Below are 144,179 nucleotides of genomic sequence, written 5' to 3'. Positions count from 1 at the left end.
CCATATTTTCCGTGACAAATCGGATTTGTTCCTAAGAGAATAAGTGAGATCCTCCATATGATACATATGGTCAACCGCTTCCAACCATTGGCGCAAGGAGGGAACTACCGTCTGTTTCCAAAATCGAGGGATAAGGGACTTTGCTGCGTTCAGCAGGTGTGGAGTAAGTGATTTTTTATATGATCCGATTGGCTCGACAGTACAATGTAACAATATCACCCAAGGGTCATTTGGGGTTTCAAAACCTTGTATTTCCTAGACATGTGCATTCGTTTTCGTTAGAATGCATTTTCGTCCGAAAATCGTGTTTTTTCGTTATCGTTTTAACAAACGATAACGAAAGTGCAAGAAACGAAAACCGAAAGATCCGACATAAAAAATGCTTTATTTTCCTTTTTCGTTGCGGTAAAAATTCGATATAGAGAGATTCGACATTATAGGGAAAAGATTCGACATTATAGGGAAAAGATTCGACATCATAGAGAAAAGATTCGACATTATAGGGAAAAGATTCGACATCATAGAGAAAAGATTCGACATTATAGGGAAAAGATTCGACATCATAGAGAAAAGATTCGACATTATAGGGAAAAGATTCAACATCATAGAGAAAAGATTTGACATTATAGGGAAAAGATTCGACATCATAGAGAAAAGATTTGACATTATAGGGAAAAGATTCGACATCATAGAGAAAAGATTCGACATTATAGGGAAAAGATTCGACATCATAGAGAAAAGATTCGACATTATAGAGAATAGATTTCGATTTAGGAGAAAATAGATTTGACATTATAGAGAATAGATTCGACATTATAGAGAATAGATTCGACATTATTGCTAGTCATACAACATTAGAATTCTTGTAGGCGAAATATATGAACGGAAATGTACGATTTGACGTAAAGATTCGACGTTCCGGCGAATATTCTTTTGACCATTGGACAGAAACCAAGTATTATTGGATTTTCGGACGAAAGCTATTCCCCAACGAAAAACGAAAAAAATCAAAACGATTTTCGGGAGTAACTAAATAAATGTATTTTCCAAACGAAAACGAAAAAACGAAACAAAATATTCCAGTCTGCACATGTCTAGACTATTTCCTTCATCCAGTGTAAAATAGTTAACCAAAATGGGCGAATGAGCGGACAGTACCACCATATGTGTGCATGGGAAGCATTCTAGACATGTGCAGACTGGAATATTTTGTTTCGTTTTTTCGTTTTCGTTTGGAAAATAAATTAATTTAGTTACTCCCGAAAATCGTTTTGATTTATTTCGTTTTTCGTTGGGGAATAGCTTTCGTCCGAAAATCCAATAATACTTGGTTTCTGTCGAATGGGCAAAAGAATATTCGCCGGAACGTCGAATCTTTTTGGTTTCTGTAGAACGGAACGTCGAATCTTTACGTCGAATCGTACATTTCCGTTCGAATATTCCGCCTACAAGAATTCTAATGTTGTATGACTAGTCATAATAATGTCGAATCTATTCTCTATAATGTCAAATCTATTTTCTCATAAATCAAAATCTATTCTCTGTAATGTCGAATCTATTATTTCTATAGTGTCGAATCTTTTCTCTATAATGTCGAATCTTTTCTCTATAATGTCGAATCTCTCTATATTGAATTTTTACCGCAACGAAAACGAAAATAAAGCATTTTTTATGTCGGATCTTTCGGTTTTCGTTTCTTGCACTTTCGTTATCGTTTGTTAAAACGATAACGAAAAAACCTGATTTTCGGACGAAAATGCATTCTAACGAAAACGAATGCACATGTCTAATTCTCACCACAACCCCGCCAGCAGAGCGGAGGTGTCAGGGGAAAAATCCTGTGTAGCACCGCTGGAGTATAATGCCACCTAGTTAAGAGCTTATAATTAACTTCTGCATACCTAGATGAAATGGAGGACGTATGTGCAAGCAGCAAAACAGTGGCCCAGATTCAGGTAGATCGGAGCAATATTTGCGTGGGCAAAGAGCAAAGATTTTTCTCTGCGCCCACGCAAATATTTTGATTTGCCCGCGATTCACGGAGCAGTAGCTCCGTAAATTGCGCGGGCGCTATGCTAATTAGCCCTGCGTAAGGGCGCCTAATGTAAATGATCCCGCCGGGGGCGGGAATCATTTAAATTAGGCGCGCTCCCGCGCCGAGCGAACAGCGCATGCTCCGTCGGGAAACTTTCCCGACGTGCATTGCGGCAAATGACGTTGCAAGGACGTCATTTGCTTCTAAGTGAACGTGAATGGCGTCCAGCGCCATTCACGAATCACTTACGTAAACGACGTGAAATTTAAATTTCACGAGCGGGAAGCGCAGCTATACTTTAGCATTGGTTGCCCCTGCTATTAGCAGGAGCAACCTTGCGCTAAAGTTGCCGTACGGAAACTCCGTACCTTGCGTGCGCAGGGCCCGCGCAACTTTTGTGAATCGGTGGTAGTATGCAATTTGCATACTATACGCCGATCACAATGGCCGCGCCCCCTAGCGGCCAACGCAAGAATGCAGCCTAGGATATGAAGGCATAAGGAGGCTTGTCTGTCATATCCTAGGCTGCAGTCCGCGTAGCGAGGTTCCTGAATCAGGAGCACTCGTTACACCGGAGCAAGTAAGCACTTGCGCCGCGCAACCTATGGTTGCGCGGGCGCAAGTGCTTCTTGAATCTGGGCCAGTGTCTCTTTGGGATGGTGAGAGTTCCTTTTGAAGATCCTTCTCCCACCTGAGCAGAAAGGCCGGGGTCCCAGAGGCAGAAAGGGAGTATAAAGCTTTATAAAAATAAGAGAGGGGCCTCTCTACCGGCCGGTCCTCGGCAAATGCAGATTCCACCAACGTTAGGGTTTGTGCCATCTCTGAGGGGCTGTGGTAGAGAGCGTACAAAAGCCGTCAGTTGACGGTATTTCCAGGACACCATAGGCGATATTACCGAAGACCCTACAATGCTAGAGAGAGGGGCAATGCCCGATGAAGAAACAACATGACGGAGGAGCGTTGCGGAACCTAAGAACCAGGTCCGAGGTTGCGGTTGTGCATTGCCAGGAGGGAAATAATTATGACCAGACAGCGGCATCAGGGGGGAGTTGTATGGCCAACCATGAGTCCTGCACAACGAATCCCACACCATCAAAGTGGAATGCGTCAGGGGGGATGTCGTAGCGGTCAAAGACCTAAATTTCCGAGGGATCCACATTTGAGTATAAGGGTCTGTACCACACAAATCTATTTCCAACGACACCCATAGCTTAGACTCCTTATGGTACCAGCGAATTTTTTCATGACTGCGACATTATGGCGGACACTTCGGACAATTTTGACACATTTTTGGGGCCATTGCCATTTTCACAGCAAAAAATGCTATAAAAATGCACTGATTACTGTGAAAATTACAATTGCAGTTTGGGAGTTAACCACAAGGGGGAGCTGAAGGGGTTAAGTGTGACCTCATCTGTGTTTCTAACTGTAGGGGGGGTGTGGCTGTAGGTGTGACTTTATTGATTTTGGTTCCCTATATTAGGGAAAACATGATCGATGATGGCTCCGGGGACCGATTGCGGGACTCCAGAAGCGAACGGTTCCGCGGGTCCCGCGGCCGTGGTCACGGAGCTTCGCACCCACGGCTGGGCACTTAAAGAGGACGTACCTGTACGTGCTTGTGCCCAGCCGTGCCATTCTGCCGACGTATATGTGCAGGAGGCGGTCCTTAAGTGGTTACATTTAAAACACTCTTTCAAAAGCCAAATCTCACATGCTTGTGTCATAAGCCCCCAAGCTCCTCCCACCAACTTCCTGTGGATACATCAAATGCTGTAAAGAACTTCCTGTTGCATGCTCAACTCTAAAAAAAAACATCAAACTGGTTTATCAATGTACAGGAGGAGGGAGGGAGAGGGGAAGCCTAGCTTTATCACTATGTCTATCAAGACATTAAAAAAATCTATAGCTTACATCATAGAGGAAACTTCAACGTTAAAAAAAAAAAAAAAATTCTCCAGGAAAGGGCAAAATAAACCCCCCCATATTGCAAATGGGAGTGAATCCCCCTCAGCCCCTGGGCAGTCAGATCACTGAAACTAAAAGGTTTTTTTTTCTACTGCACGCTATACAATACAAAAACGATAAAACCCAAAACAACGGGGGAGGGGCATACATTGCCCTCTGAGAAACTCAAAGAAAACGACCAAACAACCAAAACTCAAATCAAAAGTAAGGCCCCTTTCACACAGGGCGGATCAGTAATGATCCGCCCCGTGAACCTCTGCTTGCTCAGCGGGGATCGCTCCGTTGATCCCCGCTGAGCCGGCGGATGACAGGGCGGTCCCCGCACACTGTGCAGGGACTGCCCTGTGATTTCTCCGCTCTCCCCTATGGGGGGGATCGGATGAACGCAGACCGTCTATCCGTGTTCACCCGATCCGCCAGACGGATGGAAAAGTAGGTTTTTCCTCCGTCACACTTTGGCGGATCGGAGCGGGTCGGATGTCAGCGGGCGTGTCACCGCTGACATCCGCGGCTCCATAAGAGGAGCACGGAGCGCCCGTTCAGGTCCGCCTAAAAAACTGGCAGGCGGACCCGAACGGGCCTCCCGTGTGAAAGAGCCCTAAGGCCTCGTACAGACGGGCGGACTGTTCGCTGAAAACAATCCGCCGGACCGTTTTCAGCGGACATGTCCGCCCGGAGATTTCTGTCTGATGGTTGTACACACCATCAGACAGAAATCCGCACGTACACCATCCGCGGTTACGTGGCCACGCCGTCGCCGCGACGATGACGCAGCGACGTGCGCGGCCCTGGAAGTTTAATGCTTCCAGGCATGCGTCGAAGTGATTCGACGCATGCGAGTGATGGCGGCCGCTCGGACATGTACGGTGAGTCTGTACAGACGACCGAACATGTCTGCTGAAACTGGTCCGCGGACCAGTTACAGCAGACATGTTCGGTTGTCTGTACGAGCCCTTAGGCCCTGTACACACGACCGGATTATCCGATGGAAACGGTCCGCCGGACTGTTTCCATCGGATATGTCCGCTGGCGGATTTTGGTCTGATGGTTGTACACACCATCAGACCAAAATCCCTGTGGAAAACATCCGCGGTGACGTGTCGCGACGTGGCCGTGCCGATGACGCGGCGACGTGCGCGACCCTGGAAGGTAAATACTTCCACGCATGCGTCGAATCACTTCGACGCATGCGAGGGATGGGGATCGGTCGGACTTATCCGGTGAGTCTGTACAGACGACCGGATAAGTCCGACGGACAGGTTTCCAGCGGAAAGATTTCTTAGCATGCTAAGCAATTTTTATCCGCTGGAAAACGGTCGGCTGGAGAAATGTCCGCCGGAAAACTGTCCGATAGGCCATACACACGACCGGATTTATCTGCTGCAACTGATCCGCGGATAAATCCCAGCGGACAGATCCTGTCATGTGTACAAGGCCTAAGGCCCCGTACACACGATAGAATCAATCCGCAGATAAATCCCAGCAAATGGGTGTTATATCCTCTGTGTTGTAACAATGGGTTTCAGCGGATAGATCCTATGGTGTGTACACTCCAGCGGATCTGTTTCCGCGGATAAATCTCCCCTGGGATGGATTCCAGCAGATCGAATATTTGCTGACATGCTCAACAAATCCATCTGCTGGAATCCATCCCAACGGATGGATCCGCTGGTCTGTACAGACTCACCGGATCCATCCGTCCGAAGGGATCCCCCGCATGCGTCGTAATGATTCGACGCATGCGTGGAATTCCTTATATGACAGCGTCGCGAACGTCGCCGCGTCATAATCGCGGCGACGGCGCGACACGTCATCGCCAGAGGATTTCGGCGCGGATTTCAATGCGATGGTGTGTACACTCCATCGCATGAAAATCCGCCGAAATCCTCGAGAGGATTTATCCGCGGAAACGGTCCGCTGGACCGTATCCGCGGATAAATTCTATCGTGTGTATGGGGCCTAAGTCTCACTATCCACTGAAATTCAGTGCAAAGTAGAGACCTTACCCAAAACCAACATTTGATACAAAAAAAAAAAATCACTCTTTTACTGAAAAGTTGATAAAAGGTACAAACACAGCTAACCTAAAAAGATTGCATTCACTTAAAGGAAAACCAAAAAAAAAGAAGAAAATACAAGAACGCATGGTTTCCCACACACAAAGGAAAACAAAAATGGTGCCTACTAGATTCTAACAAGACCAAACTGCGCCTCTACAAACAAAAATGACCTCTGCCGGGTTAGCCCCCCCTTATTAGAAATTTTTACTTTTTTTTATGCAATTTGTTAGATCTTTGTTAGATCAGGTTAGATCAATCATTGTTTGCGTTAGATCTCACACAGAAGAAGCAATATTAACAGTTATTTGCTGGGGGGGCTAACCCGTCATCAGCCCCCCCTATCAAATTTTCTGGCCAAAAATCATTCAGGCTAATAGATATTCGTTAGATCCGGTAAGATCAAGTGGTTTTAACGTTAGATCTCACATAATTAGAGACTTATTAAGTGATTAATGAGGGGGGGCTGGCCCCCCCTCATCAATTTTTTGGGCCAAAAATCATTCCGGCTAATAGATATTCGTTAGATCCGGTAAGATCAAGTGGTTTTAACGTTAGATCTCACATCGTTTCCGAGATATTCCACATAAAAAAAATGATTTTAGGTGGTACATATGCATGGACATATGGACGGGTTGGCCCCCCCTTATCAAATTTTCTGGCCGAAAATCATTTAGGCCAATAGATATTCGTTAGATCCGGTAAGATCAAGTGGTTTTAACGTTAGATCTCACATCGTTTCCGAGATATTCCACATAAAAAAAATGATTTTAGGTGGTACATATGCATGGACATATGGACGGGTTGGCCCCCCCTTATCAAATTTTCTGGCCGAAAATCATTCAGGCTAATAGATATTCGTTAGATCCGGTAAGATCAAGTGGTTTTAGCGTTAGATCTCACATCATTTTAGAGATATTCCACATACAAATACAGATATTGGGTGTATACAAGGACTAATGAGGGGGGGCTGGCCCCCCCTTATCAATATTTTTGACCAAAAATCATTCAGGCTAATTGATATTCGTTAGATCCGGTAAGATCAAGTGGTTTTAACGTTAGATCTCACATAATTAGAGACTTATTAAGTGATTAATGAGGGGGGCTGGCCCCCCCTCATCAATTTTTTGGGCCAAAAATCATTCCGGCTAATAGATATTCGTTAGATCCGGTAAGATCAAGTGGTTTTAACGTTAGATCTCACATAATTAGAGACTTATTAAGTGATTAATGAGGGGGGGCTGGCCCCCCCTCATCAATTTTTTGGGCCAAAAATCATTCCGGCTAATAGATATTCGTTAGATCCGGTAAGATCAAGTGGTTTTAACGTTAGATCTCACATCGTTTCCGAGATATTCCACATAAAAAAAATGATTTTAGGTGGTACATATGCATGGACATATGGACGGGTTGGCCCCCCCTTATCAAATTTTCTGGCCGAAAATCATTCAGGCCAATAGATATTCGTTAGATCCGGTAAGATCAAGTGGTTTTAACGTTAGATCTCACATCGTTTCCGAGATATTCCACATACAAATACAGATATTGGGTGTATACAGGGACTAATGAGGGGGGGCTGGCCCCCCCTTATCAATATTTTTGACCAAAAATCATTCAGGCTAATAGATATTCGTTAGATCCGGTAAGATCAAGTGATTTTAACGTTAGATCTCACATAATTAGAGACTTATTAAGTGATTAATGAGGGGGGCTGGCCCCCCCTTATCAATTTTTTGGGCCAAAAATCATTCCGGCTAATAGATATTCGTTAGATCCGGTAAGATCAAGTGGTTGCAACGTTAGATCTCACATCGTTTCCGAGATATTCCACATAAAAAAATAGAGATTTCAATTCTCTGGCAATAACAACATTCAGATTAGTAGATAGTTGTTAGCTGAAGGGATTATTGCAGTGAACCTAGCATGCACATGGCAGATATCAGTTCTAATCGCAATGTACAGGTAAGTAGGGATAAAATCTTGTTGCAGTTTGATCAGTGAGATGTTTTATTTAATCTAAGATAAATACAGAACAGTTCGTTATTTTATATGAGAAGTTAGGCCCCTGTGGCAGTAGCTCATAATTAATAAATGTTGCCATTGTTTCTCTAAATTGTGGACACAACTGGAACAGGCCCAGACTGACATTCCGCTGCCAGGGGCTCTGTGGTGCTATGACCAACTAGCGCCTGTGCTGAAGTCACACCCCATAATAGGTACGACACTCCGTGTATGCTCCCAGGTCAGCATACTGAACCGATTTTCTACCCCTGATTCCCCATTGCTCCCTATCATAGGAAACCCTGGGTTTCTCCCTGGTCTGGAACTCCAGATGTTTCCAACCTTATGCCAAACAGGTAGGGTCCAGGCATCCCACTTCCTAACGGGAGGCCGATGGCCTTCCACAGAAGTGCTAATGACTGGGCCCTTCAAACTTTCCTTTTGGACAGCGCTACAATTATGACACTTTCTCAATACTTTGCCTAATCCACAGGGATTTTATCATCCCCTAATGACCTTTTGCAGCATACTGTTCCGAAGAGGGTTCCCTTCCACAGGTTCTATCCAAAACATACGCCCTCTTGAATTGTCCGGTTGAACAACCACATTTACCATTCTTGAACAAATGGGAATGGAATAATGGGCATGCATTTACATCTGCTCAGATACAACATATCCTCAGATTTTCGTTTAAATCATCGATTTGTACGACAATTCAAGAGACCAACTATAAACTGTTAACAAGGTGGTACCTCACCCCCCACCTCTTACACAAATACTACCCTGCAACGACTGACCAATGTTGGAGATGCCAGGGGATGAAGGAACACTACTCCACATATTTTGGTCATGCCCCAAATCAGGCCCAAACTGGGACAAAAAATAGGCCCTGGGCATTTTAGGCTGAGCAGCCCATTTTTTTTTAATACAAATCAGGGAAGCATGACATGTTTGTTATTTAATCAAAAGAGGGTGAGGTGGGTGCAGAGGGTGAGGTGGGTTCAGAGGGTGAGGTGGGTGCAGGGTGCGGTGGGTGTAGAGGGTGATGTGGGTGCAGTGTACAGAGGGTGAGATGGGTTCAGAGGGTGGGGTGAGTGCAGAGTGTGAGGTGGGTGCAGGGTGCAGAGGGTGAGGTGGTTGCAGGGTGCAGAGGATGAGGTGGGTGCAAAGGGTGGGGTGGGTGCAGGGTGCAGAGGGTGAGGTGAGTGCAGGGTGCAGAGAGTGAGGTGGGTGCAGAGGGTGGGGTGGGTGCAGAGGGTGGGGTGGGTGCAGAGTGCAGAGGGCGGGGTGGGTGCAGGGGGTGAGGTGGCTAACGAATATCTATTGGCCTAAATAATTTTCGGCCAGAAAATTTGATAAGGGGGGGCCAACCCGTCCATATGTCCATGCATATGTACCACCTAAAATCTATTTTTTTATGTGGAATATCTCGGAAACTATGTGAGATCTAACGTTAAAACCACTTGATCTTACCGGATCTAACGAATATCTATTAGCCGGAATGATTTTTGGCCCAAAAAATTGATAAGGGGGGGCCAGCCCCCCCTCATTAATCACTTAATAAGTCTCTAATTATGTGAGATCTAACGTTAAAACCACTTGATCTTACCGGATCTAACGAATATCTATTAGCCTGAATGATTTTTGGTCAAAAATATTGATAAGGGGGGGCCAGCCCCCCCTCATTAGTCCTTGTATACACCCAATATCTGCATTTGTATGTGAAATATCTCTGAAATGATGTGAGATCTAACGTTAAAACCACTTGATCTTACCAGATCTAACGAATATCTATTGGCCTGAATGATTTTCTGCCAGAAAATTTGATAAGGGGGGGCCAACCCGTCCATATGTCCATGCATATGTACCACCTAAAATCTATTTTTTTATATGGAATATCTCGGAAACGATGTGAGATCTAACGTTGCAACCACTTGATCTTACCGGATCTAACGAATATCTATTAGCCGGAATGATTTTTGGCCCAAAAAATTGATAAGGGGGGGCCAGCCCCCCCTCATTAATCACTTAATAAGTCTCTAATTATGTGAGATCTAACGTTAAAATTACTTGATCTTACCGGATCTAACGAATATCTATTAGCCTGAATGATATTTGGTCAAAAATATTGATAAGGGGGGGCTGATGACGGGTTAGCCCCCCCAGCAAATAACTGTTAATATTGCTTCTTCTGTGTGAGATCTAACGCAAACAATGATTGATCTAACCTGATCTAACAAAGATCTAACAAATTGCATAAAAAAAAGTCAAAATTTCTAATAAGGGGGGGCTAACCCGGCAGAGGTACAAAAATGACCTTTTTTAACACGGAACGGACTGTACAACTTAACTCGCACTAAGGCCGCGTACACACGGTCGAACATGTCCACTGAAACTGGTCCGCGGACATGTCCGACCGTGTGTACGGCCTAGCGGACAGGTTTCCAGCGGACAAAAGTTTCTTAGAAAGCTAAGAAACTTGTCTGCTGGAAACATGTCCGTCGGATATGTCCGATGGTTAGTACACCTAATCCGACATGTCCGCTGGTTATGACGTGTAACCAGCGTCCCCAAATCCCGCGCATGCGTCGAATTGATTCGAAGCATGCGTGGAAGCATTGCACTTCCGTGTTTGAGAACGTCGGTGTCTTCTACGTCACCGCGTTCTCTGTCCGCGGGGATTTTGGTCTGATGGTGTGTACACACATCAGACCAAAAGCTCCCAGGAGACATCCGCGGACCGTTTTCATCGGACATGTCTCCTCGTGTGTACGGGGCCTAAGCGTTGAAATCTGTCCCAAAGGCTGAGAAATTCCACCAGAAACAAAACACAGCAGACACAAAATGGAAGTTGCAACAAACGAACGTCAAACCACAACAAAAATGGGCGACAAAAGCCAGACCACGGCCACATGGCAACAACATGACCGACGAAAGCCAGGCCGCGAAAAAATGGGTGACGAAAGCAGCAGCACAGCCAAATGGTGCTACAACAAAATGGCGGACGGGAATCAGACCACAACCACATGGTACTACGAGAAAATGGCCGACAGATGCAGTTGTTGATCCCGCCAAAACCAGCACAAACAGACTTCCCCACTAGAAAAACAAAACTTCTCCCCACGAAAACTGACAAACAATTGAGACATCAAAATGAACACTAAGGCCCAGATTCTGAAAGGGCTTACGACGGCGCAACGCCATTTGCGCCGTCGTAAGTCCTAATCTGGGCCGTCGTATCTATGCGACTGATTCTTAGAATCAGTTACGCATAGATATCCATTAGATCTGACAGGCGTAAGGCTCTTACGCTGTCAGATCTTAAATGCTATTTTTTTTTCCGCCGCTAGGTGTCGCCGACGTCGTTTTCCCCGTCGTCTATGCAAATTAGCTATTTACGCGAAATTCCCGAACGTACGCGTGGACGACGCAGTGAAGTTACGATGTTTCCGTATCTTTTGCGACGCGTAAAGTTGCCCCTGCTATATGAGGGGCAACCAATGTTAAGTATGGCCGTCGTTGCCGCGACGAAATTTAAAAATTTACGTTGTTTGCGTAAGTCGTCCGTGAATGGCGCTGGACGCCATTTACGTTAACGTCGAAGCCAATGACGTCCTTGCGACGTCATTTCGCGCAATGCACATGGTGAAATTTTAGGGACGGCGCATGCGCAGTACGATCGGCGCGGGAACGCGCCTAATTTAAATGATCCACGCCCCCTACCCAGATCATTTGAATTAGGCGGGCTTGCGCTGGAGGATTTACAGTACGCCACCGCAACTTTACAGGCAAGTGCTTTGTGAATTGTGAATTGCCGCTGTATTACGCCCATCTACGAGAATCTGGGCCTTAAACCATAGACAAACACATTAGGCTACTTCAACTAGGACCCTTGGCCAACCAAACAACACATTCAAATTTTTTAAAGTTACATGAAATACAAAATAGCACAACTTAAAACATACTGAGCCGGATTCTCCTGATACGCCGTCGTATCTCTGAGTGCGCTCGGTCGTATCTATGCGCCTGATTCATAGAATCAGTTACACATAGATCTCCCTAAGATCCGACCGGTGTAAGTGTCTTACACCGTCGTATCTTAGGCTGCAATTTCACGCTGGCCGCTAGGTGGCGCTTCCGTTTGTTTACGCGAGGAATATGCAAATTAGTATTTACATCGATTCAGAAACGAACGACCGCCTGGCGCTTTTTTTTTTTACGCCGTTTGCGTTCGGCTTTTTCCGCCGTAAAGTTACCCCTGCTATATGACGGGTATGTGCGGCGTATCCTATGTTAACTATGGCCGTCGTTCCCGCGCCGAGTTTTGAAATTTTTACGTCGTTTGCGTAAGTCGTTCGCGAATACGGCTGGACGTAATTTACGCTCACGTCGAAAGCATGACGATTTGCCGACGTCATTTGGAGCAATGCACACTGGGATTCAGTCGCGGCCGGCGCATGCGCAGTTCGTTCGGCGCGGGGACGCGCTTCATTTAAATGATACACGCCCCCTACCCGCCGAATTTGAATTCCGCCGGGTGATTTACCCTACGTCGCCAGCAACTTTACAGGCAAGTGCTTTGTGAATAAAGCACTTGCCTGAAAAACTTGCGGCGGCGTAACGTAAATGAGTTACGTTACGCCAGCAGAAAGATCCGCTGATCTTTCTGAATCTGGCCCACACTCTTGTCCCCACCTAAAGTTTATATCCTTGCCCTGACATCAGCTGTCATAGTTTTGCATGCGTGATCTTTTCATCTCAAAACAAAAGAGCTCTTCCCCAGGCTATTGTTCACAGGGCGTATCACATTCTACAAACACTCCCCATTGTAAGCAATGGAACAGTCATGCCTGGCTGCCCTTCCCCCGATTCATCCATATGGTGCTTTAACTTGAGTCAGGTAAACACACCATACACAATTCATACATTTCTCATGTGCGTCACAAACTTATTACACAGCATCAGTCACTCACACAACACGCAGTCTCCTTACACAAACATTCCAGGTTGTATATATCCCAATCCATGCTGACAGATCACACACACACACACACAACAGACATACAATCAAAATCCCGAGCATCATTATGCCAAAAAACTAAAAATTTCGTTTTTTTTGTAAAGCAGAGCCTCCCTAACTAGAGTTGAGCGGACACCTGGATGTTCGGGTTTGACGGGTTCGACCGAACTTCGTAAAAAAAAACCCGGGTTCGGGACCCGAACTTGACCCCGGACCCGAACCCCATTGAAGTCAATGGGGACCCGAACTTTTCAGTACAAAAATGTCTCTAAAACACTAAGGGAAAGGGCTGGAGGGCTGCAAATGGCAGCAAAATGTCGGGAAGAGCACGGCAAGCACTCTGAAAATAAATGTGGATAGGGAAATAACTTAAAAAAAAAAATACTCTTGACCTAGGAGGACGAGGTCCATATGGAGTAGGAGGTTGAGGTGGCGGTGGATGTGGCTGTAAAATATATTTGTGTTGCCCCAAATGGGTGTTTTTTGAATAGAACAATAGAAAACAGTATGTAAAGTGTGTATCTCACACGTACAGATATGCAGGCAAGACTGCATAAACTAGAGGAAACACTGCAAAATATTTATTTTTTCCCTAAATGGATGTTTTTTGAATAGCACAGTAGAAGAAAAGTATATAAAGGGTGTATCTCACAGGAACATATGCAGTGCTGGTGTAATATGATTGCAGAGTATCTCACAGTAACATATGCAGTGCTGGTGTAATATGATTGTAGAGTATCTCACAGGAACATATGCAGTGCTGGTGTAATATGATTGTAGAGTATCTCAGAGGAACCTATGCAGTGCTGGTGTAATATGATTGTAGAGTATCTCAGAGGAACCTATGCAGTGCTGGTGTAATATGATTGTAGAGTATCTCAGAGGAACATATGCAGTGCTGGTGTAATATGATTGTAGAGTATCTCAGAGGAACCTATGCAGTGCTGGTGTAATATGATTGTAGAGTATCTCAGAGGAACATATGCAGTGCTGGTGTAATATGATTGCAGAGTATCTCAGAGGAACCTATGCAGTGCTGGTGTAATATGATTGTAGAGTATCTCAGAGGAACATATGCAGTGCTGGTGCAATATGATTGTAGAGTATCTCAGAGGAACATATGCAGTGCTGGTGTAATATGATTGCAGAGTATCTCACAGGAAAATATGCAATGCAGCTGCAATTAAATTTGTGAAGCAGGACTGACTCCTATATATTTCTCTCTCTATAAGAACAATCTGGAACCTTTCCCTAAACTATCTAATGCAGAGTATCTCACAGGAACATATGCAGTGCTGGTGTAATATGCAGAGTATCTCACAGGAGCCTATGCAGTGCTGGTGTAATATGATTGCAGAGTATCTCAGAGGAACATATGCAGTGCTGGTGTAATATGCAGAGTATCTCACAGGAAAATATGCAATGCTGCTGCAATTAAATTTGTGAAGCAGGACTGACTCCTATATATTTCTCTCCCTATAAGAACAATCTGGAACCTTTCCCTAAACTATCTAATACAGAGTATCTCACAGGAACATATGCAGTGCTGGTGCAACATGCAGAGTATCTCAGAGGAACCTATGCAGTGCTGGTGTAATATGCAGAGTATCTCACAGGAACCTATGCAGTGCTGGTGTAATATGCAGAGTATCTCACAGGAACATATGCAGTGCTGGTGCAATATGCAGAGTATCTCAGAGGAACCTACTCAGTGCTGGTGTAATATGCAGAGTATCTCACATGAATGAATGAATGAATGAATGACTTGTATAGCGCAACGCATGCGAACTGAATCGCCTCTGGGCGCTTTTTCCAGCCAGTATCTGCTTGGCTGGTGCGGTCATTTTTACCCCGTAGGACCATGACACGCTAGGGACACACAGTCATACACACATATGGAGCCTATGCAGTGCTGGTTTAATATGATTGCAGAGTATCTCAGAGGAACATATGCAGTGCTGGTGTAATAGGCAGAGTATCTCACAGGAACAGATGCAGTGCAGCTGCAATTTGATTTGCGAACCAGGACTGACTCCTATATAATTCTCTCCGTATAAGAACAAGCAGGAACCTTGCCCTAAACTATCTAATGCAGAGTATCTCACAGAAAGAAACAGTGCTGGTGTAGATTTCTGAAGCAGGATAGTCCTATCTCAATCTCTCCCTCAGATCAGCAGCAGCCTTTCCCTACCCTAGCTAAAGCAGAGTGACGAGTTGTGCTGTGTGCCTCTAGCTTATATAGAGTCTGGGTCACATGCTGGGTCACATGCTGCACTGGCCAATCACAACCATGCCAATAGTAGGCATGGCTGTGATGGCTTCTAGGTAAAACAAGTAAAACAAATGGTGATTGGCTGCCCTGCAGCCCGCCGTAACATTGCCGAACACCGGACCCGAACCCAAACTTTCAGCAAAATGTCCGGGTTCGGGTACAAAAAAAACCAAAGTCCGTACCGAATCCAAACTTTACAGTTTGGGTTCGCTCAACCCTATCCCTAACACATCGGAATGTGGATCCATTTTCTCACTCATCTCGATCCAATGCTAAGGAGGCCCTATTCACTCGTACCATTGGCTCGCCACATTGTCATGGAAATTAGGCTGTACGCTGGGCGCACACCATATCGCCTGTGCTAATAAGCACATATTTTGTCTAATGATTAAGGATGAGCTCTGGCGTGTTTGCATAGTACACGTGCAGAGCCCGCCAGAAAGTGTGCACGGTGCTGCGCTAACCACAGCCAGGGAGACATTTCCCGATCTCTGCAGCCGAGCATCGGGACAATGTCTCCCTGGCTGTGGTTAGCGCAGCCTCGTGCAGACTTCTTGGCGGGCTCTGCACGTGTACTATGCGATCAGGCCAGAGCTCATCCTTACTAATGATATAATGCATCTTACCAATCACTCTATTTCCCGTATATCCCCAAGTAAACAGACATCAGTGAGTGAGTGAATAACTTATATAGCGCTACAAATGCGAACTAAATGGCCTCAAGGCGCTTTGCATCCAGTGACGTCCTAATCCTTCAGAAGAGGTGGGTCTTAAGTTTTTTCCTGAAGGCTCAATGGTTTTCCTCCATGCAGATGTCCGTGGGTAGAGTGTTCCATTGCCGTGGTCCTTGGTAGTGTTGCTCACAAATATTCGTATTGCGAATATTCGGCTCGAATATGGCATATTCGAGTACCCCTTTGAATATATCGAATTTCGCGGCCAATATTCGCTATTCCGAATATTCGCATTTTTTCAATTTTATTTTTAAAACAGATCACATCCTAGTGATCTCCATCGACGTCTAAAAGCATTGCTGGTATGATTAGAGAGCTTGGGCCGAGTAGCTGAAGCGATCATTTTATATTGCCGAATATTCGCAATGCGAATATTCGGCAATAGGAATATTGCGCGATTATTTTCTCCGCCCTTCTTTTGCATCAGAGTTCTCCTACCACAGTTGTTAAAATTTCGCTATCATTTTCGCATCCGCATTAGCGCAATTTCGCAATATTGTTTTTTGGATAAAATGTCACGAATATTCGATTTCAGAATATTAGCAAATACTTTCTCCGCCCTTCTTTTGCATCGGAGCAAATCAGAGTTCTCCTACCACAGTTGTCGAAATTCCGCAATCAATTTCGCATTCGCATTTGCGAAATTTCGATAATATATCACGAATATTCGATTTCAGCATGAGCCAATCAGAGTTCTCCTACCGCACTTGTCGAAATATCGCAATTATTTTCGCATTCGCAATAGCGAAATTTCGCAAAAATTTCATTTGGATAAAATATCACGAATATTCGATTTTAGCGAATATTTCTCGAATATTCGGCTATATATTCGTGATATATCGCGAAATCGAATATGGCGTATTCCGCTCAACACTAGTCCTTGGACTGCAAATCTTCGTTCTCCCTTTGATTTGTAGCGGGACTAGGGGATGTGGAGGAGGTGGACCACAGCTTATGTCTCAGCTCCATCAGCATGACTCCCCAGAGACCAGTCTGCTTGGCTTTTTATTCCAACATCACAAAGCTATGACAAACAGGAAGTCATCGCCACAATAGCCAATCACTTCCTCAATACAACATGACATCACAGGAAATGACAAACAGGAAGTCATCGCCACAATAGCCAATCACGTCCTCAATACAACATGACATCACAGGAAATGACAAACAGGAAGTCATCGCCACAATAGCCAATCACTTCCTCAATACAAAATGACAAAACAGGAAATGACAAACAGGAAGTCATCGCCACAATAGCCAATCACTTCCTCAATACAACATGACATCACAGGAAATGACAAAGAGGAAATCCTTCTAACAGGATGAGTTAATACAAACAACCAATGAATAATGGCTAAAGGAGTCCTATGGGTGTGTCTGAGCAGAGACAGGGTGTATTGCCTTTCCTGTAACAAAGGCTGAACAAACATGGACTCTGTATCTGATCATAACAACCCACCCTGGCTTTGGCCAATTATGGCTCTCCGCTTTTTGCGAGCTGTGATTGGCCAAGCATGAGGGTCATAGTGCATAGCTTGGCCAATCATCAGCCAGCAATGCACTGCGATGCCGCAGTAAATTATGGGCCATGACGCGCCACTGGAATTTGGCGCGAACGGCCCCTAACGTTCGTATTTCGACGAAAGGTCGAACATAGGATGTTCGAGTCGAATGAGTTCAACTCGAACACAAAGCTCATCCCTACTGAGGAGACATCGGAGTGTTTTAGGAACATACCGTATATACTCGAGTATAAGCCGATCCGAGTATAAGCTGAGGCACCAAATTTTACCCCAAAAAACTGGGAAAATGTATTGACTCGAGTATAAGCCTAGGGCGAGAATGCAGCAGCCACTGTAAGCTGAAAATAGGGTCAATAATGCCCATTTGCACGCCTCACTGTGCCCATTGTAGCCTCACTGTGCCCAACCTCACTGTGCCCATTGTAACCTCTCTGTGCCCAACCTCACTGTGCCCATTGCCACCTCACTGTTCCCAACCTCACTGTACCCATTGCCACCTCACTGTTCCCAACCTCACTGTACCCATTGCCGCCTTACTGTGCCCAACCTCACTGTGCAAATTGCCACCTCAGTGTGCCAAAACTCACTGTGCCCATTGCAACCTCACTACGCCCAACCTCACTGTGCCCATTGCCACCTCACTGTACCCATTGCCACCTCACTGGGCCCAACCTCACTGTGCCCATTGCCACCTCACTGTGCTCATTGCCACTGTGCCCATTGCCACCTCACTGTGCCCATTGCCACTGTGCCCAATGCCACCTCACTGTGCCCATTGTAGTCTCCCTGTGCCCGAGTTTAAAAGTTGTGGTCTCCTCCTGGTCCCGTTCCATGATAGGCATTTCCCCAGCAGCCTATAACGGACGTCTTCTCATCCTCGGACTCGGTTTCCCAGCAGACACTGGCCCAGATTCTCAGAAGAGATACGACGGCGTATCTCCAGATACGCCGTCGTATCTCTGCATTGCGCGGTCGTATCTATGCGCCTGATTCTCATAGATTTCCTGTAGATCCGACTGGCGTAACTGTGTTACACCGTTGGATCGTAACTGCATATTTACGCTGGCCGCTAGGTGTCGCTTCCGTCGAATTCCGCGTAGAGTATGCAAATTATCTACATATGTACGCCTGGCCGACGCAGTAAAGTTACGCGGTTTACGTTAGGCTTGTCCCGGCATATAGTTGCCCCTGCTATATGGTGGCATAAGTGCGGCGTAACAATGTTAAGTATGGCAATTGTTCCCGCATTGAAATTTGAAAAAGTTACGTTGTTTGCGTAAGTCGTCCGAGAATGGGGCTGGACATCATTTACGTTCACGTCTAAACCAATGACGTCCTTGCGGCGTACTTTGGAGCAATGCACACTGGGAAATTCCACGGACGGCGCATACGCCGTTCGGGAAAAACGTCAATCACGTCGGGTCACAGTACATTTTCATAAAACACGCCCCCCTGATACAAATTTGAATTAGGCGGGCTTACGCCGGCCGATTTACGCTACGCCGACGGAGCAAGTGCTTTGAGAATACAGCACTTGACGGTCTAAGTTGCGGAGGCGTAACGCAAAACAGATACGTTACGCCCGCACAATTTTACGCGGATCTACGAGAATCTGGCCCACTGTGTTCAGTGTTCCGCCAATCACGGACGTTCTCTTGTCTGAGGATGAAAGGACATCCATGATTGGCGGAACACTGAACACAGTGGGCTGGATTCAGGTACCTTTGCGCTTTTTTTGCGGAGGCGCAGGGCAACGTTTTTGCCCTGCGCCCCCGCAAGTTTACTGCGCTACCCGCGATTCACGGAGCAGTAGCTCCGTAAATTGCGTGTGCGCTCTTTAAAATTGCCCGGCGTAAGCGCGCCTAATGTAAATGATCCCGTAGGGGGCGGGAATCATTTAAATTAGGCGCGTTCCCGCGGCGATCGAAACTTTCCCGACGTGCATTGCGGCAAATGACGTTGCAAGGACGTCATTTGCTTCAAAGTGAACGTGAATGGCGTCCAGCGCCATTCACAAATCACTTACGCAAACTACGCAAAATTCAAATTTCGCGACGCGGGAACGCCGGGTATACGTAACATTGGCTGCCCCTGCTAATAGCAGGGGCAGCCTTACGCGAAAGACGCCGTACGGAAACAACGTAAACTGCGTACGCAGGGCTCGCGCAACGTTGTGAATCGGCGTTAGTATGCAATTTGCATACTATACGCTGAGCACAACGGGAATGCCACCTAGCGTCCACCGCAAGAATGCAGCCTAAGAAATACAGCATAAGAGCCTTATGCCGCGCATATCTTAGGCTGCAGTCGGTGTAACGAGGTTCCTGAATCAGGAGCATTTGTTACGCCGGGGCAAGTAAGCAATTGCGCCTGTGTAACTATGGTTACACAGGCGCAATTGCTTCTTGAATCCAGCCCAGTGTCTGCCGAGAAACCGAGTCCGAGGATGAGAGGACATCTGTGATAGGCGGAACACTGAACACAGGGGGCCAGATTCAGATAGGTTAGCGGATCTTTAGATCCGCGTAATCTATCTGATTTACGATCCGCCGCCGCAAGTTTTGGAGGCTAGTGCTGTATTCAGAAAGCACTTACCTCAAAACTTGCAGCGGCGTATCGTAACTCCCCCGGCGGAATTCCAATTCCGCGGCTAGGGGGAGTGTACTATTTAAATCAGGCGCGTCCCCGCGCCGATCCAACAGCGCATGTGCCGTCTGGAAATTTTCCCAGCGTGCATTGCTCCAAATGACGTCGCAAGGACGTCATTGGTTTCGACGTTTACGTAAATTACGTCCGGTCGTATTCGCGAACGACTTACGGAAACAACGTAAAAAATTAAAAACTCGGCGCGGGAACAACGGCCATACTTAACATTGGCTGCGCCTCATAGACCCAGGGGTAACTATACGCCAGAAAAAGCCAAACGCAAACGTCGTAAAAAAAAAAACGCCCGGCGGACGTTCGTTTCTGAATCGGCGTAACTCCTCATTTGCATATTCCTCGCGTATAAAAACGGAAGCGCCACCTAGCGAACAGCGTGAGATTGCAGCCTAAGATTCGACTGGTGTAAGTCACTTACACCTGGCGGATCTTAGGGAGATCTATGAGGAATCTGATTCTATGAATCAGTCGCATAGATCCGACCGTCGGAACTCAGAGATACGACGGCGTATCAGGAGATACGCCGTCGTATCTCTTTGTGAATCTGGCCCAGTGTCTGCCGGGAAACTGAGTCTGAGGATGAGGGGACATCTGTGATAGGCGGAACACTGAACACTATTAGGTAGATTCACGTAGGTTGGCCTAAAATTAGGGCGGCCTAGCCTAGCCTTTTTAGGCTACACCGCCGTAAATTATTTAGGCTAGTAGTGAATGATTCACAAACCACTTACCTGCTAATCTACGGCGGCGTAGCCTAAAACGAGCGGGCGTAAGCGCACCTAATTCAAATTGCTTGGAGGGGGGCGTGTTGTATGGAAATGAGGCTTGACCTCACGTTTTTTGACACTGCGCATGCGCCGGGCGACTAAATTTCCCAGTGCGCATTGCGGCTAAGTACGCCGTACAGACCTATTGATTTTGACGTGTACGTAAACAACGTAAATCCCGATTCGCGGACGACTTGCGCAAACAACATAAAAAATTCGAACCTCGCGGCGGGAACGGCGGCCATACTTAACATTGTTATTCCACCTCATAGATGGAATAACTTTAGGCGGCCTATCCCTTACGGAAACGACGTAATACGACGGTGTAGGCCTGGCGTTCGTTCGTGAATCGGCGTATCCCCTCATTTACATAATCTACGCCGGCCGCAATGGGGCGCCATCGAGCGGCCAACAGAAACATTGCAAGCTAAGATAGAACGGCCTCCTGGGAAACGCCTATCACGGAAGGGACCAGGGGGGAGCCGCGACCTTTAAACAATGGACGCTCGCGGCCCTTCAGGTACACTGACTCGAGTATAAACCGAGGGGGGCATTTTCAGCCCTAAAAAAAGGGCTGAAAAACGTGGCTTATACTCGGGTATATACGGTATTAAATAAAGTTATTACTCATGCATTTCAATGGGCAACACATATCAAAGAGCGAAGGTTAAACCTGGGTGGCTAAACTTTAACGTAAAATAACATATTAACCGATTCAGTACCGGGTCCTGTTTCTGTTATAAAAAGTTCTAAATAAGTATTTTTTTCTCCTTTAGTCCTGATTCACACATATGGATTGCGGGAACCAGCGCGGTTCCTGTTCGGGTTCCCGCATTGCATGTCACTCGCAGGCAGTTCACACTGCCCTCTGCGAAACGCTGCGGGTATCAATAGAAAGATAATGACACCCCCAGATTGTTGTACAAATGGTACAGGAATCGAATGGCATGGGCGTGTAAAAAAAGGGTCCTGCACCATTTTGATGCGAATGCGATGCAATTTCAGCCATAGTTTGCATGGCTAAATTTATATCACATAGACATTGCATGCGATCTGCCCAGCAATGCGGTGCGAATCACATGCAATGTCTGTGATTGCACAAGTATTAACCCAGCCTCACCAATGTGCACTGATGAGGCTGCACTAATTGGCACTGAGGTGGCACTGATGGGCACTGAGACGGCACTGATGAGGGGGCACTGATAGGCACTTAGGAGGCAGCACTGATGAGGCTGCACTGATATTTGGCACTGATGGGTGCTGATAGGCGGCACTGGTGGGCACTGATGAGGCAGCACTGATATGTGGAACTAAGGCCCCATACTCACGACCAAACATGTCTGCTGAAACTGGCCCGCAGGCCAGTTTCAGCAGACATGTTTGGTCGTGTGTGGGCGCGAGCGGGCCGAATTCCAGCAAACATTTGCCCGCCGGGCCTTTTCCCAGCAGACAAATATTCCTGGACTTGTTTTAAAACAGTCCGCTGGAATTCTGCCCGCTCGGACATGTACGGTCGTCAGTACAGACCTACCGTACATGTCCAGGCGCCCGCCGTCCCTCGCATGCGTCGAATGACTTCGACGCATGCGTGGAAGCATTTTAAAGGCGGGCCGCCCACGTCGCCGCGTCATTGTCGCGGCGACACCGCGTCATCGACGCGGCGACACCGCGGACACGCCCCGCGTATTGTTTACGCGCGGACTTCTGTACGATGGTGTGTACAACCATCGTACAGAAGCCCTCTGGCAGACATGTATGGTGAAAACGGTCCGACGGACCGCTTTCACCATACATGTTTGTCCGTGTGTACCCGGCCTTAGGGGCGCTACTAGGTGGCACTGATGAGACGCTGATAGGTGGCACTGATGAGGCAGCACTGATATGTGGCACTGATGGGCGCTGATAGGTGGCACTGATGAGGCAGCACTGATATGTGGCACTGATGGGCGCTGATAGGTGGCACTGATGAGGCAGCACTGATATGTGGCACTGATGGACACTGATGAGGCTGCACTGATGAGGCAGCACTGATATGTGGCACTAATAGGCACTGTTAGGTGGCACTGACATGTGGCACTGACAGGCATTACTGATTGGCACTGACATGCATCACTTATGGCCACTGAGTGGCACAGATTGACAGCACTGATGGGAACAGATTGGCAGTGCTGATGGGCATGAATTGGTACTGATTGGCAGCACTGATGGGCACAGATTGGCAGAAATGGACGGACACTTATTGGCAACACTAATGGCCACAGATTGGCAGCATTGATGGGCACTGATTAGCACTGATTGGCAGCACTGGTGGGTACGGATTGGCAGCACTGGTGGGCACTGTTGGGGCTGCACTGATAACCAGGACACTGATAATCAGTGACCTGGTTATCAGTGTAGATGACCTCTGTGTGGATTTGTCGGTTATTGTCTCTCCTCTCCTCATGTGCTGTCAGTGTGAGGAAAGGACTGGTGAAAACAAGAAAAACCTGTGATCAGTTGTGATTAGATACAGCTGATCACATGATAAAGGGCCGCTTTGATTGACTCTTTACCCCGATCTGCTGTCAGCTGTGCCCAAAGGACACGGCAATCACACATCCAAGCCGATGCGCACCACAGGGGGGGCGTGAGGGAAGCGTGATCAGGGGAGGAAGTCCATAGATGCCCTACTGGCAATGTGGGCCCAGGCTGTAGCCGTCATTCAGCTATAGCGCTGGCGGGAGGTGGTTAATGAGGAAACAATGGACTTTAAAAATATAAGGCTGAGGGGTCATTGTCAGCATTCCAATACTACAAGGAATGCAATAATGTGACAAATACAGAGGGGGGTCGTAAAACTGTTGGTTAAGAAAACCCAGGTCTAAATTTAAGACTTTATCTTTTGTAGGCGAAACGGGACAGAAATTGCGAGCAAGGATGAATTTGCACAGACACACCCTCAAGGAACATAAAGAAGATGAGTTGCACACCTGAGGGACATAAAGAAGACGAGTTGCCCACCTGAGGAACATAAAGAAGATGAATTGCACACCTGAGGGACATAAAGAAGATGAATTGCACACCTAAGGGACATAAAGAAGATTAGTTGCACACCTGAGGAACATAAAGAAGATGAGTTGCACACCTGAGGAACATAAAGAAGATGAGTTGCCCACCTGAGGAACATAAAGAAGATGAGTTGCCCACCTGAGGAACATAAAGAAGATGAGTTGTCCACCTGAGGAACATAAAGAAGATGAGTTGCCCACCTGAGGAACATAAAGAAGATGAGTTGCCCACCTGAGGAACATAAAGAAGATGAGTTGCCCACCTGAGGAACATAAAGAAGATGAGTTGCCCACCTGAGGAACATAAAGAAGATGAGTTGCCCACCTGAGGAACATAAAGAAGATGAGTTGCCCATCTGAGGAACATAAAGAAGATGAGTTGCCCACCTGAGGAACACAAAGAAGATGAGTTGCCCATCTGAGGAACATAAAGAAGATGAGTTGCCCACCCGAGGAACATAAAGAAGGTGAGTTGCCCATCTGAGGAACATAAAGAAGATGAGTTGCCCACCTGAGGAACATAAAGAAGATGAGTTGGCCATCTGAGGAACATAAAGAAGATGAGTTGCCCACCTGAGGAACATAAAGAAGATGATTTGCCCACCTGAGGAACATAAAGAAGATGAGTTGCCCACCTGAGGAACATAAAGAAGATGAGTTGGCCATCTGAGGAACATAAAGAAGATGAGTTGCCCACCTGAGGAACATAAAGAAGATGATTTGCCCACCTGAGGAACATAAAGAAGATGAGTAGCCCACCTGAGGAACATAATTTCTCACAACTGGACTACACTATGGGAGATCTTAATGTCAGAGGGCCATATTTTCTCTAAATATCCGCCTGCTGCGCTTAGGGCACTTACACTCCGCTGTCCCAACTTACTGGAGCAGGTGTTGTATTCCCCAACCACTTGCTCCATAAGTTGGGACAGCAGAGTGTAAGTGTCCCGGCGTAGCCTGGCGGATCTCCAAGGGGGCGTCTTCTATTCAAATGACAAAAAGATACTTGGTGGGCACACCCTAAAAATGCTATACATCTAAGCTGGTGCTGCTATAAGACCAAATACAGTACAAAACAGATTATAGCGCACACATGCAAAAATGACATTTATCCTGCAAGGCTAGTTAAAAACACCTGAACATATTCAAAAATACGGGGGTTTGGTCACACTATATAGTCATATAGTGCTAAGCCCACTTACTGCGACAAAGTACCCCGAATTAGTGGGTCCTACCCTAGTAATAGAATGAAAGAACCTGGGTCTCAACCATGGGAGATATACTCCTCTATGTGGGAGAACTGAAGGGATTCTTCCTATACAATGGTGGCCACTAATGTGAGGTAATGAAGAGGGGGAGGGGTGCTCCAGCCAAGAGACCTGGTCAGGGTCTATACAAAATACAAAAAGATACTTGGTGGGCACACCCTAAAAATGCTATACATCTAAGCTGGTGCTGCTATAAGACCAAATACAGTACAAAACAGATTATAGCGCACACATGCAAAAATGACATTTATCCTGCAAGGCTAGTTAAAAACACCTGAACATATTCAAAAATACGGGGGTTTGGTCACACTATATAGTCATATAGTGCTAAGCCCACTTACTGCGACAAAGTACCCCGAATTAGTGGGTCCTACCCTAGTAATAGAATGAAAGAACCTGGGTCTCAACCATGGGAGATATACTCCTCTATGTGGGAGAACTGAAGGGATTCTTCCTATACAATGGTGGCCACTAATGTGAGGTAATGAAGAGGGGGAGGGGTGCTCCAGCCAAGAGACCTGGTCAGGGTCTATACAAAATACAAAAAGATACTTGGTGGGCACACCCTAAAAATGCTATACATCTAAGCTGGTGCTGCTATAAGACCAAATACAGTACAAAACAGATTATAGCGCACACATGCAAAAATGTCATTTTTGCATGTGTGCGCTATAATCTGTTTTGTACTGTATTTGGTCTTATAGCAGCACCAGCTTAGATGTATAGCATTTTTAGGGTGTGCCCACCAAGTATCTTTTTGTATTTTGTATAGACCCTGACCAGGTCTCTTGGCTGGAGCACCCCTCCCCCTCTTCATTACCTCACATTAGTGGCCACCATTGTATAGGAAGAATCCCTTCAGTTCTCCCACATAGAGGAGTATATCTCCCATGGTTGAGACCCAGGTTCTTTCATTCTATTACTAGGGTAGGACCCACTAATTCGGGGTACTTTGTCGCAGTAAGTGGGCTTAGCACTATATGACTATATAGTGTGACCAAACCCCCGTATTTTTGAATATGTTCAGGTGTTTTTAACTAGCCTTGCAGGATAAATGTCATTTTTGCATGTGTGCGCTATAATCTGTTTTGTTCTATTCAAATGAAGCGCGCCCCCGATGCGAAAGAACTGGGCATGCGCCGGGCTGCAAAAAGCCCAGTGCGCATGCTCCAGTTCTCGGCGGAAAACGTCAATGACGCCGACGTGTGCGTCATTGACGTAAAGTCGTATTCAAGAACGACTTACGTAAACGACGTACCCGACGAAAAAACATGACGGGGACCCGACGCCATCCGTAACATGGCCTACGCGAGACTTGCGGAAACTTACCCCTCATATAGCAGGAGTAAGTTTCCGCTTACGCAAACGACGTTAGCGACGGTTACGCGACGCAAACTCGTTCGGGAATCGGCGTAGAAGGATCATTTGCATACGCAAATGACTCCTTCACGTAAATGCCATCTAGCGGCGGCCGGCGTCATTGCATTTAAGATCCGCCAGTGTAAGTGACTTACAGATGGCGGATCTTAAGTGTATCTATGCAAAAATGATTCTGAGAATCAGGAGCATAGATACACTGGCCAAAAAAGGGAGATACGATGGAGTATCCTGACTTACTCCATCGTAACTTCTCTCAGAATATGGCCCTTAGTTCTTAAAGGGAACTTCAAAACTACTCAGGAAAGGAAAACTTTCTGTAGTGCCCCCTTACTTTCAGTATGGGCACTACGCTAAAGTTAGTTGGAATGGGAGAGTTACATTGCTCCCATTCGTGATTTATCTAAATTGTGACCTTTGTCATTCCAGAAAGGTCTCCTGGACCAGTCTGCGTTCTAGGGATGTGGTGTCATTTCTGACCAGCAGATGGCGCCAGAGGGGTTTCTGGCTGAGCAAGTCCTCCCCAGCAGCCAATTGGAGGAGTTCCTCCCTCACAGGGCATGCTGGGGAGGGGTATATCTGTGACAGGTGTCATGTGTTCTAAAAATCTTCACGGGGTCCCGGCATGGGGTGTGGCGCCCACCTGGCCAGGCTTACAGGCTTCACCGAGCCTCAACCGGAGGCGAAGGGGGACCCCAGTGACCTACTGGGTTCCAGGTTCCATTGAAACGGACCTCAGACTAAGCGTCGAGCCAATCGGGGATCTGGTGTCCGGGATGCTACAGGTATGCATTACTGTCTCCCGGTAACCTGGGCTAGAGTCTATCGGAAGGATGCGCCCCATTCACTCATTTAACAGAAGCAGCGACAAGTTTACAAATCGGTACTACTAAGGGCTGGCTTGCCCGTCCATATGCAGGCCTGACACCGCAAGTTCTCCCTTTCCTCTAATCAACCTTTCTTCTTCTTCCTAACTAAAGTTGATGTTGGCTGTGTTGGCCTGGAAATAAAGCATTGGAAAACCCTTTATTGACTGTCTGGACCTTCGATCACTACTTTGTTTCCTGCATCACACCCCTAGACAACGCAACAATCAATCAGCGGCTCCTTCGGGGGTAGCGCTACATTTCAAACAAAGAATGATATCCCAGTGGTTTTGGGGGTGCAGGGAGTGACATATCAGAATCTGGAAGCCCCAGAGGGACCTCAGACCCCCCTCCATGGTAATGCGTATGGAGTACATAGCACCTCTACTCATTAACCCAAAAAATGGTCAAAGGAAATAAAAAAACAGTACATTTTTGACAAATCCTTAAAACATTTTGTTTTAAATGCTGCTTTCCAAACACGACCGGTCACATCAAGAGACACTTGCCAAATGACAGATAAACATGGGGGCGGGGTCACCCGGTGACATCACCTGCTACCAAACACAACTGGTCCTATCGAGAGACACTTGCCAAATGACAGATAAACATGGGGGCGGGGTCACCCGTTGACATCTCCTGCCCGCCTAACATTGTGATATTTGCATAACTCCTCCCACTGCTTCCATCAGGACTGAGGGCTCTTGAGAGGAGTACTGAGGGGTCGGGTGCTGTGATGTTTTCAGGAAGCTATGTTCAGCACCCTGATGTCCCCTCCCACCAGCCATGATTTGCATGCCCCATACACTCCAAAATAAGCAACAAGAGAATAAAAAGTAACTCTTGGGGGAAAAAAAACGAATCTTATACATCTGATCTGGCCGGGAAGACTTGGATTATCCATGGACACAGAAGGGTCAATGCTTACGGTACAACCATTTCTTATTATATACTGTAACCTTGTTGGCCTCGGACGTTCCTGTTGTTTTGACCCTTGTACTGTACAATGGTGATCTCACTGGGAGGGAGGAGGAGGAGGTCTGAGCAGATGTTATAAGACTCCTCCGTCTTCTCATCTCACCATTATTAGGAAGATCTTCTGAGCACTGAGAGGGGCTGAGCCTGGAAAAACAGAGAAAGATTTAACCAGACCGACAGGACAGGGATCGAAGGTAACGAATGATGGAGGATACATCGAATGTGTATGTGGTGATTGAACCGCGGTGAGAATGCAGGTCAGACAATTCAGTATTATGGCCAGGAACCTAGAAGGAGGGGGTCACGATATATTGAAATCTATTATCCTGATATCTGTACTCCTAGGAGGGGGGGTCACCATATACAGAAATCTATTATCCTGATATCTGTACTCCTAGGAGGAGGGGTCACCATATACAGAAATCTTTTATCCTGATATCTGTACTCCTAGGAGGAGGGGTCACCATATACAGAAATCTATTATCCTGATATCTGTACTCCTAGGAGGAGGGATCACCATATACAGAAATCTATGATCCTGATATCTGTACTCCTAGGAGGAGGGGTCACCATATACAGAAATCTATTATCCCGATATCTGTACTCCTAGGAGGAGGGGTCACCATATACAGAAATCTATTATCCTGATATCTGTACTCCTAGGAGGAGGGGTCACCATATACAGAAATCTATTATCCTGATATCTGTACTCCTAGGAGGAGGGGTCACCGTATACAGAAATCTATTATCCTGATATCTGTACTCCTAGGAGGAGGGGTCACCATATACAGAAATCTATTATCCTGATATATGTACTCCTAGGAGGGGGGGTCACTATATACAGAAATCTATTATCCTGATATGTGTACTCCTAGGAGGAGGGGTCACCGTATACAGAAATCTATTATCCCGATATCTGTAGTCCTAGGAGGAGGGGTCACCATATACAGACATCTATTATCCTGATATCTGTACTCCTAGGAGGAGGGGGTCACCATCTACAGAAATCTATTATCCCAATATCTGTACTCCTAGGAGGAGGGGTCACCATATACAGAAATCTATTATCCTGATATCTGTACTCCTAGGAGGAGAGGTCACCATATACAGAAATCTATTATCCTGATATCTGTACTCCTAGGAAGAGGGGTCACCATATACAGAAATCTATTATCCTGATATCTGTACTCCCTAGGAGGAGGGGTCACCATATACAGAAATCTATTATCCTGATATCTGTACTCCTAGGAGGAGGGGTCACCATATACAGAAATCTATTATCCCGATATCTGTACTCCTAGGAGGAGGGGTCACCATATACAGAAATCTATTATCCTGATATCTGTACTCCTAGGAGGAGGGGTCACCATATACAGAAATCTATTATCCTGATATCTGTACTCCTAGGAGGAGGGGTCACCATATACAGAAATCTATTATCCCTATATCTGTACTCCTAGGAGGAGGGGTCACCATATACAGAAATCTATTATCCCGATATCTGTACTCCTAGGAGGAGGGGTCACTATATACAGAAATCTATTATTCTGATATCTGTACTCCTAGGAGGAGGGGTCACCGTATACAGAAATCTATTATCCTGATATCTGTACTCCTAGGAGGAGGGGTCACCATATACAGAAATCTATTATCCTGATATCTGTACTCCTAGGAGGAGGGGTCACCATATACAGAAATCTATTATTCTGATATCTGTACTCCTAGGAGGAGGGGTCACCGTATACAGAAATCTATTATCCTGATATCTGTACTCCTCGGAGGAGGGGTCACCATATACAGAAATCTATTATCCTGATATCTGTACTCCTAGGAGGAGGGGTCACCATATATAGAAATCTATTATCCTGATATCTGTACTCCTAGGAGGAGGGGTCACCATATACAGAAATCTATTATCCCAATATCTGTACTCCAAGGAGGAGGGGTCACCATATACAGAAATCTATTATCCCGATATCTGTACTCTTAGGAGGAGGGGTTACCATATACAGAAATATATTATCCTGATATCTGTACTCCTAGGAGGAGGGGTCACTATATACAGAAATCTATTTTCCCGATATCTGTACTCCTAGGAGCAGGGGTCGCCATATACAGAAATCTATTATCCCGATATCTGTTCTCCTAAGAGGAGGGGTCACCGTATACAGAAATCTATTATCCTGATATCTGTACTCCTAGGAGGAGGGGTCACCGTATACAGAAATCTATTATCCTGATATCTGTACTCCTAGGAGGAGGGGTCACCATATACAGAAATCTATTATCCTGATATATGTACTCCTAGGAGGGGGGGTCACTATATACAGAAATCTATTATCCTGATATGTGTACTCCTAGGAGGAGGGGTCACCGTATACAGAAATCTATTATCCCGATATCTGTACTCCTAGGAGGAGGAGTCACCATATACAGAAATCTATTATCCTGATATCTGTACTCCTAGGAGGAGGGGTCACCATATACAGAAATCTATTATCCCGATATCTGTACTCCTAGGAGGAGGGGTCACCATATACAGAAATCTATTATCCTGATATCTGTACTCCTAGGAGGAGGGGTCACCATATACAGAAATCTATTATCCTGATATCTGTACTCCTAGGAGGAGGGGTCACCATATACAGAAATCTATTATCCTGATATCTGTACTCCTAGGAGGAGGGGTCACCATATACAGAAATCTATTATCCTGATATCGGTACTCCTAGGAGGAGGTGTCACTATATACAGAAATCTATGATCCTGATATCTGTACTCCTAGGAGGAGGGGTCACCATATACAGAAATCTATTATCCTGATATCTGTACTCCTAGGAGGAGGGGTCACATATACAGAAATCTATTATCCTGATATCTGTACTCCTAGGAGGAGGGGTCACCATATACAGAAATCTATTATCCTGATATCTGTACTCCTAGGAGGAGGGTTCACCATATACAGAAATCTATTATCCCTATATCTGTACTCCTAGGAGGAGGGGTCACCATATACAGAAATCTATTATCCCGATATCTGTACTCCTAGGAGGAGGGGTCACTATATACAGAAATCTATTATCCTGATATCTGTACTCCTAGGAGGAGGGGTCACCGTATACAGAAATCTATTATCCTGATATCTGTACTCCTCGGAGGAGGGGTCACCATATACAGAAATCTATTATCCTGATATCTGTACTCCTAGGAGGAGGGGTCACCATATATAGAAATCTATTATCCCGATATCTGTACTCTTAGGAGGAGGGGTTACCATATACAGAAATATATTATCCTGATATCTGTACTCCTAGGAGGAGGGGTCACTATATACAGAAATCTATTTTCCCGATATCTGTACTCCTAGGAGCAGGGGTCGCCATATACAGAAATCTATTATCCCGATATCTGTACTCCTAGGAGGAGGGGTCACCATATACAGAAATCTATTATCCTGATATCTGTTCTCCTAAGAGGAGGGGTCACCGTATACAGAAATCTATTATCCTGATATCTGTACTCCTAGGAGGAGGGGTCACCATATACAGAAATCTAGTATCCTGATATCTGTACTCCTAGGAGGAGGGGTCACCATATACAGAAATCTATTATCCTGATATCTGTACTCCTAGGAGGAGGGGTCACCATATACAGAAATCTATTATCCTGATAACTGTACTCCTAGGAGGAGAGGTCACATATACAGAAATCTATTATCCTGATATCTGTACTCCTAGGAGGAGGAGTCACCATATACAGAAATCTATTATCCTGATATCTGTTCTCCTAGGAGGAGGGGTCACCATATACAGAAATCTATTATCCTGATATCTGTACTCCTAGGAGGAGGGGTCACTATATACAGAAATCTATTATCCCGATATCTGTACTCCTAAGAGGAGGGGTCACCATATACAGAAATCTATTACCCTGATATCTGTACTCCTAGGAGGAGAGGTCACATATACAGAAATCTATTATCCTGATATCTGTACTCCTAGGAGGAGGGATCACCATATACAGAAATCTATTATCCTGATATCTGTACTCCTAGGAGGAGGGGTCACCATATACAGAAATCTATTATCCCGATATCTGTACTCCTAGGAGGAGGGGTCACTATATACAGAAATCTATTATCCCGATATCTGTACTCCTAGGAGGAGGGGTCACTTATACAGAAATCTATTATCCTGATATCTGTACTCCTAGGAGGAGGGGTCACCATATAGAGAAATCTATTATCCTGATATCTGTACTCCTCGGAGGAGGGGTCACATATACACTGGGTACATACTGCCTATAATCCAATTACACGGCTCCTCAGTTTGTACATGCAACAGTACATTTGCAGGGTTTGGCCTTCTAGTTTTAATCTATTTGGGCCCCGGGCCACCAACTCTATTGAAGTCAATAGGACCCGAACATGAAAATCAAAAGTCCCCATTTTCAAAGCTTACAGTATATTGTATCAATTCAGAAAAAATAAAAATATTGTTTCTAAAGGAACAGTGATTTATTAATGTTTAAAGTACAACAAAAAAAATGAAAAAAAAAATACTTTAACCACAACCACTTAAGATCCCGGACCTTTAGGCAGCTAAAGGACCCGGCCAGTTTTTGCGATTCGGCACTGCGTCGCTTTAACAGACAATTGCGCGGTCGTGCGACCTGGCTCCCAAACAAAATTGATGTCGTCCTTTTTTCCCCACAAATAAATAGAGCTTTCTTTTGGTGGTATTTGATCACCTCGGCAGTTTTTATTTTTTGCGCTATAAACAAAAATAGAGCGACAATTTAAAAAAAAAAAGCAATATTTTTAACTTTTTGCTATAATAAATATCCCCCAAAAATATATAAAACAACTTGTTTTTCCTCAGTTTAGGCCGATACGTATTCTTCTACTATTTTTGGTAAAAAAAATCTCAATAAGCGTTTATCGGTTGGATTGCGCAAAATTTATAGCGTTTACAAAATAGGGATAGTTTTATGGCATTTTTATAAAAAAAATTTCTTACTACAAATGGCGGCTATCAGCGTTTTTTTTTGTGACTGCGACATTATGGCGGACACATCGGATAATTTTGACTCATTTTTGGGACCATTGGCCTGGATTCAAGAAGCAATTGCGCCTGTGTAACCATAGTTACACAGCGCAATTGCTTACTTGCCCCGGCGTAACGAATGCTCCTGATTCAGGAACCTCGTTACGCCGACTGCAGCCTAAGATATGCGCAGCATAAGGCTCTTATGCCCGCATATCTTAGGCTGCATTCTTGCGATGGCCGCTAGGTGGCGTTCCCGTTGTGCTCAGCGTATAGTATGCAAATTGCATACTAACGCCGATTCACAACGTTACGCGAGCCCTGCGTACGCAGTTTACGTCGTTTCCGTACGGCGTTTTTCGCGTAAGGCTGCCCCTGCTATTAGCAGGGGCAGCCAATGTTACGTATACCCCTCGTTCCCGCGTCGCAAAATTTCAAATTTACGTAGTTTGCGTAAGTGATTTGTGAATGGCGCTGGACGCCATTCACGTTCACTTTGAAGCAAATGACATCCTTGCGACGTCATTTGCCGCAATGCACGTCGGGAAAGTTTCCCGACGGAGCATGCGCTCTACGATCGGCGCGGAAACACGCCTAATTTAAATGATTCCCGCCCCCTACGGGATCATTTAAATTGCGCGCGCTTACGCAATTTACGGAGCTACTGCTCCGTGAATCAAGGGCAGCGTAGTAATTTTGCGGGGGCGCAGGGCAAACATGTTGCCCTGCGCCTCCGTAAAAATAGCGCAATTGTACCTAAATCTAGCCCATTGTCATTTTCACAGCACAAAAATGCATAAAAAATGCACTGATTACTGTGAAAATGACAATTGCAGTTTGGGAGTTAACTACAAGGGGTGCTGAAGGGGTTATATGTGACCTAATGTGTATTTACAACTGTAGTGGGTGTGGCTGTAGGTGTGACGTCATCGATTGTGTATCCCTATAAAAGGAAACACACGACCGATGAAGCCGCCACAGTGAAGAACAGAGAAGCCGTGTTTACACACAGCTCTCTCCATTCTTCAGCTCCGGGGACCCGATCGCGGGACTCCAGCGGCGATCGGGTCTGCGGATCCCACGGTCTCGGTCATGGAGGAGACCGATGGTGAGTCCCTCGTACATAGGGACACAGATCGGTCATCTGCCCCAGTCAGTCCCCTCCCCCTACAGTTAGAATCACTTACTAGGGAACACATTTAACACCTTGATCGCCCCCTAGTGCCAACCCCTTCCCTGCCAGTCACATTTACACAGAAATCAGTGCACATTTATAGCACTGCTCGCTGTATCAATGTGAATGGTCCCAAAATAGTGTCAAAAGTGTCCGATGTGTCCGCCGCAATGTCGCAGTCAGGATAAAAATCACTGATCGCCGCCATTACTAGTAAAAAAAATTGTAGCCGCTATTTGTAGCCGCTATAACTTTTGCGCAAACCAATCAATAAACGCTTATTGTGATTTTTTTTTACCATAAATATGTAGAAGGATACGTATCGGCCTAAACTGAGGAACATTTTTTTTTTTTTAAATATATATATTGTTGGGGGATATTTATTATAGCAAAAAGTAAAAAATATTGAATTTTTTTCAAAATTGTCGCTCTTCTTTTGTTTATAGCGCAAAAAATAAAAACCGCAGAGGTGATCAAATACCACCAAAAGAAAGCTCCACTTGTGGGGAAAAAATTATTAAAATTTCATTTGTGTACAAAGTAGCATGACTGCGCAATTGTCATTCAAAATGTGACAGCGCTGAAAGCTGAAAAATGGCCTGGGCAGGAAGGGGGTGAAAGTGCCCAGTATTGAGGTGGTTAAAGACGCGGCGTCCAGCTTCCCGACCCCCGCTCATTAACAACCTATTGACTGTGGCGAACCGCTGAGCGCACAGAGAATTTGGGTGTTTGATGTACACCCGAGCGGGCAATGTTCAGGACCAACTTATGCTCGCCCATCGCTGCTAGGGATGAGCTTCGAGTTCGAGTCAAACTCATGTTCGACTCGAACATTGCCTGTTCGGCGAACAATTTGGGGTGTTCCCGGCAAATTCAAAAAACCGCACTCGCGGCTATAATGAATTGTCGGCTCCCGGCAATACAGAGAAAAGTCATTCATAAAAAAAAAATGCGTGGGGTCCCTCCAAATTCAATTACCAGGCCCTTCAGGTCTGGAATGCATATTAAGGGGAACCCTGCATCAAACAAAAAAAAATGATGTGGGGTTCCCCCCATATATCCATACCAGACCCTTCAGGTCTGGTATGGATTTTAAGAGGAACTCCACCTCATATTTAAAAAAAAAAATGGCGTGGGGTTCCCCCCAAAAATCCACACCAGACCCCTTATCCGAGCATGTAACCTGGCCGGCCGCAGAAAAAAGGGGGGGGGACAGAGAGCGCCGCCCTCTCCTGAACCGTACCAGGACACATGCCCTCTACATGGGGAGGGTGCTTTGGGGGTCTGTGAGCCCTCAAAGCACCAAGTCCCCATGTTGATGGGGACAAGGGTCTCATCCCCACAACCCTTGCCCGGTGGTTGTGGGGGTCTGCCGGTGGGGGGGCTTATCGGAATCTGGAAGACCCCTTTAAGAAAAGTGACCCCCAAATCCCCCATATGTGAATTGGTACATTGGGGGTACATTGTACCTCTACCATTTCACAAAAAAAAGTTTAAATAATGTAAAAAAAACATAGACACTGTTGGGAAAAAATAAATAAAAATAATCCAGCGGTTGTAATCCACTCTCGGTCTCCGCTCCAACGCTGTCGGTATCCTGCGATGGGTGATCTCCTCTCCGGGGTCCAGCGATGAGAAGACCTCCTCTTCATCCATGTCCAGTATCCAGCGATGAGATGTCCATCCAGCGCAGCGCATCACCTGTCTCCACCTACCTGACCTACATACATTGACCTACCCGACATACACTCACCTACCTGTACTGATGGTAGTTACCTACATACACTGACCTACCTACAGTGACTTACCTGACATACACTGACCTACATACACTGACCTACCTATACTGACGGTAGTTACCTACATACACTGACCTACCTACAGTGACCTACCTGACATACACTGACCTACATACACTGACCTACCTGCACTGACGGTTGTTACCTACATACACTGACCTACCTACACTAACCTACCTGACATACACTGACTTACACTGACATTTACATACACATTATTACACTGTCTGAAGATTTTGACCTACCTCAGCTCAGCGGTGTCACAGCAGCAGGCAGTCATTCTGTCAGAGAGCCGAGGTGCCTGGCTGGAGGGGAGGAGAGCCGAGGAGCCTTAAGGAGAGGATAGCCACCCGCGGCCCGCCCAAGCACCAAGCAGGGATGTGGCGCCAGTGCGGCAGCCATATTGTAATTCCTGCCTTCTGGAGCTAGTGCAAGGCCTATGATTGACGTCACACATCCTGCGGTAGCGGCATTGGAACAGTGTGACTTCCATCATAGGCGTTGCGCAGGCTCCAGAAGGCGGGACCTGCTATGGGACTCGGCCTCACTCGGCTACATTCAGCGTCGCTCAGGATAAGATCGATCCCGGCTCTCGCCACTCACTCGAGGCTAATAATGCAGTCCTGCCACAGTGAGACTCAGGGCTTTACAGGGTCACATTCGGGGCTTTAGCCACGGCTAGCACCCCCTCCCGACGCCCCTCGCTGTTTCTACTAACAAATTCTGAACAGAGATTAATTATTTCTCATTGGTGTTTCTATGTTTTCAGGGAGATGGAGCCGAGTGTGGCGGTGTTCCTGTTGGTGGTCTCCGCTTCTCTTGCACAGGAAGGTAGGTGGTAGAACCTCCTTTATTTACCTACGTGCCGACGAGCGATGTATACCGGTACATCGCTAGACTTCAAGTTGTTCAGCTTCAAGTTAATGCAGCTACAGGCATCATATTTTTAAAGTCAGTGGCTGTTTCTCTTGTAAAAGCAATCCTAGCGAATAACTAGCCACTGGATTGCTTTTACAAGCAGAGGGTCGGCGATCCCCCCCCCTCCGATATTGCTTAATATCACTCCGGTATCAAAGAAGCGATACCATAAATCTCTACTTATACTGCATAAGCTTGTATCTCTAACATTTGGAAACAGCAAACTGCTCCAACGGTTGCGCAATGGCTCACATGAGTGAATGATATTGAAAAATTGGAAGACCTGACCTCGGCCCTTAGAGACAAAACAGAGTTAACAGAAGACCAGGTGGTTCTACTGAAATATTTTCCGTGTCTCTGAGGAATTTTTTCAATATGTGTGACACACACGGTTCTTTTATACCAGCCCTACATTGGGTCATTGTTTTGATTCCTGTCTTTCTGACTCCCTCAGTGGTGACTCTGCTGCCTGGGCTCCCCTGCGTGCCCAGGCCCCATACAGGAGGACTGATGGTACCTCCTTATCTAAAGTCTAGGGCATAATTAGAATGTTCAGAGCCTCTGATTCAAGAATCCGTGAAGGGCCACCCTGGCCCCCGACCGAGGCCCTTCCCCCTGATCCTGGGGGCCCTTTACTTCCATTGTGGGAGTAAAGGGCCCTACATTGGGTCATGGTATTGATTCCTGTCTTTCTGACTCCCTCAGTGGTGACTCTGCTGCCTGGGCTCCCCTGTGTGCCCAGGCCCCATATACAGGGGGACTGATGGTACCCCCTTATCTAAAGTCTTGGAAATAACTAGAACATTCAGAGCCCCTGATGCAAGAAACCATGAAGGGCCACACTGGCCCCTGACCGGGCCCTTCCCACTGATCCTGGGGGCCCTATACTCACATTGTGGGAGTAAAGGGCCCTACATTGGGTCATGGTTTTGTTTTTCTGTCTTTCTGACTCACTCAGTGGTGACCCTGCGGCCGGGGCTCCCCTGCGTGCCCAGGCCACATACAGGAGGACAGATATTGCGCCCTTATCTAAAGTCTTGGGCATATCTAGAACATTCAGAGCCTCTGATGCAAGAAACCATGAAGGGCCACCCTGGCCCCCGACCGGGCCCTTCCCACTGCTGATCCTGGGGGCCCTTTACTCCCATTGTGGGAGTAAACAGCCCTACATTGGGTCATGGTATTGATTCTCTGTCTTTCTGACTCTCTCAGTGGTGACCCTGCTGCCTGGGCTCCCCTGCGTGCCCAGGCCCCATACAGGAGGACTAATGGTACCCCCTTATCTAAAGTCTTGGGCATAACTAGAACGTCCAAAGCCCCTAAAGCAAGAAACCGCAAAGGGCCACCCTGGCCCCCAACCGGGCCCCTTCCCACTGATCCTGGGGGCCCTTTACTCCCATTGTGGGACCCTTTATTAGGGTCCCACAGCAGCGACTCTTCCTGCCATTGAGCTGTCCCCCCACAGTGGCAGAACACTAGAGTCCAGTCGCAAGTGCGACCTTTGTGACCCTGGTAGTTCCACCACTGGCGTTTTTTTATTGCTGTTTTATTTTTTTTATGATTTACCATTGTATTTTACTTTTTTACCAACTTAATATATTTTTTACATATTTTTAGGACCTTCATTGGGGGGCTATGGTGAGATTTTAGGGATCTAAACAGACCCTGATGTCTCACTTTTGAAACAGAGAAAGGGACTGAGGACAAATTCGCACCGAATGAATAAACAGGAATAGCTCTGTACCGTAGATGTGCACTGCTGAAAAATTTGTTTTCATTTTCGTTTAATTTGTTTTTTTTTTGTTTGTTTTTGTTTTTTTCGTGTCATTCGTTATGACCAACATGTGTTATCTTGAATGAATTTGTAACTTCGGAAAAATTTGAATTTGTTATGTTCCATTTCTTTATATGCAGTATTTGTTATTTTAAAAAATCTGGAAAATCCAAAGTTTAAAAATCCGAAAATTTGAAAATTAGAAAATTAAAAAAAATAAAATAATAATAACTAACTATTAAATTACAGGTATTGGAATTTCCTTTCAAATTTGGCTGTTGAGCGTAACGTAAATGCAAATTAATCCGAAGTTACGAATTATCCGAAATAATGAATGCTGCATCTTAACGAATGGAACATAACAAATTAATAATTAGAAATAAATAATAAAAACTTTTTTATTATTATTTATTATTATTAATTCATTACGTTCCATTTCTTTAGATGCGGCATTCATTATTTCGGAAAATTCGTAACTTCGGAATAAATTCGTATTCATTACGCTCACTAACAGCCAAATTTGAAAGGCAATTCCAATACCTGTAATTTTGATAGTTAGTAATAGTTATTATTATTAGTTAGTTATATATTATTTCTGATTTTCAGGTTTTCAAATTTTCAGATTTTTGTTCTTATTTTCGAATTTCCGAATTTTCAGATTTTCACATTTCAAATTTGTAAATTGTCGAATTTTCACATTTTACATTTTTGAATTTCAAAGTTTTTGAATTTCTGAGTTTTCAGATTTCCAGAAAAACTTGTTAACCCCCTGACGGTAAACCCGAGCGTGACTCGGGGTTGGTTTTTCATGTTAGGATCGGTAAACCCGAGTCACGCTCGGGCTGGACGGGCTTACCTTTCGCTGGATCCACAGGCTTGGTTTACTTACCTTGTCCCTGGATCCAGGGATGCCACCCGCTGTGTGAGCGAGCGGGACCTCCTCGCTCGATTCACAGTCCCCGTGTGACGCCGATCTCCGTTCCCTGCGACGTTACGACGCACGGGGACGGAGAACGGCGCCAAATTCAAAAAAGTAAACAAACACTTTACATACAGTATACTGTAATCTTATAGATTACAGTACTGTATGTAAAAAATACACACCCCCCTTGTCCCTAGTGGTCTGCCCAGTGCCCTACATGTACTTTTATATAATAAAAAATGTTCTTTCTGCCTAAAAACTGTAAATTGTCCAAAAGTGGCCCTTTATGTCAAAAATGGTTTTAGATCAGCTAGAAAACAGCGATAATAAATTATAATCACTTGCAGAAATGTGCGATAGCGATTTGCGGGGAAATTCGTCATAAAAAAAATAAAATAATGACAGCGACAATTCTGCAACTGCAAATTTCAGTGATTTTGAGTTGATTACATTATTGAATAATTTTTATTATAATTATATTATTATTTGTTATAATTATTTATAATTATTTATTATATTATAATTTATAATTTTGTTTTAAAAAAAAAAATCATACCCGGGATGCCTACAAGACTCTTGCTTGGTCAGATTTAAGTGAGTTATTTCTAAAAATTACAGGCCTACAGTATAAAACGCCAATTTCCTTGCAAAATAATTGTACCGCTTTTGGTACGTAATTCCAGACAGAATCATACCGCCAGGGAGGTTAAACAGGTTTTCGCTAATTCGTATATTTCTGAATGAAAGAATTTGTTGAATTTTGTGGAAAAATGAATTCGGAACGCAACGAATTGCACATTTCTACTGTACAGAGCTTCCCGTTCATTCATAAACTGAGGCATAGTAAACACATGAGTACTGATCACTGACTCTATTTATCAAGACAAAGAAGGGGCCAATAAACGAGACCTTTATCGGCCCCTTCCCTGCTCTCCTTTCTGACAGATCCCTGCAGCAGCCAGCGGTAGGTGGGAGGGGAACACCCAGCAGCACGGGGAGGGGGAGGCGAGGGGCCAGGGGAGCACACAGGAGCCCGGGGTAGCAGGACAGAGATAGGGAGGTGGTGGGAGTGGAATGTGAAAGAACCGATGATACTCTTCATTTCCCTCCTTCAGCTGCTGAATGTCTGGGAGAGGGAAGGGAGGAAGAGCAGGCATTCAGTGGCTACATGGAGCGATCGGTTCCTCTACATGGCACTACACCACCACCTTCCTATCCAGGCATACAGGGGGCCACACAGACCTTCTTGAGCATGGGGTCGGGTCACAAGGGTGACTCCTGTGACCCCTGTATGAATATGCCCCTCATCAATGATTATGAACACTATCAGTGTTCTAATGACACTGGCTGGGAAGGAGTGTCAGGAACATGGTTGTCACAGTACTGGCAATGTTGGCCAGAACTTCCATGGACGCTCATGGAGGGTTCCGATATGTGCATGAGCGCACGCCGCGCATCAACGTGCATTGACGCGCACCGGCACGCATCGGCGCACACGCGCATGTGCAGAACGGTGCGTGCACGACGGCGCGCAAGTGGCGTGACTGACGTTGGCGCCAATGGCCCTATTTAAGTCAGCCTGTGACTGCTGGACAGCGCTGGATTATCTTTTCAGTTCCCTGTGTACCTAGACCTTGTTCTATGATCCGTACCTATCTGTTGTGACCCGGATTTTCTTGACCTTGCTTCCTGTTCTCCTCATTTTGACCCTTGGCCTGCTTCAGGACTCTGCTTTTGCTTCCTGACCCTCGGCTTGTACCTGGACCCTGCTCGTGTATGACCTTTGGCTCACCCCTGCTCTGGACTGACCTACCTGTGTATGACCCCCCGGCCTGGCTTTTGCTATCTCTGCTCATCTAAGCACAACAAAGCTCAGTTCTACCTGCTACAGTCATCCCTCAGTGGCTAAGTCCATCCGTTTACAAGCAAGCACCTGGCCAACCGTGCTTCTGTGTCTGTCTCCAACTCCAGGGTCGCGCTGCACTCAGCTGCAAGGGGAGCCCTCTAGGCATCTTGATCTCCATCCTGGTTCCTGACAAGGAGTTAATATCTAAGGTGATCCTCCTGAGATAGGAGTGTATCTAATGAACTTATGTTGGATTCTACCATTTATAAATAAATGTTGAGTTTATTGTTCATCAGCTAAAGCTTTGATAAGTACCAGTAATGAGTTTTGTCTGTTTTCTTCCCTAGACTTGGAGGGTAAAATGTTCGTCTTCCCCAAAGAAACCGACACAGCTCATGTCATTCTAAGACCTACAATTACAGAGCCATTGCAGGAAGTCAGCGGCTGTCTACGTTCCTACAGTGAACTTTCACGCCAGTATTCTCTCTTCTCTTTAGCTACTCCAAAATATAAAGATGCTTTTCTAATCAGGTTCCAGGCTCCAAGCACATATACTGTATCCATAAACAACGGAAGCAGTGTTTTCAGGAGAGACTCAGAGCCTGCGGACTGGAGCCATACCTGTGTGACCTTGGACTCGAAAACTGGGGTGGTCAATCTTTGGGCCAATGGGAAGATCTCCACCAGAGGGTTTACCAGGAGAGAGGATTCTATCGAAGCTGAAACCAACATTGTTCTGGGGCAGGAACAAGATTCTTCTGGTGGAGGGTTCGATACTTCTCGGGCATTGGTTGGGGAAATAAGTGACGTCCACATGTGGGATTATGTCCTGACTCCGGAAGACATCCAGAAGGTCCTCTCTGGTGATCTCCATGGAAATGTCATTAATTGGAAGTCTCTACTCTACGAAATGAAAGGAGACGTTCTTCTCCAACCTAAAAATTTGCGTAAGTCTGTCATCTTATCTACATAATAGGTAGATTCAGGTAGAGAAGCCTATAGTTACGGCGGCGTAGCTTAGCGTGTTTAGGCTACGCCGCCGTAAGTTAGCTAGGCAAGTACATGATTCTCAATGTACTTGCCTGCTAATATACGGCGGCGTAGCCTAAAGCGGGCGGGCGTAAGGGCGCCAAATTCAAATGTGTTGGAGGGGGGCGTGTTTTATGGTAATGAGGCTTGACCTCACGTTTTTTAATTTTTTTTTTATAATGCGCATGCGCCGGGCGCCTACATTTCCCAGTGTGCATTGCGGCTAAGTACGCCGCACGGGCCTATTGATTTCGATGTGGACGTAAACAACGTAAATCCCGATTCGCGGACGACTTACGCAAACGACGTAAAAAATTCGAATCTCGCGGCGGGAACGGCGGCCATACTTTAACATGGTTATTCCACCTAATAGATGGAATAACTTTAGGCCTGCTAATGCCTTACGGAAACGGCGTAAAACTACTGCGGAGGCCAGGCGTACGTTCGTGAATCGGCATATCAACTAATTTACATATTCTACGCCGACCGCAATGGAAGCGCCACCTAGCGGCCATCCAAAAAATTGCAACCTAAGATAGGACGGCGCAAGCCTTCTTATCTTAGATATGTTTAAGCGTATCTCTGTTTGAGCATACGCTTAAACATAAGTCGGCGTAGATTCTGAGTTAGGTCGGCTCATCTACTGATAAGTCGGCCTAACTCTTACTGAATCTACCTAATACACTTTAATTATTAACATCCTCCAATGTTCAGTACAGAATAACTCTGAAAATTGTGATTCATTTGTCATCACATCAACAATGACAATGGCAATTATAATGCCGCATACACACGGTCGGAATTTCCAACTAGAACAGCTTTTGGTCGGAAATTCTGACCATGTGTAGGCTCCATCAGACTTTTTTTGTCTTAATTTCCGGCAGCAAAAATTTGAGAGCTGGTTCTCAATTTTTCCGACAAGAAAAGTTCACACATGCTCAGAATCAAGCAGAAGAGCCGCACTGCCAATTGAACTTCATTTTTCCCGGCTCGTCGTATGTGTTGTACGTCACCACCAGAAAGAAGTCTCCTGCGCGCATTCGCGGGAGTGACGACATTGCGGCTCCAGCTACTCACAGCGCTGGAGCCGCGATACCCGGAAGACACGCCGAGGCGAAATGTTAGCTGCCTCGGCGTGGACCAGGAGGGACACAGGCGCCTCGTTCTAAGGTAATTATTTCATAATGAGCTAGTATGCAGTGCATACTAGCTCATTATGCCTTTTTCCTTACAGGTGTAAAGAAAAAGAAAAAGTCAGCAGGTTTACTACCGCTTTAAGTTGTGAGCAGAATGTTTGGATAGAAGTCACATCCTTCATCTGGGAAGATGGAAAATGTAAGCTGCCAATGCACATTCGTTTCTGGATCTAAATATTTAGGGGTAGATCCAGAAAGAAATACATTGGCGCAGCGTATCAGAGATACACTACGCCGCCGTACCTTACCTGGCGCATTTTCGTATCCTCAGCGAGTTTGCGCCATAAGTTATGGCGGTGTAGTGTATTTCTGGCGGCGGATTTCAAATTGGGCGGGTTGGGGGAGGGTTTCATTTAAATGAAGCGTGTCCCCACGCCGAATGAAATGCGCATGCGTCGTTCCTAAATTTCCTGCCGTGCATTGTGCTAAATGACATCGCTAGGACGTCATTTTTTTAACTTAGACGTGAGTTACGTCCATCCCGATTCACGGACGACTTACGCAAAAATAAAAAAAAAATTTAAATTTCGACGCGGGAAAGACGGCCATACTTAACATGGCAAGTCTATGTATACGCCGCAAAATACCAGCTTTAACTATACGCTGGAAAAAGCCGACTACAGACGACGTAAGAAAATGCAACGGTCGTGCGTACGTTCGTGGATTGACGGAAATCGCTAATTTGCATACCCGACGCGGAAAACGACGCAAACTCCACCCAGCGGGCGCCGAAGTATTGCATCTAAGATCCGAAGGCATACGAAGCCGTACGCCTGTCGGATCTTACCCAGATGCCGTTGTATCTTGGTTTGAGGATTCAAACTAAAGATACGACGCGGGAAATTTGAAAGTACGCCGGCGTATCAGTAGATACGCCGGCGTACTCTCTCTCTGAATCTGGCCCTTAGAAACAAAATTTAATGGAATCGACTGAATCGACTGATCTTCCTGAGACACAGGAGTGGATCAAATTGTGTTTTTATTTTAAGTTCTGATTTTATTGTCTATAGTTTAATCTGTAGCAGATCTTTGTCTGTCTTCTTCCCTAGACATGGAGGGCAAAATCTTCGTCTTCCCCCGTGAAACCAAACCATCTCATGTCCTTCTGAAGTCTACAATTACAGAGCCATTGCAGAAAGCCAGCGTCTGTCTACGTTCTTATTCGGATCTTTCCCACCCCTATACTCCCTTCTCTATCGCTACTCCCGGGGCAGAAAAGGCCTTTGTAGTCAGCATACAACCTCCACACACTTGTTCTGTATATATCAACCAGGAAGTCACTCATTTTCAGACAGACTCTGAGTCTTTGAGACACACCTGTGTGACCTGGGACTCCGACACCGGAGTGGTCCAACTTTGGGTCAATGGGAAACTCTACCCGGAAGGAGTCTCCATGAAAGGGTCTTCTATCGCAGCTGAAGCCAGCATTGTTCTGGGGCAGAAACAAAACTCTTTCAATGCTTCTCAGTCATTGGTTGGTGAAATAAGTGATGTCCACATGTGGGATTATGTCCTGACTCCAGAAGACATCAAGAAGGTTCTCTCTGGTGACCTCCATGGAAATGTCATTAACTGGCTATCTCTACACTATGAAATCAAAGGGGACGTTCTTGTCCAGTCTAAACACCAGAGTAAGTCTGTCATCCGTCTTTATACAGATTTTGAAAACCACTTCCATACCGGGGGGCACTTACGCACCTTCCTGCCCAAGCCAATTTTCAGCTTTCAGCACTGTCGCAATTTGAATGACAATTGCGCGGTCGTGCTACACTGTACCCAAATTAAATTTTTATAATTTTGATCCCACAAATAGAGCTTTCTTTTGGTGGTATTTCATCACCTCTGCGATTTTTATTTTTGCGCAACAACTAAATTTTTTTTGAAAACATTTAGTTTTTATTTTTCTCTGTAAATTTTTTTGTAAATAAGTAAGTTTTCTTCTTCAATTATGGGCACCGATGAGGTGGCACTGATGGACACCAATGAGGTGGCACTTATAGGCACCGATGGGCGGCACTGATGGACACCAATGAGGTGGCACTTATGGGCACCGATCAGACTGACACCCCACATCACCGATCGCTGCGCTGCGCGCCCCCACGGGCACGCGCCAGCATGTAATCCTGCAGGACGTCAATAGACGTCCAGTTAGGATTTCACAACCACTTCCCGGACGTCAATTATATATTGACCGGGCGGGAAGTGGTTAATGAATAAGATTCTCCAACTGTCAGTATATAATTACATTGAAAACAACTACCGTATTTATCGGCATATAACATGCACTTTTTGACCCTTAAAATCAGGGGGAAATTGTGGGTGCGTGTTATACGCTGAACGGCTGCCTCGGAGGGAGAGAGCGCCGCCGAAATAGAGCCCAGTTTACTGTGTACTCGGCTCCGCTCGCAGTCACGCCTCCCGCCATTGGACCGACGTTATGTCCATAATAGGAGCTGGGCTAAGGGGCGGGACTGCGAGTTGAGCCGAGAGGAGCCGAGTATACCGGACATCCGGCTCTGTGTATCTCGGCGGCACTCGTTCCCTCAAGGCTCCAAGTGACACTGGATGGGGGCAAGCCGGCAGATGGATAGCAAGGCGCCAAGGCTGCAGATGGATGGCAAGGCGGCAGATGGATGGGCTAGTCTGCAGATGGACACTGATAAGGTTGAACTGATGGGCATTTAAAATGTAAGTTTTTTTCCTTTAAACTTCCCTCCTAAAAGTTTTTTTCCTTAAACCTCCCCCCTCAAATTATGATTGTTGTCTGTTTTCTTCCCTAGACTTGGAGGGTAAAGTCTTCGTCTTCCCCAAAGCAACCGACACAGATCATGTCATTCTAAGACCTACAATCACAAGACCATTGAGGAAAGCCACCGTCTGTCTACGTTCCTACAGTGAGCTTTCCCGTCCCTATACTTTGTTCTCTATTGCTACTCCAAGATACGCCGATGCCTTTTTTATCTACTTCGAGCCACCATACACCTATAAGGTGTTCATAAACAGCGTAGGGGCTGCTTTTTCACCAAAATGGAAGTCATTTTACTGGAGGCACATCTGTGTGACCTGGGACTCCAGCTACGAAGGGGCCTATCTTTGGCTCAATGGAAAGATCTCCTCCGAAAGGGGTTCAATAAGACAAAACAACAACTATGCTTATCATATCGATGCTGAAAGCAGTATTGTTCTGGGACAGGACCAGGATTCTTTTGGTGGAGGGTTTGATGCTTTTCAGTCATTGGTCGGTGAAATAAGTGACGTCCACATGTGGGACTATGTCCTGACCGCAGAAGACATCCAAAAGGTCCTCTCTGGTGATCTCCATGGAAACGTCATTAATTGGAAGTCTTTACGTTTTGAAATTAAAGGGGAAGTTCTCGTCACGCCCAAACCTCATCGTAAGTCTGTCATCCTACTACAGTTGCAATAAAAAGTATGTGAACCCTTTTGGAATGATATGGATTTCTCATAAAATGTGATCTGATCTTCATCTAAGTCACAACAATAGACAATCACAGTCGGCTTACACTAATAACACACAAATAATTAAATGTTACCATGTTTTTATTGAACACACCATGTAAACATTCACAGTGCAGGTGGAAAAAGTATGTGAACCCTTGGATTTAATAACTGGTTGAACCTCCTTTGGCAGCAATAACTTCATCCAAACGTTTCCTGTAGTTGCAGATCAGACGGGCACAACGGTCAGGAGTATTTCTTCACCATTCCTCTTTACAGAACTGTTTCAGTTCAGCAATATTCTTGGGATGTCTGGCGTGAATCGCTTTCTTAAGGTCATGCCACAGCATCTCAATGGGGTTGAGCTCAGGACTCTGACTGGGCCACTCCAGAAGGCGTATTTTCTTCTGTTTAAGCCATTCTGTTGTTGATTTACTTCTATGCTTTAGGTCGTTGTCCTGTTGCAACACCCATCTTCTGTTGAGCTTCAGCTGGTGGACAGATGGCCTTAAGTACTCCTGCAAAATGTCTTGATAAACTTGGGAATTCATTTTTCCTTCGATGATAGCAATCCGTCTAGGTCCTGATGCAGCAAAGCAGCCCCAAACCATGATGCTCCCACCACCATACTTCACAGTAGGGATGAGGTTTTGATGTTGGTGTGCTGTGCCTCTTTTTCTCCACACATAGTGTTGTGTGTTTCTTCCAAACAACTCTTTGGTTTCATCTGTCCACAGAATATTTTGCCAGTACTGCTGTGGCACCAAATCCAGGTGCTCTTGTGCAAACTGTAAACGTGCAGCAATGTATTTTTTTTGGACAGCAGTGGCTTCCTCTGTGGTATCCTCCCATGAAATCCATTCTTGTTTAGTGTTTTATGTATCGTAGATTCGCTAACAGGGATGTTAGCATATGCCAGAGACTTTTGTAAGTCTTTAGCTGACACTCTAGGATTCTTCTTCACCTCATTGAGCAGTTTGCGCTGTGCTTTTGCAGTCATCTTTACAGGAGGGTCACTCCTAGGGAGAGTAGCAGCAGTGCTGAACTTTCTCCAATTATAGACAATTTGTCTTACCATGGACTGATGAACAGCAAGGCTTTTGGAGATACTTTTATAACCCTTTCCAGCTTTATGCAAGTCAAAAATTCTTAATGGTAGGTCTTCTGAGAGCTCTTTTGTGCGAGGCATCATTCACCTCAGGCAATGCTTCTTGTGAAAAGCAAACCCAGAACTGGTGTGTGTTTTTATAGGGCAGAGCAGCTGTAACCAACACCACCAATCTCATCTCATTGATTGGAGTGAGGTGTCAGCCAACAGGAGTCCAATTAGCTCTTGGAGATGTCATTAGTCTAGGGGTTCATATACTTTTTCCACTTGCACTGTGAATGTTTACATGGTGTGTTCAATAAAAACATGGTAACATTAAATTTTTTGTGTGTTATTAGTTTAGGCAGACTGTGGTTGCCTATTGTTGTGACTTAGATGAAGATCAGATCACATTGTATGACCAATTTGTGCAGAAATCCATATCATTCCAAAATAATGAAAGAAGAGGAAAATGCAAATATCCTCACATGCAGTGTACATGTGGATATTTAGTAAATGAAAAAGATGTGCCACGTCCTGTAAGTATGAATAAAGAAATAACTGGGGGCGAGTTGATTGGACTTTTCAGGCACTAGTAACTGGTCAAAGTATAGTCATACAAAGAGTAAGTTCTCTAAAAAATATTACAAATTTATTAAGACATAGAAGGTATAGTATACGTTAAAAGCATTATCTGCCAAACACAGCAAGACCATCTAGCAAACCAACTGAACAGTGCAAAGCCTCCAAACTATTGACAGGAAATTGTAAATGGTCAAAAGTAACAAACAAAATTTTGAAAATGGAGTGAAGCACTTTCACATAAAGAGCACCCCATGTGTAGTTTCTTAGTCCTGCGTAGTAGTGGAGGTACAGACAGAAGATTGTCTGAGATGTTGAAGTTTGCAGAGTTTGGTTGACTCGACCGGTTTCACGCTTGTTACAGCGCTTCCTCACGGAGTCTCAGTGTGGTTAGAGATAGAATTGGAGGCAGATTACTGATCCAATCATGGATAGCAAAAAATAGGAAAGGTAGAATCCTAATATAGGATTAATTGACTAAGTCCTGGCTGCTGGACGTAGAACAATGTACAATAAGCCCTGAAATAGGGCGAGCAATCTTAGTGGAGAACATTGGTGTTAAGCTGAAGAAAGACACCAAAGGATGGCATTCCTGGTTTAGAGTATATATATAGAGGAAGACTGGCGATATGCCTAAATAATAGCCTGCATTGGCTGATAGGCTGATAAGCACCAGATAGTCCTAAGGTAGTGATAGAGAGAGACACCCTCGATCCACAAGTCTCCCGGGAGACTTGTGGATCGAGGGTGTCTTTCTTCAGCTTAACACCAATGTTCTCCACTAAGATTGCTCGCCCTATTTCAGGGCTTATTGTACATTGTTCTACGTCCAGCAGCCAGGACTTAGTCAATTAATCCTATATTAGGATTCTACCTTTCCTATTTTTTGCTATCCATGATTGGATCAGTAATCTGCCTCCAATTCTATCTCTAACCACACTGAGACTCCGTGAGGAAGCGCTGTAACAAGCGTGAAACCGGTCGAGTCAACCAAACTCTGCAAACTTCAACATCTCAGACAATCTTCTGTCTGTACCTCCACTACTACGCAGGACTAAGAAACTACACATGGGGTGCTCTTTATGTGAAAGTGCTTCACTCCATTTTCAAAATTTTGTTTGTTACTTTTGACCATTTACAATTTCCTGTCAATAGTTTGGAGGCTTTGCACTGTTCAGTTGGTTTGCTAGATGGTCTTGCTGTGTTTGGCAGATAATGCTTTTAACGTGTACTATACCTTCTATGTCTTAATAAATTTGTAATATTTTTTAGAGAACTTACTCTTTGTATGACTATACTTTGACCAGTTACTAGTGCCTGAAAAGTCCAATCAACTCGTCCCCAGTTATTTCTTTATTCATCATTCCAAAAGAGTTCACATACTTTGCATTGCAACTGTATATACACCTTATTAATAAGATCCTCCAAATCAATTCATCCAACTCAAATATCATGATCAGGCGTCAGGCTTGAAGACTAGTTCCTATAGCAGTTGCAGGACTACCACCAGTGTGGGCCCGTCCATAGGGACGCACGGGCGCCGCCCCCCCTCCCACAGTCACAAAAAAAACAAAAAAAAAACGGGCCCTTTAAGAACTTTTATTCGGCTAAAATGTCATTTTGACATTTTAGCCGCAGTTCTGGCGGCCGTCTATAGAGGGCGCTACAGCGCCACCCCCTCTCGCAAATAACACACATTCGTGCATAAATGCACAAATGTATGTTATTGTTGGTTGCCAGCTGCCTGGTCTATTCAGATAACCGGATGCGGGACGCCGGTTACCCGAATAGCGGCAGCTGGTTGGCTGAGGGGAACTGCCTATCAAAGCCAGCGGCTCTGATAGGCTTTTCTCCGGCTCTCAGCTGTCTATACTCTGAGCGCAGGCAATCTGCGCTCATTGTATAAGACAAACGGCCGTTTCGGCCAATCAGGTTCCCGGATTCTGGTTATCAGGAACCTGATTGGCTGAAGCTTCACCACAGCGGCAGAAGACATCGAGGGAGAACATGGAATCCTCAGGTAAGTGCTTTTTACAGGGAAAGGGGCACAGTGACATCATGGGGCACAGTGGTGACAAAGGGCACAGAGGTGACAATTGGAACAGTGGCATCATGGGGCACAGTGGTGACAAAGGGCACAGAGGTGACAATTGGCACAGTGGCATCATGGGGCACAGTGGTGAGTGACAATGGGCACAGTGGCATCATGGGGCACAGTGGTGACAATGGGCACAGTGGCATCATGGGGCACAGTGGTAACAATGGGCACAGTGGCATCATGGGGCACAGTGGTGACAATTAAAGGGCACAGTGGTGACAATTGGCACAGTGGCAACAGTTGAGAGGCACAGTGGCTGTGTTTGATGGCATGGCACAGTGGTGACAATTGATGGCACAGTGACTGCGTTTGATGGTATGGCACAGTGGTGACAATTGATGGCACAGTGGCTGCGTTTGATGGCATGGCACAGTGGTGACAATTGATGGCACAGTTGCTGTGTTGCATGGCACAGTGGTGACAATTGATGGCACTGTGGCTGCGTTTGATGGCATGGCACAGTGGTGACAATTGATGGCACAATGGTTGAGTTTGATGGCATGGCACAGTGGTGACAATTGATGGCACAGTGGCTGCGTTTGATGGCATGGCACAGTGGTGACAATTGATGGCACAGTTGCTGTGTTTGATGGCATGGCACAGTGGTGACAATTGATGGCACAGTTGCTGTGTTTGATGGCATGGCACAGTGGTGACAATTGATGGCACAGTGGCTGCGTTTGATGGCATGGCACAGTGGCGAAAATTGATGGCACAGTGGCTGCGTTTGATGGCATGGCACAGTGGTGACAATTGATGGCACAGTTGCTGTTTGATGGCATGGCACAGTGGTGACAATTGATGGCACAGTTGCTGTGTTTGATGGCATGGCACAGTGGTGACAATTGATGGCACAGTTGCTGTGTTTGATGGCATGGCACAGTGGTGACAATTGATGGCACAGTGGCTGCGTTTGATGGCATGGCACAGTGGTGACAATTGATGGCACAGTTGCTGTTTGATGGCATGGCACAGTGATGACAATTGATGGCACAGTTGCTGTGTTTGATGGCATGGCACAGTGGTGACAATTGATGGCACAGTTGCTGTGTTTGATGACATGGCACAGTGGTGACAATTGATGGCACAGTGGCTGCGTTTGATGGCATGGCACAGTGGTGACAATTGATGGCACAGTGGCTGCGTTTGATGGCATGGCACAGTGGTGACAATTGATGGCACAGTTGCTGTGTTTGATGGCATGGTACAGTGGTGACAATTGATGGCACAGTGGCTGTGTTTGATGGCATGGCACAGTGGTGACAATTGATGGCACAGTGGCTGTGTTTGATGGCATGGCACAGTGGTGACAATTGATGGCACAGTTGCTGTGTTTGATGGCATGGCACAGTGGTGACAATTGATGGCACAGTGGCTGCATTTGGTGGCATGGCACAGTGGCTGCGTTTGATGGCACAGTGGATGCATGTGATGGGCACAGTGAGGCTGCAATTTTTTGTTTGTTTGCGCCCCCCCAAAAATGTTGAGCACCAGCCGCCACTGACTACCACCAACCAGCAGAATAGGTATACAGGAAGTCACTCTGGCAGATAACACAGGCTCACCTGAGGTCCAGAGTCTAGCCCAGGGATCCTCAAACTATGGCCCTCCAGCTGTTACAGAACTATACATCCCATGAGGCATTGTAAAACTCTGACATTCACAGACATGACTAGGTATGATGGGAATTGTAGTTCCTGAACAACTGGAGGGCCATAGTTTGAAGACCCGTGTACTAGCCGGTGTCCACCAGATGGTGGAGATGGATTTATCTGCATGCTAGTACCAGGTCGCGGTCCTCGGTTTGCCCCACCAGGGTGTGAGCAAGCCGGGGTCCAGTAGCGTATTAGCAGATAAGGATTAAACAGCAGCGTGGTCAGTAAACAAGATCAGTAACGAGTAGTTGCAGGTTGGGATCAGGCAGTAGAGTAGTCTATTAACAAGCCAAAGGGTCAACCATGAGTGGTAGCAAAATACAGATGGCAGCAGGGAAGTCAAGAGCAAGGCACTGGCTGAGAACGCACAATAACCTGGAAAAGAGGAAGTGCTGAGATAAGGCTTATATAGGAATTTTAAGGGAGGAGCAAGGAGTTCAAGGTTCAACAGCAATCAAGGCACGAGGCAGGGTTCTCCAATGGATCTTATAGGATTCTCCAAAAGATCAGGCAGGGAGCTAATGCCAGACACAGAAGAGGTCCCAGGTTCAAGCCCAGGTCCTGACATCAAATCTTTCACATTTCAACCATCTTTGCTCTCTACTGGTGTGCCCCAGGGTTCTGACCTAGGGTCCTTTCAGTTTATAATCTATCTTCTGCCTCTTGGTCTCATATTTTGTAAATTTAACATCCATTCCTATTGCTATGCGGATGACACCCAGCTCTATCTGTCCACTAAATAGAAAGGGGGGAACAGTTTGAGCCAAGCAAAAGTTCGGCCTGAACTTTGCCTGTTTGCCCATTCAGCGAACATCCGAATTTGCGAGTAGCGCCCCCACAATGCACTGCGTGGTACACAGTGAATTCTAGGACCCTCATTGGATGAAGCAGCGGTCAGGTGCCAATTATCACTGTCAGAGCCCCACACTACAAAAAGCAACTTCCAGTAGGCAAGTGGTTAATGTTATTTGGCAACCTTCAAAAGTGAGCCTACTAATAAAATGTACTTATATCATTTTTAATGATATATTCAGAATCATGAATATGTGTCACGCGTACCTCTAACACAGGTGGTCAGACACTATAGCTAGCTTCTGTGTTCTTCACTCACAGCAGCCCCATTTCCCATAAGGCTAGTAGGCCTACCGGTACTTGGTTGCCCCCAGGACTAATACACAATGCTATAGCGTCTGGCTACCGGCTGGGAGCTGGACAAGGAGCTTCCAGTGTTCTCCAAGGTAAGCTCCACAAGCACCCCACCCAAAGTGACTCCCGTCACAAATACAGTAGATATTTTTTTAATTTCTAGCATCTATAAATGATTTATTACCTTATTGTTCAGAATCTAAAGCTTTATCTGTATCAGTAATGAGTTTTGTCGGTTTTATTCCTTAGACTTGGAGGGTAAAGTCTTCGTCTTCCCCAAAGAAACCGACACGGATCATGTCATTCTAAGACCTACAATTACAAGGCCATTGCAGGAAGTCACCGTCTGTCTACGTTCTTATACCGATCTTTCCCGCCCCTATACTCCCTTCTCTCTCGCTACTCCTGAGAAGGACAATGCCTTTCTCATCTACTTACAGCCTCCAAACACTTGTTCTGTATATATCAACCAGGAAGTCACAAATTTTAAGACAGACGTTGAGTTTTTGAACTGGAGGCACATCTGTGTGACCTGGGACTCCGACACCGGAGTGGTCCAACTTTGGGTCAACGGGAAACTCTACCCCAGAAAAGTCTCCATGAAAGGGTCTTCTATCGCAGCTGAGAACAGCATTGTTCTAGGACAGGAACAAGACTCTTTTGGTGGAAAGTTTGATGAGAAACAGTCATTGGTCGGTGAAATAAGTGACGTCCACATGTGGGATTATGTCCTGACTCAGGAAGACATCTCTGGCAGACACAATGGGAATGTAATTAATTGGGTATCTCTATACCTAGAGATCAAAGGGGAAGTTCTTGTCCAGCCCAAATTTCAGTAAAAGCCAATGAGCTCATCATATACACTTTGCTTTTTAAGACACCCCAACTGCTGGTTATGAATTATAGTGATAATAAAGATTTATTTGTCACCCACATAAATCATGAGGGTTGACAATGACAATGACAATGAGGATCAAATAATCAAGGAATCAATGTTCTCATAGTGTAAAACACATGGAAATTGTAAAAAGGATTCCAAATCATGTTTTTTCTTCAATGGTAACATAATAACTCCTTTTATTTTAACCTTATAAACTTAACACAATGGGTAGTAATATGTAGCGCCCATGTACTTTATAGTACTGGTTCTAGTCAAATTTAAGTATAGATCAGAGTGTAGTTAAACTCTGATCCAGATTGTTAGTAGCAAATTGTGGTCTCTGTCTCAGCTTGGCTGTGCTGTGAGCCCATTCTGCTCTATTGGGGTGTTCTTCCAACCCCGGTACTGTAGGTGGCAGCAGTGAAGTCGAGGTTTGGGAGCTCTTCTCATCAGCCAATCACGAGGGTTTGTCCTCGCTGTGCATGCTGGGGAGGGGTATTTATGGGACAGATGCCATTGGTTCTGGGTCTTCTTCGTCGAGTGTGGCACCCACCTTTAGGGTGGTCACATCACGGCGCCCCGGCGTTATGGCCTACCTGGCCGGGGCGTGCGTGCCACAAGATGTTCCTGGTTCCGGGGCCATGTTGGCCCAGAGCATCTGAACCAGCAATGGGAATCCAGTGAGCGACTGGGTTCCCACCTTTGAGGATCCCAAGCTGTGTGCTGTTCGGTGGGGAGTCGCTCTGAGGAGCGCCATTGAGAGGCTGGCGGTCCAATAGGGCTTGGACGAGACCACCGGGGATCACAGGTAGCTGGACACTGCAGGACTGATCACCTGTCAGTCGGTACCTGGGCGACAAGTTGAAGGAGATCCAGGCGTAACTCAAGTTAGGAGGCATATCTCCAATAATCCAACCCAGAGGGGACCTGTGGCAGAGGTATCTTCTGAGGCTCATTGAGAGGGGTCTGTGGCAGAGACTTTCTCCCAAGTTCAAGTTCACCAAGGAGGGTCTGTGGCAGAGACTTATTCCTACATTTGTCCGAGTGATACTCCGGCTGCCAGGTCAGTGAGGGAGGACTGTACGGGTACACTATACCCACTCCGGCTGCCAGGTCAGTGAGAGAGGTCTGTTCGGGTACACTAAACCCATTCCGGCGGGAGTGGTGATAAGAAGTGTTACGTTTGGGAGCAGGACTATTTCCTATCATTACGCCTGAATCTGCTTTTCTTCTTTCTTCTTCAACTTTACTTTCCTCACTGCAAGTTTATTGTTTTTACCCGGCTGGGTAATAAAGAGCACAGCAAAGAGCACTTGTCTGGACATTCCTTTACTTCTGTTTATGCACATACACATCACTCGCCCCTTGAGAATTCGGAGGAGCCACGAGGTAACACGCCGCCCAAAAATCGCCGCCCGGTCGTGTGTACATTTTCGTCGAGGAAACTGTCGAGAAACTCGACGAGCCAAAAAGAGAGCAAGTTCTCTATTTCCTCGACGGGAATGGAGAAGCTTGCCTTGTCGAGTTCCTCGACAGCTAAACAAGGAACTCGACGAGGAAAACTATGTGTTTCGCCCGTCGAGTTCCTCGGTCGTGTGTACGAGGCTTCAGAACCAAAGAGGAGATCCCTCAAGCACTCCCAGCCTAGCACGGGGGGCAATAAGTGTGGCAGCTGTTATCTGGTAAGTCCAAAAACAATCGCGCACTGTAAATATCTGGCACCCACCCATTCATCATCACCAGTTATAATTAGTAATGAGCCAAAACGTATCTGGTTTCGGTTTGGGGTACTTCACCAAAATGTGGATGTCGAATTCAAACTCCATTGAAATCCATAAGAGTGTAGCCCCCTTGTCCTAAACAGGGGTTACCATCTAAATGTTGTTCTTGGCTGGGCTGTAGTCAGCTCAGATTGATTGTATACTTTTTCATTTGGTCCTTCCCTAAGATTTTTGTGATTGTAAAGCTTCTGGGCCAGATTCACGAATAATTAGGCGGCGTAACGCTACCGCAAATTTCCGGCGTAAGTGCTTGATTCACAAAGCACTTGCCTGTAAACTTGAGGCGGCGTAGCGTAAAGCCGTCTGGCGCAAGCCCGCCTAATTCAAATGGGGCGTGTATCATTTAAATTTAGAGCGTTCCCGCGCCGAATGTTCTGCACATGCTCCGTTAGGAAATTTCCCGCCGTGCTTTGCGCGAAATTACGGCGCCCCGACGTGTTTTTTGAACAGCGATGTGCGTTACGTCCTTTCGTATTCCCGGACGTCTTACGCAAAAAAAAATTTAAATTCGACGCGGGAACGACGGCCATACTTTAACATGGCTGGTCTAAATCTAAGCCATGAAATAGCAGGCTGAAGATTGCGACGGGAAAAACCGACTAGCGACGACGTAAGAGAATGCAACGGCCGCGCGTACCTTCGTGGATCGCCGTAAACAGCTAATTTGCATACCCAACGCGGAAAACTACGCAAACTCCACCCAGCGGTCGCCGAAGTATTGCATCCTAAGATCCAAAGGCGTATGAAGCCGTACGCCTGTCGGATCTTAGCCAAAAGCCGTTGTATCTTTGTTTGTGAATTACAAATAAAGATACGAAAGTACGCCGGAGTATCAGCAGATACTCCGGCGTACTTTTTCTGTGAATCTGGCCCTAAGATTTTATAAAAATAAATAAATAGCAAACATGTTATACTTACCTGCTCCGCAATGGTTTTGCACAGAACAGACCAGATCCTTTTCTTTTTGGGTCCTCCAATGGCGGTTCTGGCTCCTCCTCCCTACCGAGTGTACCCAAAGCAAGCCTCTTTTGTGCAAACCAATCGATAAACGCTTATTGCGATTTTTTTTTATACCAAAAATAGGTAGAAGAATACGTATCGGCCTAAACTGAGGGAAACAAATGTTTTTTTATATATTTTTTGGGGGATATTTATTACAGCAAAAAGTAAAAATTATTGAATTTTTTTATCAAAATTGACGCTCTATTTTTGTTTATAGCGCAAAAAAACTGCAGAGGTGATCAAATACCACCAAAAGAAATCTCTATTTGTGGGAAAAAAAAGACGCCAATTTTGGGCTAGATTCAGCATTGATTTACGCCGGCGTATCTATAGATACGCCGCGTAAAATCAAAGCTGCGCTGGCGTATCTTCTTTCTGTATTCAGAAAGCAAGATACGCCGAAAATAGCCTAAGAGTCTCTTACACCGTCGTATCTTAGGGTGCATATTTACGCTGGCCGCTAGGTGGCGCTTCCGTCGTTTTCGGCGTAGAATATGCAAATGACCTAGATACGCCGATTCACAAACGTACGTGAGCCCGGCGGAATTTTTTTACGTCGTTTACAAGGCTTTTCCGGCGTAACGTTGCTCCTGCTTCTATGAGGCGTACGCAATGTTAAGTATGGACATCGTTCCCGTGTCGAATTTTGAAATTTTTACGTCGTTTGCGTAAGTCGTCCGCGAATGGGGCTGGACGTAATTTACGTTCACGTCGAAACCAATACGTCCTTGCGGCGTACTTTGGAGCAATGCACACTGGGATATGTACATGGACGGCGCATGCGCCGTTCGTGAAAAACGTCAATCACGTCGGGTCACCATCCATTTACATAAAACACGCCCCCCTCATACTCATTTGAATTAGGCGCGCTTACGCCGGCCCCATTTACGCTACGCCACCGTAACTTAGGAGGCAAGTGCTTTGTGAATACAGCACTTGCCTCTCTGATTTACGGCGGCGTAGCTTAAATACGATACGCTACGCCGCCGTAACAATGCGCCCGGCTACCTGAATCTAGCCCTTTGTTTGGGAGACATTTTCAGCGGATAGATCCGATGGTGTGTACGGGGCCTTACTGTGTTGGGGCTGGGCTACAAGTGACATTACACTGATCACTGCTCCCGATCACAGGGAGAAGTAGATCAGTGTCCTGTCACTAGGCAGAACAGGGAAATGCCTTGTTTACAAAGGCATCTGCCCGTTCTGCAGCTCCTTGACACGATCGCGGGACACTGGCGGACATCGAGTCTGTGGGTCCCACGGGCACGGACACGGAGCTCGCGGCAGGGGCGCGCGCACGGCGGCAAATTTAAAGGGTCGTACAGGTACGTCCCTTTGCGCATCCATGCCATTCCGTTGACCTAAATGTTTGTGCGGCGGTCGGCAAGTGGTTAAAAAAGCCTCACGACACCATTACAAACAGGCTAGTGAAACGCTACACCGAGCACAACGCAACTTGGCCAGCTCTGACTCTCTGGAGCACAAGAAAGACTGGCATGCAGCCAAACGTCAATTTGACCTTTGGGCAGAACAAGAAGTGCAACTACATGGATTTGGTAACAAACCGGGCAAACTGCTATCTAGACTTATTAAAGACCCACATACCCTTACAGGCCACTTTATCAGGTACACCTCTGCAATTGCTTGGTAACACAAGTTGCTAATCAGCCAATCACATGGCAGCATCAGAATGTGGAACAAAGAGGATTTAATTGACCTTGCACGTGGCATGGTTGTTGTTGATAAACGGGCTGGTCTGAGTATTTAAAAGAGAAGTAAACGTTTTTTTTTTCCTCCATCATACTTATCTAGGTGGATGCAGCATCAGTTCTGCAGTGACGTGGCGTGGGGGGTTCGAGGGGGGCTTAGGCCCCGGGCACAACATTTGGGGGGGCGCAATCCTGCGCCAGTATGTGTCACCAACACACTGGTCAAGACAAAAAAGTTACTTTTTGGAAGGAGCGACGGGGATCCGACTTGGATTCCCGCCAATTCTAGACGCAGTGTTTGGTATGGATCATAAGGGGGAACTCCACGCCAAATTTTAAATAAAAAACCGGCATGGGTTTTCCCCCCAGGGGGCATACCAGGCCCTTAAGTCTGGTATGGATTGTAAGGAGAACCCCCTACGCCGAAAAAACGGTGTGGGGCTCCCCCCACAATCCATACCAGACCCGTATCCAAGCACGCTGCCCGGCCGGTCAGGAAAGGAGTGGGGATGAGCGAGCGCCCCCCCTCCAACATGGGGGGGTTGGGTGCTGTGGGGCAGGGGGTCCCCATGTTGATAAGGACAGGGCCTCTTCCCGACAACCCTGGCCGTTGGTTGTCGGGGTCTGCGGGCGGGGGGCTTATCGGAATCTGGGAGCCCCCTTTAATAAGGGGGGGCCCAGATACCGGCCCCCCCACCCTAGGTGAATGAATATGGGGTACATCGTACCCCTACCCATTCACCTGGAAGAAAAATGTCAATAAAATAAACACACAACACAGGGTTTTAAAATAATGTATTAGTCAGCTCCTGGGGGTCTTATCCGCTCTCCGGGGGGTCTTCTCCACTCTCCGGGGGGTCTTCTCCGCTATCCGGGGGGTCTTCTCCGCTCTCCAGGGGGTCGTCTTCCATCTTCTTTGCTGTCATCTCGGCGCTCCCCGGTTCTTCTCCCGCTCGCACTCCGGTGCCTTCTTCTTCAGGGCTGGCTGCCGCTATCTTCGTTTTAGCTCAATTACTAGCATTTTACCTCATTAATTTAGTTAATAGCAAGGGGGATGGTGAGTACTCATGGTCGGGCAGACACAAAACAAGGTGGGACATCTTATCTACACTGGTCAAGACAAAAAAGTTGCTTTTTGAAAGGAGCGACGGGGATCCGACTTGGATTCCCGCCAATTCTAGACGTGGTGTTTGGTATGAATCATGAGGGGGAACTCCACGCCAAATTTTAAATAAAAAAACGGCATGGGTTCCCCTCCAGGAGCATGTCAGGCCCATAAGCCCATAGGTCTGGTATGGGTTGTAAGGAGAACCCCCCTACACCAAAAAAATGGCGTGGGGGTTCCCCCACAATCCATACCAGACCCGTATCCGAGCACGCCACCCGGCCGGTCAGGAAAGGAGTGGGAACGAGCGAGCCCCCCCCCCTCCTGAGCTGTACCAGGCCACATGCCCTCAACATGGGGGGGGGGGTGGGTGCTCTGGGGCAGGGGGGCGGCGTGCTCGGATACGGGTCTGGTATGGATTGTGGGGGAACCCCCATGCCGTTTTTTCGGCGTAGGGGGGTTCTCCTTACATTCCATACCAGACCTAAGGGCCTGGTATGCTCCTGGAGGGGAACCCATGCCATTTTTTTATTTAAAATTTGGCGTGGAGTTCCCCCTCATGATTCATACCAAACACTGCATCTAAAATTGGCGGGAATCCAAGTCGGATCCCCATCGCTTCTAAGGCGGCTTTTTCCTGTTGCGGCGAGCCGGCTCGGCGCTGGCTCCTGCGACAGGGCTCGTAGGTGGTCAATCTCCCCAAGAAAAGGAGCGAGATTGACACAATATCACTGTCACCTACTGTAAATGGATAACTGGAGGCGATGGTATAATGATACACAAGCTCAAGTGGTGGTGGTGGCCCACTTTGGTGTTGAGAGCATCCAGTCAATTGGATCCTTTTCATCACATTATTCACTTGTTTGATTCACGATATTCACAAGCTTTTAGGGCGGCAACGTAGATTTTGATTGTTTTTGCCAGCTGCTATTTATTGATCTGTCAGTACAATTTCTATTTGTTTGTGTATTAAAATATGTTAAGTTCTGCGGTCCCTGCAATCAGGACTAATAGGAGAATAACATTTAGTTAACCACTTAAGCCCGGACCATATTGCTGGTCAAAGACCAGAGCACTTTTTGCGATTTGGCATTGCGTTGCTTTAACTAACAATTGCGCGGTCGGGCGACGTGGCTCCCAAACAAAATTGGCGTCCTTTTTTTCCCACAAATAGAGCTTTCTTTTGGTGGTATTTGATCTCCTCTGCGGTTTTTAGTTTTTGCGCTATAAACAAAAATAGAGCGACAATTTTGAAAAAAAATTATATTTTTTACTTTTTACCATAATAAATATCCCCCAAAAATATATATATATATATATAAAAAAAATCCTCAGTTTAGGCCGATACGTATTCTTCTACATATTTTTCGTAAAAAAAATCGCAATAAGCGTTTATCGATTGGTTTGCGCAAAAGTTATAGGGCCAGATCCACAAAAACCTGACGTAACTTAAAAAATCCAATTTAAGTTACACTGGCTTAAAGTTTCTACCTAAGTGCCTGATCCACAAAGCACTTATCTAGAAAATTCAGGCTGTGTAACTAAAATTCCGCCGGCGCAAGGCGTTCCTATTCAAATGGGGCGAGTCCCATTTAAATGAGGCGCGCTCCCGCGCCGGCCGTACTGCGCATGCGCGAAGTTACGTTACGCCGAGTTTTGAGGATCGCGACGGCTTAAAGTTGCGTCGGGGAAAAAAAAAATGACAGCGGCATGCATTCCTGAGGGAGAACTCCATGCCAATTTTCAAAGAAAAAATCGGCATGGGTTCCCCCCCCAGGAGCATACCAGGTCCTTAGGTCTGGTATGGGTTGTAAGGAGACCCCCCCACGCCGAAAAATTGACGTAGGGGGTCCCCCTACAATCCATACCAGACCCGTATCCAAAGCACGGTACCCGGCCGGCCAGGAAGGGAGTGGGGACGAGCGAGCGTCCCCCCCCCTCCTGAGCCGTGCCAGGCCGCGTGCCCTCAACATGGGGGGGTTGGGTGCTCTGGGGCAGGGGGGCGCACTGCGGGCCCCCCCACCCCAGAGCACCCTGTCCCCATGTTGATGAGGACAGGACCTCTTCCCGACAACCCTTGCCATTGGTTGTCGGGGTCTGCGGGCGGAGGCTTATCGGAATCTGGGAGTCCCCTTTAATAAGGGGGCCCCCAGATACCGGCCCCCCACCCTAAGTGAATGGATATGGGGTACATCGTACCCCTATCCATTCACCTGGAGGCAAAAAGTAAAAGTTAATAAACACACAACACAAGGCTTTTTAAAATAGTTTATTATTCTGCTCCGGACGCCCCCCCTGTCTTCGTTATTAGCTCAATTACCAGGGGGGGCTTCTTCTTCCGCTCTCCGGGGGTCTTCTTCCACTCTCCGGGGGTCTTCCGCTCTCCGGGGGGGCTTCTCCGGACTCCGGGGGGGCTTCTCCGGACTCCGGGGGGCTTCTTCCATCTTCTCCCCTCTTCCGCTCTTGACTCGGCGAACCCCGGTTCTTCTTCAGCTCTCCGGTGCCTTCTTCTTCAGCGCTGGCTGCCTGCTATGTTTGTGTGTTAGCTCGATTTCAAACAGGCAGCCGGCGCGGTCTTCTGTGGCGTCAGGGTCTTCTGGTCTTCTGTTCTTCCGATGTTGCCTCGTCGCCTGTTGTCGCTGTAATGATGGAAGCGCGCCTTGCATCCCATTTATATAGGCATCGCCGTCCCATCATGCTCCGGTAGGTACCCACGTGGTGGGTGCCTACCCACGTGCACCCACCACGTGGGTACCTACCGGAGCATGATGGGACGGTGATGCCTATATAAATGTGATGCAAGGCGCGCTTCCATCATTACAGCGACAACCGGCGACGAGGCAACATCGGAAGAACAGAAGACCAGAAGAGAAGATGACGCCACAGAAGACCGCGCCGGCTGCCTGTTTGAAATCGAGCTAACACACAAACATAGCAGGCAGCCAGCGCTGAAGAAGAAGGCACCGGAGAGCTGCAGAAGAACCGGGGTTCGCCGAGTCAAGAGCGGAAGAGGGGAGAAGATGGAAGAAGCCCCCCGGAGTCCGGAGAAGCCCCCCCGGAGTCCGGAGAAGCCCCCCCGGAGAGCGGAAGACCCCCGGAGAGTGGAAGAAGACCCCCGGAGAGCGGAAGAAGAAGCCCCCCCTGGTAATTGAGCTAATAACGAAGACAGGGGGGGCGTCCGGAGCAGAATAATAAACTATTTTAAAAAGCCTTGTGTTGTGTGTTTATTAACTTTTACTTTTTGCCTCCAGGTGAATGGATAGGGGTACGATGTACCCCATATCCATTCACTTAGGGTGGGGGGCCGGTATCTGGGGGCCCCCTTATTAAAGGGGACTCCCAGATTCCGATAAGCCTCCGCCCGCAGACCCCGACAACCAATGGCAAGGGTTGTCGGGAAGAGGTCCTGTCCTCATCAACATGGGGACAGGGTGCTCTGGGGTGGGGGGGCCCGCAGTGCGCCCCCCTGCCCCAGAGCACCCAACCCCCCCATGTTGAGGGCACGCGGCCTGGCACGGCTCAGGAGGGGGGGGGGGCGCTCGCTCGTCCCCACTCCCTTCCTGGCCGGCCGGGTACCGTGCTTTGGATACGGGTCTGGTATGGATTGTAGGGGGACCCCCTACGTCAATTTTTCGGCGTAGGGGGGGTCCCCTTACAACCCATACCAGACCTAAGGGCCTGGTATGCTCCTGGGGGGGAACCCATGCCGGTTTTGTTTTTTACAAATTGACGTGGAGTTCTCCCTCGGGAAAGCATACCAAATGCCGTCGCTGCAATGGGCCTTTACAAGGTGTGACTAACTTTACACTTTGTAAAACGAGCCCTAATTTTACACTTGCAAAATAACACTTACGGCGCAAAAAAGAAGCTAGAAAGCTTTGTGGATCGCCTTAAGTGCTAATTTGCATACTAGCAACGGCATTTCGACTCGAAATGCCCCCAGCGGCGGATGCGGTACTGCATCCTAAAATTAGGCAGTGTAATTCAATTACACATGCCGGATCTTCTGTGTAACTTTGGAAAAAGCCTTTTGAGGATCGTTTCCAAAGTTACACACAGACTGAACAGCACTTAAGTCGGAGTATCTCTTTTGAGGATCTGGCCCATAGCGTTTACAAAATAGGGGGTAGTTTTATGGCATTTTTAATATTTTATTTTTTACTAGTAATGGCGGCGATCAGCGATTTTTTTTCGGTACTGCGACATTATGGCAGACACTTTGGACACTTTTGACACATTTTTGGGACCATTGGCCTTTTTATAGCAATCAGTGCTATAAAAATGCATTGATTACTATAAAAATGCCACTGGCAGGGAAGGGGTTAACACTCGGGGGCGGGGAAGGGGTTAAGTATGTTCCCTGGGTGTGTTATAACTGTAGGGGGGTGGACTCAATAGGGGAAATGACTGATCGCTGTTCATACATTGTATGAACAGACGGTCAGGCATTTCTCCCCTGACAGGACCGGGAGCTGTGTGTTTACACACACAGCTCCCGGTCCCCGCTCTGTAACGAGCGATTGCGGGTGCCCGGCGGTGATCGCGACCTCCGTGCACGTACGCGGGAGTCAGGAGCGGGCATGCGCACCCCTAGTGGCCGCTTCGAGAGCCGACGTTTTACTACGTTCTCTCGCGCAGGAGAGCCGACCTGCCGCCGTAGAACTGCGCCGGCTGGTCGGCATGTAGTGAAGATGTTTGGAACAGTATAAGAAAATACATGACACATTGTGAAAGATCTGTCAGGAAAGTAAATTCGGCAAGCACAGGGTAAATATGTAAGTGGATTATTTTAATATTTTATGACCTTCATCGTCAGCCCGTAGTTCTTTGGGGTGTTAATTATTAGATATCTGAGCCGTATAATTGAGGGACCAGAGATAAAAGTAGATTGTATGTCACTATGATTACAGTACACATTGTGTACGTTTTAATTTCCCTTTTTGTGGTGAACAATGAGGCGCTTCAGTTTTTGTGAAATGCTGATCTCGCTGCTGGAGGTCGTCGGAGGAGTTATTACTGAGGACGGAACTTTATAACACCCCCTCCATCCTCTCATCTCACCATTACCAGGAGGATCTTCTGAGGGCTGAGACTGGACAAAGGGAGAGAAGACTTCAACCAGACCAACCACACCGGACACAGAGATCACAGGTAACACACGAAGCCGGGGAACTAAGATGAATATGTTGGATATAAGATGAGGAAAGTCAGCAATCCTAATAATTCTTCATTCTGGTCAGTGACCAACAACATTAAAGCTAGAAGTCAGGTCAGGACAGTCAGTAACACAACACCCTTAGAAGGAAGGTCACCACTGAGGTCAGCCACTGCTGGAATAGGAGAGGAGAGAGTGCATTGTGCAAGGATGGCTTTCAGGGCTGGACTGGGACAGAAATTTGGCCCTGGACTTCATCCAGACTGGCCCACTTTGACAGGTCTCTCCCATGGCGGCCGGACAATTCTTGCACCCCGCCAGCCACCCAAGCCCCCTCTCCCCCTTCACTAGCCGTTCTACTTTATTAGAGAAGAAAGGCTGGTACTGGTACTCTTATAGGCAGTACCAGTGGGGAAGCTAGACATTATTTCACCCGGGGGCAAAGAATCAGTTCTGTGCCCCCTTATGGGACAAGATTAGGCAGAAGTGAGAAACTCCCAGGCCATAGCTGTTGAGTCAGCTGTCTGTCTCCCCCCATTCTGCTCTGTCGTCCCCCCTGCTCCTCTGGTCTTCCCCCTGCTTCTTTGTTCCCCCAGGTGATCACTGCGAGGAGGGAGAGACAGAGGAGCGGAGGGGGGGCGGCAGTCCCCGCTGTCACTGAAGCTGGCTCACTGAGCCCTCACCCCACCGGGAAACTCCCTGTAGTCCCAAGGGCCAGTCCATCCCTGATGGCTTTTATATCAGGCAAGTTCATTCCTGTGCTCAATGTCTGGTTTGTCCTAGGTCAGGACATAGGAAAGTAAACATTGGGAGCTTTTCATCTGGGCTTCTTTGTAGGTGGAAAAGATCTACAGGCAGGGCTTTTTTTCAGGGGGAACTTGGGGGGACTGAGTTCCACCATCTCTGGCTCAGACCCTTTGGTGCCTGCTCACCACAATCACTTGTAAACACAGAAGTCTGGTTTCTGTGTGTACAAGTCACAGCTCTGCACTCTGTGTGTAACCCTCTGAACTCTACACTCTCTATGTAATGCAGCCCTGGTATTTAATGCCCCTTTAAGACCCTTCTACTGTTTTTGAAATCTGAACAGGGTCGTGGTTGAGTTCCTGCACCTATTTTCTGAGAAAAAAGCTCTGCCTACAGGTATCAAATTTGCATTACACAATATATTTACAAATGACACAGTGCTTTTCAAACCACCTGGGCCCCTTGTCTGCATGGACCAGTTTATAGAAAATAATTAAAGACGGGGTCCAGACACATCTGGCCTTTAACATTTTGTCTGTTTCTACCAGCAAATGCTGAGCAGAGATTAATAATTTCTCATTTGTGTGTCTATGTTCTCAGGGTGATGGAACTGAGTGTGCTGGTGTTGCTGTTGGTGGTCCCCGTGGCTCTTGCACAGGAAGGTAGGTGGTAGAACCTGTGTACACTTACTGCTAGTGGAAATAATTGGCTTGTAATATTCCATCTTCTCTGCCATTCAAACACTCCTCTGCTTTTCCATTTCTCCTTTATTTAAAGAGGTTCCACAAGGAAGAGCTTGATTCCCGCTCCCCACCCACCCATCTCTGCTTACTGAATTATGACCCTTAGATCTCTGGGTTCCATTTGAGAGCTGGGTGAGGTCATTTAGTGCCCATGGCCGTGCCTTGGGCCTTCGGTTGGTAATTGCCGTCAAATTGGAATTTGTTGTTCTGTAACAAAAACTCCAGTAATTCCACAATAAACTTGTGGGCCCTTTTGTCCAATGGTCTGCTGTGCAAGATTTTCTTAATGGTTTGTAAACCTTTGTCGTGGGGTATGGAGAAATAAAGGGTCTCAATGTCCAATGTAACTAAAAGGGCACCCTCCGGTAAAGTCAAATCATGTAATAGTGTAAGCAAGTGAGACATGTCCTTGACATATGAGAACTGATTCCCCACAAGGGGCTGTAAAATTCTATCCACATACTCACTAATCTTCTCGGTGAGTGAACCCACCGCTGAGGTAATTGGACATTCAGAAAGATCGTCCAATAACTTGTGGACCTTTGGTAACACATAAAAAGTTGGTAACTTAGGAAAATCAACTTTAAGATACTCCACTGTCTCCTTGTCAATGAGCTTCCTCGCCAAGGCACAGTCCAAAATGGCAAATTATCTCCTTTTGTCTCTTTCCATAATAACGCCAGGGATTGGGGTGTACCATTGCCTGTTGTCTAGTATGCGTTGGCATGTTTTAAGATACTCAGTACGATTTATCAAAACAATGTTCCCCACTTTGTCTGCAGCCTTGATCATCAGATTTGTATTTGAACATCGTTTTTTAAGTGCTGTCCTCTCATCTGGGTTCCATAGGAGGGGGGGGGGGGGGCTGGGAGAGGTCCGAGTCATGACCTGAATTCTACTGCAAGTTTAACACTATTTATTTCATTGCATTACTGCAAGTTTCACGCCATATTGTTCTGTGCGTTACTGCAAGTTTAACGTTGTATATTTCCTTATGTTAATGCAAGTTTAATGCCATATAGTTCTGTGCGTTACTGCAAGTTTAATGCTGTATATTTCATTGTGTTACTGCAAGTTTAACACTGTATATTTCATTGCATTACTGCAAGTTTAATGCCATATTGTTCTGTGCATTACTGCAAGTTTAATGCTGTATATTGCATTGTTTTGCTGCAAGTTTAATGCTGAATATTTAATTGTGTTACTGCAAGTTTAAAGCCATATATTTCAGCCATTTAGTTCTGTGAATTACTGCAAGTTTAATGCTGTATATTTCATTGCATTATTGAAAGTTTAATGCCATATATTAAATTATGTTACTGCAAGTTTAACGCCGTATATTTCATTATGTTAATGCAAGTTTAACGCCATATATTTAATTAGGTTACTGCAAGTTTAACGCCGTATATTTCATTGTGTTACTGCTAGGGTTAATGCCATATAGTTCTTTGCATTACTGCAAGTTTAACGCTGTATATTTCATTACATTACTGCAAGTTTAACGCTGTATATTTCATTACATTACTGCAAGTTTAACGCCATATATTTAATTGTGTTACTGCAAGTTATACATTGTACATTTCATTGTGTTACTCCAAGTTTAACGCCATATAGTTCTGTGCGTTACTGCAAGTTTAATGCTGTATATTTCATTGCGTTACTGCAAGTTTACCACTGTGTATTTCATTGCATTACTGCAAGTTTCACGCCATATTGTTCTGTGCGTTACTGCAAGTTTAACCACTTAAGCCCCGGACAAATATGCTGCCTAAAGACCCAAGGTGTTTTTACAGTTCGGGACTGCGTCGCTTTAACAGACAATTGCGCGGTCGTGCGACGTGGCTCCCAAACAAAATTGGCGTCCTTTTTTCCCCACAAATAGAGCTTTCTTTTGGTGGTATTTGATCACCTCTGCGGTTTTTATTTTTTGCGCTATAAACAAAAATAGAGCGACAATTTTGAAAAAAATGCAATATTTTTTACTTTTTGCTATAATAAATATCCCCCAAAAACATATATAATTTTTTTTTTCCCTCAGTTTAGGCCGATACGTATTCTTCTACCTATTTTTGGTAAAAAAAAATCGCAATAACCGTTTATCGATTGGTTTGCGCAAAATTTATAGTGTTTACAAAATAGGGGATAGTTTTATTGCATTTTCATAAATTTTTTTTTTTTTACTACTAATGGCGGAGATCAGCGGTTTTTTTCGTGACTGCGACATTATGGCGGACACTTTGGACAATTTTGACACATTTTTGGGACCATTGTCATTTTCACAGCAAAAAATGCATTTAAATTGCATTCTTTATTGTGAAAATGACAGTTGCAGTTTGGGAGTTAACCACAGGTGGCGCTGTAGGATTTAGTGTACACTTAGTGTGTGTTTACAACTGTAGGGGGTGTGGCTGTAGGAATGACATCATCGATCGAGTCTCCCCTATAAAGGGGATCACTCGATCGATGCAGCGCCATAGTGAAGCACAGGGAAGCCGTGTTTACATACGGCTCTCCCCGTTCTTCAGCTCCGGGGAGCGATCGCGACTGAGCGGCTATAAACAAATAGCCGCGCCGTCGTCCCTGATCGCTCCCCGAGGGAACCCGACCGCTGCGTGTAGCGGGGGGGGTCCCGATCAGACCCCCGACCCACGTCTAGGCAGGCACGTACAGGTACGTTGATGTGCCTGTCCGTGCCATTCTGCCGACGTATATCTACATGCGGCGGTCGAGAAGTGGTTAATGCTGTATATTTCATTGCGTTACGGCAAGTTTAACACTGTATATTTCATTGCATAACTGCAAGTTTAATGCCATATTGTTCTGTGCATTACTGCAAGTTTAATGTTGTATATTGCATTGTTTTGCTGCAAGTTTAATGCTGAATATTTAATTGTGTTACTGCAAGTTTAAAGCCATATATTTCAGCCATTTAGTTCTCTGAATTACTGCAAGTTTAATGCTGTATATTTCATTGCATTATTGAAAGTTTAATGCCATATATTAAATTATGTTACTGCAAGTTTAACGCCATATATTTCATTATGTTAATGCAAGTTTAACGCCATATATTTAATAAGGTTACTGCAAGTTTAACGCCGTATATTTCATTGTGTTACTGCTAGGGTTAATGCCATATAGTTCTTTGCATTACTGCAAGTTTAACGCTGTATATTTCATTAAATTACTGCAAGTTTAACGCCATATATTTAATTGTGTTACTGCAAGTTTAACATTGTACATTTCATTGTGTTACTCCAAGTTTAACGCCATATAGTTCTGTGCGTTACTGCAAGTTTAATGCTGTATATTTCATTGCGTTACTGCAAGTTTACCACTGTGTATTTCATTGCATTACTGCAAGTTTCACGCCATATTGTTCTGTGCGTTACTGCAAGTTTAACCACTTAAGCCCCGGACAAATATGCTGCCTAAAGACCCAAGGTGTTTTTACAGTTCGGGACTGCGTCGCTTTAACAGACAATTGCGCGGTCGTGCGACGTGGCTCCCAAACAAAATTGGCGTCCTTTTTTCCCCACAAATAGAGCTTTCTTTTGGTGGTATTTGATCACCTATGCGGTTTTTATTTTTTGCGCTATAAACAAAAATAGAGCGACAATTTTGAAAAAAATGCAATATTTTTTACTTTTTGCTATAATAAATATCCCCCAAAAACATATATAATTTTTTTTTTCCTCAGTTTAGGCCGATACGTATTCTTCTACCTATTTTTGGTAAAAAAAATCGCAATAAGCGTTTATCGATTGGTTTGCGCAAAATTTATAGCGTTTACAAAATAGGGGATAGTTTTATTGCATTTTCATAATTTTTTTTTTTTTTACTACTAATGGTGGAGATCAGCGTTTTTTTTCGTGACTGCGACATTATGGCGGACACTTCGGACAATTTTGACACATTTTTGGGACCATTGTCATTTTCACAGCGAAAAATGCATTTAAATTGCATTCTTTATTGTGAAAATGACAGTTGCAGTTTGGGAGTTAACCACAGGGGGCGCTGTAGGATTTAGTGTACACTTAGTGTGTGTTTACAACTGTAGGGGGGTGTGGCTGTAGGAATGACATCATCGATCGAGTCTCCCCTATAAAGGGGATCACTCGATCGATGCAGCGCCATAGTGAAGCACGGGGAAGCCGTGTTCACATACGGCTTTCCCCGTTCTTCAGCTCCGGGGAGCGATCGCGACGGAGCGGCTATAAACAAATAGCCGCGCCGTCGTCCCTGATCGCTCCCCGAGGGAACCCGACCGCCGCGTGTAGCGGGGGGGGGTCCCGATCAGACCCCCGACCCACGTCTAGGCAGGCACGTACAGGTACGTTGATGTGCCTGTCCGTGCCATTCTGCCGACGTATATCTACATGCGGCGGTCGAGAAGTGGTTAATGCTGTATATTTCATTGTGTTACGGCAAGTTTAATGCCATATTGTTCTGCGCATTACTGCAAGTTTAATGCTGTATATTGCATTGTTTTGCTGCAAGTTTAATGCTGAATATTTAATTGTGTTACTGCAAGTTTAAAGCCATATATTTCAGCCATTTAGTTCTGTGAATTACTGCAAGTTTAATGCTGTATATTTCATTGCATTATTGAAAGTTTAATGCCATATATTAAATTATGTTACTGCAAGTTTAACGCTGTATATTTCATTACGTTAATGCAAGTTTAACGCCATATATTTAATTAGGTTACTGCAAGTTTAACGCCGTATATTTCATTGTGTTACTGCTAGGGTTAATGCCATATAGTTCTTTGCATTACTGCAAGTTTAACGCCATATATTTAATTGTGTTACTGCAAGTTTAACGCTGTACATTTTTTATTGTGTTACTCCAAGTTTAACGCCATATTGTTCTGTGCGTTACTGCAAGTTTATTGCTGTATATTTCATTGCATTACTGCAAGTTTAATGCCATATTGTTCTGTGCATTACTGTGCGTTTAATGCTGTATATTGCATTGTTTTGCTGCAAGTTTAATGCTGAATATTTAATTGTGTTACTGCAAGTTTAAAGCCATATATTTCAGCCATATAGTTCTGTGCATTACTGCAAGTTTAAAGCCATATATTTCAGCCATATAGTTCTGTGCATTACTGCAAGTTTAATGCTGTTAATTTCATTGCGTTATTGAAAGTTTAACGCCATATAGTTCTGTGCGTTACTGCAAGTTTAATGCCATATAATTTTGTGTATTACTGCAAGTTTAATGCCATATATTTAATTATGTTACTGCAAGTTTTACGCCATATATTTCATTGCATTACTGCATGTTTAACGCTGTATATTTCATTATACAGCGTTACTGTAAGTTTAAAGGGGTTGTAAAGGTTCGTCTTTTATTTTCTAAATTGGTTCCTTTAAGCTAGTGCAATGTTGGTTCACTTACCTTTTCCTTCGATTTCCCTTCTAAATGTTTTTTTTCTTTGTTTGAATTTCTCACTTCCTGTTTCTCCTCAGTAAGCTTTCCACCATCATCCGAGCGGTGGAAAGTCATTTAGAACAGCTTACTGAACACCTTAGGCCCCATACACACCATAGAATCTATCCGCAGATAAATCCCATCAAATGGGTTTCAGCGGATAGATTCTATGGTGTGTACACTCCGGCGGATATTTATCCTCGGATAAATCTCCCCTGGGATGGATTTCCAGCAGATGGATATTCGCTGACATGCTCAACAAATCCATCTGCTGAAGTTCCTCCCAACGGATGGATCCGCTCGTCTGTACAGTCTCACCGGATCCATCCGTCCAAAGGGATTCCCCGCACGCGTCGTAATGATTTGACGCATGCGTGGAATTCCTTATATGACAGCGTCGCGCCCGTCGCCGCGTCATAATCGCGGCGACGTCGCGACACGTCATCGCCAGAGGATTTCGGCGCGGATTTCAATGCGATGGTGTGTACACGCCATCGCATAGAAATCTGCTGAAATCCTCGAGAGGATTTATCCGCGGATACGGTCCGCTGGACAGTATCCGCGGATAAATCCTCTCGTGTGTATGGGGCCTTACTGAGGAGGAACAGGAAGTGAAAAATTCAGACAAACAAAACAAAGAAAAAAAACATTTAGAAGGGAAATTGATGGAAAAGGTAAGTGAACCCACAATGCACTAGCTTATTAAAGGAACCTATTTAGAAAATAAAAAACAAACCTTTACAACCCCTTTAACGCCATATATTTCATTGTGTTACTGCAAGGTTAATGCCATATAGTTCTGTGCATTACTGCAAGTTTAACGCTGTATATTTCATTGCATTACTGCAAGTTTAACGTCATATAATTCTGTGCATTACTGCAAGTTTAACCCAACATATTTCATGGCGTTACTGCAAGTTTAACGCTGTATATATTTTATTGCGTTACTGTAAGTTTAACGCCATATATTTCATTGTGTTACTACAAAGTTAATGCCATATAGTTCTGTGCATTACTGTAAGTTTAACGCTATATATTTCATTGCATTACTGCAAGTTTAACGCCGTATATATCATTGTGTTACTGTAAGTTTAACGCCATATATTTCATTGTGTTACTGCAAGGTTAATGCCATATAGTTATGTGCATTACAGCAAGTTTAACGCCATATATTTCATATAACGTATATTTCATTGCGTTATTGAAGGTTTAATGCCATATAGTTCTGTGCATTACTGCAAGTTTAACGCTGTATATTTCATTGCGTTATTGAAGGTTTAGGACGTGGTCAGTCCTCAGGCAGGGCATCATTTCCTCTGTTAAGTGATGTTACCCATGCAATTCAGCCCCAGCATGCAGAAGAGGCAGGGATGGACTGGCCATAGGGACTACAGGGAGTTTCCCGGTGGGCAGATGGCTCAGTGGGCCATTGTTTAAAACAAAGATGCTGCTTGGAGGACATTTTTTAATGCCCTGGCAGCGCCCCAGTGTGAAAGCACTCAGGTTTTCACACTGGGACTGCAGCGGAAGCGTTTTTCAGTCGCTTTACAGGTGCTATTTTTAGCCCAAAAGCGCCTAAAAAACGCCTCAGTGTAAAAAGGGGTCCTACACTCACCCCCTCTTTTTTACACTCACTCTCTTTTTCTTACACTCACCCCCCTCTCTCACCCACCCCCTCTCACCCCCTTTCCCTCAACCCTCCCTCTCTCTCTCTCTCATTCCCCTCTCTCTCACCCTCTCATGATATACAATAATGGATGTAGGGGCCTTTTGGTGGGCGTGATTTTTCAGGGGGTGGGGGCAGCATTTTATTGAATCAAAGTGGGCCGGTCTGGATGAAGTCCAGGGCCAAATTTTTGTCCCAGTCCAGCCCTGAGAAGAGGTGGTGGACTGGCTTACTAAACTGTTCTCATCCTAGTCATCCTCCGTCACCCAAGCAGAGACTAGTGCGCAGTCCCCTGCAGCTGCCAGAGTGGCTAAACCTGTCTCCTTGTCCACAGATATTTGTGCCACAGCACCAGCATCAGGCATGGAGGAGTCAGCGAAGTTATTTGAACACAGCATCAGCCACTTGCTCCTTGACGATGCACAGCCACTACTCAATTCTGATGTTGGTTCTGAGATGAGGAAGGCAGGAAAATTAGCCTACAGAGAGGGGAGAACACTGGTACACAAATTGGTATTCATGTTCCCCCAGCCGCATCATATTGTCAAGGTGTCTCCAGTGGTAGAGGAGGAGATGATGATGATGATGAGGTCACCCGACTTGGGTGCCGGATAGAGCAGAGGAGGAAAGTGAGGTTGAGGCACAACCCCAATGAGGCAGCCATAATAGAAGAACAGAGAGCAGCCACCCAATTTCAATACCATAGTGGAGCTGTTATCTCACTTCACTTAAAGCGGTGGTTCACCCTCCATAACAACTTTTTAGCATAACATGAGGCATAGTAGTGCGAGCTACAGTATGCCTGTCTTTATTTTTTTAGTCCCGTACTCACTGTGCAATCGTAGACACAAGATTCCGACTCCCCGCGGGGAATGGGCGTTCCTATGGAGAGGGAAGGTGATTGACGGCCGGCTCTGGCACGTCACGCTCCCCGAAGACAGCCGGAACAGGTCTCAGCTCTTCACGGCACTATACGGCGCCTGCGCACAGACTATGCGCAGGCGCCGTGAAGCGTCAAGTCCTATTTCGGGTATTTCCGGAGAAGCTTGACGTGCCAGAGCCGGCCGTCAATCACCTTCCCTCTCCATAGGAACGCCCATTCCCCGAGGGGGGTCGGAATCTTGTGTCTACGATTGCACAGTGAGTACGGGACTAAAAAAATAAAGACAGGCATACTGTAGCTCGCGCTACTATGCCTCATGTTATGCTAGAGGAAAAAAATGTTTTATTAATAGGGTGAACCCCCGCTTTAAGGACGTCAATTTTGTTTGGGTACAGCATCGCACGACCGTGCAATTGTCATTTAAAGCGAGGCAGTGCCATATCGCAAAAATGGGGGCATTGATCAGCCAAATACAGTGCCTGGCAGTGTTAGTATCTCTATACCTTACACCTTAACTAAAGGATTAGGTCACCTTTTATAACATGCTATATGTAGCACTCATATTCAGGGTGTAACATGTACAACACCCAACCCCCCCCTGAACCCCCTTTGTGACAGGGGTCTGGCCACCCAGCCATGTCATTCATTCACAGAGTTATGTGAATGGGAGAACTACAACTACCAACAGCCTTTGTAGCGGACAGCTTGTAGTTCTCAATGAACTATCAGGGTGCTGGTGAGCTCTCTAGGTAGTTCATTGATCCTTTCTGTCATTCAGCAAGTGCCTGCCTTTACAAAGTATGAGCAGACAGATACACTCACAGGCCTGGATTCAGATACATTGGAGTATCTGTCGGTGCGGCGTAGCGTATCTCAGATACGGTACGCCGCCGTAACTTAGGGCGCAAGTTCCGTATGCAGAAAGAACTTGCCCCCTTAGTTACGGCGGCGTAACGTATGTGTGTCGGCGTAAGCCCGCCTAATTCAAATGGGGATGATGTGGGCGTGTTTTAATTAAATACACTGTGACCCCACGTATTTGACGTATTTTATGAACGGCGCATGCGCCGTCCGTGAAAAAATCCCAGTGCGCATGCTCGAAATTACGCCGCAAGTCGTCATTGCTTTAGACGTGAACGCAACTTTCGTACAGCCCTATTCGCGAACGACTTACGCAAACGACGTTAAACTTTCAAAACTCGATGCGGGAACGACGTCCATACTTAACATTGGCTATGCCTCATATAGCAGGGGTATTTTTACGCCGAAAAAAGCCTAACGTAAACTACGTAAAAAAATGCGCCGGCCGGACGTACGTTTCTGAATCGGCGTATCTACATAATTAGCATATTCATTGCGTAAATATACGGAAGCGCCACCTATCGGCTAGCGTAAATATGCAGTCTAAGATACGACGGTGTAAGACACTTACGCCGGTCGGATCTTAGGGAAATCTATGCGTAACTGATTCTCTGAATCAGTCGCATAGTTACGACCACGCACACTCAGAGATACGACGGTGTATCCGGAGATACGCCGTCGTATTTCCTTTCTGAATCTGGCCCACAGCCTGCAGGAGCCTAGCACTGCACCCGCGATCTGCTGATCACGGGTGCAATGCTTTACAGGCTCCTAATAAAAAAATAGCAATTGCACATTTTTTTTATCTGCAAAGGTGAACCCTTTAAAATGTCAGGAAAACATTTGAAAGTAAACTGTATTCCCTTTATTGGTGAACTGAGATGGTGGAAAATGTAAGCTTGTAAGAGACCTGGATTGGACAGCGGTTTCCATCAAGCTGGTCCAGATGGGATACACGAAAGTGCAGAATTATGGCTTAAAGCGGTTGTAAAGCTTCATTTTTTTTTTAAATAACAAACATATTATACTTACCTCCACTGTGCAGTCCGTTTTGCACAGAGTGGCCCCGATCCTCCTTTTCTGGGCTCCCTCGGTGGCTGTCTCGGCTCCTCCCCGCAATAGCTAACCCCCTCAGGAAGCGCTCTTCCGAGGGGGTTACCTTGTGGGCACGCTCCCGTCTCATACACTCTGCGTCCATAGACACAGAATGTATGTCTCGGTCCCGCCCCCCGACGGGCGCGTCATTGGATTTGACTAACAGCAGCGCGAGCCAATGGCTGCGCTGCTATCAATCTATCCAATTAATGCAGAGAAACAGCGGAAAAGAGGACGCTGGGGAAGAGCCGGGCAGGTGAACGGGCTCAGTTAATGTAATAGGGGGTGCACCATTGCTAGCTGTTTTTTCACTCTAATGCATAGGACGCATTAAGGTGAAAAAACATGAACCTTTAAAACCCCTTTAAATAGGAAATTTAAGGGAGGAGCAACAAGTTAAAGGTTCACCAGAAACAAGATACAAGACAATGTTGTCCAAAGGATCAGACAGGGAGCTGTCTAACATCTCAGGTGGAAAAACAAGAAGAGCTACCGCCAGACACTGCAGAGCTTCCAGGTTCAGATGTGAACACTGACACCCTCAGTCCCAGGCCCTGATGCCTTCAAAAACCAAGCTTTCCCCCTTCTCCATTGTGAATCCATAACTACTCCTCCTGGCAGTCCAGTCCTGTGGAGGGTGCTCTCCTCCACAAAGGCTGCAGGCCTACATGGTGTTGGTCAGGGGTGACCTGTTCCCATACCTGAACTACCAGCCCCCCCCCCCCATAGCTGGTATTAAAAGTAGGGTGACCAGACATCCCCAGTTACAGGGGACAGTCCCCTGATTGAGGACACTGTCCCCAGACCAAGTCTGTCCCTGGTTTTGTCCCCAGATTGGATTTAATAGGGGACAGGGGCGATTTCAAAGACAGTCAGTGCAGAATTAGAATAAAAAAAAATAGAATTACACCCCCCCCCGCGCTCTGCCGTGCCTACTAGCATAGGGGGGTTGTATTTTTCCCATTATCTGTGCCGCTTTCTGATGATCATGTGCTGGTCGGAGCGGAGGGAATATTTCGGGCGCATGCCCATTCAGCTTCGCTCGCATGTTCTTCTGCCTTGGCTCAAATCCTGACCAGCCGCCTGCCTATCTCCTTGCCTTCCCTGGCAGAGTGATCTTCCTCCGCTCCCCATCCAGTAGTAGCCGGGGCACGAAGAGTAAGACTTGAGAGGCTGTGAGGGGGGCGGCGACGGGCAGAGAATCGCTGATTGTTGCCATTACTAGTAAAGAGAAAATATGTCCCCGGATTTCATTTAAAAAATCTGGTCACCTTAATTAAAAGGGCGCTGACTCCACCCACCACATTACCAGAGCAATAGCCACAAATAAACTAACGGTTCATGATCTACAAAGTACATATTTATACACATTGAAAAAAATATATAATTACTTTTCTAAGATTTATTAGTGTATCTTTTGTATTTTAGATTCTGGCGTTCATAAATACAGTAAATGCTCACTTTTTTGAAAAAGGGGGGAGAGTTGGGACTTTAAATGAGATGCGTTTTTAGCAATATGCGATTAAGTATATATATGGAATATAAAAAATGTTTCCATAAAAGCCAGGCTTAAAGTTGCCTACCAAAAAAGCACTAAACCGAATTCATCTGTCTAACTGTATGTAATTAAAAACAGAGGTTTAGTTGCATGTATTTGCAAATACCTGGTAAGCTGCAGGCCAAGCGTCAAGGCACTCCGTGTACTGCAGTCCTAGATATGATTTTGAAGCCTCCTAAAGAGGAGCACAGGCGTGCTAATCAATAGATAGGGGGCAGGTGATAACCTAAACCAGGGCTCAAGTCCTGCGGGAACGCATGGCAACGGAGTTCCTGCACTTTTTTCACAGCAGGAACGCAGTTCCCTTTGCAGGACTAGAGCAGCCGAGCCGCCCGAGCCAATCCTTCACTAAGCGGCGATGCCCAGCTCGAGTCACTGTCAGGGGCAGGCGAACCTTAGTAATCCTTTATGTTACTGGCCGCTTCCTGTATATGGATTCATTGGGTAGTGTGCGGGTATTCCGTCACTTCCTCGATGCCTCAATGTCTCCTGGGAGCTTTTGTCATTGTTCCCAGGAGACTTTGCGGAGGTCTGTCGCGAGTTATCGCGGGATTTAGAAAGAACTTGCTTAAAAAAAAAAAAACAATTGCGATTTAGTAATTATGCATATAAGGGTATCATTTTTCTTTGGTGAGGGAGTGGATCTTGGGTGGGAGTTCCCACACTTTTTTCCCTAGGACTTGACCCGACCTAAACCCGCCCCTACCTGTAGTTGGTCAGGCAAAAAGGAGCACTGGAAAAAACAAAGGCAAAACAGGAGTAGAACCAAAACATGCCTACCAAACCATATTCCATATATATATATATATATATATATATATATATATACTTAATCGCATATTGCTAAAAACGCATCTCATTTAAAGTCCCAACTCTCCCCCCTTTTTCATACTTTTACAGGGATAGAGGCCTGTGGTAGTTCTATCATATGCCTCATATAAAGTCCCACCCCCATCCCCCCCCCATTCCCCCCCTTTTTTAATGCTCACTTTTTTGTTCTGGACCCAAAGCTTTGATAAGTACCAGTAATGAGTTTTCTCTGTTTTCTTCCCTAGACTTGGAGGGTAAAGTCTTCGTCTTCCCCAAAGAAACCGACGCGGATCATGTCATCCTAAGACCTACAATTACAGGGCCATTGCGGCAACTCAGCATCTGTCTACGTTGTTACAGTGAGCTTTCCCGTCCCTATTCTTTGTTCTCTATTGCTACTCTAAGACACGCCGATGCCTTTCACATCTCCTTCCAGCCTCCAGACACCTACAAGGTGTTCATAAACAATGAAACGGCTGTTTTTACAGCAATCTGGAAGCCTTTTTACTGGAGGCACATCTGTGTAACCTGGGACTTCAGCTATGCAGGGGTCTATCTTTGGCTCAATGGAAAGATCTCCCAAAGGCGTTACATGAGACAAAATTATCATGATACTCATTCTATCGATTCTGAAAGAAGTATTGTTCTGGGACAGGACCAAGATTCTTATGGTGGAGGGTTTGATGCTTCTCGGTCATTGGTCGGTGAAATAAGTGACGTCCACATGTGGGATTACGTCCTGACTCAGGAAGACATCCAGAAGGTCCTCTCTGGTGATCTCCATGGAAACGTCATTAATTGGAAGAGCTTGCGCTGTGAAATTAAAGGGGAGGTTCACGTCAAGCCCGAACCTCAACGTAAGTCTATCATCTAACTATATACACCTTATTAATTATTAAGATTCTCCAACTTTCAGTACAGATTTACAATGAAGAAGGCTTTATGTGCCACGCCCATCAACAATGAGAGGTCACAGTGACAATTATATGTGAAAGATGTATAGCACTACCCCCGAAGGAGCTGTTTGTTTTGGGTGGCATGTTACCTCGCAGTAATGGAATGTCCATGACAGGTGTCTTTTTCTGTGCTCTTTATTACCCAGCTGGGTAAAAACAATGGGGTAGATTCAGGTACATTTGCGCATTTTTTACGGAGGCGCAGCGCACCGTTTTGACGCTGCGCCTCCGTAAATTACCTGCGCTACGCTCGATTCAGTAGGGGGCGTGGATCATTTAAATTAGGCGCGTTCCCGTGCCGAGCGTAGTGCGCATGCTCCGTCGGGAAACTTTCCCGACGTGCATTGCGGTAAATGATGTCACAAGGACGTCATTTGCTTCAAAGTGAACGTGAATGGCGTCCGGCGCCATTCACGATTCACTTACGCAAATGACGTAATTTTCAAATTTCGCGACGCGGGAACGACGGGTATACGTAGCATTGGCTGCCCCTGCTAATAGCATGGGCAGCCTTACGCAAAACCCGACGTACGCAAACGACGTAAACTGCGTACGCAGGGCACGCGTACGGTTGTGAATCGGCGTTAGTATGCAATTTGCATACTCTACGCTGACCACAACGGGAACGCCACCTAGCGGCCTGCGTAAGAATGCACCCTAAGATATGACGGCATAAGGAGCCTTATGCCAGTCATATCTTAGGCTGCAGTCTGCGTATCGAGGTTCCTGAATCAGGAGCATTCGATACGCCGGCAAAAGTAAGCAATTGCGCTGCGTAACTATGGTTACGCAGACGCAATTGCTTTTTGAATCTACCCCAATAAAACTTGTGGTGAAGAGTAGAGATGTAGTAGGAGAAGAAACAGCAGACTCAGGCGTAACAAATGGGAAACAGTCGTGCTTCCAACAACACTTTGTTTTCTTCGCCACTCCAGCCAGAGTTGGTATAGTGTACCTGGACAGGCCTCTCTCACTGACCTGGCAACCAGAGTATCACTCGGAACTTTAAGGGAAAAAGTCTCCTTAAGGTAGTTTGCAATTAGGTTACCGACTGTTAGGTGACCGACGTCCAGCCTTTCAGTGTCCGGTTACCTTGATCCCCGGTGGATTGTCGAGACCCTATTGGATCGCCAGCCTCTCTTGGCTCTCCTCAGGTCGACTCAACACCGAACAGCTTCCCCCCATAGAACAACGCTTGGAATCTTCTCAGGGTTGGGGACCTAGTCGATCACTGGGGCCCGGCCACAGCTCAAATGTTCTGGAACAACGTGGTCCCGAAAACCAGGAACACCGCGTGTAACGTGCACCCCGGCCTGGTAGGCCATTTTGCCCGGGCACCGCGATGTGGTCACCCTAACAGTGGGTGCCACACTGGAAGAAGGCCCAGACCAATGGCGTCTGTCCCATAAATACCCTCCCCCAGCATGCACAGTGAGGAAAACCCCTCCTGATAGGCTGCTGGGGAAAAGCACCCAAACCTCGACTCCACTGCTGCCACCTGTCGTCCATGCCAGTTTGGGAGATATCCACGGAAGCTACAGGTAAGCCTTATTTTAGGCTTACCTGCAGTAAAAAGTGGATTGTAATGCCTCGTACACGCGGTCCGACTTTTCTGCAGGCAAACCTCTGTCGGAATTTCTGACGGAAAAATAGAGAACCTGCTCTCTATCTAAGTCCATCGGAAATTCCGACAGAAAAAGTCAGATGGGGCTCCGCTCGCGCATTCGCAGTGAGTGGCCGGCCGTGAAGCTGAAAGCTGTCACGGCCGGGTTCCCACAGTAACAATGAGGATTTCGGCCGGAGAGGGGGGGGGAGGAGCGGAGCTCCGGCCGGTGCGTGGCTTGAACGTGAAGCAGGTGAGTACATGTTTATTAAAAGCCAGAAGATACACTTGTTGTAGCTGCTGACTTTTAATAAACATTAAAAATGCCTGGAACACCCCTTTAAAGTGAAACAATAAAAATTAAATATTCCTTTAAATATCGTGCCTGGGGGTCCCCTTAGTCTGCCTGTAAAGTTGCACATCTTTGTGATGTGTATTACTAATGGAAGAAAATTCATTTTTAAATTGCTTGCAGTTCTAATGTATTGCTCCTGACAATATAAATATGGTTATATGGGGGACTCCACGCCAACTTTTTATTTATTTTTTAAACAGCGTGGAGTCTCCACAAAATCCATACCAGGCCCCTATCCGAACGAGCAGCCTGGAGGACAGGATAGTTGGGGCGAGAGAGCGCTCCCCCCTGGACCATACTAGGCCACATACTAGGCCACATACCGTCGACTTTAGAGTTTGCGGGCGGGGGCTTATCGGAATCTGGAAGCCCCCTTTAAAAAGTGGGGCCGCCAGATCCCGCCCCCCCTATGTGAATGGGTATCGGGTAAATTGTACCCCTACCCATTCACCAAAAAAAGTGTCAAAAGTAAAAAAACACAAAAGACAATTCCTTTATTATAAAAAAACGTCCCGCTATGTACATCCATCGTCAATTACACCGCCCGACGGACCCCGAAAAATTGAAAAAAAAACAAAAATACTCAGCTGATGTAACCGGATGACCATGCCTACCTCTGATGGCACATGACATGAACTTTCCTACATAACAGCTGTCACAGCGAAAAGACAGCAGTTGACGGGACGCCTCCCATTAAGGCGGAGCTTTTTTTTCTATATTTTTCGGGGTCCGTCGGGCGGTGTGATTAAAGATGGATGGCCATCATGGGACACTTTTTTTAATTAATGAATTGTCAAAAACTGTCTTTTGCGTTCTTTACTTTTTGACACTTTTTGGTCAATGGGTACAATTTACAATGTAGGGTCGTTGTCCTGTTGGAAGGTGAATCTCCCCCTCAGTCTCAAGTCTTTTGTAGGCTCTAACAGGTTTTCTTCTAAGATTGTCCTGTATTTGGCTCCATCCATCTTCCCATCAACTCTGATCAGCTTCTCTGTCCCTGCTGAAGAAAATCATACCCAAAACATAAGGCTGCCACCACCATGTTTCACGGTGGGGATGGTGTGTTCAGGGTGATGTGCAGTGTTAGTTTTCCCCCACACATATAGCTAGATTCAGAGAGAGTTAGGCCGGTGTATCAGTAGATACGCCGACCTAACTCGAAATCTGCGCCGTCCTAAGTTTAAGTGTATTCTCAAACTGAGATACACTTAAACCTAGCTAAGATACGACAGCCTGCGCCGTCGTATCTTAGGGTGCAATATATAGGCTGGCCGTTGAGTTCGGCGTAGAATATGTAAATGACTAGATACGCCTATTCACGAACGTACGTGCGCCCGACGCAGTAAAGATACGCCGTTTACGTAAGGTGTTTTCAGGCGTAAAGTTATTCCATCAAATAGCATCAATGTTAAGTATGACCGTCGTTCCCGCGTCGAAATTTGTAAATTTTACGTTGTTTGCGTAAGCCGTCCGTGAATAGGGCTGGACGTAATTTACGTTCACATCAAAACCAATCCGTCCTTGCGGCGTACTTTGGCGCAATGCACACTGGGATATGTACACTGACGCCGTTCGTTTAAAAAAGTAAATCACGTCAGGTCACCCCCCATTGCCATAAAACACGCACCCTCATCCTAATTTGAATTAGGCGCGCTTACGCCGGCCCTATTTACGCTACGCCGCCAGAAGTTAGGAGGCAAGTACTTTGTGAATACAGTACTTGCCTCTCTGACTTAAGGCGGTGTAGCGTAAATATGATACGCTGCCTTAAAGATGCGGCGCCATACCTGAATCCAGCTAATAGGGTTTTTCTTTTAGGCCAAAAAGTTGAATTTTGGTGTCATGTGACCAGAGCACCTTCTTCCACATGTTTGCTGTGTCCCCTCCCCCACATGTTTGCTGTGTCCCCTCCCCCATGTTTGCTGTGTCCCCTCCCCCACATGGCTTCTCACAAACAGCAAACAGGACTTCTTATGACTTTCTTTACCCAATGTCTTTCTTTTTGTCACTCTTCCATAACGGCCAGATTTGTGGAGAGACCACTAATAGTTGTCTTGTAGACAGATTCTCCCCCCTGAGCTGCGGATCTCTGCAGCTCCTCCAGAGTTACCATGGGCCTCTTGGCTGCTTCTCTGATTAATGCTCTCTTTGCCCGGCCCGGTCAGTTTAGGTGGACGGCCACGTCTTGGTAGGTTTGCAGTTGTGCCATACTCTTTCCATTTTCCGATGATGGATTGAACAGTGCTCTCCATGAGATGTTCAAAGCTTGATATATTTTTTATAACCTAACCCTGCTTTATACTTCTTTATCCCCAACCTGTCTGGTGTGTTCCTTGGCCTTCATGATGCTGTTTGTTCACTAAGGTTCTCTACCAAACATCTGAGGGCTTCACAGAACAGCTGTATTTATACTGAGATTAAATTATACATAGGTGGACTCAAGTTTCTAATTAGGTGACTTCTGAAGGCAATTGGTTCCACTTGGTTTCAGTTAGGGGTATCAGAATAAAGGGGTCTGAATACAAATGTACCCCCCACACTTTTCACGTATTTATTTGTAAGAAATGTGGAAAACCATTTATCATGTCCCTTCCATTTCACAATTGTGTGCCACTTTGTGTTGGTCTATCATATAAAATCCCAATAAAATACATTTACGTTTTTTGGTTGTAACATGACAAAATGTGGGAAATTTCAATGGGGTATGAATACTTTTTCAAGGCACTGTATGTGAGAAGAGAAGGTGCATGCCTACAAAGGCCCTGTCAAATGGGTCAGAAGGGATACAAGGGATAAACCAACCACGCCTCAAAAAGTAGTAGGGAAGATAAATCCCAAAAAAGGTAACTTGGCAAGAAATTGTATATAGAGAAACCTCAACAGATTATATTGCCCCCTTATTGATCTACAGCATTCATTAAAGCGGAGGTTCACCCAAAAGTGAACCTCCGCTTTTCGTAACCCTCCCCCTACGCTGTCACATTTGACACCTTTCAGGGGGGAGGGGGTGCAGATACAGAGGTTCTGAGCTTGCGTGTTTGTACTTTGGACTTTAGTCGGATGGACTTGTGTACACACGATCAGATTAGCCGGATTTGTCCGATGAAAAACACAAAACATTTGTCCGATGGAGCGTACACACGGTTGGATTGTCCACTAAAACAAGTCCATCGGGCATTTGTTGTCAAAAAGTCTGAATGTGTGTATGAGGCTTTACACAGGTGGTCCGACACTAGAGCTGGCGTCTGTGTTCTTCACCTATAGCAGCACCCTTTCCCAAAAGGCTAGCCGGTGATCTGACAATATGGTTCCGGCTATCGAGATGGTACCTGTAAGGACTGCGCAGGCGCAATCCTTGCCGATGGAAATCACCGAACCTCCAGGGCGACGTGGAATTTGAGGTAAGTGGCCAGTCGGCCTCACGTCCTCGCTTGGCTCGCTCGGCCTCCTGGCTCTTTTTTTAACATCCTCCAATCCACGGGGATGTTAAGGAATGAGCCTGGATGCCGGCAGAGGTTCGGAGATTTCCGTCAGCAAGGATTGCGCCTGCTCATTCCTTACAGGAACCATCTCGATAGGGGAACCATACCGACAAGTCACCGACCTTCCAGTACAAAATTGCCCCCAGGTCTTATACACAATGCTATAGTGTCTGGCCACCACGCCAGGGCAGGCACGAACTGAGAAAAGCAGACAGGTACTTGTGGTTGGCAGACAAGGAAGGTTTATAATAGTCAGGGTCAAAATTTGAGGTCAAAGGGCAGGCAAACTTCAGAGAATAGTTGATATTCGATCCAAGGTCATCAAAGAGGTAATCCAATCTAGCATAGCAGAGCAGACAAACTGGTAGCTTGATCAGATATTACACACAGTATCACAAGCATGAGACTGCAGGCTTGGCTGGCTTAAATCGTGTTTGGTCTCCACCTAGAGTCTGGCCACATCAATCACCTACCAGGTGGACGGACAGACAAGGAGAATGCCACAACCAAAACTGGGATGCTTGAACGAAGAGCATAAGCACTAGACGCTCCTGAAAATATGGTAGACAGTATGATACCTGGTGGTCTTAGGGCTCCAATATTTCAACTTCTAAGGCCTCCATTTTAATCAAAATATTAGCAGGACATTTGGAGATCAAAATAACACCCTCGACTAGATAACTGAGACAATGAAAAAAGGTGCCAAAACTCGTTCAATACTGGATCTGAAAACCACGTATTTATTCACAAAATGGAAATACATTTAATGATCTTCTGAGAGTATGCATTTTTTTAATTACTGGAATCTACAAATAATTTATTCATTCATTGTTCATCATTTAAAGCTTTTATATGTAGTAGTAATGCGGTTGGTCTGTTTTCTTCCCTAGGCTTGGAGGATAAAGTCTTTGTCTTTCCCAAAGAAACCAACACAACTCATGTCATTCTAAGACCTACAATTACAGAACCATTGCAGAAAGTCAGCGTCTGTCTACGTTCTTATACCGATCTTTCCCGCCCCTATGCTCTCTTCTCCCTCGCTACTCCCGGGAAGGACAGCGCCTTTGTGATCTACTTCCAGCCTCCAAACACTTGTTCCGTATATATCAACCAGGAACTCACTAGTTTTAGGACAGACTCAGAGTCTTTGGCCTGGAGGCACATCTGTGTGACCTGGGACTCCGAAACTGGAGTGGTCCAACTTTGGGTCAATGGGAAACTCTACCCCAGAAGAGTCTCCATGAAAGGGTCTTCTATCGCAGCTGAGACCAGCATTGTTCTGGGACAGGAACAAGATTCTTTTGGTGGAAAGTTTGACGAGAAACAGTCATTGGTCGGTGAAATAAGTGACGTCCACATGTGGGATTATGTCCTGACTTCAGAAGACTTCATCAAAGTCATCTATGGCAGACACAATGGGAATGTCATTAATTGGATATCTCTATACAGTGAGATCAAAGGGGAAGTTCTTGTGCAGCCCAAATTTCCGTGAAAGCCAATGAGCTCATCATATACACACAGATACCCCAACTGCTGATTCTGAATTACAGTGATAATGATGATTTATTTGTCACCCCCATAAATAATAAAGGTTGACAATGATAAGTTTAGATCAAATAATTAATTAATCAATGATCTTATAGTGTAAAACACGTGAAAATTGTAAACAGGATTCTAAATCATTGGAGTTTATATTTTCTCAATGGTAACATAATAGTCTTGGTCGTATAATCTTATAATCAATATTAACATAAACTATCTAAAATAAAATCTATAGAGAAGCAATATACAAGTGGCATTCTTTCTGTTTTCACATTGTTATAACATTTGACATCTGATTGGTTAGTTTTATTCACCTTTCACCCCTCCCTTCTACTTCAAGTATTTGTAGGTGGTAATAAGGGTTAGAACCGAAGAGGAGATCCCTTGAACCCTTTCAGCCCAGCACAGGGGGCAATACGGGTGGAAGTTGTGATCTGGTGTCACGTACCTGGTAGGAGTCTGGAATGACGAGGTCGGCCTCCCTTGTATCTCCAACCCAAGCCCCACTGAAGGTGGAATAGATGGTGGCTAGGGTGAGGAGGAACAGTGCCTGTGGGGGGTTGCGTGCAGAACTTGTAAGTGGAGTAGCTGGCTTGGAGGTGCAGGCAAAGCATCTGGTAAGGAGCTGGACCCAAGAAAGCTGATAGGATGGACGGCCAGCACAGGCACACGGCGACAGCATTGAGCCAAGCAGGAGACAGGAGCAGGGTCACAGGGATAGCCGAGTTCGGTAACAGGCGGGCAGCGAGGTAACAAGGCATAGGCAGGAGCAAGGTCAGATGGGAAGCCAGGATCAGGAACCAGTAATCAGAGTAATCAGAGTCCAAAAGCAGGGTCAAGGGAAGCCAAGGTTCAGCAACAGGAATCAAGCCAGGTTTAAGAGAGTTCAGATTATCAGGACACAGCTGAAGACCAGTCAGTACCTGTCAGAAGTCAGGACATCCTTTAAATAGGCCGTCTGGCATCAATTGTGGCTAGTGGCAAGCTCCTTTTTTTTACCACTACTATTCCTTTAAATTCGCTTTTAGATTTTACAAATGCAGCAATTTAGAAATCAGATGAAAGGTTTAGAGCTGGAAAACACTTTTTGATAGATAAAAAGTGCATTTTATATACATCTATATAGATCAGACCAAAATGAGGGACACTTGAGTAGGAAAGAGGGACAGAGGGACATTGCTCCAAATCAGGGACAGTCCCTCAAAATCAGGGACAGTTGGGAGCTATGTAACGTGTGTTGAAGTGGTTCTGAATCTGTCCTGCCTAGAGTGGAGGAAGCTGTGCCAAGGAGAAGATCCAGAGGAGGCCTCTTTCTGGAGAAAGCCCGGAGGAAGGCTGGTTTCTCCCAGAGCCTGGTGACCAACTTGAAGGACTCACTAAATTCAGCAACATGCTTATAGTGTTGCCAGGTCAGCTTAAATGTTCTGATACTTAAGCTGGATCTGGAGAGTCTGGAAGTGATTTGCATGTTATCTTGGACCCCTAAACCTCACCTCCATCACCATTATAAAATAAAAGTTTTAAGCCTCGTACACACGATCAGTCCATCCGATGAGAACGGGATGGACCGTTTTCATCGGTTAACCGATGAAGCTGACTGATGGTCCGTCGCGCCTACACACCATCGGTTAAAAAAAACGATCGGGTCAGAACTCGGTGACGTAAAACACAATGGGCCAGATTCAGAAAGAGATACGATGACGTATCTCCTGATACACCGTCGTATCTCTGAGTTGCGTCCGTCGTATCTATGCGCCTGATTCATAGAATCAGTTACGCATAGATATCCCTAAGATCCGACAGGTGTAAGTGACTTACACCGTGGGATCTTAGGCTGCAATCTCACGCTGGCCACAAGGTGGCGCTTCCGTTTGTTTACGCAAGGAATATGCAAATGAGGAGTTACGCCGATTCAGAAACGAACGACCGCCCGGCGTTTTTTTTTTTACGTCGTTTGCGTTCGGCTTTTTCCGGCGTATAGTTACCTCTGCTATATGAGGGGTAGCTAATGTTAAGTATGGCCGTCGTTCCCGCACCGAGTTTTGAAATTTTACATCGTTTGCGTAAGTCGTTCGCGAATACGGCTGGACGTAATTTACGTTCACGTCGAAAGCAATAACGTCCTTGCGACGTCATTTAGAGCAATGCACACTGGGAGATTTTACGGATGGCGCATGCGCCATTCAAGTAAAACGTAAAAAACGCGGGGTCAAGGGAAATTTAAATAAAACACGCCCCCTACATCCCCATTTGAATTACGCGGCCTTACGCCGCAACACATACGCTACTCCGCTCTAACTAAGGACGCAAGTTCTTTCTGAATAAAAAACTCGCGCCCAAAGTTAGAGCGGCGTAACATATCTCAGATACGTTGCGCCGGGCGGACAGATACGCCAATGTATCTGAATCCAGCCCAGTGATGTGCTGAATAAAACGAAGTTCAATGCTCCCAAGCATGCGTCGACTTGATTCTGAGCATGCATGGATTTTTAACCGATGGTCGTGCCTACTAACGATCGGTTTTGTCCTATCGGTTAGGAATCCATCGGTTAAATATTAAAACAAGTTGGCTTTTTTTTTAACCAATGGTTAAATAACCTATGGGGCCCACACACGATCGGTTTTGACCGATGAAAGCGATCCATCAGACCATTGTCCTCTGTTTAACCGATCGTGTGTACGAGGCCTAAAGAAAAAAGTGACTGGAACCCAATGTTCTTCTCAATCCCCCATTTTATCAATGGACTCAGCCCTGGGGTGACATGATGGCCTTGCCCCTGACTCTAGAGATGTCATCATGCCTTTGGGGTGTCAGTGGGGTGCTACAGCCAGACCTTGGAAATCAGTAATGGCCATTTTCTAGGAACGGCAAACTACCAAGAATAATAATTTGGAATTTCTGAGACATTCCTATGAGAGAGCACATGTAAATAAATGCAATAATTATTTATACAAAGTTCCTTTTAAAATATATCTGATAAAACCTAAAGGCTGACAATACAGTGTAGTAAGTTAGATCACCCAAAGTCACATCACCATTGTCCCACATTGACATAAAATAACACTTATAGCTAGATTCAGTGTTAGGCCGACTTATCAGTAGATAAGCCGGCCTAACTCAGAATCTACGCCGACTTATGTTTAAGCGTATGCTCAATCAGAGATACGCTTAAACATATCTAAGATAAGACGGCTTGCGCCGTCCTATCTTAGGTTGCAATTTTTCGGATGGCCGGTAGGTGGCACTTCCATTGCGGTCGGCGTAGAATATGTAAATGAGTTGATACGCCGATTCACGAACGTACGCCCGGCCGCCGCAGTAGTTTTACGCCGTTCCCGTAAGGCATTAGCAGGCCTTAAGTTATTCCACCTATTAGGTGGAATAACAATGTTAAAGTATGGCCGCCGTTCCCGCCGCGAGATTCAAATTTTTTACGTCGTTTGCGTAAGTCGTCCGTGAATCAGGATTTACGTTGTTTACGTCCACGTCGAAATCAATAGGCCCGTGCTGTGTACTTAGCCGCAATGCACACTGGGAAATGTAGGCGCACGGCGCATGCGCATTAAAAGAAAACGTAAAAAACGTGAGGTCAAGCCTCATTACCATCAAACACGGCCCCCTCCCAACACATTTGAATTTGGCGCCCTTACGCCCGCCCGCTTTAGGCTACGCCGCCGTATATTAGCAGGCAAGTACATTGAGAATCATGTACTAGCCTAGCTAACTTACGGCGGCGTAGCCTAAACACGCTAAGCTACGCCGCCGCAAGTTTAAGCCATCGTACCTGAATCTACCTATTAATGTAGGTTCCCGGGATAATGTAAAATATGTGGGATACTTCTGATGGGTTTCAAATCCTTTTTTGGGGAGAGAGAGTATTCTATGATCTTGCATCCTCATCTCAAGAACCCAGTGTACCCCCATCAGCAATCATGTAGGTAAGTTCCAGGGTGATTGGTGTAGACACAGCCAGGACCGCCATCCGGGGGGGTACAGGCAGTACACCTGTAAGGGGCCCGGATGGCAACCCCCTTTTTTATTATTATTTTTTTTGTAAGGGGCCCATAGGTCTCCAAGGCAACCCCCCTTTTTTCGTTAGCACCCAAATCCCCCTGACCTCAATTGGTGGCGGGAGCACCCCCCGCTTCTCAATTCGGGGCAAACCCAACCCCCCCACTTCTCAATCTCAATTCACGGCAGCCCCTTGCTTCTCAATTCTCGGAGGCAGCACCCCCCGTTTCTCTGCTCCAGGGGGGCCCATGCCTGAAGCTGTGTAAGGGGCCCCATAATTCCTGATGGAGGCCCTGCGTGTGCACATGCACATTTTCTCACGCCTAGTCCCCTTTGGTGGGAATTACCATGCACATATCTACACACCAGAGGTCTCACAGGGATTCCCTGACAAGCTGAGAGCAGTAATCGACCATCACGCGGCTCCTTCAGAACTCACTGGAGTGCCAGGCTGAGGTAGGGTCGGGTGGAGCTGAATCCATCTCTTTTCCACGCCCTGAAAGGCGGAACCACTTGTCAATCAAGCGTATGGGGGGGGGGGATCCTGACAATATTACTGGTAGCCTTTCTAAACTTGGCATGGCTCTGCCATTTAAACTGATAGTGGCAAATAACCCACTGGCTGTGGGTCATAGGAGAATGATAGTCAATGTATTCCGGTGACCCAAAAGACAAGTACACCCATGAAAGGTTTAGTCCTACTTCTCTCCTAATCTAAAGGGTTGACTGATTCATGAGAAAATTTAGATGCATGCCACAAATGCATGCCATGCCCACCGCCAGTGACTTCCGTGGTGCCAGTCAGATCCTCGTCCATCCAGGACTCTTGGAACACCTCCAAGAAGTGTTGCTGCTCACCGACACTGGCAAGGTCTTCAACTGGTCTCCCTACGGACTAATAGGTGGATTCAGAAAGACCACCTTAACTTTGCGGCGGCATAGTGTATCGTGTTTACACTATGCCGCCGTAAGTTAGCAAGGCAAGTACATGATTCACAAAGTACTTGCCTGCTAAGTTACATCGGCGTAGCGTAAATCGGGCGGGCGTAAATTGGGCGGGCGTAAGCGCGCCTAATTCCAATTCGGTTGAGGGGGCGTGTTTTATGTTAATGGGGGGTGACCTGACGCGATTGACGTATTTTACGAACTGCACATGCGCCGTCCGTGTACATATGCCAGTGTGCATTGCGGCAAAGTACGCCGCACGTTCGTATTGGTTTCGACGTGGACGTAAATTACGTCCAGCCCTATTCACGGACGACTTAGGCAAATGACGTAACATTTTCAAATTTCGACACAGGAACGGCGGCCATACCTAACATTACTATTCCAGATAGTTGATGGAATAACTTTAGGCCTGAAAGTGCGTTACGTAAACGGCGTATCTTTACTGCGTCGGGCAAGCGTACCTTTGTGAATCGGCGTATCTACTCATTTACATATTCTAGGCCAACCGCAATGGAAGCGCCACCTAGCGGTCAGCCTAAAAAGTACACTTTAGGATACGACGGTGTAAGACACTTACGCCGCTCGTTTCTGAGCCTAATTTAAGCGTATCTGGTTTCCAGAATACGCTTAAATTTGCGTCGGCGTAGATTCCGAGTTAGGTCGGCGTATCTACTGATACGCCGGCCTAACTCTCTGTGAATCCCCCTATAAGACTGGGATGCCATTAAAGTTCATGTGGGTGTAAAGGCAGGCGTCCCAATACTTTTGGTAGGATAGTGTATGTTGTTTCCGTTCTTGGGAAATTCTCAGTCCGTAGTTCTTTTGGGGTGTTTATTATTAGATATCTGAACTGTGTAATTGAGGGACCAGAGATAAATGTAGATTATATGTCAGTGGTGGTGCATCTATAGAGGGCGCAGGAGCACCACCCCCTCTCTCCTGCACCCGTCACTCAACAATAGATAGATTCATGCATTGCATGAATCTATCTATTGTTGCCGCTGCCACCCCCTATTCAGGTGTCCGGCCCCTTGTGGAGCGCCGGCCATCTGAATTACAGCGCTGGGGGTGTTTCAGAAGTGCCTGATTAGAGCCTGTGGGCTCTAATAGGCTTTCAAATTGTTAAACAGCGTGTGCACTGCTGTGTGTTCGCTGTTTACACAGTGCTGTGTTAGGGAATCGCTTCCCATCCACTGACCCGCCTCTCAGCCAATCAGGTGCACCGGGTCTGTTTACCGGTCACCTGATTGACTGAAGCTATCAGGTGTCCAATCATAGCAGAGATGACATAAAGAGGATGGGAGAAGACATTGAGGACTTGGATGGAGTGTGGAGGACAGCACTGACCCAAGAAAGGTAAGTGCCGGGCAGGGAGGGGGGGGACTGGCAGCATTTGATGGGGCAAACTGGGGCTATTGATGGAGCAAACTGGCGGCATTTGATGGCGCAAACTGGCGGCATTTGATGGGGCAATTGATGGGGCAAACTGGCGGCATTTGATTGGGCAAACTGGTGGCATTTGATGGGGCAAACTGGCAGCCATTGATGGGGCAATTGATGGGGCAAACTGGCGGCATTTGATTGGGCAAACTGGTGGCATTTGATGGGGCAAACTGGCGTCATTTGATGGGGCAAACTGGCAGCATTTGATGGAGCAAACTGGCGGCATTTGATGGGGCAAACTGGCTGCATTTGATGGAGCAAACTGGCAGCATTTGATGGAGCAAACTGGCGGGATTTGATGGGGCAAACTGGCGGGATTTGATGGGGCAAACTGGCAGCATTTGATGGGGCAAACTGGCGGCATTTGATGGGACAAAGTGGCAGCATTTGATGGGGCAAACTGGCGGCATTTGATGGGGCAAACTGGCAGCATTTGATTGGGCAAACTGGCGGCATTTGATGGGGCAAACTGGGAGCATTTGATGGGGCAAACTGGCGGCATTTGATGGGGCAAACTGGCGGCATTTGATGGGGCAAAGTGGCAGCATTTGATGGGGCAAACTGGCGGCATTTGATGGGGCAAACTGGCGGTATTTGATGGGGAAAACTGGCGGCATTTGATGGGGCAAACTGGCGGCATTTGATTCGGCAAACTGGCGGCATTTGATGGGGCAAACTGGCGGCATTTGATGGGGCAAACTGGCGGCATTTGACGGGGCAAACTGGCAGCATTTGATGGGGCAAACTGGCGGCATTTGATGGGGCAAACTGGGAGCATTTTATGGGGCAAACTGGCAGCATTTGAAGGGGCAAACTGGCGACATTTGATGGGGCAAACTGGCGGCATTTGATGGGGCAAACTGGCGGCATTTGATGGGGCAAACTGTGGTCATTTGATGAGGCAAACTGGTGGCTATTGATGGGGCAAACTGGCGGCATTTGATGGGGCAAACTGGCAGCATTTGATGGGGCAAACTGGCGGCATTTGATGGGGCAAACTGCCAGGATTTGATGGGGCAAACTGGCTGCATTTGATGGGGAAAACTGGTGGCATTTGATTGGGCAAACTGGGGCTATTGATGGGGAAAACTGGCGGCATTTGATGGGGCAAAGTGGCATCATTTGATGGGGCAAACTGGCGGCATTTGATGGGGCAACAGGCGGCTATTGATGGGGAAAACTGTGGTCATTTGATGGGGCAAACTGGCAGTATTTGATGGAGCAAACAGGTGGCATTTGATGGGGCAAAGTGGCAGCATTTGATGGGCAAACTGGCGGCATTTGATGGGGCAAACGGGCTATTGATGGGGCAAACTGGCAGCATTTGATGGAGCAAACTGGCAGCAATTGATGGGGCAAATGATGGGCACAGTTGCTGCAGTGGTGACAATTGATAGGTACTGCGTTTGATGGGCAAAGTGGTGACAATTGATTGGTACTGTGTTTGATGGGCAAAGTGGTGGCAATTTATGGGCACAGTGGCATCAATTCATGTTTTGATGTTTTCAGTTTATTTGCGCCCCCCCAAAAATTTTGAGCACCAGCCACCAGCCGCCACTGTATGTCACTATGATTGCAGTACACATTGCGTAAGTTTTCATTTCTCTTTTTGTGGTGGACAGTGATTCTCCTGTTGTATAATTTTGGTTTTTGAGAAATGCTGATCTTGCTGATGGAGGTCGGAGGAGGGGGAGTTATTGATGAGGAAGAGACTTTATAACCCCCCTCCATCCTCTCATCTCACCATTACCAGGAGGATCTTCGGAGGGCTGAGACTGGACAAAGGGAGAGAAGACTTCAACCAAACCAACCACACCGGACACAGAGACCGCAGGTAACACACGAAGCTGGGGGACTGAGATGAATAGGTGTGATTGTCTTGGAGTAATGCCGCGTACACACCATCACTTTATGTGATGAAAAAAAATGACGTTTTTAAAAACGTCACTTTAATTGACCGTGTGTGGGGGAAAACGTTGTTTTATGTCTTCTAAAAAACGACCCAAAAAAATTGAAGCATGCTTCAATTTTATGTGTCGTTTTTCAAAACGTCAACTTTTACTTCACAGAAATTGACCGTGTGTAGCAAAAACGTCGTTTAAAACAACGTTTTTACACCCGCGCATGCCCAGAAGCTAGTTATGAAGCGAGCTTCAATGGAAAAAAGTGGTGAGAACGTAACCTCGCTTTGCTAGAACATTGTGAGAAAACGATGGTGTGTAGGCAACTTCGTCTTTGAAAATTGAAGTTTCAAAAACGTAGTTTTTTACTTCACAGAAAATGTCGGTTTTTTTCATCACATAAAGTGATGGTGTGTATGCGGCATAAGGATAAAGATGAGAAAAGTCAGCAATCCTAATAATTATATATTGATTTTGGTGACCAAAAAACATTAAAGCCAGAAGTCAGGTTAGGACAGTCAGGAACCCAACACCTTTAAAAGGAAGGTCACCACTGAGCTCAGCCAATGTCGGGATAGGAGAGGCAAGAGGGCAATGTGCAAGGGTGGCTTTTATACCAGGCAAGCTCATTCATGTGATACTCGGGGGGAGGGGTGCTCAATGTCTGCTTTGTCCTGGAAGTAAGTCGGGACGTGGGAAAGTAAACATTGAGCTAATTTCATCCGGGCTTCTTTGTTGGTGGGAAAGACCTACAGGTATGACATTTGCATTACACATTATGGCCCGGATTCTCGTAGCACTTACGGTGGCGTATCTCGAGATACGCCATGTAAGTGTCAATGTGCGCCATCGTATCTATGCGCCTGACTTTAAAAGCAAGATACGCCTGTAAATAGGCTTCATCTGACCGACGTAAGTTTCTTACGCCGTCGTATCGTGGGCGCATATTTACACTGGCCGCAAGGGGCGCTTCCATTGATTTACGATTCGAATATGCAAATGAGTGAAATATGGCGATTCACGGACGTACTTGCGCCCGGCGCATGAATATACGTGGTTTACGTAAGTCGTACGTCCGGCGTAAAGTTAAGCCTCATAAAGCAGGTGTAAGTCATGTTAAGGTATGGACCAGGGAACAGCCGTCGTATTTTACGTCGTTTACGTAGTAGTACGTGAATAGGGCTGGGCGTAGGTTACGTCACGTCGTAGGCAGTGATTCGACGTATCTTACTGGGATGCGTCCACGGGATGGCGCATGCGCCGTTCGTTCGGCCCATCATTTGCATGGGGTCACAGTTCATTTAAATAAATCACGCCCACCATCCACCTACTTTGAATTACGCGGGCTTACGCCGAAAGATTTACGTTACGCTGGCGCAACGTAGGGAGCGAGTGCTTTGTGAATACTCAGCTTGCCTCTCTGGGATACGTTGGCGTAGCGCATATGAGATGCGCTACGCCGGAACAAAGATGCGCCGATCTACCTGAATCCAGGCCTATATTTACAAATGAAACAACGCTTTTTAAACCACTGGGGCCCCTTATCTGCATGGACCAGTTTATGGAAAAGTTGAACTTAGTCTTTATTGTAGAGAATAGATAGATCCAGTTTCACCAGTCCGTGTCCTCCAGAGCAGTGTTTCTCAACTCCAGTCCTCGAGGCGCCCCAACAGGTCATGTTTTCAGGATTTCCCTCAGATGAAACGGCTGTGGTAACTGCTAAGGCAGTGAAACTGATCAAATCACCTGTGCAAAACAATGGAAAGCCTGAAAACATGACCTGTTGGGGCGCCTTGAGGACTGGAGTTGAGAAACACTGCTCCAGAGGATGGTTACCATTCCAATATATATTGGAGTTGTGGGATGAAACCCAGCAAGGTTGCAGCATGATACAAAACCACCAATAAAACAACTGACCTCAACCCCTCCTTTCCACTCCCTGCCTTCTCTGTTCAGACAGTAAAAGAGGTTCAATTAAAGAGAGACAGTCTGAAGGCAAGCACCTTCTTCTTTGTCTCTAGAAAACCCATAGGGGGTCTATCACTGAGAGTGACTGAGGCTGGAAAAACAGAGAAAGATTTAACCAGACGAACAGGGCAGAGATTGATGGTAACACACAAATGATGGGGAACTACATTGAGTGATTGACCCAGAGTGAGATTGCAGATCAGAGAAGTTAGAGAAATGTATTATCCTGCTATGTGGTCCTTGGACATGATTGTAGGCGTATTAGTGCAATTGTAACTCAATATCATGGACAGTACTCAATTTTCTCTGTACTCCTAGGAGGAGGGGTCACATATACAGAAATCTATTATCCTGATATCTGTACTCCTAGGAGGAGGGGTCACCGTATACAGAAATCTATTATCCTGATATCTGTACTCCTAGGAGGAGGGGTCACCATATACAGAAATCTATTATCCTGATATCTGTACTCCTAGGAGGAGGGGTCACCATATACAGAAATCTATTATCCCGATATCTGTACTCCTAGGAGGAGGGGTCACCATATACAGAAATCTATTATCCTGATATCTGTACTCCTAGGAGGAGGGGTCACCATATACAGAAATCTATTATCCTGATATCTGTACTCCTAGGAGGAGGGGTCACCATATACAGAAATCTATTATCCCGATATCTGTACTCCTAGGAGGAGGGGTCACCATATACAGAAATTTATTATCCCGATATCTGTACTCCTAGGAGGAGGGGTCACCATATACAGAAATCTATTATCCTGATATCTGTACTCCTAGGAGGAGGGGTCACCATATACAGAAATCTATTACCCCGATATCTGTACTCCTAGGAGGAGGGGTCACCATCTACAGAAATCTATTATCCTGATATCTGCACTCCTAGGAGGGGGGGTCACCATATACAGAAATCTATTATCCTGATATCTTTACTCCTAGGAGGAGGGGTCACCATATACAGAAATCTATTATCCTGATATCTGTACTCCTAGGAGGAGGGGGTCACCATATACAGAAATCTATTATCCTGATATCTGTACTCCTAGGAGGAGGTGTCACCATATACAGAAATCTATTATCCTGATATCTGTACTCCTAGGAGGAGGGGTCACCATATACAGAAATCTATTATCCTGATATCTGTACTCCTAGGAGGAGGGGGTCACCATATACAGAAATTTATTATCCCGATATCTGTACTCCTAGGAGGAGGGGTCACTATATACAGAAATCTATTATCCTGATATCTGTACTCCTAGGAGGAGGGGTCACCATATACAGAAATCTATTATCCTGATATCTGTACTCCTAGGAGGAGGGGTCACCATATACAGAAATCTATTATCCCGATATCTGTACTCCTAGGAGGAGGGGTCACCATATACAGAAATCTATTATCTTGATATCTGTACTCCTAGGAGGAGGGGTCACCATATACAGAAATCTATTATCCTGATATCTGTACTCCTAGGAGGAGGGGTCACCATATACAGAAATCTATTATCCTGATATCTGTACTCCTAGGAGGAGGGGGTCACCATATACAGAAATCTATTATCCTGATATCTGCACTCCTAGGAGGAGGGGTCACCATATACAGAAATCTATTATCCCGATATCTGTACTCCTAGGAGGAGGGGGTCACCATATACAGAAATCTATTATCCTGATATCTGTACTCCTAGGAGGAGGGGTCACCATATATAGAAATCTATTATCCCGATATCTGTACTCCTAGGAGGAGGGGGTCACCATATACAGAAATCTATTATCCTGATATCTGTACTCCTAGGAGGAGGGGTCACCATATACAGAACTCTATTATCCTGATATCTGTACTCCTAGGAGGAGGGGATCACCATATACAGAAATCTATTATGCCGATATCTGTACTCCTAGGAGGAGGGGTCACCATATACAGAAATCTATTATCCTGATATCTGTACTCCTAGGAGGAGGGGTCACCATATACATAAATCTATTATCCCGATATCTGCACTCCTAGGAGGAGGGGTCACCATATACAGAAATCTATTATCCTGATATCTGTACTCCTAGGAGGAGGGGTCACCATATACAGAAATCTATTATCCTGATATCTGTACTCCTAGGAGGAGGGGTCACCATATACAGAAATCTATTATCCTGATATCTGTACTCCTAGGAGGAGGGGTCACCATATACAGAAATCTATTATCCTGATATCTGTACTCCTAGGAGGAGGGGTCACATATACAGAAATCTATTATCCTGATATCTGTACTCCTAGGAGGAGGGGTCACTATATACAGAAATCTATTATCCTGATATCTGTACTCCTAGGAGGAGGGGTCACCATATATAGAAATCTATTATCCCAATATCTGTACTCCTAGGAGGAGGGGTCACCATATATAGAAATCTATTATCCTGATATCTGTACTCCTAGGAGGAGGGGTCACCATATACAGAAATCTATTATTCTGATATCTGTACTCCTAGGAGGAGGGGTCACCATATACAGAAATCTATTATCCTGATATCTGTACTCCTAGGAGGAGGGGTCACCATATACAGAAATCTATTATCCTGATATCTGTACTCCTAGGAGGAGGGGTCACCATATACAGAAATCTATTATCCTGATATCTGTACTCCTAGGAGGAGGGGTCACCATATACAGAAATCTATTATCCTGATATCTGTACTCCTAGGAGGAGGGGTCACCATATACAGAAATCTATTATCCTGATATCTGTACTCCTAGGAGGAGGGGTCACCATATACAGAAATCTATTATCCTGATATCTGTACTCCTAGGAGGAGGAGTCACCATATACAGAAATCTATTATCCTGATATCTGTACTCCTAGGAGGAGGGGTCACCATATACAGAAATCTATTATCCCGATATCTGTACTCCTAGGAGGAGGGGTCACCATATACAGAAATCTATTATCCCGATATCTGTACTCCTAGGAGGAGGGGTCACCATATACAGAAATCTATTATCCTGATATCTGTACTCCTAGGAGGAGGGGTCACCATATACAGAAATCTATTATCCTGATATCTGTACTCCTAGGAGGAGGGGTCACCATATACAGAAATTTATTATCCCGATATCTGTACTCCTAGGAGGAGGGGTCACTATATACAGAAATCTATTATCCTGATATCTGTACTCCTAGGAGGAGGGGTCACCATATACAGAAATCTATTATCCTGATATCTGTACTCCTAGGAGGAGGGGTCACCATATACAGAAATCTATTATCCTGATATCTGTACTCCTAGGAGGAGGGGTCACCATATACAGAAATCTATTATCCTGATATCTGTACTCCTAGGAGGAGGGGTCACCATATACAGAAATCTATTATCCTGATATCTGTACTCCTAGGAGGAGGGGTCACCATATACAGAAATCTATTATCCTGATATCTGTACTCCTAGGAGGAGGGGTCACATATACAGAAATCTATTATCCTGATATCTGTACTCCTAGGAGGAGGGGTCACTATATACAGAAATCTATTATCCTGATATCTGTACTCCTAGGAGGAGGGGTCACCATATATAGAAATCTATTATCACGATATCTGTACTCCTAGGAGGAGGGGTCACCATATACAGAAATCTATTATCCTGATATCTGTACTCCTAGGAGGAGGGGTCACCATATACAGAAATCTATTATCCTGATATCTGTACTCCTAGGAGGAGGGGTCACCATATACAGAAATCTATTATCCTGATATCTGTACTCCTAGGAGGAGGGGTCACCATATACAGAAATCTATTATCCTGATATGTCTACTCCTAGGAGGAGGAGTCACCATATACAGAAATCTATTATCCTGATATCTGTACTCCTAGGAGGAGGGGTCACCATATACAGAAATCTATTATCCTGATATCTGTACTCCTAGGAGGAGGGGTCACCATATACAGAAATATATTATCCTGATATCTGTACTCCTAGGAGGAGGGGTCACCATATACAGAAATCTATTATCCTGATATCTGTACTCCTAGGAGGGGTCACCATATACAGAAATCTATTATCCTGATATCTGTACTCCTAGGAGGAGGGGGTCACCATATACAGAATACTATTATCCTGATATCTGCACTCCTAGGAGGAGGGGTCACCATATACAGAATACTATTATCCTGATATCTGCACTCCTAGGAGGAGGGGTCACCATATACAGAAATCTATTATCCTGATATCTGTACTCCTAGGAGGAGGGGTCACCATATACAGAAATCTATTATCCCGATATCTGTACTCCTAGGAGGAGGGGTCACCATATACAGAAACCTATTATCCTGATATCTGTACTCCTAGGAGGAGGGGTCACATATACAGAAATCTATTATCCTGATATCTGTACTCCTAGGAGGAGGGGTCACCATATACAGAAATCTATTATCCTGATATCTGTACTCCTAGGAGAAGGGGGGGTCACATATACAGAAATCTATTGTCCCGCTATCTGTACTCCTAGGAGGAGGGGGTCACATATACAGAAATCTATTATCCTGATATCTGTACTCCTAGGAGGAGGGGTCACATATACAGACATCTATTATCCTGATATCTGTACTCCTAGGAGGAGGGGTCACCATATACAGAAATCTATTATCCTGATATCTGTACTCCTAGGAGGAGGGGTCACCATATACAGAAATCTATTATCCTGATATCTGTACTCCTAGGAGGAGGGGGTCACCATATACAGAAATCTATTATCCCGATAACTGTACTCCTAGGAGGAGGGGTCACCATATACAGAAATCTATTATCCTGATATCTGTACTCCTAGGAGGAGGGGTCACCATATATAGAAATCTATTATCCCGATATCTGTACTCCTAGGAGGAGGGGGTCACCATATACAGAAATCTATTATCCTGATATCTGTACTCCTAGGAGGAGGGGTCACCATATACAGAAATCTATTATCCTGATATCTGTACTCCTAGGAGGAGGGGTCACCATATACAGAAATCTATTATCCCGATATCTGTACTCCTAGGAGGAGGGGTCACCATGTACAGAAATCTATTATCCTGATATCTGTACTCCTAGGAGGAGGGGTCACCATATACAGAAATCTATTATCCTGATATCTGTACTCCTAGGAGGAGGGGGTCACATATACAGAAATCTATTATCCCGATATCTGTACTCCTAGGAGGAGGGGTCACCATATATAGAAATCTATTATCCCGATATCTGTACTCCTAGGAGGAGGGGGTCACCATATACAGAAATCTATTATCCTGATATCTGTACTCCTAGGAGGAGGGGTCACCATATACAGAAATCTATTATCCTGATATCTGTACTCCTAGGAGGAGGGGTCACCATATACAGAAATCTATTATCCTGATATCTGTACTCCTAGGAGGAGGGGTCACCATGTACAGAAATCTATTATCCTGATATCTGTACTCCTAGGAGGAGGGGTCACCATATACAGAAATCTATTATCCTGATATCTGTACTCCTAGGAGGAGGGGGTCACCATATACAGACATCTATTATCCTGATATCTGTACTCCTAGGAGGAGGGGTCACCATATACAGAAATCTATTATCCTGATATCTGTACTCCTAGGAGGAGGGGTCACTATATACAGAAATCTATTATCCCGATATCTGTACTCCTAGGAGGAGGGGTCACCATATACAGAAATCTATTATCCTGATATCTGTACTCCTAGGAGGAGGGGTCACTATATACAGAAATCTATTATCCTGATATCTGTACTCCTAGGAGGTGGGGTCACCATATACAGAAATCTATTATCCTGATATCTGTACTCCTAGGAGGAGGGGTCACTATATACAGAAATCTATGATCCCGATATCTGTACTCCTAGGAGGAGGGGTCACTATATACAGAAATCTATTATCCCGATATCTGTACTCCTAGGAGGAGGGGTCACCATATACAGGACTCTATTATCCTGATATCTGTACTTCTAGGAGGAGGGGGTCACCATATGCAGAAATCTATTATCCCGATATCTGTACTCCTAGGAGGAGGGGTCACCATATACAGAAATCTATTATCCTGATATCTGTACTCCTAGGAGGAGGGGTCACCATATACAGAAATCTATTATCCTGATATCTGTACTCCTAGGAGGAGGGGTCACCATATACAGAAATCTATTATCCTGATATCTGTACTCCTAGGAGGAGGGGTCACCATATACAGAAATCTATTATCCTGATATCTGTACTCCTAGGAGGAGGGGTCACCATATACAGAAATCTATTATCCTGATATCTGTACTCCTAGGAGGAGGGGTCACCATATACAGAAATCTATTATCCTGATATCTGTACTCCTAGGAGGAGGGGGTCACCATATACAGAAATCTATGATCCTGATATCTGTACTCCTAGGAGGAGGGGTCACCATATACAGAAATCTATGATCCTGATATCTGTACTCCTAGGAGGAGGGGTCACCATATACAGAAATCTATTATCCTGATATCTGTACTCCTAGGAGGAGGGGTCACCATATACAGAAATCTATTATCCTGAAATCTGTACTCCTAGGAGGAGGGGTCACCATATACAGAAATCTATTATCCTGATATCTGTACTCCTAGGAGGAGGGGTCACTATATACAGAAATCTATTATCCTGATATCTGTACTCCTAGGAGGAGGGGTCACCATATACAGAAATCTATTATCCTGATATCTGTACTCCTAGGAGGAGGGGGTCACCATATACAGAAATCTATTATCCTGATATCTGTACTCCTAGGAGGAGGGGGTCACCATATATTAAAATCTATTATCCTGATATCTGTACTCCTAGGAGGAGGGGTCACCATATACAGAAATCTATGATCCGGATATCTGTACTCCTAGGAGGAGGGGTCACCATATACAGAAATCTATTATCCTGATATCTGTACTCCTAGGAGGATGGGTCACCATATACAGAAATCTATTATCCTGATATCTGTACTCCTAGGAGGAGGGGTCACCATATACAGAAATCTATTATCCTGATATCTGTACTCCTAGGAGGAGGGGTCACCATATACAGAAATCTATTATCCTGATATCTGCACTCCTAGGAGGAGGGGTCACCATATACAGAAATCTATTATCTTGATATCTGTACTCCTAGGAGGAGGGGTCACCATATACAGAAATCTATTATCCCAATATCTGTACTCCTAGGAGGAGGGGTCACCATATACAGAAATCTATTATCCTGATATCTGAACTCCTAGGAGGAGGGGTCACCATATACAGAAATCTATTATCCTGATATCTGTACTCCTAGGAGGGGGAGTCACCATATACAGAAATCTATTATCCTGATATCTGTACTCCTAGGAGGAGGGGGTCACCATATACAGAAATCTATTATCCTGATATCTGTACTCCTAGGAGGAGGGGTCACCATATACAGAAATCTATTATCCTGATATCTGTACTCCTAGGAGGAGGGGTCACCATATACAGAAATCTATTATCCTGATATCTGTACTCCTAGGAGGAGGGGTCACCATATACAGAAATCTATTATCCCTATATCTGTACTCCTAGGTGGAGGGGTCACCATATACAGAAATCTATTATCCCGATATCTGCACTCCTAGGAGGAGGGGTCACCATATACAGAAATCTATTATCCTGATATCTGTACTCCTAGGAGGAGGGGGTCACCATATACAGAAATCTATTATCCTGATATCTGTACTCCTAGGAGGAGGGGTCACCATATACAGAAATCTATTATCCTGATATCTGTACTCCTAGGAGGAGGGGTCACATATACAGAAATCTATTATCCTGATATCTGTACTCCTAGGAGGAGGGGTCACCATATACAGAAATCTATTATCCTGATATCCTTATTCCTAGGAGGAGGGGTCACCATATACGGAAATCTATTATCCTGATATCTGTACTCCTAGGAGGAGGAGTCACCATATACAGAAATCTATTATCCTGATATCTGTACTCCTAGGAGGAGGGGTCACCATATACAGAAATCTATTATCCTGATATCTGTACTCCTAGGAGGAGGGGTCACCATATACAGAAATCTATTATCCTGATATCTGTAGTCCTAGGAAATATCTGTTTGTCCTGACGTCTTCCATCACCATCTTTCTATTCTGCAGCAGCTGATCTTTGTTAAAGGCCGGGGGTCACCTTAAGAAAAAAACATAATGGGCCAGATTCAGAGACATCTGCGGCGGCGTAACGTATCGCATTTACGTTACACCGCCGCAAGTTTTACGGGCAAGTGCTTGATTCACAAAGCACTTGCCTGTAAAGTTGCGGCGGCGTAGCGTAAATCCCTCCGGCGCAAGCCCGCCTAATTCAAATGGGGCGTGGATCATTTAAATTAGGCGCGTTCCCGCGCCGAACGTACTGCGCATGCTCCGTTTTGAAATTTCCCGCCGTGCTTTGCGCGCAATGACGTCGCACCGACGTCATTTTTTGAACGTAGACGTGAGTTACGTCCTTTCCTATTCACGGACGACTTACGCCAAAAAAAAATTGACGCGGGAATGACGGCCATACTTTAACATGGCAAGTCTAACTTTAGGCCACGAAATAGCAGCTTTAACTATACGCCGAGAAAAGCCGACTAGCGACGACGTAAGAGAATGCGACGGCCGCGCGTACCTTCGTGAATCGCCGGAAAAAGCTAATACCCGACGCGGAAAACGACGCAAACTCCACCCAGCGGGCGCCAAAGTATTGCACCTACGATCCGAAGGCGTACGAAGCCGTACGCCTGTCGGATCGAAGCCAGAAGCCATCGTATCTTGGTTTGAGGATTCAAACTAAAGATACGACGCGGCAAATTTGAAAGTACGCCGGCGTATCAGTAGATACGCCGGCGTACTTCTTCTGTGAATCTGGCGCAATATTTGTAGAATGGACCATAGACTACGTGACCAATCTTCACTCCATGGAGTCTACTTTATGCTGCTTTCGCAGATTTGTCTTTCTTCCGCTTTTGCCTTAAAAAAAAAGCGGAAGAAAAACAAAAGACACATGAAATCCTACGAAACTTTCCACACCGATCAGTTTGTTTTGTAACGTCGGCATTTTGTAAAATCCTGATTTCTGCATTTTTGGTGCATGTTCGGTGTGGTAAAAAAAAAAAAAAAACCTCCAAAAATACACCAATCCTTTAAAATTATTTTAAAGCGCATAAAAAAAAAAAAGCAACTGCGTTACACCTGCTTTATTCACCGGTGCGTAATGTGCCAGAATCGCGGCAAAAACAAGGAAAAAAAGTAATAATAATAAACAAAAAATAATAATAATAATAAATAAACAAAAAATTATAAATGCACATTTGTACTGCAAAAATGCGTGAATGTATTAATTATTTTACGTTGTACAACAAATGTATCTTTTCCTACAATGTACAAAAAAATGTAACAAAAAGGCGGCAAAAACACATTTTTACCGCCATTTTTTTTAAAAATTGTACATTGCATGAAAAGATACATTTGTCGTACGCTGTAAAAAGTAAAATAATTCACGCATTTTTGCAGTAAAAATTTGCATTTATTATTATTTTTGTTTATTTAATTTGAAGAATACATTTTAATTGTTTTGTTCCAAAGGTTCCAGCAATACGAGACATCAAAGTACAGCGTCAGATCTCCAGATCACATATCCCCCCGGAGATACGAATTCCACCTGCAGATGTTTCTCTAGTTATCTATAAAGACACTTCTTGAAGATTTTGTATATTGACAACGAGGCTCAAAAATCCGATTAGGAGTCTGTTGCGCCATTTTTTTTGTTGACTCCACACAAGGACCAATCAAATTGTCCTTCCTAACCCCTTCATGACGAAGGGAAAATCAATCAAATCGCCTGAACACACATATTATTAAGTTACGGCGGCGTAGTGTATCTCTCGCGGCGTAACGGCGCCTAATTCAAATCGGCGAGTAGGGGGGGCGTGTTTCATTTAAATGAAGCGCGACCCCGTGCCGAACGAACTGCGCATGCGCCATCCCTAAATTTCCCGCCGCGCATTGCGCTAAATGACGTCCAGCCCGATTCACGGACGACTTACGCAAACAACGGCCGCTCGTACGTTCGTGGATCGTCGGAAATAGCTAATTTGCATACTTGACGCGGGAAAACGAGGGGAACGCCACCCAGCGGACGCCGAAGAATTGCATCTTAGATCCGAAGGCGTACGAAGATGTAAGCCTGTCGGATCTAACCCAGATGCCGTCGTATCTTGTTTTGAGGATTCAAAACAAAGATACGACGCTGGAAATTTGAAAGTACGCCGGCGTATCAGTAGATACGCCGGCGTACTCTCTCTGTGGATCTGCCCCTTAATCTGTTTCCCAAATCCATCTAGTTCAACCAACATATTATTAAGATAATTATTATTATTATTATTATATGTATTTATTTATTATTATTTTTACAGTATTATCATAGTTAATGTGGTTAAAAAAAGAATAATAATAATAATAATAATAATAATAATAATAATAATTATTATTATTATTATTATTATTATTATTATTATTATTATATGTTTTATTTTATTTTTTATTATTATTATTATTATTATTATTATTATTATTATAACATAGTTAATCTGGTTGAAAAAAATACACAAATTCAGCCAGTTCAACCAGCAGATTATTATTTTTATATGTATTAATTGTATGTATTATTATTATTATTATTATTATTATTATTATTATTATTAATCTGGTTGATAAAAAGAAACAAATCCATCCAGTTTAACCAACAAATTATTATTATTATTATTATTATTATTATTATTATTATTATTATTATTATTATTATTATTAATAATTTTATTAATATTATTATTATTATTATTATTATTATTATTATTATTATTATTATTATTATTATTATTATTAATCTGGTTGATAAAAAGAAACAAATCCATCCAGTTTAACCAACAAATTATTATTATTATTATTATTATTATTATTATTATTATTATTATTATTATTATTATTATTATCATTAATATTAGTATATTTATTATTATTATTATTATTTATTAATATTATTGTTACATAGTTAATCTGGTTGAGAAAAACACAAATACATCCAGTTCAACCAACAGATTATTATTATTATTATTATTATTATTATTTTATTTATTATTTCTTTTTTTAATTATAATAGTATATATAATATTTATTTATGTAGTTTTTTTTTTTTCTAATGCCGCGTACACACGATCGGTCCATCCGATGAAAAAGGTCTGCTGATCAGTCGTGCCTACACACCATCAGTTGAAAAACCGATCGTGTCTGAACGCGGTGACGTAAAACACAACGACGTGCTGAAAAAAACAAAAAAAAGTTCAATGCTTCCAACCATGCGTCGACTTGATTCTGAGCATGCGTGGATTTTTAACCGTGCCTACAAACGATCCTTTTTTTTTCTATTGTTTAGGTATCCATCGGTTAAATTTAAAACAAGATTGGATTTTTTTAACCGATGGATAAATAACCGATGGGGCCCACACACGATCGGCTTGGTCTGATGAAAACGGTCCATCAGACCATTCTCATCGGTTTGACCGATCGTGTGTACGCGGCATTATAGTTTCTCCTCTAACATAATGGGCCAGATCCACAAATATCCTGCGTAACTTAAATCTTCCGATTTAAGTTACACCGCCGCAACATTTCTACCTAAGTGCCCGATCCACAAAGCACTTACCTTGAAATTTGCGGCGGTGTAACTTAAATGTGTCCGTCGCAAGGTGTGCCGAATCTAATGGGGCGAGTCCCATTTAAATTAGGCGCGCTCCCGCGCCGGACGTACTGCGCATGCTCCGTCGGGTAACTTACCCGACGTGCATTGCGCTAACAGACGTCGCTCCGACGTCATTTGCTTAGACGTTAACGTAAATGGCGTCCAGCGCCATTCACGGACGTCTTACGCAAACGACGTAGAGTTTAAAATTTCGACGCGGGAACGACGGCCATACTTAATTGGGCTTAGTCAAATAGGACTTAGCCCTATTTTTACACGGCGTAACTCGACGTAAACGACGTAGATTTAGCGCGACGGGCCCGTGGATCGCCGTAACTGTTCATTTGCATATTCTAGGCCGGCCGCAATGGCCTCGCCACGTAGCGACCGGCCTAGAATTGCATCCTTAAGATCCGACAGTGTAATTCAATTACACATGTCGGATCTTCTGCCTATCTATGGTAAACTGATTCTGTGGATCACTTCCATAGATAGAAACAGGGATACGACGGCGTATCAGTAGATACGCCGGCGTATCCCTTTTGTGGATAACCCCCAGTATCTTTTTCTCCATTCAAGAGGAGAAAACAGGGGCGGGCTGAACAGTGACTGATCACTGTGATATCCAATCAGAGGTGCGATCAGGTGATCGGGAACTGGGCCTCCCGAGTTCCCGATTGTCAGTACAAGACACTCAGAGAGAACCCGGTCTCTGTGATTGGGAGTGTGCTACACAGTGTGATCTCGCAGTGCATTATGGGGCGTTCCGTGGCGCTCAAATTTCCTGCGAACCCTCCATAATGTTCAGTTCAGTTTGGGAACAAATGAACACCCGATGTTCGACTCGAACTTACGTTCGGCTTGAACCGCGGACTCGTCCCTAGTATCAGATTATCCTTTAACCAGTTAAGCCCCGGACCAATATGCAGCCTAAAGACCCAAGGTGTTTTTACAGTTCGGGACTGCGTCGCTTTAACAGACAATTGCGCGGTCGTGCGACGTGGCTCCCAAACAAAATTGGCGTCCTTTTTCCCCCCACAAATAGAGCTTTCTTTTGGTGGTATTTGATCACATCTGCTGTAATAAATATCCCCCAAAAACATATATAAAAACATTTTTTTTCCTCAGTTTAGGCCGATACGTATTCTTCTACCTATTTTTAGTAAAAAAAATCGCAATAAGCGTTTATCGATTGGTTTGCACAAAATTTATAGCGTTTACAAAATAGGGGATAGTTTTATTGCATTTTTATTATTTTTTTTTTTTTTTACTACTAATGGCGGCGATCAGCAATTTTTTTCGTGACTGCGACATTATGGCGGACACTTCGGACAATTTTGACACCATTTTTGGGACCACTGTCATTTTCACAGCAAAAAATGCATTTAAATTGCATTGTTTATTGTGAAAATGACAGTTGCAGTTTGGGAGTTAACCACAGGGGGCGCTGTAGGAGTTATGTTTCACCTAGTGTGTGTTTACAACTGTAGGGGGGTGTGGCTGTAGGAATGACGTCATCCATTGTGTCTCCCTATAAAAGGGATCATTCGATCGATGCAGCCGCCACAGTGAAGCACGGGGAAGCCGTGTTTACATACCACTCTCCCCGTTCTTCAGCTCCGGGGAGCGATCGCGACGGAGCGGCTATAAACAAATAGCCGCGCCGTCATCCCGGATCGCTCCCCGAGCGGACCCGACCTCCGCATGTAGCGGGGGGGGGGTCCCGATCGGACCCCCCACCCGCTAATAGGCAAGGACGTACATGTACGCCCATGTGCGTGTACGTGCCATATTGTGGACGTATATGTACATGCGGGGGTCGGGAACTGGTTAAAAATAACAAAGGTAACAAAATAAATGCCAAGGAGATTTATAGTATATTGCTGGGATGTGTAGTACTTGGTCCTAACAGCAAGTGACCTTTCATATGTGTAGCACTACCCCCGAAGGCTGGTTTGTTTTGGGTGGCACGTTACCTCTTGTCTTCTCGCCGTCTAGTGTACTGGATGAGAGCTATAATAAAGTCAGTGGCCCGGATTCAGATACAATTGTGTATCTATCGGCGGGCGTAACGTATTTCAGATACATTACGCCGCCGTAACTTAGGGCGCAAGTTCCGTATTCAGAAAGAACTTGCGCCCTAAGTTACGGCGGCGTAGTGTAAATCTGTCGGCGTAAGCCCGCCTAATTCAAATGTGGATGATGTGGGCGTGTTTTATTTAAATTACTTGTGACCCCACGTATTTCACGTTTTTTACGAACGTCGCATGCGCCGTCCGTGAACGTTTCCAAGTGCGCATGCTCCAAATTACGCCGCAAACTGTCAATGCTTTTGACGTGAACGTAACTTACGTACAGCCCTATTCGCGAAACGACTTACATAAACAACGTAAAATACGACGCTGTTCGTGTGTTTCCGACGTCCATACCTAACAATTATTTACCCCTGCTTTATGAGAGGTAACTTTACGCCGGAAAAAGCCTTACGCAAACGACGTAAAAAAATGCGCCGGGCGGACGTACGTTTCTGAATCGGCGTATCTACCTAATTTGCATATTCCTCGCATAAATCTACGGAAGCGCCACCTAGCAGCCATTGTAAATATGCAGCCTGAGGCCCCGTACACACGATAGAGTCCATCCGCTGAAAAATCTCAGCGGATCGGTTTCAGCGGATAGATTCTATGGTGTGTACATTCCTGCGGATATTTATCCACGGAAATTTCCCAATTCCAGCAGATAAAAATTTGTAGACATGTCTACAAATCTATCCGCTTGAATTGGCTCCCGCGGATCGATCCGGTGGTCTGTACAGACTCACCGGATCGATCAGTCTGAAGGGATCCCCCGCATGCGTCGTAATGATTCGACGCATGCGTGGAATTCCTTTTATGACAGCGTCGCGCACGTCGCCGCGTCATCATCGCGGCGACGGCGCGACACGTCATCGCGAGGGGATTTCAGCGCGGATTTCGATCCGATGGTGAGTACACTCCATCGGATCCAAATCCGTGGAAATCCTCGAGAGGATTTATCCGCGGATACGGTCCGGTGGACCGTATCCGCGGATAAATCCCCTCGTGTGTACTAGGCCTGAGATACGACGGTGTAAGAGACTTACGCCGGTCGGATCTTAGGGAAATCTATGCGTAACTGATTCTACGAATCAGTCGCATAGATACAACCCCGCACACTCAGATATACGACGGCGTATCCGGAGATACGCCGTCGTAACTCGTCTCTGAATCCGGGCCAGTGTCTTTTCTGTGCTTTTATTACCCAGCCGGGTAAAAACTATGGGCCAGATTCAGATAGGTTAGCGGATCTTTAGATTTAAGATTTAAAGCGGATGTGCCATGGGGAAAATAATATTAAAAGCCAGCAGGTACAAATACTGCAGCTGCTGACTTTTAATATTAGGACACTTACCTGTCCTGGAATCCAGCGCCGATCGCAGCAGAGGATGAGCGATCGCTCGTCTCTCTGCTGCTCCCCCCTCCATCCACGCTGAGGGAACCAGGAAGTGAAGCGCTGCGGCTTCACTGCCCGGTTCCCTACGGCGCATGCGCGAGTCGCGCCGCTCCCGCCGATTGGCTCCCGCTGTGTGCTGGGAGCCGAGTGTTCCCAGCACACAACGTGGGGGGGGCGACGGGATGTGACGCAATGCCCGTCTTTTGCCCGTGAATGCCGGGCCGGAAGTGGGTGCAAATACCTGTCTTTAGACAGGTATCTGCACCCCCCTCCCCCCTGAAAGGTGTCAAATGTGACACCGGAGGGGGGGAGGGTTCCGATCAGCGGGACTCCACTTTAGGGTGGAGAACCGATTTAAGATCCGCCGCCGCAAGTTTTTGAGGCAAGTGGTTAATTCAGAAAGCACTTACCTCAAAACTTGTGGCGGCGTAACGTAAATCCCCCGTCGGAATTCAAATTCCGCCGCTAGGGGGCGTGTACTATTTAAATCAGGCGCGTCCCCGCGCCGATCGAACAGCGCATGCGCCGTCCGCAAATTTACCCAGCGTGCATTGCTCCAAATGACGTGGCAAGGACGTCATTGGTTTCGACGTGAGCGTAACTTATGTCCAGCTCTTTTCTGAATTGACTTACGCAGACGACGTAAAATTTCAAAATGTGACGCGGGAACGACGGCCGTACTTAACATAGGATACCCCTTCACATAGCAGGGGTAACTTTCCGACGGAAAAAGCCGAACGCAAACGACGGAAAAAAAATGCGCCGGGCAGTCGTTCGTTTCTGAATCGGCGGAAATCCTCATTTGCATATTTGTCGCGTAAAAAAAAACGAAACGCCACCTAGCGGCCGGCCTGGAATTGCAGCCTAAGATCCGACGGTGTAACACAGTTACACCTGGCGGATCTTAGGGATATCTATGCGTATCTGATTCTATGAATCAGGCGCATAGATACGACCGAGCGCACTCAGAGATACGACGGCGTATCAGGAGATACGTCGTCGTATCTCTATCTGAATCTGGCCCTATGAAAGTAGAATTAGGTGAAGGGATAGAAGAAATGTCGGATTCAGGATTAACTGGTGTGGAAACAGTCCTGCTTCCAATGAGAAAACTTCTTCACCACTCTAGCCAGAGAGGGTACAGTGCACCCGGATAGGCCTCTCTCACCAGCCTGGCAGCCAGAGTGTCACCCGGAACTTCAGGTTAAAGTCTCTGCCACAGACCCTCCTAAAGGTGGAGACAATCTCGGTCCAAAATCCTTCTCAACTGGATTCAGCCCCCGGATCTCCTTCAAAACAGCTTCAGTTGCATCAATACCTGACAGGCGACCACCGTCCAGCGTCTCAGATATGAAGTGTCATTCGATGAGCAGATAGACCTCTCCTGCGACACCAGCCTCGTGCTCGGTGTCCCCCAGACAGGTTCTCCATCAACCGGCTCCCTCCACTTTGGACGGACAGCACAGGACCACTTGTACATCTGTAGACCCAGTCTGCTTACTGAGCCTACGAGGTAGATTGGCGCCCCAGACCAACGTTGTCCCGGAGCCAGCAACACCTGCAGACACCCCGGCCAGGAGGGCCACACACAGGGGTGGTGGGACGACTGCCCAGGTTGAAGGCGTGAGGCGACGATGACCCCGAACCAATGGCGTCTGCCCCTTAAATACCCCTCCCCAGAATGAACAACGAGGCGATCAACCCTCCTGATTGGCTGACGAGGAGAAGTATCCACACTACCCTGATTCCACTGCTGCCCCCTGCCGTCTGGGGGTGACGAAAGGATAGGCATACAGCAGAAGCCTGTAAAATTTGGCTAAATCAACATGGTCAAAACCAATTAACTCTCTGACCCCCCCCCCTAAATTTACAATAGCACCTGCCATAAAAGTAAGCACATGTATAGTGAAGATTAACTAGAGCTTTGAGTTCTGACACATTAGGTGCTAGATTTTTACTCCACATTTTGGCAATTAAGGATTTGGCCGCTAGAAGTACTTGAAGTACCACGTTGTGGTATCGCTTAGGGAATTTTTCAATGCCTAGGTTTAATATCGCTAGGGCTGAGTCGGGTGGTGTAAGAATCCATGAAAGTTTACAGATTAGTTGAAATGTTTGTTGCCAAACGCTAGACAGGCTCTTGCATAACCATAGTATGTGGAATATTGTGCCCACTTGTCCACAATCTCTCCAACATTGGGGAGAGTGGGTTGGATAGAACTTAGCTAGCCGATACAAGGTGAAATACCACCTAGTCATAGTTTGTAAGCAAGTTGATGCAATGCGTTATAGTGTCTGAATAACGAGAGGCATTCAACCATTGGGTGTCTGAGAAACAAGATTGTAGGTCTTTTCTCCATTGCACCATCTGGGGGGGGGGGGAGTTTTGGAGAAGGTGTCTTTGCTCTGTAAAAAGGAAGTTTTGTCTCCATATTGTTGAAGACAAGGGGCCAGATTCACAGAAGAGATACGATGGAGTATCTCAGATACACCATCGTATCTCTGATTTATACTGGTCCTATCTATGCGCCTGATTCATAGAATCAGTTACGCATAGATAGGGCTGAGATCCGACAGTGTCACACTGTGTTACACTGTCGGATCTTTTTTTTTATTTAAAAATGGCGCCGGGGGCGTTCCCGCTGATTTACACTGAATAATATGTAAATCAGCGAGATACGCGAAATTCACGAACGTACGCCGACCCGACGCTGTGTTCTTACGTCGTTTCCGTAGCGCGGTACCCGTCGTATACTTACCCCTTCTAAAAGCAGGGGTAAGTATTGTTACGTATGGCCGTCGTTCCCCCGTCGATTTTGAAATTTCCTACGTCGTTTGCGTACGCCGATTCACGAACACGCGCGTCGCAAGTCCCGCTCACGTCGCAACCACTGACGTCCTATTGACGTCAGTGGGAGCAATGCACGCCGGGAAATTCCCCGGACGACGCATGCGTATTTAAATCGGCGCGGGAGCGCGCCTGATTTAAATATGACACTCCCCTAGCCGCGGAATTTGAATTCCGCTGGGGGAGTTAGGATCCGCCGTCGCAAGTTTGGAGGTAAGTGTGTTGTGAATTTGACACTTTCCTCACAAACTTGCGAGGGCGGATCTTAAAACACATAGGTTACACGGATCTAAAGATCCGCTAACCTTTGTGAATCTGGCCCAAGGGCTTCTTCCCAAAACACTGGCCCAGTGATTGTGGGGGGCTGTGGGCAAAGGGCTTATTAGAATCTGGAAAAAAAGGGGGGCTGTCAGAACCTGGATCACCTGCTGGTGGCACTAGGGTTACCAGAGCTGAAGGACGCAGTTCCAGTGGCCACCAGCAGGTGTCTCCCAGCAGCCAACAGATCCCAGTAAGTAGGATCCACCTGATGCTGGCTGCTGGGAAGGTATATAATTCCTTCCTTGACTTTTCAAGTGCTTCAGTGTTAGACTTATACCTGCTTGCCGATTTTCTTGACCCCCTGCCTTATCACACCATCGGGGGGAGTTTAGAAGAAGCTGTCTTTTGCAGTCAACAGATCCCAGTAAGTAGGTTCCACCTGATGCTGGCTGCTGGGAAGGTATATACTGTAATCCCTCCCTTGACTTTTCAACAGTGCTTCAGTGTTAGCCTTATACCTGCTTGCTGATTTTCTTGATCCCTGCCTTATCCTGTATCCTGTTACTCCATCTCCCCATCTCTGTTTCCCATGTTCCCACTCCCAGTCCTGCTAATGCCCTGTTTAATTATGAGAGCTTCAGCCCAATATATATATCGATCGGTGGTGCGGGGTGTCAGTCTGACACCCTGCATCTTCGATCTCGGTAAAGAGCCTCCAGCGGAGGCTCTTTACCACGTGATCAGCCGTGTCCAATCACGGCTGATCACAATGTAAACAGGAAGAGCCATTGATCGGCGGCTCTCCTGACAGGGGGGTATACGCTGATTGTTTACACTGACTGGCAACATGGGCACAACATAGGAAACATTAAAAAAAGTGATGCCCAGCAATGCCACCATCAGTGCCACCCCTCAGTGTCCATCAGTGCCACCCCTCAGTGTCCATCAGTGCCACCCCTCAGTGTCCATCAGTGCCACCTCTCAGTGACCATCCATGCCCATCAGTGCTCACCTATCAGTGCCCATCTGAGCCACCTATCAGTGCCACCCATAAGTACCCATCAGTGCCGCCCATAAGTACCCATCAGTGCCGCCTATGAGTGCCCATCAGTGCCACATACCAGCGCTGATTATCAGTGCCGCCTATCAGTGCCCATCAGTGCCGCCTATCAGTGACCATCATCAGTGCCCATCAGTGCAACCATATCAATGCCCGTAATTGAAGAAGAAAATTTACTTATTTACAAAAAAATGTAACAAAAAAAAATAAAAACTTTTTTATTTTAATTGGTCTTTTTTTAGTTGTTGCGCAAAAAAAACGCAGAGGTGATCAAATGATAAAAAAATTGTTTGGGTACAGTGTAGCACGACCGCGCAATTGTCATTCAAATTGCGACAGCGCTGAAAATTGGCTTGGGCAGGAAGGTGCGTAAGTGCCTGGTATGGAAGGGGTTAAAGGGGACGTACCTGTATGCTCATCTGCCCATTGTGTCGACGTATATCGCCGTGCGCTGGTCGGCAAGTGGTTAACAAATCATTTCATTAAAAGATAGATCCACCTCAATCATAAAGTCCAATACCCAGTGACCTGTCAAAAGAAAAGAAAAATGCTGCCCGCCGACACACATCTTGTCACATCCCTTGTGCTGAATGATGGGTCTGGAGGAGGACAGGGGTTGCGTTACCCTGGTGATATCATTGACCACATTTGGACATGACCGTATGATGTTACTGGTGCCCCGTGATGTCATTGACCAGATATGGTCATGTCCATTTCTGGTCAATGACATCACCCAGGAGGCCCAGCTGCTTTGTATATATAAGTTATCATAAGCCAGACCTGTCATTCAGAGTGAATGAAGAACATTTGAAGTCAGAGAGATCGGCGCATCTTTAGATAGGCGTAGCGCATCTCATATGTGCTACGCCGACGTAACATTGAGAGGCAAGCTGAGTATTCACAAAGCACTTGCTCCCATATTTACGCCGGCGTAACGTAAAATGGCCGGCATTAGCCCGCGTAATTCAAAGTAGCAAGGCAGTGAGCGTGTTGTATTATAATGAAGCGTGACCCCATGTAAATGCATGGCCGAAGGAACGGCGCATGCGCACGCATGCTCAGAATCACGTCGAATTTACTCCCTAAGATACGCCGGGTCCATTCATGCGACGTGAACGTAACCTACGCCCAGCCCCATTCACGTACGACTTACGTAAACAACTTAAAATACGACGGCTGTTCCGACGTTTCCGACGTCCATACCTTAACATGACTTACCCCTGCTTTATGAGGGGTAAACTTACACCGGACGTACGCCTTACGTAAACGGCGTAGCTTACTGCGACGGGCGCAAGTACGTTCGTGAATCGGCTTATCTAGCTCATTTACATATTCGACACGTAAATCAACGGAAGCGCCCCTAGCGGCCAGTGTAAATATGCACCCAAGATACGACAGCGTAGAAGACTTACGTCAGTCATATCTTGCCAAAATTCAGGCGTATCTGCTTTCCTGAATAAGCGTATAGATACGACGGCGCACATTTTGACTTACGACGGCGTATCTGGAGATACGTCGTCGTAAGTCCTTTCTGAATCCGGGCCTGAGTCTGCATCTCCCTAGGATGCCATTGACCATATAGACATGACCATACTGTAGCCATTGACCATATAGACATGACCATACTGTAGCCATTGACCATATGGACATGACCATACTGTAGCCATTGGCCATATAGACATGACCATACTGTAGCCATTGACCATATAGACATGACCATACTGTAGCCATTGACCATATAGACATGACCATACTGTAGCCATTGACCATATGGACATGACCATACTGTAGCCATTGGTCATATAGACATGACCATACTGTAGCCATTGACCATATAGACATGACCATACTGTAGCCATTGACCATATAGACATGACCATACTGTAGCCATTGACCATACAGACATGACCATATTGAAGCCATTGACCATATAGACATGACCATACTGAAGCCATTGACCATATAGACATGACCATACTGTAGCCATTGACCATATAGACATGACCATACTGTAGCCATTGACCATATGGACATGACCATACTGTAGCCATTGACCATATATACATGACCATACTGTAACCATTGACCATATAGACATGACCATACTGTAGCCATTGACCATATAGACATGACCATACTGTAGCCATTGACCATATAGACATGACCATACTGTAGCCATTGACCATATAGACATGACCATACTGTAGCCATTGACCATATAGACATGACCATACTGTAGCCAATGACCATATGGACATGACCATACTGTAGCCATTGACCATATAGACATGACCATACTGTAGCCATTGACCATATAGACATGACCATACTGTAGCCATTGACCATATAGACATGACCATGCTGTAGCCATTGACCATATAGACATGACCATGCTGTAGCCATTGGCCATATAGACATGACCATACTGTAGCCATTGACCATAAAGACATGACCATACTGAAGCCATTGACCATATAGACATGACCATACTGTAGCCATTGACCATACAGACATGACCATATTGAAGCCATTGACCATAAAGACATGACCATACTGTAGCCATTGACCATATAGACATGACCATACTGTAGCCATTGACCATATAGACATGACCATACTGTAGCCATTGACCATATGAACATGATCGTACTGTAGCCATTGACCATATAGACATGACCATACTGTAGCCATTGACCATATGGACATGACCATACTGTAGCCATTGACCATATAGACATGACCATACTGTAGCCATTGACCATATGGACATGACCATACTGTAGCCATTGACCATATAGACATGACCATACTGTAGCCATTGACCATATGGACATGACCATACTGTAGCCATTGACCATATAGACATGACCATACAGTAGCCATTGACCATATAGACATGACCATACTGTAGCCATTGACCATATAGACATGACCATGCTGTAGCCATTGACCATATAGACATGACCATGCTGTAGCCATTGACCATATAGACATGACCATACTGTAGCCATTGACCATATAGACATGACCATGCTGTAGCCATTGACCATATAGACATGACCATACTGTAGCCATTGACCATATAGACATGACCATACTGTAGCCATTGACCATATAGACATGACCATATATGGTCAATGATGTCACACTGGAAGCCACGCCCCTTTGTATATATCAGCGGTCATCAGCCAGACCTGTCGAAGCGATGGAACAAGACATGTTCTGACTTACGTTTGGACTGAACATTCATCTCTAGTTGAGACTTATGTGGCCACTCAATGAAGACGGTGGCCAGATGCCTTTGGCCGCAAATTTTTTGTCTAATAACAAATGCTAAGCAGAGATACATTTTTTTCTCATTTTTGTTTGTATGTTCTCAGGGCGATGGAGCTGAGTGTGGCGGTGTTGCTGTTGGTGGTCCCTGCGTTTCTTGCACAGGAAGGTAGGTGGTAGAACCTGTGTACACTTACTGCTAGTGGAAATCTTCTCTGCTTTTCAAATGCTCCTCTGCTTTTTCATTTCTCCTTCATTTCTAGAGGTTCCACAGAGAAAAGCTTGGCTTCTTCCCAGCCCCCCACCCAACCCTGACCCCACCAATAGGATGCTCTGCTCACTGAATTAGAGCCCTTAAATCTCTGGGTTCCGTTGGAGGACTGGGTGAGGTCCTGGGTGAGACCTGAGTGGAGGGAATGGACACAACCTCTTCAGCATAGTCTCATAGTGAAAACTGCACACCTAGGCTGCAATTTAAGAGGGAGAGACCGGGCATGTTTAGTATTGAAATAGGCAATATAGTGTATTATCTTGGATACACCAGCCACAAACAGAGTCGTAACTCAGATAATACACTATATTGCCTATTTCAATATAAAACATGCCCCGTCTCTCCCTCTTAAATTGCAGCTTAAAAGCTGCAATTTAAGAGGGAGAGACGGGGCATGTTTTATATTGAAATAGGCAATATAGAGCTAAATTCAGGTAGCTCGGCGTATCGTTGAGCGGGCGTAGCGCATCTCATATGCGCTACGCCGACGTAACTCTGAGAGGCAAGAGCAGTATTCACAAAGCACTTACTCCCTAAGTTACGGCGGCGTAGCGTAAATGGGCCGGCGTAAGCCCGCCTTATTCAAATTTGGAAGGTAGTGGGCGTGTTGTATTCAAATTAACCGCGACCCCATGTAAATGAATGGCCGAACGAACGGCGCATGCGCACGCATGCTCAGAATCAAGTTGCATATACTCCCTAAGATTCGACGGCTCAATGCGTACGACGTGAACGTAACCTACGCCCAGCCCCTTTCACGTACAACTGACGTAAACGACGTAAAATCCGACGGCTGTTCCGACGTCCATACCCTAACATGACTTACCCCAGCTTTAGGTGGGATAACTTTACGCCGGACGTACGCCTTACGTAAACGGCGTAGCTTACTGCGACAGGCGCAAGTACGTTCGTGAATCGGCATATCTAGGTCATTTACATATTCGACGCGTAAATCAACGGAAGCGCCCCTAGCGGCCAGTGTAAATATGCACCCAAGATACGACGGCGTAGGAAACTTACGTCGGTCAGATGGAGCCAAAATTCAAGCGTATCTTGTTAAAAGAATACGGCGCATACATACGACGGCGCATCCGTGGACTTACGCGGCGTATTAGAAGATACGTCGGCATAAGTCCTACGTGAATCTACCTCATAGTGTATTATCTGAGATATAACAGCCACAAACAGATGTGTAACTAAAACCTTTAGGGCCCTAGTGCAAGAAACCATAAATCCCTGATCCCGCGGCCCTTCCCTTCAGGCCCGGGCCCTTCCCACTGATTCCAGGGCCCTTAACTTCCATCATGGGGCCATTTATTAAGGTCCCACAGTGGGACACTTTCACATGTTCTGCAACGGGCCACCTTCCTGCCATCTTGCCCCTCCCCACTGTGGCAGAACATCAGGGCCCGGTCGCAAGTGCAACCTTTGTGACCCTGGTAGTTCTGTCACTGTGCCAACCCCCTTTCCTGTCCCTTGTTAATTAATCAGTGGGTGCTTTAAGTAGTACATGGTAGAGGTATCTGGCAATTGAGGGGTTAATTGTTAGCCACCCGCTCATCTCCCTCCCCAGCAGGTATGGAGTTAAGTCTGTGCAGCCATTCAGCTCCTGCTCTCTACTCATACAGAATGGCTGTGTAATCCTGGGTCACCCCTGTGTGGCCCCGGGGATCAGCAAGGTTAATAGTGATACCTGATGTCTGTATCCCCACTCAGTTGTCACATTTTCAATGCTTCTAATTCCCATGAAATCCTGTACCCCCTGCCTCTGTTGTTGCCCGGCATGTATGAAGTTAAATGCTTTCAGGGAGCTCAAACTCAGCATTCAGAATGTTTCCCTAAATGCTTAAATGTGTGAACTGGAGCTGGCCAGCAGCACTTCGTGGGGCACCAGGGGGGCATACAGAGGGGCCTGGGCAACAAGAGGAACAGAGCGGCGGAGGCAGCATTTACTAAATCCAATCAACTGTGTTTTCCTACAGCAGCTCAATACCAGCGGGAGGGGGAGGAGGAGAAGCTGTCTTTCAGCTGCTGCAGGAAAATACAGCTGATTGTTCCTCTTGCTGCCCAGACCCCCTGGAGCATGAATGGGGTCACAATTGCACCCCCTATTTCTATGCCCATGACCACAAATCATTTTGAGTGCCAGAGCATCAGAATAGACGCAAACCTTGATGTGTAACACAGGCGTTTCCCTGCAGTAAACATTCGAAATTGTGCAGTGGAGGTCCAGCCGTGGAAACATTGGGCCAGATTCACCGAGAATCGCGGCGGCGTAATGTATCACCGCCGCAATTTTTCATCGCAAGTGCCTGATTCACCAAACACTTGCCATGAAAACTACGCCCGCGGCCTCCGGCGCAAGGCGGGCCAATTCAAATGGGCGTGTGCCATTTAAATTTGGCGCGCTCCCGCGCCGGACCTACTGCGCATGCTCAGTTTCCTAACTCCCGCCGTGCTTTGTGCGCCGTGACGTCATTTTTTTGAACGGCGACGCGCGTAGCGTACTTCCGTATTCCCGGACGGCTTACGCAAACGACGTTGATTTTTAAATTTCGACGCGGGAACGACGGCCATACTTTAGACAGCAATACACTTGCTGACTAAAGTTAGGGCACCAAAAAAAAAGTGTAACTTTGCGACGGGAAACTAGACTAGCGGCGACGTAGCGAACGCGAAAAACCTTCGTGGATCCGCCGTAACTCCTAATTTGCATACCCGACGCTGGTTTACGACGCGAACTCCCCCCAGCGGCGGCCGAGGTATTGCATCCTAAGATCCGACAGTGTAAAACAATTACACCTGTCGGATCTTAGGAATATCTATGCGTAACTGATTCTATGAATCAGTCGCATAGATAGAAACAGAGATACGACGGCGTATCAGGAGAAACTCTGTCGTATCTCATTTGTGAATCTGGCCCATTGTGTGCCACCTTTCCAAGGCCAGAGCACTGGAAAAAGGTGCAACATTTAGAACACAAAGCAAAATGTATCTTGCAGTAAACATAGAAATGCGGCAGCTGTAGAAATATTTTGCGCCAATCTTACAGAGCCAGGTTACTGGAACAGGCTGCAAACTTTGAGGAGCAACACAGAACTTACCCTGCACCAGACATGATGGGGATCCTGCCATCATCAAGAAATGAGGCAAATGCCCCGTACACACGGTTGGATTTTCCGACAAGAAAAGTCCGATGGGAGCTTCTGGTCGGAAATTCCGACCGTGTATATGCTCCATCAAACTTTTCCTGTCGGAATTTCCGCCAACAAAAATTTGAGAGCTGGTTCTCAAATGTTCTGCCGGAAAAAAATTCAGATTGGAAATTCCAAACGTCTGTAGCAATTCCGGCGCAAAAAAATCCAACGCATGTTTGGAAACAATTCGACGCATGCTCGGAAGCACTGAACTTCATTTTCTCGGCTCATCGTAGTGTTGTACTTCACCGCGTTCTTGACGGTCAAAGGTTCAGAGAACTTTTGTGTGACCCGTGTGTAGGCAAGCAAAGCTCGAGCGGAATTCTGTCGGAAAAAACATCCAAGGTTTTTCCGATGGAATATCCAAACGTGTGTGCGGGGCAAAAGAAGTTCTTATGCAACAACTCCTCAAAGTGCAGCATTTTGGGCTCTTTCTAGGATGGTGGCATTTTACCATTGTATCTTTGTATCAAAGGGGTAGATTCAGAGAGCAATTACGCCGGCGTATCCATAGATACGCAGCGTAATTGCTAAGTACCGCCGGCGTATCTACTTTCTGTATTCAGAAAGCTAGATACGCCGACTTTAGCCTAAGATACGACTGGCATAAGTCTCTTACGCCGTCGTATCTTAGGCTGCATTCTGACGCTGGCCGCTAGGTGGCGCTTCCGTAGTTGTCAGCGTACAGTATGCAAATTACATACTTACGCCGATTCACGAACGTACGTGCGCCCGGCGGTAGTTTTTTACATTGTTTGCGTACGTTGTTGTCGTCGTAAGGCTACTCCTGCTATTAGGAGGCGCAGCCAATGTTAAGTATGGACGTCGTTCCCGCGTCGCGATTTGAAAATGTTATGTCGTTTGCGTAAGTCGTCCGTGAATGGCGCTGGACGCCATTTACGTTCACGTCAATACCAATGACGTCCTTGCGACGTCAATTACCACAATGCACGTCGGGAAATTTTAGGGATGGCGCATGCGCAGTACGTTCGGCGCGGGAACGCGCCTAATTTAAATGATCCACGCCCCCTACGGGATCATTTGAATTACGCGCGCTTACGCCTGCCCCTTTTACGCTACGCCGCCGCAACTTTACAGGCAAGTGCTTTGTGAATCAAGCACTTGCCCGTAAAACTTGCGGAGGCGTAACGTCAATGTCATTCGTTACGCCGCCGCAGTTTTGCGCGCCCCTACCTGAATCCACCCCAATGATTTTTGCTGCAAGACTGTGCTGTGTGATACTGACACAGAGATGAAGGGGGGATTGTTTGGCCTCTAAAACACATTGGCCCGGATTCACAAAGCACTTGCGCCGACGTATCTCAAGATACACCACGTAAATGCAAATATGCGCCGGACCCACAAAGTAAAATACGCCTAAAAACAGGCTTCATCCTGCCGACGTAACTTGCCTACGCCGGCGTAGGGTGGGCGCACATTTACGCTGGCCGCATGGTGGCGCTGCCATTGATTAGCCATTCAAATATGCAAATGAGGAAAATGCGGCGATTCACGAACCTGCACGCGCCCGACGCAGGCTACGAGATGTGCGCGTAAGTTGTACGTCCGGCGTAAAGTTAAGCCCCATAAAGGAGGTGCAACCCAGCAGCAGACATGTAAAGGTCTGCACCAGGGAACACAAGCCGGCGTATTTTACGTAGTTTAGGTTGGACGTGTGTCTGGATGGGCGTAGGTTACGTTCATGGCATATGCAGTGATCCGGCGTATCTTAGGTAGTTTTTCCGACGTGGTTATGAGCATGAGCATGGGGATGCGTCCACGACATGACGCATGCGCAGTTCGTTCAACGTACTTGTCTGGCTCTCAAGCCATCATTTGCATGGAGTCACGCCTCATTTGCATGGGTTTGCATGGGGCAAGCCCACTTCCACCTACGCCGGCCTGCGCCTTCGAAACCTACGCCATGCCGACGCAGCGTTGGGAGCACTGGCTTCCTGAATTCCATGCTTGCCTCTCTGCGCTGCGTCGGCGTAGCATACATTGATTTGCGCTATGGCGGCGTAATGTGCGCCCGTTCTCTGTGAATCCGGGCCATTTTCTTTTCTTGTTGTTTACGAATCGTAAATCAATGGCAGCGCCCCTTGCGGCCAGCGTAAATATGCGCCCACGATACAACGGCGTAGGAAACTTACGTCGGTCGTAGGAAGCCTATTTTCAGGTGTACCGTATTTATCGGCGTATACCGCGCACTATTTTGCCCTGAAAATCAGGGCAAAATCGTGGGTGCGCGATATACGCCGATACCCGCTTTCCCACCACGAGTTTGAATACTGCGCCGGCATATACCGAGCGCAGTACACTCATGAATCTTTGGGCAGTCTCGGCGCCTCTCGCACTGACGTCCTGAGCGTACAGGACGTCAGCGCGACAGTTGCCGAGCCTGCCTGAAGATTCACGAGTGTACTGCGCTCGGTATATGCCGGCGCAGTATTCAAACTCGTGGCGGGAAACGAGCGGGGAGGACACGAGGACGCCCCAGAAGGACGCCGGACCCGCCGAAGAGGACCCCCGACCCGCCGAAGAGGACCCCCGACCCGCCGAAGAGGACCTCCGACCCGCCGAAGACGGACGCCGGACCCACCGAAGAGGACACCCGAAGCCGCAGAAGGACGCCGGACCCGACGAGGCCGCCGATGGACGCCGCGCAAGACACCAAAACTGTAAGTACAAAAAAACTAAAAAACTTTTTTTCCACAGCATTGGGGGCCACTTTAGGGGTGCGCGGTATACGCGGGAGCGCGTTATACCGCGATAAATACAGTATTTAGTTCTGTGGGCATGGCGCACAGATACCACGGCGCACATTTACACTTACGCGGCGTATCTCGAGATACGTCGGCGTAAGTGCTACGTGAATCCGGGCCTATGAGTGTATCTAATTATTTTTATGTTGGATTCTATCATCTATCAATAAATTCTGAGTTTATTGCATCTAAGCTTTGACAAGTGCCAGTAATGAGTGTTTTCTCCATTTCCTTCCCTAGACTTGGAAGGTAAAATGTTCGTCTTCCCCAACGAAACCGACTCGTCTCATGTCATTCTAAGACCTACAATTACAAAGCCATTGCAGGAAGTCACCGTCTGTCTACGTTCCTACAGTGAACTTTCCCGCCAGTATCCTCTCTTCTCTTTAGCTACTCCAACAGACAGAAATGCTTTTCTAATCAGGTTCCAGGCTCCAACCACCTATACTGTATCCATAAATCGTACAAGCATTAGTTTCAAGAGAGATTCAGAGCCTCCAGACTGGAGCCATATCTGTGTGACCTGGGACTCGAAAAAAAAAGAGGTCCAATTTTGGGCCAATGGGAAGAACTCCACCAAAGGATATACTTGGGGACAGTATTCTATTGCAGTTAAAAGCAGCATTATTCTGGGACAGGAACAAGACACTTTTGGTGGAGGTTTTAATGCTTCTCGGTCATTGGTCGGTGAAATAGGTGACGTCCACATGTGGGATTATGTCCTGACTCGGGAAGACATCCAGAAGGTCCTCTCTGGTGATCACCATGGAAATGTCATTAATTGGAAGTCTCTACTCTATGAAATGAAAGGGGACGTTCTTCTCCAGCCTACACATTTGCGTAAGTCTGTCATTTTATCTATTTACACTTCAAATAAAACTGCTCAATGTAAATAATAGCAAAAGAATTATAAGTGGAGCAGGACCCTCCAAAAGCAGGGTAGGATGGGAGAGAGATGTGAGGGAAATAACCACAGAACAGTGGGATAAGATCTTAGAACAGGGGCCACTGGTCTCAATCTCCCCCTCACAGAAAGTATCCCACCTATTCAGGGGCGTCGGGAGGGGGTGGCTAGCTGTGGCTGAAGCCCCGAATGTGACCCCATAAAGCCCAGAGTCTCACAGTGGCAGGACTGCATTATTAGCCCAGAGCCGCCGAGCGAGTGACGATCGACGGGATCGATCTGATCCCGAGCGCTGCCAAACGTAGCCGAGTGTGGCCGAGTGCGACCGAGTCCCATAGCAGGTCCTGCCTTCTGGAGCCTGCGCAACGCATATGATGGACGTCCCACTGGTCCAATGCTGCGACCGCAGGACATGTGACGTCCATCATAGGTGCTGCACCGGCTCCAGAAGGCGGAAATTACAATACGACCGGCGCCACATCCCTGCTCGGTCCTCGGGCGGGCCGCGGGAGGCTCTCCTCTCCTCCTGGCTCTCCTCAAGGCTCCTTGGCTCTCTTCCACTCCAGCCATTATTAATACCCCCCCAGGCAGTTGGAAATTGGGTTGAGACTATTAATATAACAGTCTGGAGGGAGAAAGTGGCATTTCGTAGACGTGGCAACTACAAGAAGTTTCTGAGGATGTGGAGGCCTTGGTTGCACGAGATGGGCTGCCCCTTTGCACGCAAAGCCAATGTTTGGGTGGTGTAGATGAGTTGGGGTGGGAGGGCATGGGGTGGGAGGGGGACGGGTGGGTAAGTAAAGCAACAAATGCCTTATGTAATGTAAGTTACTATACACTGTTTTTTGGCAAATTTTTCTTTTGGTAATGGAGAAAACAAAGAATAATAGCAAAAAGTCCAGGAGATGTCATGCATCTTGTTGGACTAACTTATAGTATGCATTTACTTTATACAAAAGACAGACAGATTTTATACCTGATAGTGTTAGGACTTCTACATGTGTGACCTCCACTTTTAATAAAATGTGTACAGAACATTTGAAGAGAAGTCACGCCCTTCATTGGCTCTCTTGGAAGATGCACATTAGCTTCTGAATGTGAACCAAATATTTATAAGCAAAATACAATTATTATATTAATTTTTGATGTGAAGCAGTAATGATCTTTGTCTGTTTCCTTCCCTAGACCTGGAAGGTAAAGTCTTCGTCTTCCCCCGTGAAGCCAACACATCTCATGTCCTTCTAAGACCTACAATCACAAGGCCATTGCAGAAAGTCAGCGTCTGTCTACGTTCTTATTCAGATCTTCCACGCTCCTATACGGTCTTCTCTCTCGCTACTCCCGGGAAGGACCATGCCTTTATAATCAGCATACAACCTCCACACACTTGTTCTGTATATATCAACCAGAAGGTCACTCGTTTTAAAACAGACTCTGAGTCTTTGAGACACACCTGTGTGACCTGGGACTCCGACACCGGAGTGGTCCAACTTTGGGTCAACGGGAAACTCTACCCGGAAGGAGTTTCCATGAAAGGATCTTCTATCGCAGCCGAAACCAGCATTGTTCTGGGACAGGAACGAGACTCTTTTAATGTTTCTCAGTTGTTTTTCGGTGAAATAGGTGACGTCCACATGTGGGATTATGTCCTGACTCCAGAAGACATCAAGAAGGTCATCTCTGGTGACCTCCATGGAAATGTCATTAACTGGCTATCTCTACACTATGAAATCAAAGGCAACGTTTTTGTCCAGCCTAAACACCAATGTAAGTTTGTCATCGGTCTTTATACAGCTGATGGGTTTTACTTCCTCTTTATTTCCCTGCAAAGGTAAAGCATTATGGGCTACCGTTTTTTGCATAGTAGCCCCTTATGTGTCACTTACCTGAAACCGAAGCCTGCGATGTCACCGCTGTCCCCACTGGCAGCGAGCGTCCATCTTCACCCCTCTTACTTCCGCGAACTCCGGCAAAAGTTTGGCCCCGGTCTTCATCCAGACTGGCCCACTTTGACAGGTCTCTCCCATGGCGGCCGGACAACTCCCGCACCCCCCCAGGCCACCCAAGCCCCCTCTACCCCTTCACTAGCCACTAGCCGTTCTACTTTATTAGAGTAGAACGGCTGGTACTGGTACTGTTATAGGCTGTACCAGTGGGGAAGCCAGACATTATTTCACCCGGGGCAAAGAATCAGTTTGGTGCCCCCCTTATGGGACAAGATTAGGCAGAAGTGAGAAACTTCCAGGCCATAGCCGTTGAGTCAGCTGTCTGTCCCCTCCCCCATGCTCCTCTGTCGTCCCCCCTGCTCCTCTGGTCCTCCCCCTGCATCTCTGTTCCCCCCAGGTGAGCGATGTGGGGAGGAAGAGGAGGTGAGCGCTGCGGGAAGTGAGAAACAGAGGAGCAGAGGGGTGGCAGTCCGCTGTCACTGAAGCCGGCCCGATAGGTAGGGAGACCGCCGCTCCAGGTGAGCACAGGCAGGTAATCAATGTCCACTCAGGAATCACACGGGTGCTGGCAATTTCGCGTTTCGCATTAACAACTAATTCTTAGTCATAGCTATGACTAAGCATTAGTTGTTAATGCGAAACGCGTCAGCTGTCTATCCCACTGTATGCTGTTGTGTGCTGTGCATTTTTTCCTTTTTACAATAAAGAGCACGTCTTTTTTCAACAAGACTTTTTGGAGTGCGGCTGTCCATCCATTCTCCCACTTGCTTCACTGAAGCCGGCCCACTGAGCCATCGGCCCACCGGGAAACTCCCTGTAGTCCCAATGGCCAGTCCATCCCTAGTCACAGCATCACCCCTTTAGAAACGGCATGACCTGCACTTTCTAAAGTGCACATGCGCTGTAGACATCGGCACACGGTTTTATTGTAAATATCTCCTAAACCGTGGAGGTTTAAGAGATAATTCCAGCACCTACAGGTAAGCCTTAACCTGTTAAGACCCAGACCAATATGCAGGTAAAGGACCTGGCCCCTTTTTGCGATTCAGCACTGCGTCATTTTAACTGACAATTGCGCGGTCGTGCGACGTGGCTCCCAAACAAAATTGGCGTCCTTTTTTCCCACAAATGGAGCTTTCTTTTGGTGGTATTTGATCAGCTGTGCGGATTTAATTTTTTGCGCTATAAACAAAAATAGAGCGACAATTTTGAAAAAAAAACAATATTTTTTGCTTTTTGCTATAATAAATATCCCCCAAAAATATATTAAACATTGTTTTTCCCTCAGTTTAGGCCGATACGTATTCTTCTACATATTATTGGTAAAAGAAAATCGCAATAAGCGTTTATTGATTGGTTTGCGCAAAAGTTATAGCATCTACAAAATAGGGGATAGTTTTATGGCATTTTTATTAATATATTTTTTTTACTACTAATGGCGGTGATCAGTGATTTTTTCCATGGCTGCGACATTATGGCGGACACATCGGACACATTTTTGGGACCATTGTCATTTTCACAGCGAAAAGTGCTATACAAATGCACTGATTACTGTGAAAATGACACTGGCAGTGAAGGGGTTAACCAGGAGGGGGCGCTGTAGGGGTTAAGTGTGCCCTAAGGGAGTGTTCTTACTGTAGGGGGGCGTGGCTGTGTGTGTGACGTCACTGATCATCGTTCTCTAACACAGGGAACAGACGATCAGTGACAGCCACACTAGGAAGCACGGGGAAAGGTTTGTTTACACTCACCTCCCCCCGATCTTCCTCTCTGTGACCCAATTGCGGGAAACCGGCGGCGATCGGGTCCGCTGCACGACTCTTAAAGGAGACGTACATGTACGCCCTTGTGCCCAGCCGTGCCATTTTGTCAACGTATATCGTCGTGTGGCGGTCCTCAAGTGGTTAAGCTTGTGCATTGTTGGTTCACTTACTTTTTCCTTCAATTTCCCTTAAAAAAAAATGATTTGTCTGAATTTCTCACTTCCTGTTCCTCCTCAGTGAGCTTGCCCCCATCATCTAAGCAGTTCTGGCTGGTGGTTAGTCAGCGTGCTTGCCCCCCTCCCTTGGGGCTACATCCCCACAGTTATGTAGTCCCAAGGGAGGGGGCGAGTACAGGGTGTACAACCACTTTATTTAATACGATTCTCCAACTGTCAGTATATAATTACATTGAAATAATGATATACTGTATTACGAGGTTAATCCGTTCCAGGAGAATGCTTGTAATCCAAAGCACTCGCATATCAAAGCGAGTTTCCCCATAGAAGTCAATGGAAACGAATATAATTCGTTGGACGTTGACTTCTATGGCATTCAATACCGCGTGTGGCCAGAAGTGGGGGGCGCCGGAGAGACTCAGAATTACTCGGAGATCGTTCGGCTGCCCTCGGAAACCCCCAGAAAGGTTTGGAAACACTCAGGAACTGAGGGCTAGATTCACAAAAGCTATACGACGGCGTATCTCCTGATACGCCGTCATATCTCTGTTTTAGGGCCGTTCTAACTATGCGACTGATTCATAGAATCAGTTACGCATAGCTAGCCCTAAGATCTGACAGGTGTAATTGAATTACACCGTCGGATCCTAGGATGCAATACTTTGGCCGCCGCTGGGGGGAGTTTGCGTCGTAAACCAGCGTCGGGTATGCAAATTAGCAGTTACGGCGATCCACAAAGGTTTTTCCCGCCGTTACGTCGGCGCAAGTCTTAGTTTCCCGTCGCAAAGTTAGGGGTACTTTAACATGGTGTAAAATTACTCCACCATGTTAAAGTATGCCCGTCTTTCCCGCGTCGCTTTTGAATTTTTTTGTTTTCCCGGCGTAAGTACGTTACGCACGTCGCCATTCTCAACACGTCGGCGCGTCGTAATTTCGCACAAAGCACGTCGGGAAATTTGCGAACTGAGCATGCGCAGTACATCCGGCGCGGGAGCGCGCCTAATTTAAATGGTACCCGCCCCATTTGAATTGGGCCGCCTTGCGCCGGACGTGTTTACGATACACCGCCGCAAGTTTACAGGTAAGTGCTTTGTGGATCGGGCACTTAGACTGAAAACTTGCGGCGGTGTAACGTAAACGCGTTACGTTACGCTGCGCCGCAGGTACGAGAATCTGGCCCTGTGTATTTCCGAGCGTTTATGATTATATTTCTAAAGGGCTCTAAACAGCTCTGATCAGCTCCGGTGCCCCCGCACCTCTGGCTAAATGCGGTACTGCACACCGCAGAGGCTTGAATCCTGCTCCTTTTGTGAGCCAATATTGCTCGTATTGCGAAACGCTCGTTAACCGCTTTACTCACAATCCGAGGTTCCACTGTATATTTTTGCCCTCGGGGGACTGCAGCTCCATGCCTGGAACTCACCATAGACTTCAATGGAAGCGTCGGAAAATTAGTATTTTTCAAGCTTAACAACCATCCCCTCTCACTAGTAGTGTTGAGCAGAATACGCCATATTCGATTTCGCGATATATCTCGAATATATAGTCGAATATTCGAGATATATTCGCTAAATTCGAATATTCGTGATATTTTATCGAAATGAAATGATTGCGAATTTTCGCTATTGCGAATGCGAAAATAATTGCGAATTTTCGATAACTGCGAAAGGAGCACTCTGATTGGCTCAGAATATTCGTGATATTTTACAATACAAAATAATTGCGAATATTCGGCAAATGCGGAAGGAGCACTCTGATTGGCTCAGAATATTCTTGATATTTTACAATACAAAATAATTGCGAATATTCGGCAAATGCGGAAGGAGCACTCTGATTGGCTCAGAATATTCTTGATATTTTACAATACAAAATAATTGCGAATATTCGGCAAATGCGGAAGGAGCACTCTGATTGGCTCAGAATATTCTTGATATTTTACAATAGAAAATAAAAAGTGTTTTGCATTGGTGGTGATTCTTTACTCTATCCATCTGTCACAGCCGTTTGTCAATCAAACACCTTGAAGATTGAACACGTTCATGCTGCATGCTTTGGACTTTTTTCACTTCACATATCAAAGACATTTTTATGAAAGATTATTTTTCTATTATTGGGACTATATTTCTTTATATATTTGTTTCACTGTGTATTTCACAAGTTATTTGCGCTTGCTTATTTTATAATTTGCCCACATGTCTTGTCACTAGACATATTTTTTATTCTTGTAGAGCGACTCCATTTTCTGTCTTGTATTAATTTATGTTGTATAACATTTTTGAGTTGCTGCTGTATTCTCCCCTTTTTTAAGGTATGCGCAATTTTTTCCTTCTTACAAAAAAAAATAATATCAAACATACAAATATTCATAACAGAAACATACACAAAGCCCCCCCTTTTGCATCAGAGACAATCAGAGTTCTCCTACCACAGTTATCGAAAATTCGCAATCATTTTCGCATTCGCAATAGCGAAAAATCGCAATTTTTTTTTTTTTATATTCGGCAACATAAAAGGATCGCCTCAGCTTAGCTACTCGGCCCAGGGTCTCTAATCATACCAGCAATGCTTTTAGACGTCGATAGGATGTGATCTGTTTTAAAAATAAAATTGAAAAAATGCGAATATTCGGAATTGCGAATATTCATTGCGAAATTCGAAATATATCGCGAATACTCGAATATGCCATATTCGAGCCGAATATTCGCAATACGAATATTCGTGAGCAACACTACTCACTAGCAAATAGCTTTCCATTAGTTAGAACAGAAACATTCAAGCCTGAATAAATGCACATCTTTTTACCTGAAAAGGTGAACTCATCCTTTAAAATGTTAGCAAAACCTTTGAAGGTAAATTTAATCCACTTTTATTGGTGAACCGAGATGGTGGAAAATGTAAGCGTGTAAGAGACCTGGATTGGACAGCGGTCCCCACCAAGCTGGTCCAGGTCCTGCTTCTTCCCCAGATAGGATACGCACATGCCTGTCTTTTTGGATATACCCCCATGTGACGAACCCTGGTCCTCAAACTGGACTATGTCCGCCGTCAATGCTTCCTTTGTCCATAACCTGTACTATCCAAGACTCTTTAGGCCACCCAGTCACCAGACAGCACCAGGCTTGGAGTACTTCAGGAATAGCCTTTTATTTGAGATCTCACACAACTATATACACAAGGATGACAATACAAACTGTAACCAGAAACCAACCGTATATACTCGAGTATAAGCCGAGTTTTTCAGCACATTTTTTTGTAAGTTCATGGGAGGAGCAAAGAGTTCAAGGTTCACCAGAAACAAGATACAAGGCAATGTTGTCCAAGGGATCAGACAGGGAGCTACCTAGCATCTCAGGTGGAACAACAACAAGAGCTACAGCGAGACACTGCAGAGCTCCCAGGTTCAGATCTGGACCCGGATACCCTCATTCACAGGCCCTGAGGCCTACTAAAACCAAGCTACAGACCTGCTGGGAAAATTTAGTAGTAGCAAAGTGTAACGGTCACCACCGTTTACGACCTTCCATCCCAGTCACGACTGCTTATCTGACACACAGACAAACCAGCAGGCCTCCCATTTCCCAGAATAACGAGACTTGCTCCGTGTTCTCTGGTTTCAAATGAAGACAATTTTAATGGTTTCTTCTCAGTCTTATATACAGTACCAGGCATTAAAGCAACAATGAGATCTCCACCCCCCTAATCACACACTAAGGCTAATTACTAAACATTCCTTAATCAACAACAAAACACCTTCACCCACTCCGTCTCCGCATACAGCTTGACACCTCTGAGCACCAATAGGCTCTAGACAGTGTTATCACACGTAAGCAGTATTTAGTATGCATAAATAGAGTTCTGGGAGCAGACCTGGGATTAACACCTGTCCATTACAACACCTTTACACAAGGACAATGGAATGTCTTCCAAGCCCTGATGCAATTAGCATGTCACTAGAAATGAGTCACTATTGACTGGTTGGGCCAACATCTTGCAATCTCTCAAGATCCTGCAATATGAACTATTATTGATGTCCTATCTCATGTAATACATGAATTATGATTCCCTTGCCACCCCATGCCCAAAAGGCACAGGGTGGACTCAGACCCAAGAGTTATAAGTGACGCTGACACAGGAGTATCCCCCATCCTCACAAAGTCTCTGGATGTCCCGGGTCATTCCGTTACACAAAGTTTTTCCGCATTCTCCATTGTGAATCTATAACTACTCCTCCTGGCAGTCCATCCCTGCAGAGGGCTCTCTCCTCCACTCAAGTGCACAGGCTGTCAGGAAAGACAAATATATAAATATACCCAGGCGCATAGTTATGTGCAGGCGGAAAATTCCTATTAGCCAAACCTATTGTCAAAGACCAAATATACACAGACACATAAATATGGATGAATGGCAAATTCCTGTTAGCCAGAGCCGCACTCTTGCAAATGTGCATGTGTGAATGCATGTGCATCCCAGCGTACACACCCACCACTATATTGGCGCCAAGTAGGCTATTTAAATACCTCTGCTGCACTAGGACCTTCCCTTATGGTCTACAACATTCTGCTACCTGTTCCTGTGTCTCCTGTTGCTGCTCTGCTATTCATCTGACCACGCTTGAACTCTGCCTGAACCAACCCCTGGCTTGCTCTTTGACCACGTCCCTGCCTGATCCTTCCGCCTATGCTTACCATTGCCAACTACAGCCTGAACCTGACTATTTTTCTAACCGCTGCTCTGTACCTGGTGTGCCTGCTATTTACTGACCCGGCTTGCCTGACTCTTCTCTGTGTCCAGTCCATGGAGGCCCCCCTTCTCATGCAGCCTGCTAAGTACCTGCTGCCTGCCACCTGCCAGGCCTGCCAAGTGCTTGCTGCCAGCCTGTCAAGTGCCTGCTGGCTGTCTTCCAGCCTACTGTGTGTCACGTACCTGACGGTAGAGCCTGATATGCAGAGGATGGCTTCCCTTACACCTCTGATTCGAGGCCCCCTGGTAGAGCAGACAGGAGGCGCAGGAGTGCAGAGTTGCACGAGTGCCAGGTGGATCACTGATAGTGGAGCCGAGACTATCATAGGGTGCACACTCACGTCGTTGTGCGCGCAGGCACACACGCGCGTGTTGATGGGGGTTGAGGTAACAGGCCGTCTTCTTCGGCTGTCATTTTGGGTACTGGCATGCCCTTCCTGACACTGTGCACGCTTCCCTGCACCACAGTCCAGCCTGCATCCACGTGCACGAAGACCTCTCATCTGCCTTCCTCCCCACGTCAGGCTTCATCACCAGGTATATGACACAAGGCCACAGGCCTACATGGTGTTGGTCAGTGGTGAACGGTTCCTATACCTGAACTACCAAGTCCCACCCATAGTTGGTATTAAAATGGCACTGACTCCACCCTCCACATTACCAGAGGAGTGGCAACAAATAAACACATGGTTCAGGATCTACAAACTACATATTTATACACAAAGAAAAATAAATATAATTACCATCCTAAGATTTATCATTGTGTCTTTTTTTAAATGTAAGTTTCTAGCATTCATAAATAAATTCTGGACCCAAAGCTTTGATATCTACCAGTAATGAGTTTTCTCTGTTTTCTTCCCTAGACTTGGAGGGTAAAGTCTTCGTCTTCCCCAAAGAAACCGACACGGCTCATGTCACTCTAAGACCTACAATTACAAAGCCAACGAAGAAAGCCACCGTCTGTCTACGTTCCTACAGTGATCTTTCCCGTCCCTATACTTTGTTCTCTATGGCTACTCCAAGATACGCCGATGCCTTTCACATCTCCTTCCAGCCTCCATACACCTATCAGGTATTCATAAATAATGTAGGGACTGCGTTTACACCAACCCGGAAACCTTTTTACTGGAGGCACATCTGTGTGACCTGGGACAGCTTTACAAGGGCCCTCTATCTTTATCTCAATGGAAAGCTCTCCTCTGAAAGGCCTTACATGAACAATTATTATTATATTGCTTATTATATGGATGCTGAAAGCAGCATTGTTCTGGGACAGGACCAAGATTCATTTGGTGGAAGGTTTAATGCTTCTCAGTCATTGGTCGGTGAAATAGGTGACGTCCACATGTGGGATTATGTCCTGACTCAGGAAGACATCCAGAAGGTCCTCTCTGGTGATCTCCATGGAAACGTCATTAATTGGAACTCCTTACGTTGTGAAATGAAAGGGGAAGTTCTCGTCACGCCCGAACCTCAACGTAAGTCTATCATCTAACTATATACACCTTATTAATTAATAAGATCCTCCAACTTTCAGTACAGAATTACAATGAAGAAGACTTTATGTGCCACGCCCATCAACAATGAGAGGTGACAGTGACAATTATAAGTGAAAGATGGTCATAATTCTGTAGGATTGTGGCTTCGAAGACTAATGCCGCGTACACACGATCATTTTTTGTTTTTCAAAAACGTCATTTAAAATGATGGTGTGTGGGCTTCACATCATTTTTCAGGTTCTGAAAAACGACAAAAAAAAATTCGAACATGCTGCATTCTTTAACGGCGTTTTAAACAATGTCGTATTTCGGGTTGTAAAAAATGATCGTGTGTGGGCTAAAACGACGTAAAAAAACCCGCGCATGCTCAGAAGCAAGTTATGAGATGGGAGTGCTCGTTCTGGTAAAACTACCATTTATAATGGAGTTTAACACATTCATCACGCTGTAACAGGCAAAAAAGCGCAAATCGTCTTTTACTAACGCGGAATCAGCTAAAGCAGCCCAAAGGTGAATGGAACTTCCCCTTTATAGTGCCGTCGTACGTGTTGTACATCACCGCGCTTTGCTAGATCATTTTTTAAAAACGATGGTGTGTAGGCAACGTCGTTTTAATGATGAAGTTGGGAAAACTTTGTTTTTTCGACATGCTGAAAAATGATCGTGTGTACGCGGCATGAGATCCACCTTGAGTCCATTACCTCTTGTGTCAAACAGAATTATCATTTGCAGGTCATACGTTTTGCTTTTCCTGAGTATTTTTAAAGGTTCCTTTAACCACTTCAGCCCCGGACCATTTTGTTGCTAAAGGACCAGGCCACTTTTTGGGATTCGGCACTGTGTCACTTTAACTGACAATTGCACGGTCGTGCAACGTGGCTCCCAAACAAAATTTACGTTCTTTTTTTCCCCACAAATAAAGCTTTCTTTTGGTGGTATTCGATCACCTCTGCGGTTTTTATTTTTTGCGCTATAAACAAAAATAGAGCGTACACAATCTCCTCCCCTCCCGTCTCCTCTCCTCTTCTCACTGCCCTTCCCTCTCCTCTCCTCACAGCCCTTCCCCTATCCTCTCCTCACAGCCCCTCCCCTTTCCTCACAGCCCCTCCCCTCTCCTCTTCACAGTCCATCCCCTATCCTCTCCTCACAACCCCTCCCCTCTCCTCACAGTCCCTCCCCTCTCTTTTCCTCACAGCCCCATCCCCTCTCTTATCCTCACAGCCCCTCCCCTCTCTTCTCATTACAGCCCCTCCTCTATCCTCTCCTCACATCCCCTCTCCTCTGCTCACAGCCCCTCCCCTCTCCTCACAGCCTCTCCCCTCTCATCTCCTCCCCACCCCTCCCCTCACAGCCCCTCTATCCTCCAGCTTTCATTCACTGACTATACTGTTTACCTAAAACATAAAGGGAATCCCGGCCCCTCCCTCTTGGCTCTCTTAGATCGGGATACAGATCAGAGAGAGGAGGTGACCACAAATGAGCACAAAGAAAAAAAGGTATTTAGGATTGAAAAAAAAAAAAAAAAAACAACCACACTGCACTGCTTAATAAACAAACACATGGAGGCTAGATCAGTTTTAACCACTTTAGCAGCAGCAGCAGCAGCATCAGCAGCAGCAGCAGCAGGGAGGTTAATACATATACCGAAGATGAATCCACCCTCCTGTGACTACCGCCCTCTGCCGTGTTGTGATTCTTAACAGCAGCAGTGGCAGCAGCAGGAGAGAGTCCATTCAGGCTGATAAGTGGTGTGGCTGCGGTCTGGATAGGACTGTCACTCGGTCCATGTCTGGACCGTGGTCCGCCATTTGGTGACACCTAATCTGTAGCATTCATTTAACTGTAAAACCTACAAAAAATGTATGTGGGAGACAGACAAACCACAAGAGCCTGCAAAGATCTAAAAAAAGGTCAGACACTATAGCTGGATTCTGTTTTCTTCACTTATAGCAGCCCTCTTTCCCATAAGGTTAGCAGGCCTATCAGTAGTCAGTTGCCCGCAGGACTTATACACAATGCTATAGTTTCTGGCTACCATGCAAGGGCATTAATAAAATGAGCAAAACAAGCAGGTACTTGTGATTGGCAGACAGGCAAGGTTCAGAATAGTCAGGGTTAAAATCCAAAATCAAAAGGCAGACAGAGTTCAGAGAACAGTTGATATCCTATCCGAGGTTGTCAAAGAGGTAATCCAATTTAGCAAAGCAGGGCATACAAACAGGTAGCTTGTTTAGGTATTACACACACTATCACAAGCATGAGACTGCAGGCTTGGCTGGCTTAAATAAAGTTTGGTCTCCTCCCAGAGTCTGGCCACATCAATCACCTTGCAGGTGGACTGACAGACAACGAGAATGCCACAGCCAAAACCAGGATGCTGGAATGAGGAGCAGGAGTTCTAGATGCTCCTGACAATTTGACAGACAGTTTATATACTCTGTGCTGGTAGGGCTCCTATATTTCTACAACTGAGGTCTCCATTTTAATCAAAATTTGGAGATTAAACTAACACTATTGACTAGATAACTGAGACGATGAAAAAAAGTGCCAAAACTTGTTCGCAACAGGATCTGAAAACCACATATTTAAAAAAAAAAGGAAATAAATGTGAGGATTTTACTGAGATATATGAGAGTATATATATATATATATATATATATATATATATATATATATATATATATATATATATATATATGTATGTATGTATGTATGTATATATATATAGCACTACCCCGTAGGAGCTGCTGGTTAGTTTTGGGCCTCTTCGTCTAGGGGTTGAGAGTCATTAAAAAGTTCAATGTCCACAAGTTATAGTTCCTTTTCTTTTGCTTTTATTTTCAAACAACTTGTAGAAGTAGAGGGGTGAAGGATCAGGGGAAGGTTCAGGTGCACAAAACAGATCACTGGGGAATTGCTAAACTTCAATGTCACACTCACCACTTTCTCTTAAGTGGGTATTGCTCACCCGGATAGGCCCCTCTTACCTGGCCTAGCAGCCGGGATGACACACGGACAAGGAAAATCGCAGTCTCTGCCACAGAGTGAATATAGGGTACTTGGGTCTAGGGTCCCCGGACCGAGGAGCCAAGAGGGGGAAATATGGGCCAATTAGGACTATCGCGGTACCGGTGTAGAGTTACAAAATAAAATAAGAATATGTAAAAAATTATAATTTTTATTTCAGAATACATACAAGACAATTACATAATTAAAATTGTGACAACCGAACAACGGCACCAAAACAGAGGTCCCCAGAGGGGAAAACATTGCGATGAGTTGAGGGTTGTGACAGTATCTCAACTAGTTTCGCGGATTTGTACCGCTTCATCAGGAGAAAGCTCTAGAAATGATTAAACAATACATCAATAATAGGTTAAAAAACAGCAATGTAAACAAACAAGGGGAAAAAAACACAGGCTAGATTGCTCACCTAAAAGAAGTCCGCCAATGGGGTACAGCGGGCGGGACCAGACAAACACCCCCGCGGGTGCCACAGACTGGTTGCAAGTTCAGATGAGGAATTTCTGAAATCCTCTGCCACAGGATTTGATACCCGGAGATCCAGCCTTACAATTCTAGAGCCTTTAAGCCAACCCGGCACACTGTAAGGTATTGTAGGCTTCGGTGCATCCTTCAATAAGTTACCAGGCCTCTCCCAAAGTACCAGCCTTCCGCTCGGTCCTTTCTGGGACAGGTCCTCCCCTGGCTTCCTCCATTGAGTGGCTTCCTCCCACAGGACAGACAGCACAGGATCACCTCCATGGCGTAGGCCCCAGTCAGGGAAACTGGGCCTACCGGGCCGAAATGCAGCCTCTGGCCAGCATGGTCCAGAGGGTAGAAAATCACACAACACATACCTCGATGCTAGGGGTGCCACAAGGTGGAAAAGGCCCCCGTAAAATGGCGTATTCCCCTTAAGAATCCTTCCCCAGCATGCCCAGTGGGGAGTCCACTCCCACTGGACTGTTCCCGAGGAAAGACACCCAATACACCATGACTTGCCTTAGTTCCAACATTGGCCTGTGGCGGTACCACCACCTACAGGCAAACAAAGGGAAATCCCTCCAGGCACAGCCATAGCCGGAACAGAGGTTGATTTAGCCCCTATTAACAGAGTCTGAGTTGAACTACCAGCTCAGACGCCCTCTAAATTTGATATAGAGCCTGGTCATTGGAAGCAGGGCGCTACATATATATATATATATTTTAGCGAGGAAAGGGTATTGGAACCCATGGATAGAGAGTGCTGCACACCCCTGATATGTCTTGAGAAAAGAGAAAATTACCCCTAGGGGCTTTGTGCTGCAGCAAGGAATAGAAACGTACCAAAAAATATATAAAAGTATAAATTTATTTAAATATGTTGTACGGAAAAAGCCCCAAACAGTAGGGACTCAAGATATGAACTTGGTAAAAAACATAAGTCATACATGGCAAATAAAAACACAAGGTAGAATGAGTACAGACATAGCATAACAGTACTGTAAGTATACAAATACTATGGGCGAAAAACACCCCTACGCGTTTCGACCTTTTATAAGTAGCGGTCTTCTTCAGGGAGTATTAGTTAGACGCTGCCATAGGTTCTGTAAGAAAGAAAATACATACAAAGAGAGATACATATAGATAAGTGGGACATAATAACAGAAGAACACAAAGAGGGCCCGCCACCCACAGCCATATAGGTAGATGGCAGGATGCGGGTAAACCTCCTGCAAAAGTGGACTAGTGTAGAAAAACCCACTGCCACTCACCCAAGACGTCCAATGGAAGGCGTAGACCCGGACCAATATATATATATATTTTTTTTTCTAGTATCTCTAAATAAATAATCATTTATTGTTCAGCATCTAAAGCTTTGATATGTAGCAGTATCTGTTTTCTTCCCTAGACTTGGAGGATAAAGTCTTCGTCTTCCCCAAAGAAACCGACACGGATTATGTCATTCTAAGACCTACAATCACAAGACCATTAAAGAAACTCAGCGTCTGTCTACGTTCTTATACCGACCTTTCCCGCCCCTATACTCTCTTCTCCCTCGCTACTCCCGGGAAGGACAATGCCTTTGTGATCTACTTACAGCCTCCAAACACTTGTTCCGTATATATCAACCAGGAACTCACTAGTTTTAGGACAGACTCTGAGTCTTTGAACTGGAGGCACATCTGTGTGACCTGGGACTCCAACACCGGAGTGGTCCAACTTTGGGTCAATGGGAAACCCTACCCCAGAAGAGTCTCCATGAAAGGGTCTTCTATCGCTGCTGAGACCAGCATTGTTCTGGGGCAGGAACAAGATTCTTTTGGTGGAAAGTTTGATGAGAAACAGTCATTGGTCGGTGAAATAAGTGACGTCCACATGTGGGATTATGTCCTGACTCCAGAAGACATCAAGAAAGTCATCTCTGGTGGACACAATGGGAATGTCATTAATTGGTTATCTCAATACTGTGAGATCAAAGGGGAAGTTCTTGTCCAGCCCACATTTCAGTGAAAGCCAATGAGCTCATCATATACACTTTGTTGTTTGGATGCCCCAACTGCTGATTCTGAATTACAGTGACAATGATGATTTATTTGTCATCCCCATAAATAATGAGAGTTGACAATGATAAGTGAATATTAAATAATCAATGGATCAATGATCTTATAGTGTAACTAAAACATTGGGTCACATGAAACACATGTAAACAGGATTCTAAATCAATGGAGTTTGTATTTTCACAATGGTAACATAATAGTCCTGGTTGTATAATCTTATAATCAATATTAACATAAACTATCTAAAATAAAATATATATAAAAGCAATATACTAGTGGCATTCTTTCTGTTTTCATTTTGTTATAAAATCTGACATCTAATTGATTAGTTGTATTCACATTTCACCCCTCCCTTCTACTGAAAATATTTGTAGGAGGTAAAAAGGGTTAGAACCAAAGAGGACACTCCCAGCCCAGCCCAGGGGGCAATAAGTGTGGCATCTGCCATCTGGTAAGTCCAAGAACAATCACCACACTGAAAATATCTGGCATCCACTGATAATATTTATCATAGATATAATTAGCAAAGAGCCAAAACAGTTTTGGTTTGGAGTACTTTACCAAAATTTGGATGTTGAATCCAAATTGAAATCCGTGGGAGTGTAGCCCCCTTGTCCTAAACAGGGGCTACTATATAAATGTAGCTTTTGGCCGGGCTGTAGTCAGCTCAGGTTGATTTTTTTTCATTTTGTATTTTCCTAAGTTTAAAGTGAAGTTCCACCCAAAAA

The 144,179-nt window shown here is 45.8% G+C and overlaps 2 protein-coding genes across 2 annotated transcripts; both read left to right on the top strand.

Annotated features, from left to right (window-relative positions):
- The first annotated feature begins 28,547 nt into the window (after positions 1–28,547).
- LOC120933773 lies at positions 28,548–87,916 on the top strand. Its single transcript, XM_040347168.1, has 8 exons — positions 28,548–28,768; positions 37,362–37,423; positions 42,400–42,999; positions 45,327–45,908; positions 47,058–47,672; positions 54,554–55,050; positions 80,490–80,592; positions 87,022–87,916. Exons 2-8 carry the CDS (start codon positions 37,366–37,368, stop codon positions 87,621–87,623), a joined length of 3,057 nt encoding a protein of 1,018 aa, XP_040203102.1. The 5' UTR covers positions 28,548–28,768; positions 37,362–37,365; the 3' UTR covers positions 87,624–87,916.
- Positions 87,917–95,766: 7,850 nt separating this feature from the next.
- LOC120933776 lies at positions 95,767–143,721 on the top strand. Its single transcript, XM_040347169.1, has 6 exons — positions 95,767–95,910; positions 120,755–120,816; positions 127,121–127,720; positions 128,970–129,551; positions 137,273–137,887; positions 142,803–143,721. The coding sequence occupies exons 1-6, from the start codon at positions 95,777–95,779 to the stop codon at positions 143,402–143,404; spliced, it is 2,595 nt and encodes an 864-aa protein (XP_040203103.1). The 5' UTR covers positions 95,767–95,776; the 3' UTR covers positions 143,405–143,721.
- Positions 143,722–144,179: the final 458 nt, after the last annotated feature.

The sequence above is a fragment of the Rana temporaria genome, chromosome 3 (assembly GCF_905171775.1).
Source record: "Rana temporaria chromosome 3, aRanTem1.1, whole genome shotgun sequence".
NCBI lineage: Eukaryota > Metazoa > Chordata > Amphibia > Anura > Ranidae > Rana > Rana temporaria.
The sequence above is the reverse complement of the archived record's forward strand: the minus strand, read 5'-3'. Positions and strand labels throughout refer to the sequence as shown.

What these genes read in the sequence shown, in the direction of transcription:
- LOC120933773 (XM_040347168.1), top strand. Translation starts at nt 37,366, where the DNA reads ATGGAGCCGAGTGTGGCGGTGTTCCTGTTGGTGGTCTCCGCTTCTCTT. An exon ending in TCTCCAACCTAAAAATTTGC is followed by an intron (nt 43,000 to 45,326) that starts GTAAGTCTGTCA and finishes CTTCTTCCCTAG; the next exon opens with ACATGGAGGGCAAAATCTTC. An exon ending in CGTCACGCCCAAACCTCATC is followed by an intron (nt 47,673 to 54,553) that starts GTAAGTCTGTCA and finishes TTTATTCCTTAG; the next exon opens with ACTTGGAGGGTAAAGTCTTC.
- LOC120933776 (XM_040347169.1), top strand. Translation starts at nt 95,777, where the DNA reads ATGAGGAAGAGACTTTATAACCCCCCTCCATCCTCTCATCTCACCATT. An exon ending in TCTCCAGCCTACACATTTGC is followed by an intron (nt 127,721 to 128,969) that starts GTAAGTCTGTCA and finishes TTCCTTCCCTAG; the next exon opens with ACCTGGAAGGTAAAGTCTTC. An exon ending in TGTCCAGCCTAAACACCAAT is followed by an intron (nt 129,552 to 137,272) that starts GTAAGTTTGTCA and finishes TTTCTTCCCTAG; the next exon opens with ACTTGGAGGGTAAAGTCTTC.